Raw genomic sequence first — 144,179 nt, 5'->3', positions numbered from 1 at the left:
GCATTACATTTGATATTTTCCCACAAAACTGTCAAAATTGTATAATTCCCGACAATTTGCTTTCAAACACATGCCAGATGTTGACCTTTTGATCGCCTCGTTTGGCCATATCCGGACATGCGCACAATTATCGCGCGCGCAAAGGCAGCTGATCGTTGTCAGTTCACTTTGGCGAAGTTCAACGCCATATCGTTCTATTTTCAACATCTTCACTGGCGAAAGGAAATCTTTCTCAGATCATGCAACGAAAATTCACATCAAAATGTCTAGTGAAAGTCTTTGTTAAGGATGAAATTGTATATAATTTATTTGAACTTTATTTATTTACAAAATGTGCAACTTCACTAATAATTCTTTGATGGGACAATTAACAAAACTGCACCCACAGACTTTCATTCTTACACTTGTTTGGAAGGGATGTGATGATTCATGTCTCTTAAAGGTTAAAATGTTACATACAAAAGAAGTAATTTAGTAAGGAACATTTAATTATGAAATAAGATATAATTTTAATGGAATTTGCAGAAATCTCATCTTCGAAGACTGGGTGGCAGCAATTTTGTGGATCACATAAAAGGAGCAATGCTAAGGTAACAAGTTTTTAACATTTCAATTGTTTCCAGTATATCCATCACAAAGTTTAAGAGAAAAATGATAATGCTCTCTCATTACCACCTGTTTTGAATATTTGTGATAATGTTTGGTCTTTTTTGGTGATAATAGTCGGTCTTTATCTTCATTTATATATTAATGTTGATCATGTAAAAAAATAATTTGACAATGATTTCTCCCGGAGATGTTTAGTTTAATGAGCACTCCCTTGCTTGGCGCCATATTGTTTTTCGCCGTAAAGAGCTGGATCCGAGATAGCACGCGAGAGGACAGAAGTCATAAATTTATAGAGATATAGAGATGTTTATTGCTGGGAGACACACTCTTCAGGTATGTGGTCAGCTGTAGAATTTGAATATCATGTTTTTTTTATTATTGTCAAAGTGTAGGTTTTTCATTATTTTGCATGTAAGTGTGTGTGCAGTGAAACATACTGAGATTTGGAAGAGTCCATTATTTAGAGTACAGGTATTATTCAATGTCTTATTATTCAGGGTATGATAGATTATTTCTGGCAGTGTAGAGTTTAATCTCATTATTTTATTGTTCATGAATCAGAAAAGCATAGTTTAATATGACGTCGCAGATATTATACGCGTACATAATTCATTATGAGATATGAGAGATTTTCTAAGCGTTCCTATAAGAGATTAAGTGTAAACATTTCTGAATTATAAAGAAGTTATTTATCTAAGTTTTATGAGTGCTCAAATGACAAAGAGAGAGAGAGTAGATAATAGGGAATATGTTGTATACTTATGAGAGATCATTATTGTTTTCAGAACTCCATGATCCATACTTCCTTGTGTTTGGGCACAAATGGTGTTGGAAGACTTCCCACAATAGACTTGTTCTTTGACCTATGAACCACCACCCATTTTGTTTTCTTATCATTTAATGTAAAATGGCTTTTGTTACAATTTATGACTCCTGTTAGCAAAATTGCTACATCAGTACAACTCCTATTTAATTTGAAATAATCGTTTCCGAGAATCTCTAAAGAAAACTAAATCTGAAAGAATAACAACAATCTTCCATTGTTTTGCAGGACAATGTCAAACAATTTGATGTCAAGAATGAATATGTTGATGGGCAAAACGGCAAGTTTTCTTTTAAGAATACAAGATTGTATTCAATCATCTCTGGTAAGTTAATTACCAAATGCAGCATTTTCATCATGACCATAGCAAATAATATATGACAGTAAAGCATCGTCTAATTCATCCTAATTCATAGTCTAATTGAATAATCAACTTGCAATTGAGAATTTTCTTTGAAAATGTTTAAGAAAACTTCCATTCCTTTAGTTGAAAATATAAATTGTTTACTCTTTTCGTCATATTTTGTATTGATGCTGTTCATATGTTCACATGGCAAGTTACAGCAGTGAAATGAACCTTTCAAGTGATTGATTAAACAGATACTTGAATTATTTATGACAATATATCTTCCATATAAATTATTCATGTAATTAAATATAAAATTTCAGAATGTGTCCTATCTCATGGGAATGAGATGGGAATGCATCAGAAGCAAATTTCAAGAAAGAGTTAGGAACGTTTCTGAAGTATCCACCTGACCGCCAGGCAGAGAGTGGCAGAAAGGAGAGGAGCTGATAATTGTGTTTTTGGAGTTGTAATTGTGTTGAAAAATCTGAACAGTGGTATTGAAATTGGTGGCGTAAATGTCAGTTTAATGCTATATGCAGATGATATTGTGTTATTAGCACAACAGAGATCACCTACAGACTATGTCATGTGTGATGTTTTACATTATGCATTAAACCAAGTTTCTCAATGTGCGTGTGCGTTCATAAAGATTTCATGAAAAGTGACTTGTTTTATGTGCTGTCTTCAGGTATAGTTCCTGGTCATCTTGGATCCCTTTCATGGTGAAAGTAATTGCATTGTGTTTATTCAGGGGTCTATCTAATAGCTGAAATTCAGACAAAATGTCTTCTCGGGACAATTTTTTTCACCTTTTCAAGATAACAATACAACAGTAAATAGTTTTTCTTAATTTGGAATACTCTTTTCTTGTTACTGGAGTTATACGTCCAACTGACATAAAACTTAAATGAACATTATATTGAATGTGGAATTTTAACCAAGTATTTTATCAGGTAAATATTTTTACTGCAATTTTCTGTTTGAACACTGTTTATTGCAGGTAGCTTTTGGGGTATTTTAGCTGGATGCATGAGTTTGGTGCTATTTTAGTGTAGTTTAAAGATGAATTGCCAGTCTATTTACAGGAGAGCGTAATACCTTCCATACACAAACACGGAACAACCCATTTTCAACGTTAATAATATGTCAAACTTCAACGTTGATTCCACGTCAGATATCTACGTCTAAAAAACTTTCATATACAACCACGGAACAACCCATTTTCAACGTTAATAATATGTCAAACTTCAACGTTGATTCCACGTCGGATATCTACGTCTAAAAAACTTTCATCTACAACCTTTTTTCAACGTTGATAATAGGTCAAACTTCAACGTTGATTCCACGTCGGATATCTACGTCTAAAAAACTTTCATATACAACCTTTTTTCAACGTTGATAATAGGTCAAACTTCAACGTTGATTCCACGTCGGATATCTACGTCTAAAAAAGTTTCATATACAACCTATTTTCAATCTAATTTCAACGTTGAGGACCAACCTATTCTCAACGTTGAAACAACGTTGATGTGCCTGCTGGGGAGAGACTAATCATTATCATCAGTTCTGACCAAACATTATAGTCCAATACATCTTTACAGTGGTCAGGTATACCTCCGAGGAGGAATGACAGGAATACATCATCGTCTTCCATCCACATTTTAACAAAAATGTCTATGTCAAGAATATCACAGGAAGAAGGAACAAAAAGCAAAGTTTCCATGGACTTAAAACAGGTCAGGAAAAATTGAACTCTGACAATATTTCTAAATCTTAATGTGTGCTTACTTAATGGGCAGTCTTCCCGCAACAAATGTGAGGTAATTTTGGATTTAATTCTTGACAGAGACTTTGATTTAATGATCTTGACAGAAACTTGGTTGTGTAACCAAGGTGATGAATCCAACACAAGAAAAAATATGGTGATTTCCAAAAATTTCCAAATTGTAAATATCATATTTAATTTTTTCCAATATTGTTAAGATGATATTTCCAAGGCTTGTAAATCTTTGGAAATTTAGGAAGGATTTTACTACTACTTCTTTCAATTTCTCCCTTTCCCAAGGATCCCCATGAGTGTATAGACTTACTATTTCACGAATATTTTGTTCTGTTAGAGTTCTTATTGTTCACATTAATAATTCATCTTGCATGTCACATATTTATTCATGAAAACTGCAGGAATAAGCCATATTTTATATTATCCATTTGTGCTTTATATTAATGTAACTGCATTTGATGGTGAAGAGATACATTTTTGAAAGTTGGGATCATGTTTAAAGTAAGTGTTTTCTATTCGCCGTACTATGCATCAACTTGGAACCAATTCTATATATAAAAAGAAATTACATAGACCTACGTTACATGGATTTAATAAATGTTTACCAGATCCACTGACTGACTGGACAGGGTTTATTACATGTAATAAAAGTGAACCCTTGCCATTCTTTGGTTGGTACCCTCTAATTAACACCTACAACAAGGGATTGGCCACGGTGTTATGCAGTTGGTGTATTCACGAACTATCATGAACTTGTTAATAGATAATTGGTTATGTTGTCCACACATGGGCGGACTGAGGCAAAAAACAACCCAAATGACTTCCTTCTTAGGTAAATCATAGTGTATCTAATTAATTTGGTCATTTACAATAAAAGGTGACTAAAGGTTTAATGCATTATTCATTTTAGATCACGTTAAATAATTTCTAGAGAAATCAGTACACAAGTGATTCATGTCACAGATGATTCCAGAGACAAATAGTTTATGAGATTCTAGTTTATGAAAAGCATTAAATTCCAAAACTAAGCAAGCCAATCTGATCTGTAATGCTCAGGACTTATTACCACTTATATGACAATAGTTTGAGAAGGTGTCGGCTCAGGAAGCCGACCTTTTGGATTTTTATAGACAGACAGACAGTAACGGATTGTCCTCTTCTAACAACACGTAGGTCCATCATTGTCTCTATAATTATATGTATATCTAATTTATCGGAACGTCTGGAACGTCGATCTTTATTTTTCACTCATCCGTGAGGACTGGACCAAAGGTCGATGTCATCAGCCGTAACCGTTTGAGAAGAGTTAAAAATCTGCAGTTGCCTGCTGTTTAATGCGATTCTTAAAAGGCTTGAAGCGACATCTGCATGTTCAGCTTTTGATGTATTAATATAAAATATGTCTCTGTGGTGACCAAGGAATTTTTATTTGTATAGAAAATGTTAAAACCTTCATTGAGAACACAACACCAATCGTAATCCAATGCTTGTTTGATCGGCATTCTTAAAGGGGCACTGATCCAGAGCAATTTCCATGGACTGGTTGTTTGTTTGGTTATTGTTTTCTCCCGTGAGTACCCGGATGATATCCCAGAGTTCGTGACCTCTGCTGCGCCACCCGCATGCGCAATTGATAGTATAAGTATAGACTGATCAACAAAGATGAAGTAATTTTTACTTTATTATTATGAAAACAAATGAAAACACTGAAGTTTAATCATCTGCCAGTGGTGAAATCTGTTAGGACAGAAAAATACCGAAGTCAATGTACGTCTTTATATTTTGTCTTATAATCCTAATTAGTTTATTATCATATTTGTATGCATTTTGAAACGTAATAAAAAAGCACACGATCTGCTTATATTTTTTGTGAATTTATAACATGACTGTAATATCTAAACATTGTATAGATTGCCAACGTGAATCATATTTCACACACGCCCTGTGCGCGACCTAGTGTATGTTGTCTATCATACAGATTCTGCTGAATGCTGCAACAAATTAATTAAAATGAAATGCAAATATTAAATAACAAACGGACTAAAGTTATAGCAACAATGGCTGGCTGTTACCTTGTTCAGGAATATATCCATCAATATCCACATAAAAGAATAATATGCCATTCATCTGCAGCTGGTAAATAATCCTGCTCCATGTCTTATGCGAAAAAGTGATACATCGTTTCAGGTTTTTCTCATTGGTGTATAGTCTCACTGGTCACCCAATATAGCACACCTGGCAACTAACTGTATGGTATCTGCCATTCTAAGTAATTTAGTTAGCCAATAATGAACAATCAGTCAGTCAACGTATTGGCGGTTAATCCTTTGACGGAAGGATGTTGTATTTACTTAGGCACTTTACGAGAGGGTGTATTAAGTATAGATTAGTAAATCTACACACATGGACACTCCTTTTGACAAATCCGCTGTGGAAGATAAAGTAATTAATCGATCAGCGTGTTATCGGTTAATCCTTGATAGATGTTTGTTTTTGTAACTCAGCTGATAATTCCTCTTGCTGCACATATCACATAACATGTAATACATTTGCCACATAAGACCTTGATTTATAATGAGTATTTACTCCAGACAGGAGAAATGCCAAATGGGAATTGTCGGGTAATCTGAGTGGTGTTACAGCAAGGGAGGAGTAAACTCTGTATTGCATGCAATTTTAATAGCCTGAACACAATTATGGGCCGACACTGTTTTAAGTATGCAAACGGAACTTCATTGTTACATAAGAAATACATATAATCATTTGCTGTGTACTTAGGTAAATAGGTATAATCAGTTTTTAACCTAAGAAATTTTTTAGATTTTTCTAGCAATGGCAAAGTGGTTGTTATTCGTTTATGGATTAAAAAAGCTCAAATGTGTGTTTTCATTACCATAGGTAATAGACCAGGGGCGTAGCTACCATTATACAAACAGCCCGGGCTTACACATGCCTTTTGCTATGAAAGTTGGACCAACCCTAAATACTATCTAAATATAAATTTTTGCAATCTATCGGACTTATACGAAACAAATGGATTGCTACGTGCTGTAGACATCATATGTTTACATGACATGATTAAATATCGAAGTTAAAAATCACAGAAATAGGATCAAATTGGATCAGTCACTATATCATCCAGGCATTAGAAAATCTGAAAAAGCCTACACTGCTGGGATACTTTATTACAATGAGACAAGAAATACCAGGGATATTTTCAAATAACGGCATGTGAAGAGCATCCACCCTTCTTAATGTTCCCCTGGTTTCGTAACATTAATCGCTCCGGATCAGTGGCCCTTTAAAGTACGACTTTACAGATGTTGATGTATTGAGGGGCGTTTCCATGTTGATTCTCACACCGTTATCAAGATAAAAATTACTACCACCAGGTGAATAGAAGCATACATGTTGTGTATATCCATAGTGATAAGCAGCAAATTAACAACAACAGGTAATTTAGCACATTGTTGGATGAGGCCAGCAGCAGAGTAAGATCAACAAATTGTAAACAGGCTCATTGGATGCTAATTTAACAGCTAAGTGACAGATTCTATCTGTAGATCAACTTCAGTATGACAAGGTCGAAATCCACTCCATTGTCCAAGTGATGGAATCTATCAACACTCAATCAGCTTGTTTATCCTGAACGATGGGCATCGAAATGCCGCTCTATGCAATAAACACGGAGTTGTTATCACGTAAGTGGTATGTTTCGTTATGTATCCCCATACTGTTTACTGCAGTATAAGTGAGATCTGCCTCAATTTGCGAATGACCAATCTTTTGAAGTTGATTTCAGTTCTACTTTAGTAAACTGCTACCTAAGAAATTGATCTCAGATTAAAACATCTCATTCCAAATTCGTGTAATCCTATTTCAGGTACTAGGAAATACTGAATTTTTACATATCACATATAAATCTACCAGTACCAGATTAATGTGTCTGGTAATGAGTTAATTAACGTGGTGATTATATATTTTTTACTATTACATGTGTCATTAAAGCCACATTTATGCCATTATAATGTTCTCTGATCCATTTCATCATACAGCATATAGTCATTATGGTTACAAACGGCCTGATTTTAATACCTATCAATTTAGATGTTATATATGAGCGTGTGCACACACACCTACACAAAACATACGTAATTTGTGAATTCTGTTCGGACGAATATAAGAAATATCTAATTTAATAAGAAACACTATATAAATTGTCTTCCCTCACGCTAAGAGAAGCTTGGCACTATTCGATCATGTTTAATAAATTTATCTGCCTAAAATAAGAGATTATCAAAAATGTGAAACAAACTTTCGTATACTACCATTTCACCAACATTGCGATATTGACCATGGAACAATATTAAGTTCAGCCTGATTTCAATGTCATAAAATATATCTTACATTAACGACAAAGAAGACATCTTTCTCATTTTCCCCAAAATGGTTCAGGACACAGAGAATCACTGCGACCAACCAAGCCTTGATGTTATCCATCTCACTCTGCCTTCTGGCTTCATCATAGATCATCTCATACTTGGAACTTGATTTGTTTTTAAAGAATCTATTGATTCTCACTGCTTTGTCTCTGTAAACGGTTCCCAAAGCATTCCTTATGTCGATTTCCAAAAGTTCCTTGGCATGATCTAAAAGGCCCTTGACATAAAAAAGATACGGCCAATCTCTCTTCAGCTCCTCCATGGAGGTCCCACTGTTAATCTCTTTGCGCTGCAGGGCAAAGCTAGCTTTCATTAGATGCATTACCTTTTCATTATCAGTTTCAGAAGCCTCAAACGTGGCTTTCAAACTCTGTTTTTGAGTTTCCATAGCTTCTGCATCCCCTGTGAACAGTGGCATCCAGTTGATGCAGCCATAGGAGTCTCTTCGTTCAGCTGTTGCTGCTGCAGGAGTGCCACCAATATCTTCATTATCTGAATTGTCACTAGAGCCTGAAACACAAGCAAGTGGTCTCTTCTTGCGAGAAAGACACATGTTACTTGCATTTACCGATCTGTTAAGATTTCATTTCTGGATACAAGCTTGTTCAGAATGCTGTCATATCCAGAACCAATAATGGAACCATCCAGATTATCCATTAGACTATCAGGATATCTCGCAGTCATCCTTTGGGCAATGATGAAAATTTGGGGTCTAGTTGCATGATGAGTCTTCTTTCTAACTGCATCAACAAACAACCTGACAAGATCCTGTTTCGCACTTGGATTAAGTCTTTTTCCCCTCTCCAAATCATTTACTACAGCAGCACTCACATTCTTCCATGGGAGGTCTTTTTTGACAGGCCAGTTGGATCAGTGTTTATGTTATTGATCAATATAGGACTCGGATTCCTGGGTGAAAATGACATGGATGAGTCCATACTGGATGAAGGTGAAGGGACTCCACTTGATGGTTGGGCTGAAATTAATATGCTATTTTTATAGGGACAGTTTAGGTGTAATACAGTGAGATTCTGAAAGTGCAAACACTGAGCCCTAAAGGCCAAACAGATATAATTATGATTTGGGTTGGAGAAAGCAATATTATCCGTAAGCTCAACATACTTGTGTAACACTTTTAGCTACTCATATACCATCTATCACAGATAAGGGATAGAACTGTACTTTTATTGTTGCAACAGCCATGTCGTGCATGGTATCTACTTATGTGTGGAAGGTTAACAAGTCCAATTCCACTACTTGAGTACTCAGACTGCTTCAGCAATTTTAAAGAACAATGACTTTTCTACAGGAAGCTGAAACATGATGAATTTATTTGTGCATTAGCTGTCAAATACATATATACCAGTACTCACACATTGTTTGGCTAAGGAGCTTCCTTGCATGAACAGGCTTGACTTTCCCCACCAGATCATCCTGTGTCACCCACTGCAAGTCGTGAACTTGTGTGACGCCTAAGGTATTCAGTACCTGAACAATTCTGTTCAGAGTGTCCTCGTCGAGGTTACCAATAACATCAGTGACATATCTCTGAAGATGTTGTTCACCCTCAGACATATCACTGGCCATTTTCTGTATTGACAGTCACTGTAGCAATGAATGCTTTAGGGAAATGTAGAAAGTCCCTGATGCAAAATAGATCTTCACTGGATAGCAATCTGCAAACTGGGAAAGAGTCAGACACTGCGAACTATACCCCTGATCAAGTGCACTTTCATATGCATAAAGATCCATATTAATAATATAGGTGCATACAATGTCATGTACCACAAAATACACTGTAATTCCTTCAACAAATATGTCTTGAATGCTTCCAATTAACATTTCAAAGGAAGTTGGTTTGCTGATCACCAGTGTGTTTCCAAGTTTGTATGTAATGCCTCTTATGCGAACCTTAGTAGCCCTCATAGAGTTTGAACACGTTAAGCCACATCTTGACAAAACAGCTTGGATGTTTTTAAAATACATTTCTGGGTGGAAGGGTAAGAGTATTTCCACTTCAAGTTCATTTGGAAACAAAACCTGAATTGTATAAAGTCTGCAAAAGCTGGTGTTTTTGAGCAAGTGTTTTTGCAAGACTTTTATAATTGAGAAGCTTATTGCACATTTTTTTAAAGTGTCCAGAGGCGAATGAGGGGCCCAAACTCTAAAATAAGTCCCGGATAATGTACCAGATAATGTTGCTTTGGACGCATCTGAACATTCAAACTCTCTTTCCTTTCGTGCAAATAATCTTCTTTCACAGAATTCAAAATTGCAATTTGGTAAATTTCAAAACTTTGTGTACAGACAAGTTCAACCAAATTTTTCATCAATAGGAAAAATGCCCAAACCCTATCCTCTGTATCAGCAACATATTTTCTAACTAACAAGGAAAATAGTCTGATAAATACCCAATTCTGAACTGCATGTCCTTGCAGTCTATCGAATGAAGGGTTTATAGCACAGGGCTTGTCAAGGGCATCAGACCCAGTATAGGAAACCCAGTCAGTTTTTTTGTAAGCTGGTCATAGTTAAACCATTTGTTGGTTTTCACAATGTGATCAATGACCAACATCATATCGTAGGCAAGAATTCCTTCAAATAAGTCATGTGCTAAACTGGATGGCAACCCATTTACTACATGAAAGTGTTGTAACTCATTAAAGACAGAACTTTGCTTTATTCCTGTATGATTGTCAAGACTTTCACTGTGGACTTTTTGTGGACACTTTCCTGGTAATTGTGCTTTAACAGCATAGGATTCCTCATGCATTTCTGATCTTTTGACAAGGCAGTATCTACTAAAACTTTCCACGAAACCCCCAACCATTTGGGAACCAAGATTATCCCCCTAGAATACAAAATAAAGATCCGAAAATGAAGAGATCATTTCCCACTTCAAGGCCAACACTTTAAAGATGTTTCAAATCCTTCACCAATTTACCAAAACCTCTATCTGGACCAAATTCTTTCATGTCCCTTTCACGACAAAGTATAACTAACTGCATTTGGTCAGTTGTGGAACGCTTGAAAGACGGGGAATTTCCAAAAGTAAAATATACTCCTACAAGTTTGTGCTTTCTTTTAGCTGAACCCAGGGGATTCACAACTTCAAAGGCATCCTGGTACAACTTTATCTGGAAAGAGTCCATGTGTGTTTGAAAGAATTCGTTGTGTTTATAAAGTGAACCCTGGTGAATGCCATGCACACGTGGCTGTTGCACACACTGTTGCACACACTGTTGCTCACACCACTGTCATTATGGCGGGACATATGTAATCTGTGGTAGGTATATGTGTCTGACAATGTTTTGAGGATAGGGACATACTGAAATGTCCGCTCCCTTCCACTTTCTTCACTGAAACCCAAAACTACTTCCTCTGGGGGTACACATGGGAAGTTATGTTTGTAGAAACTTGACCTACACTTTGCAGATCTTAAGGGACCTGTATTGCAAATAGAAAATATATCTGATGCGCTCATGTCATTTCTGATATCATCTGAAATCCCATTTGACTGAAGTCTCTCTATGATTTGACTCTCAACAAAATTATTGCTAAGTTCATGAAGAGATTGATATTCTGTTAGAATGTCTTGAATCAAAGATACAGGTAGCAAGTGTTTTGCTTCTAACTTTAAATAGAACTGGGCAATATTTTTAAGATATTGATTTGTGTGGTCTCATCTAAATCAGCATCCCCTGTTTCACTTTCTTCAAGTTCAGCTTCAACCAATCTGTTGTCTGTTTGTAAAGATATGCAGTGTTGTCCTTCATCTGGATTTGTATGTGTGTTATTTGCTTCAAGAACGGAATCTGATAACTCCGATAATGTGTGGTGCTTGTGCTTTCTACTTATATGACATGAGAATGTTGATTTATGTATAATTTTGGTATTGCATGATCTTAATGGACAAACAGTGGGATCCCTTCTGTCTAAATGCTGACGCAAATGTTTTAAGAGCTCCTCGATACGAGAGAATGTACTGTCACAAAAGCTTTGCCTACACACAAGATGTACATTCACATGTGACTGGCCATTTACTGACCTTGACTGACTCATGTTTGTGTTGCGCCTATGATCACGCAATACGTGTGCTCGAAACGCACTGTACGTGTGAAATTTTCTTACACAAAGCTCTTGACAACATGGAAACACAATGTTTGGAACGTTTCTGTGTAAACGATAATGTCTGACATACTGACGTAAGATAGAGGTCTCAAACTTACATTCTTTGCAACGATACGTCATTATATTTGTGACCCGTGAAGATCCGGGATAGAATAGATCTTCAGCAACCCATGTGCTTGCCATAAAAGGCGACTATGCTTGTCGTAAGAGGCGACTAACGGGATCGGGTGGTCAGTTTCGCTGACTTGGTTGACACATGTCATCGGTTCCCAATTGCGCAGATCGATGCTCATGCTGTTGATCACTGGATTGTCTGGTCCAGACTCGATTCTTTACAGACCGCCGCCATATAGTTGGGATATTGCGGAGTACGGCGTAAAACTAAACTCACTCACTCACTCATTATATTTGTCAAGAACAAAAATATAGTTGCAAACAAAAGAAAACCTAAATAGTGAATATGTGAGTCCTTAATCTGCATACTCTAGACATTGTATAGTACAAACTACCAACAGATGAGTCTTGTGGCAGCTGATTCTGGAACGATTCGTCTTCGTGTAATCAAACCCAACGTAAAATGCATGGCGAGGGCGTGGATGACAGCATCCCACAGTGCTTTGGGGTTAAACGGTATTATACCGTCAATATCAGTCACTACAATAAAATGCCGTTTATCACCGTACCAGTGTCATAACGTAATTCTACCGTTGCATTTTCACGTGAAGTTACCGTATATTTTACGGCAAAGGTTTACAGTGTGGACTCCAGAAATGGACTTCACACATTGTACCCATGTGAGGAATCGAACCTGTGTCTTCGTCGTGACGAGCGAACGCCTTAACCATCAGGCTACCCATCGCCCCGGAAAGTATTGGAGTGCATCAGGCAAAATTCTTTTCACCATTTTAATTCGCCATGAACAAAATGTGTCATTTCAGAGCGATAGATGTAAGAAATGTGTAGTGTTCTGAGTGTCAGGCCTGACATACAAGTTGTCTACAAGTGTTACATGGTCAGAACACCCGGAAACGTTTGTAGAACATAACTATTCTGGATAATGAATATTAAATTCAGAATATTTTCAATCGGGTTCCCAAAGTGTTACAAACAAGTGTTCGGTGCAGTGTTAAGAAGAGCATAAAATAATAAGAGTATGTGGTTTTAGAGTGGTAACAGGGTGAGACAGGGTCATGCAGCATGGTCGCACGAGCAGTGCATACTGATTTGCATAGGTTGCATTTTAGAGCATTTGGTCTTCAGCAACCCATGCTTGAGAGGTGACTAACGGGATCGGGTGGTCAAGCTCGCTGACTTGTTGATTGATGTCATGATGTCCTAATTGTACAGATCTATGTTTATATCAGTCACTGGACTGTCTAGTCCAGGCTCAAATATTTGCAGACCGCCGTCACATGGCTGGAATATTGCTAAAACACAAACGAAACAAAATCACGTTGAAAAATATCTTTCCGTTGTATGTGGTCAATAAATATTCGGTATTAACTGACATCGTAACTATACTTTCTGAATATAGACTTCCTACATTTGACTGCAAATATCCAAAGGGGCAAACTTATGTATATTTTACGTATAAGCCCTACGGAGCATTTACACATTTATTGAACAGAGATTATTATTACGGGGTTTAATAGATTTGAGATACTTCTTGGTGTTCAAGCATATGTGTCAATATGGGTCCACAACTATTATATTTCGTGATGTTTCCAAGTTTACTAATTCAATGAATGAATTCTGAAACGGATACACAAAGTCTAACCCTCTCGGAATCTCAGCTGAGTGGGCTAGATCGCCGACTTTGTGTGTTGGCGATTAGCTGTTTCACGCTAAGAGTGTAGTTTGGAATCCCGAATGTGACTGTACCAGAAATGCACTAGCATCTGTACTTTACTCAAACGTGTAATCCCAATAACATATGTTGAGTTCTAAACCCTCGCCCTATAATGTTAATTCAAACTCGCAATAGATACATGCAACCTATTGAAGTGTTCTATCTACATTCATCTGACATTATTTGTACATTGTACTATTGTACAGCAGGTGGTTTTCAGTAAAATATGAATCCAAGTCTGTTATTATAGGGGAGATGGTAAATGTTGATCAACGCCGCATCAACAGTGAGTGAGTAAGTTTAGTTTTACGCTTCTTTTAGCAATATTCCAGCAATATCACGGCGGGGGACACCAGGAATTGTACCCATATGGGGAATCGAACCCGGGTTTTCGGCGTGACGAGCGAACGCTTCAACCACTAGCTAGGCTATACCCGACCGCCCCGCCGTATCGACAGTTTTACAGCTATTTGCGGGTTGTTGATATACTAAGAAGCGGTGCTATTAGCTATTTACTGGGTGAGTGTAAGGTTGGATGAAGATAAGCATAAACAGATCTGTAACCTCACAGAAGTACGTTTTTTCACGAAGCCTACGAATTCCACTGGGCCTGCTGGGAAGTCGCGATAATATTGTGTCGCAAATCTTGGCTTGGGGCTAGCATTTGCTTTTATTTGGAGACGCATTAATTTCAGGATTTACAGTAACTACAAAGTATGGAACTGCAGTGTCAGGTTGGCATCTCGCATTCAAAGGTCAGCCAACATATGTCTAGCCGGGCAGCCCGGGGTCAAGCTATAACAAACCACAGTAGGCCTAACCTACATTAACCCCCGGGCGAATCCTTGTCAGACTGCCTATTGTTGTGCTGCGATACCGGTCTGGTCAGCCTGAAGTATCCCGCACTCACCCACAATGGCGTGAGTCAGTGGTCAGTCATTCTCTAACATTAGCGACAAGCAGCTGACCCGCATGCCTGACTCTAACTGATTCAGCTGATACGACCCTCAGTTTGGTGGCCTTGTTCATAATGGCCCCGATGCTGCCATTGTAATACCTACACTTGATCGAGTTATTTAGACAGACCTATTTCGTTATTTAGCGTACTGAACTCTGGAAATCACTATCCGAATGTCTAATGCTAAAACATGATTAGTTCTCTGTTAAAACCTATGCCTCAAAGTGCTGTCGGCGGAGTAATAAAACTAACACGAGTACAGCAAACCGTATCTACATTGATGACAAAATATATTCAAAACGGCAACATAAAGCAAACACCGCTTACAGCAACCGGGTAAGATAGATACCAAATTATGGTTAAATCATCATGACACATTACTACAGTACTGGGTCGGCAGATAGTGACGAGTTCTGGTTGACAAGGTCTAAAGCCTCGTTCTTGTATGTTTTTGCGCAACTTTGTGTGCCGCTTTCTGAAACGATCTAAACCCCTTGACTATTATATTTTATTGGTAGGACTACGGTCTACTTGAAGTAAAAGCTCGTATTACTTCAACGACCCACTCACGAAATATGATCGAGTACATGGGCAGCAGAACAGGAATTATATAGTTCCTGGTTGGAGGTACATACATGTGTAGCTTAATTAGTCAGTAGAGGACTTACGTACATTACTGCAGGGTTTTACGGTAATCTGAACAGCTGTACAGTAGTGAAAAGTAATACTTTTCAAGTCTATAATGTATGACTAAATCCAATTCATAGAATTTTAAGTGAGCGAGCGCTATCGTTATCTTGGGGAAATCCTTGCTTCCGTAATCATTTCAACAAGTTTATAGAGAAAATAGGTCAAATATCCCGGATATGATATTTTAAAGTATTTATATTCCATCTCGTCTCATATTGTACGTAGAAACGGCTGGATTTCCCCAGACTACGTGCTTTGTATATACACCACGTAATTAAAAGTGCGGGTTAATATTTAATAAATGCTAATGAATTATTTAATTGTTATTGTATGCAACTGCATGGTGTTAATTAATTTTCACAATTGTTTTCTTCACCAATGATCATGCCGTTGTTCTGTCATTATCGCTGATTAACAGATCAACAAATCTAATCAACTGTCATCTTAAATGTACTCAGACGCAGTTGAAAACACTTGCTATCAGTCTCGTGCTTAGCTTTATTTATAGAGGGCGTGCTGTACTGGTGCTTGTCCTGTCCTTCACCTTGACACCAGACGACCACCACTCTTGACAGGGGGCACATGTGAACATGTCGGAAGATAAACACAGGTCCGAAGATACAAAATATGAGGGATTTTTTACCAACAAAGATGGGAAGAAGATATTTTGTCGATACTGGAGCGAAGAGGAAGGATTGACGAAACCAAAGTAAGTAATTGTGAGAGTGTTTTTCTCGAATGTGTCCAGTGCTCGATGGCGAGAGCCGACTGTTTGAAAAGGTGAGTGAGAGCACGCATGGTCGAACATGACATGAGGACGACCAGTGTAGCTTCTGATATTTAGGTTCTGGTACAGCTTTTAGACACATACCGTACTTTGGCTGGACTGTCATGATAACGACCCTGAGCAAATGAACGAACACCTGTTCAGGTGCAAGAGTTTACATACATTATATCCACAAGTATTGATCGGTTACACCAGAGACCATATAATATGGTCTCTGGTTACACGTATTCTATTTGTCATAACAAACGCCATGTGGGCATTTGTTGTCACTTTTCTAAGCCGACAGGTAATTTATTTGTAATGGCGAATAAGTTTGTTATCGTGTTTGCCAGTCGTAATAAGTTAAGTTTGGAAAGAAATATATCATATGAATCTAATTCTAAGATGTTTCTCTGATCAAAGGCGCCTGATAGTATTTTTATAAGGCAATAAAGTGCAAGAGTCCTTGTACTTTAAATATAATAGTTAAGGGCAAAAGTGTACTTTATTACACTATACATGTGGGTAGTGCGAACTGTATTTCTTAATCATATATCATTCCCCTGTAGAATGTTTTCGTTCACCTCTAACCTAACCCCAATCCTAATTAAGCTGTTGGCGAACTGATTCTGTACTGGCTAGTGAACAGTTATCGCCAATACATCAGCATCACACGGGCGCAGCTCCGGTTAATTACAATTTCGGTATTTTTTCCTACGGTATTTGACAACAATACAGGACAGCAAAAGACAATTCTTCACGGCAAGTAACATATAAGAGAAAAATTACAGATAAAGTTATGAACCCTATCATTTTTTTAACTTAGTGGGGGAATGTCCCACCGACCTATATAATAGCAAGTTCAGGTTCACAAGTCATTAATTGTTTCATTCCCTATCAATCTACTGTTAAAAAAACACTCAAATAGTCACACAATCAATTATTCGAGGTTACTGTATGATATGAATTATATTATTTCACGAGTGGCATGAGAAAATCTGAATGGCGATAACTGTTGCAGTTAGTTGTGAGAAAACATATATTTATACTTCCATGATTCCCTTCCGCCGCGTTATATAAAAACATGATCAGCGACAGTGAACGGGCTGGACACATCGGTGAATAGCTAATTAAGTATCGTAATTAATTCTGTTTCATTAATTTAACAAACGGCGGAGCAATTTTGTAAACACCGCTAAAATATGGCGATAACTGTTCGCTAGCCAGTAGTTATACAGCAAAAAGTAAAAAGTCCATCAGTAAATGTATGCTTCCATTCTACACCACTGTGTTTTTGTAAAGACTATCATACATGAGAGAAGATAAAATGTCATGTCAACATTTGGGTTTCATTCATGACACTTACACTAACAAAATGATCAAGAAGATCAGTGGTGACAAGTTTCAGCAGCATATAATATGATGTTGAAAATTACCCGAGTTACTGCATGTGCTGTGGGCAATGCTTTGTTTTGTATGTTTGTTTGCTGTTTAATGCTGCACTGGGCAATGTTCTGGTTAAATGATGCTGGTCTTTAAATAATCAAGTCAAGGCCAGACAATCCAGTGACTAACCCAATGATTTAAACATGTAGATATGATGATAGACATGCTTCATACAAGTCAGAGTCTGATCCCCACCACTGTCTCAGAAACACAAAATTGTTTAATGGTGTCCATAATCTGAAGCTATGACATGGTTTCACTCCGACCTTGTGATGTTTCTTGGTTGTGTAACGCCACACGCAATATTCCAGCTATATGGCGTTGGCCTGTGAATACTAGTAATCACCAGACAATCCAGTGATCAACAGCATGAACAACATAATTAATATACTAGCAAAAAATGCATGTGTAGTGAGATCTTTATGAATTTGTTTATTTCCAACCCTGTAGGTCATAAATATATATAAACCAGCTGTTCCATGTTTATTCTATATTAATTTGTACGTATATTTCTTAGTTTGTGCAGTAAGCAAATCTGGCTACCCTGGCCAGTTTGCAACCTATCATGGCAATGCTTATCACGAAACATGGGCTGAACAAGCTAAAGCTAACAATGTACGACTATTAACATGATAAGAAGGAGTCTATATAAACAAAACTGTCAGCTGATATAAGCAATTCATAAATCAGTGGGCCTGTGTTGAACGTGGAGCACCTCATATGAAGTGACCCAACTTTAGCATTGCGTCATTTAATAATGGTGTAAGCATATAGCGGTGACTTATTTGTCTAAGTGCGCTGTGGGAGATAATTATCATAGTAGCAGTTTGTTTATAAACATGATACACTTATCAAAGATTTGTTGCAAATTTCATTTTTTTGGAGGTATTTAGACATGTTGACCTGTATAGTAACTCGTATAGGAAAAAAGTCATACTTTGACTTGTATGGTAAACATGGAAACTTAGCAGATTTTAGTTGTTAACACTGCTTACATGTTTGCTGTATCACATATGCTCTAACCAAATGTAATTGGCGAAATGGAGAAAGCTTAAACATAACAATAAATATGGTAGGCAGATTTGTTACCCAAACCAAAAGTCCCCTGTGGTGTTAAGTGAGTGAGTTTGGTTTTACGCCCCTTTTAGCAATATTCCAACAATATCGTGGCAGGGGACACCAGAAATGGGTGTCACACATTGTACCATGTGGGAAATCAAACCTGGGTGAACGCTTTATCCACTTGTCTATCCCACTGCCCCTTGTGGTGTCAAGACAGGTTCTACTCTTCTCTCTGGCCAGTTAACCGCCTCCATGGTGTAGTGGTTAGAGCGTCCGCCCGGAGAGCGGAAGGTCACGGGTTTGATCCCCGACCGCGTCATACCAAAAGACGTTAAAATATGGTACTTGTTGGTCCCTGCCTGGCACTCAGCATTATTGGGTACAACAAGGACTGGTCGGCTCGGAGTCAGTATAATGTGTCTGAGTGGGGTATTCATGCTTCACTGCGGCATGGTATCTCAGTGAGCTAGCACTATAAAACCAGCTTAAGTCTGGGCTAGTACAAGCAGCCGCACATACACACGCATGCACGTCGTCATAATATTCTCAAGCACGACGATAAAGCCAATTTCACCTCACCTCACCTCCGGCCAGTTTTACACCATCAACTTGGATGCTTTGATCATATTGTATTAACATGTTCTTTCTGCTAATTTCTGGACCCATAACGTATGTGGATAGTTACTATATCCTTCATTTACTGCACTACACACAGGCAGGGCTGACACTATTTATTGTACTGCAGATAATTTATGTCACTGAATTTTTGTGATCTAATCACAAATTTTAGACAACACCAGGTTCATCATTGTACCCAAACAAACTGGAGTTAGTGATTAAAAGCTAGTTACAGACATTGGTGTTATTTTACTCTCCTTATTGATCCATTCTCAGTCAGAAGGGGTGGTGGGTTAGCATAATGGTTAAAGTGTTTGCACATCATGCCAAAAATGCAGGTTCTATTCCGCTCATGGTGAAGCCCTTTTCAGGTGTCCTCTGCTATGTTATTTCAGGAATATTGCCAAAAGAGACAGAATGAGACAATGAACAGTGACAATACCTGATCAGGTAATTTTGGACTTGGTATAATTTCCTGCTACGTGTGTTCACCTATTCTGTAAAATAATCAAACAAACTCAAAAGGGCACATAAAATATTACGAAGGCATAGCTGCAACCAAGTCCGCATATCATCCTATAAAATCAAATTCAATTGTTACATACTGCTGAGGCAGTAGCTTTAGTCAAACCCCCCAGATAGGTTTGTTTTGTAAGCCAATTATGAATTGATTTAATCATTTTCATTTGGACATAGAAGTACCATCTACATATGCTGTGAACCTGGTTTATCTAGGACATAGACTTCATTTATCTGGAAAAAAAAAATTTCAACAACTAAGTGCCTGTCAGTCCTTTGATTGTACTGCACCATTTACATTGTTTAAAACAAAGTAAAGGATCTTCTTATTGGCCGTTGGGGTGGTGGGGTAGCCTAATGGTTAAAGCTTTCAGTCATCATGCCAAAGACCCAGGTTTCATTCCCCATATGGGTACAATGTGTAAAGCCCATTACTGGTGTCCCCCGCCGTAATATTGCTGGATTACTGCTAAAAACTAATATAACTTAACTCGCTCGCTCACCACTCTTATGTGTCATTGAAATACATGTCACAGTCATGTTGTTAGCGAGTATTTATAGCTATATAACCCTACGAAGACAAGGGCTGGCTTTCCATATAGATCATAGAGATATATAATTGTGAACTGAATTATCTCAATCAATATTCGACAAACATCAGAGAAGTAACCTTGAGCTAAATTGCTAAATGAATCTGCATGAAATCAACATATTTCATGTCACAAGTGTGTGGTGCCGCAATTATTACTTACAAAACAGTGTTCTTAAAGCTTAGATGCAACCAAAAAAAGAAACATAATTAAAACACAATTATCATTTATTCATGACATATAGTATACATTGCTGATTTTGAAGAAAAAAATTAACAAAATTATAAGCGTACCATTGCAAATCAAAAGTGCAATATTTTGTACTTGGGTTTACTTCCGAATCCTAGTCAAAGCGGGGTGGGCGTGCACTTAAGTGTAATGAAGGCTTTTATTGGCTGGTTCATTTGCTGATACACTCAGGGCTCTTTGTGTGTGTATAGAGATGTTGGGTTTTGTAAATACATGCTCATTTTTGTGTATAACATTTTGCAATCAATAGACATGCCATGTGTACAAGTATCACACCTGCCTCTCTGTGTAATTACATATGTGACAGAGACAGAACCGGGTACACGAGCCATAAATCAATGCGTTTTGTTTATGGTGAATAGCCTGATAGGTGTTAAGTTCTAATTGCATGTGGTCAGTGATTGAAGTTGTGTATTGCATATTGTCATTAGTAGACAGGCAGGCAGACACATAGGTGTTAATAAAACAGACATTGAGTTATGTCTGTGACAGAGGCATATCTGTATCACAGTTAGAAATTCTGACAATGCTAAATAATGACGCTGCTTTTAAGTATCGAACTGAGAAAGTGACTTGTTAAGAAGAACGTGTGGTGAAATAGTCAAATGAAATTATATAAACAGTTAAATCTGTAATCTGCTGTCATAATATATAAAAAGCTTGTGCCTGTTAAATATCAACAAAAGTCAAAATATTAGAAAAATACCACCAGCGAAGGTTTTCCGTCTTGAAATGTCCAACGCCTCACTCGTTGACACATAGCTGAGTAGATCTAGATCCTTAACAAGGTTGTTTTATGTAACGAGTATTTACTATTTGTTTTTGGTGTACACAACCAAGATTAGACTACTCCTGCTCGCGATCTTATAATCCAGGCATCCCGCCTCAAGCTGCATGAACCTATTCACTGCGCATGCACTATGAGCGAAGCACAGCACAGCTGTTGAAACCACTTTTGACCCCAGCTGGGGTGATTTTAGTGAATCGTTTGAACTCTGATTTCGGGGTGGTGTGTGTGTGGGTGTGTGCGTGTGTGTTTCATCGCATTATTTTTCATCTTTATGAGTTGAATTTGCATTTTTGATACTTAAGTTAAGTTTGATACTTAAGTTACTGTAAGTTACATAGGTGTTAATAAAAAAGTACATGCCGAAAAGTATCAGAATCTGCAAAGTTGTGTTTTGCGTTGCATGTAAGCTTTAACATTCTTTTTATATGACCCAATAATATTGTTTAAATTTGGTTTCAATCACAGTAGTTAGACAATGTTTGATGTTGATATGGACCTATGAAGATCCTGGTTAGAATTGGTCTTCATTGACCCACAGGCAAATTGTAGCGCAAATAGAAAATAAAAAATAAAAAAATATTTTTCAAACCGAAGCGAGGGAAGCATGTCATCGTATCCCAATTCAATTGCATAGACTGATGCTCCTGCTTTTGATCAGTGGATTGTCTGGTCCAAACCCGATTATTTACAGACCGCGCCATATAAACTTACTCACTCATAACATCAATCACTGAATTGTCTGGTCCAGATTCCAGTATTTTGACTCAATGACTTGGTTGATGACCTCAACCTGATGGTGTGGATTGTTCTTATTGATATCAATCACTGGATTGTCTGGTCCAGACTATGTTTACTGGCCTCTGTCATGTCTCTGCAATATTGCTAAGCATGGTGTTAAACAACACACAACATTCCATGTTTATGGAAGTTAGAATTGTTTCAGAATCAAGTCTGGAATTTTAGCAGACATTTACTGTAGACTTGAGACCAAATATAGGCCTCGTAAAAATCTCTCATTGTTGGTAATTAGCACATCTGCATGGTGCAATTCAAGTTCAGGGATATGAAATGCAGAGACATTTATCACATTGACCCATGATGAACCAGGATGGAAACGTGCATCAAGATTCAGTAATATGACCTTGTCACCACTTAGTATGTTCATCTGTCATGTGTGGTTTCATACTGATATATCATCACAGTGTCTTGATTCTGGAGTGTGAAACTGAACCCTTCGGCATAGCCATGACTCAGTGTCTATGCTAGTCTGTCTCACAGTCCCTGAACCATGTCACTTTCCTTACAGCCTAGCCCTCCTAGTCTGTCTCACAGTCCCTGAACCATGTTACTTTCCGTACAGCCTAGCCCTCCTAGTCTGTCTCACAGTCCCTGAACCATGTTACTTTCCCTGCAGCCTAGCCCTCCTAGTCTGTCTCACAGTCCCTGAACCATGTCACTTTCCCTACAGCCTAGCCCTCCTAGTCTGTCTCACAGTCCCTGAACCATGTCACTTTCCCTACAGCCTAGCCCTCCTAGTCTGTCTCACAGTCCCTGAACCATGTCACTTTCCCTACAGCCTAGCCCTCCTAGTCTGTCTCACAGTCCCTGAACCATGTCACTTTCCCTGCAGCCTAGCCCTCCTAGTCTGTCTCACAGTCCCTGAACCATGTCACTTTCCCTTCAGCCTAGCCCTCCTAGTCTGTCTCACAGTCCCTGAACCATGTCACTTTCCCTGCAGCCTAGCCCTCCTAGTCTGTCTCACAGTCCCTGAACCATGTTACTTTCCCTACAGCCTAGCCCTCCTAGTCTGTCTCACAGTCCCTGAACCATGTTATTTTCCCCCCTACAGCCTAGCCTAGCCCTCCTAGTCTGTCTCACAGTCCCTGAACCATGTCACTTTCCCTACAGCCTAGCCCCTCCTAGTCTGTCTCACAGTCCCTGAACCATGTCACTTTCCCTACAGCCTAGCCCTCCTAGTCTGTCTCACAGTCCCTGAACCATGTCACTTTCCTTACAACCTAGCCCTCCTAGTCTGTCTCACAGTCCCTGAACCATGTCACTTTCCCTACAGCCTAGCCCTCCTAGTCTGCCTCACAGTCCCTGAACCATGTCACTTTCCCTACAGCCTAGCCCTCCTAGTCTGTCTCACAGTCCCTGAACCATGTTATTTTCCCTACAGCCTAGCCCTCCTAGTCTGTCTCACAGTCCCTGAACCATGTCACTTCCCCTGCAGCCTAGCCCTCCTAGTCTGTCTCACAGTCCCTGAACCATGTCACTTTCCCTTCAGCCTAGCCCTCCTAGTCTGTCTCACAGTCCCTGAACCATGTCACTTTCCCTGCAGCCTAGCCCTCCTAGTCTGTCTCACAGTCCCTGAACCATGTCACTTTCCCTGCAGCCTAGCCCTCCTAGTCTGTCTCACAGTCCCTGAACCATGTTATTTTCCCTACAGCCTAGCCCTCCTAGTCTGTCTCACAGTCCCTGAACCATGTTACTTTCCCTACAGCCTAGCCCTCCTAGTCTGTCTCACAGTCCCTGAACCATGTTATTTTCCCTACAGCCTAGCCTTCCCTGCAATGTAGTCTGCCTCACAGTCCCTGAACCATGTTATTTTCCCTACAGCCTAGCCTTCCCTGCAATGTAGTCTGCCTCACAGTCCCTGAACCATATTATTTTCCCTATAGCCTAGCCTTCCCTGCAATGTAGTCTGTCTCACAGTCCCTGAACCATATTATTTTCCCTACAGCCTAGCCTTCCCTGCAATGTAGTCTGTCTCACAGTCCCTGAACCATATTATTTTCCCTACAGCCTAGCCTTCCCTGCAATGTAGTCTGTCTCACAGTCCCTGAACCATGTTATTTTCCCTACAGCCTAGCCTTCCCTGCAATGTAGTCTGTCTCACAGTCCCTGAACCATATTATTTTCCCTACAGCCTAGCCTTCCCTGCAATGTAGTCTGCCTCACAGTCCCTGAACCATGTTATTTTCCCTACAGCCTAGCCTTCCCTGCAATGTAGTCTCACAGTCCCTGAACCACAATATTTTCCCTACAGCCTAGCCCTCCCTGTAGTGCTAAAGCCCTAAATAAAGCATTGACCTGTAAATTATCAGAAAAGCAAGAAACACAAGTTTGGCCTGACTGATAGAATTCCTATCTCATTGTCCTGCTTCATCGGATTTGTCATGATTTAGAAACAAATCCACACTAATAGTGATAATTTATCAGGATGCAAGCCATCAATTATATCAACTTTGTCCACTGCTAATTTTTGATGACTGATTTATGTGAAATAACAGGATTCTAGGATAAGACAGCTAGTCCCACCATATGTCCCCATTGTATGATCATTGGTCAGGCGATCATGTCTTTTGTTTGTTGTGTAGTGTTTTGGTGGTAATCAGAAATGGGTTTCACTGAAACTTTCACACATTCGACCAATGTAACACATGGGTACACTGTGTGAAGCCCATTTCTGGTGTCTTCGGCCATTGATATTGCTGGAATACTGCTAACAACATTGTAAAACTCAACTCACTCACTCACTCTAGCCATGTGGAGAATTGAACCCAGCCCTTCAGCATGAGGACCATCACTGTAATCATAAGCCTACCCACAGTCCCTCCTAGTACAGTAAAGGAAAGGAACTTCGAAACTTTGTGAATAACAAGTTCATATTATCTAGGTCATGGTGAAATGTTGTTCAACTTACAAGATGTATGAAAAGTATCTGTTTGGGGCACACTTAAGTTGCAAAGGGCACATGACAGCATCTTCATGATTAGCATACCTCATTAGCAAACATGATAAATAATTTCTAACCCAGTATTGTTTGTTTCAGGGCTTTGGTTTTCATTACCCATGGTGCTGGGGAACACTGCCTGTGGTACACTCAGCTGGCACAGCAGCTCACCCAGAAGGACCTGTATGTCTTCTCACATGACCACAGTAAGTCTCAGTCCTATTCGGGGGAATATGATACGGACTGGTGAGCTTGGTGTCCAACAGGGGTAGAATTGATCTTCGGCAACCCATGCTTCTGATAAGAGGCAATTTACGGGATTGGCTAGTCATCCCGGTTGACTTGGTTGACACAGGTCATCGTATCTCATGATGTTAATCACTGGATTGTCTGGTCCAGACTCGATTATTTACAGACTGCCGTCATATAGCAGGAATATTGCTGAGTGCGGTGTAAAACAAGAAACAAAGAGTGGCATCAGAATGCAGTGTCAGAGTAGGGTATCCATGTTGAAACTGTAGTGTGGTATATCATTGGGCTATCATGATGATATAGATGTTAGTCTGGACAAGTAGCAGAGATGCCAACCCATACGATTTTATTGTATTTGTTACGAAAAAAACAACACAATACGTGACTATGATAGCAGTACAAATATACGATTTAAAAAAATAATACTTCAAATTAAATTATTAAATAGCATATGTACCACACACTATAAATTTCAATCACATTATATTCAGTATCAATGTATATATTGATACTTACTACTCATTTAGTTGAGTATAACGTTAATAACAAGGTCTTAGACTATATATTAAGTTTTTTTTTATTTACTATGAAAATTCTTTGGAAAAGTTCATGCTAATTTTGGCCAACAAATACTAATCTTTTAATCAAAATACTAATTGCGCTAAATTAGGGTTGGCATCTCTGAAGTAGAAGCAGACACACACACAGAGGCTGTCTTCATATTGCTTGGAAGGATGGAAAATGAACATTGTATGTCTAACTGATAACTGAATAGTGAAGATCCGTGTTAGAATTGATCTTCAGTAACCCATGCTTGTCGTACCCCATGAAGATCCGGGTTAGAATTGATCTTCAGTAACCCATGCTCGTCGTAAGAGGCGACTAACGGGATCGGGTGGTCAGGCTCACTGACTTGGTTGACACATGTCATCATATCCCAATTGCGTTGTTCGATGCTCATGATGTTGATCACTGGATTGTCTGGTCCAGACTCGATTATTTACAGACCGCCTCTCTGTAACTGGAATATTGCTGAGTGCGGTGTTAAACAACAAACGAACCTTATTACAGTCAGGGCATCCTTCAAACATGGACGTTGTTGGTGGTTTCTTTACAAATCTGTGGATACTAATATATTAGAAAAAAATTGGGGGACAGTGAAATAAACAACTGATTACAAAATGTATTAAAATTAAATATAGGCGAATGAGGTAATAGTGAACTGTGTAAGAATAAGATTAGTGAGCTGGTACCCAATGTTGTGAGTAAACAAGAATGAAACGTAAAATTGTGTTCATGAAACAGTGTTCATGGAGGATGAAGTAGTGCTGATATTTCTTCTTGGTTTTAGTCGGCCATGGACAGAGTGAAGGTGACAGGGTGCACATCGACCACTTCTCTCAGTACACCCGAGATGTGTTCCACCATATTGAACTCATACAGGAGAAGTTCCCCGCCGTTCCAGTCTTTCTTATTGGACATTCCATGGTGAGATGATTAATATGTTATAGGACATTCTATGGTGAGGTTAGTATATGTTATAGGACATTCTATGGTGAGGTTATGTGTGTTCTAGGACATTCCATGGTGAGATGATGTATATGTTATAGGACATTCCATGGTGAGATGATGTATATGTTATAGGACATTCAATTGTGAGATGATGTATATGTTCTAGGACATTCTATGGTGAGGTGATGTATGTGTTCTAGGACATTCCATGGTGAGATGATTAATATGTTATAGGACATTCTATGGTGAGGTGATGTATGTGTTCTAGGACATTCCATGGTGAGATGATGTATATGTTCTAGGACATTCCATGGTGAGGTGATGTATATGTTATAGGACATTCCATGGTGAGATGATGTATATGTTCTAGGACATTCCATGGTGAGGTGATGTATATGTTATAGGACATTCCATGGTGAGATGATGTATGTGTTCTAGGACATTCCATGGTGAGGTTAGTATATGTTATAGGACATTCCATGGTGAGATGATGTATATGTTATAGGACATTCTATGGTGAGGTGATGTATGTGTTCTAGGACATTCCATGGTGAGGTGTCCTTGTTTTAGGACTTTTCATGGTAAGATGTCCTTGTTCTAGGACATTCCATTGTGAGATGTCCTTGTTCTAGGACATTCCATGGTGAGGTGCCCTTGTTCCAGGACATTCCATGGTGAGGTGCCCTTGTTCTAGGACATTACATGGTGAGGTGCCCTTGTTGTAGGACATTCCATGGTGAGATGTCCTTGTTCTGCGACATTCCATGGTGAGGTGCCCTTGTTGTAGGACATTCCATGGTGAAATGTCCTTTTAGGACATTCCATTGTGAGATGTCCTTGTTCTAGGACATTCCATGGTGACTGACTGACTGAGTTTGGTTTTACGCCGCTTTTAGCAATATTCCAGCAACATCACGGCGGGGGACACCAGAAATGGGCTTCACACATTGTGCCCATGTGGGGATTCGAACCCGGGTCTTCGGCGTGACGAGCCAACGCTTTAACCATTAGGCTACCCCACCGCCCCCATTCCATGGTGAGGTGTCCTTGTTCTAGGACATTGCATGGTGAGGTGTCCTTGGTCTAGGACATTGCATGGTGAGGTGTCCTTGAAGTAGAACATTGCATGGTGAGGTGTCCTTGGTCTAGGACATTCCATGGTGAGGTGCCCTTGTTCTAGGACATTGTATGGTGAGGTGATGTACGTGTTGTATATGTACCACATGTCTTCAGACACAACAGCAACACAATTGCTGATATTTAGGCAGAAATAGTTTGCAAATGACACGTAAGAGTTGTTGCAATGGCAGTTTCAAGTGTTTGTTCAGATATAATATTTTTCTGTTTCTTAATACTTGTAAGGAAGGCGGGGGCATCCTAATACTTGTAAGGATATAGGTACTTTGGTGACCCGCTTCTGGGTCCCCTGCCATCCTAGTGGTTTAAGTGTTAGCATGTTGCTCATGCTGAAATCTGTTTGTTCCCCATGGGGCATAGGTACTTTGTGTGACCCGGGGCATTTCTGGGTCCCCCACTGCCAAGATGTTGATACTGGAATGTTGCTGAAAGCAGCATAAACAATACCCACTGGGGGGGCATGTTGATACAATACCCACTGATACATACAATACTGGGGCCACTGGGGCATGCTACTGATACAATACCCACTGGGGCATGTTACTGATACAATGGGGCACCCTGACTGGGGCATGCTACTGATACTGATGATACAATACCCACTGGGGCATGCTGCTGATACAATACCCACTGGGGCATGTTACAATACCCACTGGGGCATGCTACTGATACAATACCCACTGGGGCTGATACAATGTTACTGATACAATACCCACTGGGGCATGTTACTGATACAATACCCACTGGGGCATGTTACAATACCCACTGGGGCTGATACAATACCCACTGGGGCATGTGATACAATACCCACTGGGGCATACTACTGATACAATACCCACTGGGGCATGTTGCTGATACAATACCCACTGGGGCATGTTGCTGATACAATACCCACTGGGGCATGCTGCTGATACAATACCCACTGGGGCATGTTGCTGATACAATACCCACTGGGGCATGTTGCTGATACAATACCCACTGGGGCATGATACAATACCCACTGGGGCATGTTACTGATACAATACCCACTGGGGCATGCTACTGATACAATACCCACTGGGGCATGCTACTGATACAATACCCACTGGGGCATGCTACTGATACAATACCCACTGGGGCATGCTACTGATACAATACCCACTGGGGCATGCTACTGATGGTCTAGCAGCTTTGGATTTGTGTTCTTGCCACACAGCCAGCCAAACTTCAGATAATATAGATTTGAACTATAGATTATTAATTTCCATCAATAGATGTTCTTAAGATACATGATGAAGTGGATAGAATTAGTTAGTTTGAAAGTAAATAATGACGCTGGGATGAAAGCCAGAGCAGGTTTGAATTTACAATGCACATTATCTTTTGCAGGGAGGCACTATTGCAATCAAATCAGCCATGGAGAGGCCTGATTTCTTCAAAGGGGTCATCTTAATCAGCCCTGCTGTGATCCCAGACCCAAATGTGGCCACCCCAGTCAAGGTGAAGGTCAAACATGGAAGATAATACTCGTACATTATTTCAAAGCAGGCACCAATTAAGGCAGACAAAATCTGTCCCATGGATTGACAAGTTGTCTTAAAGTCAACAATCTACTGTACACTGTTCCATCTCTTCTCATCTGTGAACGGTATTTCTTATATTACGCTGTTCAACATTTGCTAAGATCCAAGGAATAGTTGACGTAAACTTTTGAGAATTGAATGATATAGAAGTTCACAAGATGTTAACATTGCTGAACATGACTGACATGGCAGTGGCTCCATTATACAGTGAAACCTGTCTAAACTGGCACCCCATGAGACCGAAATAACATGCCGGTTTAGGCAGGGTGCCGGATTAGACAGTGACGATCATTTTCGAACATGGCTGCCATTTACACTCGATAATCTCTTTATTCCTGATTATCTAGCGTGCCGAGAGGAGTGTATTGGATTAAGGGACCTTGATTGGACTGCTCATACCCATGCCGGCTTAGAGCGTTCGATTCACCGCGCAATCACTACTTCCTGATTATCTTGCGTGACAAGAGGATTAATTAGTGTATTGGATTATGGGTCCTTGATTGGACTGCTCGTACCCATGCCGGTTTAGACAATGTTAATTACAGTTAAAATTGCATGTTGGGACCGAAAAGTCGTGCTGGAATACGGAATAGACAGGTGCCAGATTAGACAATGTTTTAATGATCATAATATCGTTGTAAAATGGCGGGACCAAAATTTTATGCCGGTTTTGACAGTGTGCTGGATTAGACAGGTGCCGGTGTTGGCAGGTTTCACTGTAATATGGTTTGGAATCAGCTTGGACGGTAAAACGGATCGTCATATTCTTGCAAATGGCACCATGGTCGGGATTCTTTACAGAGATGAGTTCTTGGATGCCCACATCAGACCTTATGCAGAAGTTAGTGGGTATGACTTCAACCTTATGTGTGACAACACTTATCCACATTGTGCAGGAGTCATAGAACAGTATCTGCAACACAAACAACTGAGTGTATGGAGTGGCCATCCCATGCCCATGGTTTTAGTCCTATAGAACATGGAACCTGCTCCGACAAGCATTGTCAAATTGTGTGGTTCAGCCATGCACCAAACAGGATCTCTGAGAAGCACTTGTGGAGAAATGGTCTCCCACCGGAGCAGATCCAGGGCTCTGCTGGCAGCATGAGAAGGTCGTGTCAGGCTGTAGTGCATGATGGTGGTTCAAAGGCACTGAGCCCATAGTTGAGACTTTGACACATGTTGTGTCACCACCTGTAGTTCGGTGTTGGCCCTGAACGGCTTCCATAGCTGTTATGTATTGATACTTTGTGAGAAAGGGTCAAATCCAGTGTTATCAGATGAAATTGCTTTGTAGCAGACCAATTCCATGGTCCTTAGCAAATGTTGAATAGTATATTATGAAAATCTTTTCAGTTGTGATGTCAATGATAAAACCTGCATCATTCTGTGCTTTCCTCCCACATAATGTTGTGATAACACTAACTCACTCACTCACTCAGCCATTAAACCACTCAACCAAACTCCACAAAATCACTTAGAATTGTCCAATATTATGATAACAAGCTATCAGCATTGATCTTTCAGTGTTACAAGTACATGTTCTTTTACAGATCACTGTCGGGCGATTGGTTGGTCGAATGTTTCCCCAGTTCCCGATCATCAAACTTGACAGCAAGAATGTTTCTCGGGATCCTGAAGTGGTACGTGAATTGAGCTGATTATCTCCCTTTAGGTACTCCAGGTTGCATCAACTGCCCAGCAACCTATCCTCGTAACAGTCCATGTAATCGTGCTGATTGTCTCCCTTTAGGTACTCCAGGTTGCATCAACTGCCCAGCAACCTATCCTCGTAACAGTCCATGTAATCGTGCTGATTGTCTCCCTTTAGCTACTCCAGGTTGCATCAACTGCCCAGCAACCTATCCTCATAACAGTCCATGTAATCGATCGCATGGTGAGACTCACTGACTTTGTACATAGTGTGTCATTGTTATCTGGGATAATGGATTGTTACTCGATCGCATGGTGAGACTCGCTGACTTTGTAAATAGTGTGTCATCGTTATCTGGGATAATGGATTGTTACTCGTGACATCAATTACTGGAAAATCCTGTCCTGACTAAAATATTTACAAGCCAATTGTCAGCTAGAATAATGCTCAGCACAGTGTTACAAACAATCACCTACACTCGTATACAGATCAAACTCTCACATTGATAATCAGACAGTTACAGTACGAGGTCACCAGGGCAATGACAATGGTAAAAGATGATTGTTTCAAATATTTCTCAAACTCAAAACTCCCTATTTGTACTTTGTGTTTTTGTTCTTAACATTCAAATGGAACAACATACTATTGAGACACTACCTGATGCTGAGTTTCACTTGATTGATCAGTTGCTCGACACTGTTTGGAAAGTGAAAAGTACTTATTTTATATTTAAAAATCTATTGTCTCCGAAAATGCTTACAAAATACAAGAAAAGTAATTGCAACAACTAAGAAATCATTGCAAGAATATTTAGGCTCAATGAACAAATATCGGTTTTGCAGTGAAAACAATATCCAGTTTAAAAAACACTAATGCAAGTCCCTTGGCAGGGGTTTGAACTGCCAAAATGACAATAGTAATGGTCGTGTAGAAACTCAGATTAAAATCCTGGAACTGCAGTTTTTCAGAGATGCTGTATACAACGTTCCAGCTTCAAAGCCCTTGTTTCCAAGCAGATATTGAAACTAAGCAGTAAAAGTAGCAATTTGAGTTGAGGGAGAATTGTGTCAATTCCTTAGTAGATCTGTGACAGCTGGCTGCTGGAAGCTAACCATTAACACAATGATCATGTAAATACAGATGTTATTATTCCCATTGTTTTTGTGGTAATGTCTGACCCTATTGTCTGTATGTTACAGGTACACAAGTATGATACTGACCCCCTGGTGTATCATGGCAAGCTCAAGGCAAGGTGAGATCTGAAGTAAAAAATTGTGCAATTGTTTCGTATTATATTTTAGGTAGAGAGAGAGAGTAGGATGTCTCATTGAAAAGAAGGAGTATCAATTGTTTGTTTGTTGTTTAATGCCACACCCAGCAATATATGATGGCAGTCTGTGAATAATCAAGTATGGACCAACCAATACAGTTATCAACAACATAAACATCTATTTAAGCAATGGGGATATGATGACCTGTGTCAACCAAGTCAGCAAGCTTGACACACAATCCCGTTTAGTCACCTCTTAAGATAAGACCAATTTTATCCCAGATATTTCACGGCTGCAGACAAGCTTGGGTTGCTGAAGATCAGTTCTGTTGGATTTCCATGGGTTTGTGTCAGTAGTTGAGTAGCTCTGATGTTGTGAGTTATGTCCCCTGATTGTAGTATCATGTGTTGCAGATGGGGCAGCGAGATGTTGGCCACCCTGCAGGACATCACGTCCAATCTGGGCAGTGTGGAGTGGCCCTTCATAGTCCTTCACGGGACCGAAGACAAGATGTGCGATCCAGCGGGATCAAAGCTGCTGCATGAGAAGGCCCAGAGCAAGGATAAGACTCTCAAAGTAAGTCAGGCTTGGTATGGTCCCAGCACAGAGCAAGGATAAGACTCTCAAAGTAAGTCAGGCTTGGTATGGTCCCAGCACAGAGCAAGGATAAGACTCTCAAAGTAAGTCAGGCTTGGTATGGTCCCAGCACAAGGCAAGGATAAGACTCTCAAAGTAAGTCAGGCTAGACTTGGAATAGTCCCAGCACAGAGCAAGGATAAGACTCTCAAAGTAAGTCAGGCTAGGCTTGTTATGGTCCAAGCACAGAGCAAGGATAAGACTCTCAAAGTAAGTCAGGCTTGGTATGGTCCCAGCACAGAGCAAGGATAAGACTCTCAAAGTAAGTCAGGCTGGTAATCCCAGCTCCTAACTGAACAGATGTGGTTGCATGCATGGTTTAATGAAGTTATAATCACACCATTAAGGATTTCTTGGAACATACAAACAGTGCAAAGAAACAGTGTCAAGTTGGTTTCACTGTTGGGTCAGGGATTCAACTTGGTTTCATTGTTGAGATTGAGGGCAGGGATTCAACTTGGTTGCATTGTTGAGATTGAGGGCAAGGATATGCACGTCACATATCACAGTGGGGCTCTGAGGGCATGATATAAAAGTTGCTAACAGCTGTGGTGATCAGGGGTAGGTTATGCAAGCTGGTAGTCACAAGGAAAGATTCAGGGATTCTTAGTCTGCAGTAAGAGCGAACTACTCAGGATTGAGAGGATAAAATATGTGACATGCTTTAGATGGCATAGATTAACCAGTATCAACCACTTGCTTCAGAAGTTTATTAAGATGCAGCTATGATAAATGGTTTGAATATTGTGATTAAAAAATATAATTTGCTGGTTCTGTCATAAACATGCTCTTGGCACTAACAATGTATGCAGAATCTAAATATCATTCAAAGCTCAGAAGTACAGAAGTTGATGTTTTTGCTTCCAGATTTATGAAAACTACATGCATCAGCTGCACAACGAGCTTGGTGAAGATGGAGCAGGTGTCCGTGATGACATCATCAACTGGATCACACAGAGAATGTGATTGGTTGAGCTGACAGTTACACTGTTTATCACCTGGCGAGGAGGCCATTTAACTGACCTCAGTCCTGAAATGGGAAGTGACTAATTTTAAAGAAACCCGTTAACAATTTGTTATACAAAACATGGTATCCTGTGCATGACATGCTTTCTGTGTCAACTTGCTAACAGGGTTATGTCCCATGGTCCTGTGGACAGAACAATGCATCCAAACCTGTGAAGATCTGGGTTAGAATTGGTCTCAGTAACCCATGCTTGTTGAAAGAGGCGACTAGCGGGATTTGGTGGTCAGGCTCCCTGACTTTGTCAACACATGCCATCGTCGTATCTCGTAGATCGATGCTTATGCTGTTGGTGACTGGATTGTCTGGTCCAGACTCGATTTTTTACCAACCCCCGCCATATAGCTGGAATATTGCTGAGTACGGCATTAATCAACCAATCAACCAACCAACAAACAAGGCATCCAACCTCGTGTCTGACATATATCAGAGTCTCGGGTTCGATCCTTATCAGGGCCGGTGGGGTAGTCTAGTGGTTAAAGCGTTGGCTCGTCACACCAAAGACCTGGGTTCGAATCCCCATATGGGTACAATGTGTGAAGCCCATTTCTGGTGTCCCCCGCCGTGATATTGCTGGAATATTGCTAAAAGCGGCGTAAAACCAAACTCAGTCAGTCAGTCGAATCTTATAAGAACATTTCATGGCGTCTCCACATAAATCAGAGTTAATGAAATACTGAATTCCTGATAAAGAATTCCTTGAAGTATTGGATTATTGAGTACTGTTATAGATATATGTATTACGGTACACAGATATCACGTATTACATATATTTTTTTGCATGAAATCAAGCATATTTTACAGCTCAATTCCATAATGTCCACAGAGAGCTCCTACATCAAGATATTTTTTATACATATATGTTTCATATTGATTGGTGGCATGTTTTTAATGAACGGAACACATTCAAACAGAAACAATATTGTTCCATCACCTTGCTGAGATGAACTGTTTGGGGGGTATGTTATTATTACTCATGATAAGCTCTCAGTCAGTCACGGTCGGTGGCAAGTCAGCTGATTGGTTGTTAGTGCTGAAATTCTTGAAGCATAATGTGATGTATATTCAGGTTCAATAGCTTGATTATTACATTGCCTTCCAAGCCTTAAAAACAATGAGGTGGGAGGCTTCAATTTTGATGTTTTTGTTATTTCAAAATAGCTTTTTAATGGCAAGCTTTTATTAGTGGAATGGTCGTTTATCGTTGTTAAAGGAATAGAAGTGTGTCCTGAAATCTGATTGGTTGAAAATGCTGCTTATTTTGAAATATTTCAGAATTTGGGTTCTGTTCTTGATACTAGTATGTGCCTTTTTCAGTCCCAAATTTGAAAAACATGCAATTAGCCTTGTCAGAGGCGATACTAGGTTAATTACCTTTTATGTTGGATCAACAATTGTCAGAAGTACTTAAATGTAGTCAGGTTTTCTGCTCATTCAGCTAACAAGACAGGTTCAGTTATCATGGAAACATGTGACATTGTCCAGTGTATAATGATGTCCGTGCATTCCAGGGGAACGTTATCTCTGTTTCACAGCTGTGAGTGTTAATGTAGGGTTTAAAAGTTCAAATGTAACTTTACAACAGCATTATTTCAGCCATATAGTAACAGTGTTCAGGTAGAAAGACTGGTACAGTAAATGATGGATAACAGTTGTATTTCACAATGTCCATAAACAACATGTTTTCTGAATTTTAATTTGAATTTGAATTTGTCACTGAATTTGACCAAATGGAAGTTCAAATTTCACCTGTCATTCTAGTATAGTTATAGCATCTTAGAGGAGATTTAATTTTCATTTATAGGACCAGTGAAATGCTTTAATGCTTCTTTCTACTATTTTATTGATTGCAGTTTTATGGCAGAATAGGTATTCTGTTGTTTACCATATCGTGTGAGTTTACTCCAGTTTACACATGCTTACTACATCAAAGACCAAGTGTGTTCAGATTATTCTTGGTGTGTTGTGATCTGCAGGACTCCTGAGAGGCACCACTCCGACAAGATCTGTGTGACATAGTCTCAGTATTTTATGTTGTGTTTTCACCATGGCCCTGTTGCACAAAGGTTAGCGACAAAAGTGATCGTCACTCCGATATCAGGTGTTTGAGTGGCATTTAGAAGGGATACACATAAGGATGAGAGGTTTTATGGATGTCAACTTCTTCATTGTGAGGAACACAACGAAAGGATATACTCCGAAACCTTGTGTTCCTCATAATAAAGAAGTTGACATTCGTAACTCGAATAGTTACAAGTCATACTGCTACGATTGCATTGTGCACGGGGGCCAAGGTCATTCAGCTGATCAGTATTTTCACGATTACTTAAGGTTTTACTGATGTTTTTGTGCATGCTGTTGTTGGCTTTTACAATCTTACATCCCACACCTTGTATCTACAGAACCTAAACTCTGCTCAAAACAAATGATAAAATGAATTGAAATGTAAAATGTTTGAATGTGTTGAGTGTTAAATGCCTTCTGATATTTTTGTATCTTGAACCAAGAATTACTGAGAGTTCATGTTGGCTGTCCCAGCCCAGTTGTTCATGTGAAAACCTACATATTCATATCGACCTATCAAATAGAACTGGCTTATCACATGCGCTATTTTTGCATGCTTTTACACATACCCTATAAGAATATTTTTGTATCTCCTTGACAGATTTGACATCATATTGTCGATTCAAATAATTGTTACATCTTTACGATGAAGCTTGTTTGCTAAGTAGAACTTGTATCCTTCTTCAGCATTTGTCGCATGTGATACAGTATTTTCACCATTTATTTTAGGTGTAATTTTTTCACCCATTTCCCACCAAAGCTTTGTATTTGAAGTCATAATATCCATCTCTAATCTTAGCACAGTATTTCTCTCGCTCACAAGCTTGATATCAACATCAACAGGCAATGAAAATGATTTTTCTGAACAAAACTGCTGCCTTGATAAATTTAGTTAAGTTAGAGTATTGTTTTGAAACAAATATTCTTATGAATATCTTTTTGATACATTCATGATATTGGAAGTTGTTATACTATCTGGCACTCCAGGTTGTATTGGACACGTATATATACGCTATGTGATATAGCTGCTTGTTTCTATCATGGAAGACCTAATTTGATTGTACAGCTGTTTAGTGTCATGCAGTGGCAGTTGAATGGAGACACAATAAACATATAATCAAGTACAAGGATCGATGAATATTGTCTAAAATGTTCTAATGACATGTAGTTGTGTGTGATGGTCTGTGCACTTTGATACAAGTCTGCAACCCACCTCTACCTCTGTGTTCTGTGTAAAGACAAGAATTCTCATTTTCAGTTGATATTGACAGTGCCAGGTTGGAAAGCAGAACAAAAGTGTGTCATATAGCTGTTACAAGTGGATTGTTCTGTACTGTTCCCGTATTTGTTCATATTATGTGTTCAAAGAGGAGGATGTATAATGATAATAATAATAATAGTTCCATTTGTATAGCGCTTTTTCACACATCTGTGTACGCTCAAAGCGCTTTATACATGAGTGAATGTTACGATCACCCAAAGTGTTTAAAGAGGAGGATGTACCTTACATTGTTGGATGTTTCAATCACCCTCCGACACCACTAAAACAATGTTAAGGTTCACCCAGTTATACCATAGTACTGTAGGTAATATGTCATTGAGTGGTCCCCATCGTGATATCGCTGGAATATTGCTAAAAGCGGCGTAAAACCATTCTCACTCACTCATTATTTTTGCATGACAGATTGACAACAATAGTATGAGAAATCAGATGATCCTCAGTTCATTTTTTAGTACAAAATTATGAAAAGATTAGTTTTATTTTCTTCTTCGTGATCCTCTGGATATTAAGATGAAATCAGTATCTCAGAAGGACTTTTCATGGTGCACCAAATGAGTTTTTTGTATATTCCAGTTGTATCTTTTCTTTTGTATTTTAGTGTGTTTGTGTGTGTATGTGTATTTAGGGAGTTGTTTGCATATTCTAAAATAGCTTTTACTTACTGAATTTGTTTTCTTTTAATACATTGTAGTTTTGTATTCTTTCAGTATTGTGAAAGATTCATGTACCGCAAACTTCTGGTGGCTGTGTCTTGTCAAACAGGTTTGAACTCTGTAGTTCCAGATTAACCAGTGTAGAACAATCTGTTAGCTATTAGATGGGTCTCAGGTTCAAGTCCATTGGGCATAGAGTGAATGTTATTTTATGCCGTAACCATCAGCATTCAAACTACATCTTGTTACACAGTGGGCTTGGGATTTAGCATTAAGAGGAAATATTTGATAATCAGTCCCTCTGTATTTGAAGAATTGCAATTATTCTCAATGTATTAAAAATGTATTTAAAGATGTTTGTTATTATTATAGGTAACATTATTATATCCGATTATAAAATAAAAAACAGCTTCCAATGTGAAGCTTCCCTTCCATCCTTCACTATCATCACTTTGATGATCACACACCATATGGACTTTAACCACTAGGCTACCCCAAAGCATTTGCTCGTCACAGCAAAGACCCAGGTTCGATACCCCACATATGTACAATGTTTAAAACCCCTGCTGTAATATTGCTGGAATGTTGCGAAAAGCGGCGTAAAACTAAACTCACTCACTCACCTGGAAAGATTGGGCCAGACCAGGATTTCCTGGTCAAGAGGTGTGTGTGTGTTTAGTTTTATGCCACGTTTAGCAATATTCCAGCAACATCACAGCAGGATGTCAGGTTTACCCTAACATACTGCGAGCTCAATTATTTCAGGGAAACAAGAAAATATGCCTCTCAATTAACACATCTACAAGGTTCTGCAAGCAAAGTATTTTTTGTCAATACCTGTACACACTTATGTTGTCATTATTTTTGACAGTTGTTGCATTGCTGGTCATAAAGATATTTGGTCATAAAGATATTTGATCCTAAATGTGTCCTGTTGACTTGATCCCTGGATACAGAAGAAGAAGATGCCGCCTCGGTAATGTGTTTATTTACATGAATAGTATGTGACACGCCACCAACATTGTAAACTCAGTAAGGTAACATACAGTCTTTGGCTGATTGGAACTTGTGTCATTTTAGATGAACCACAGCTCGTTTGCCCTGGAACCATCTAAATCGTGACCCCCGTTTGTGATATGGATGATATGATTAGAATGAGATATGTATATGTAACTGATGTAGATTGGATGCTTGAGAGCACAAAATCCACTCACTATTTCTCAATTACAAACAAGGCATTTTAGGCATTGATTTAAAACTCTGAACAAAGGCCAGCTCCCTCAAATCTACATACAGTGAGTGAGTTTAGTTTTATGCCGCACTCAGCAACATTCCACCTATATGGTGGTTCAAATCTACATACAAGGTAGAAGTAAAATAGAAATGCAACCTGCCAAAACAATCTCTGGTAGTATAAGTACAGCTTATTATCTTCTCAGCTATAAATATAACTAATACCCTGGGTGATATCTAGTTCATATTGCCGAAGAAGGGGGCACTAACTGACGTATACCATGCTGACTATACACCCTGAAACTTTGTGAGATGATGCAGTACAATGAACAGAGGCTCATTCCCCTTAAGTCCTCAGTCGTCCGCACGTTGTACTTTTTGCCAAAACAATGAACATATCAAATCCTAGTGGCATGAAGAAAGGAAATAGCGCTAGGTTTTGAGTTATCTTGCTCTTGTATTTACACTAATGTCTAGATTTCATCCTGTGGTCACTTTAAACATCAAGCAGCATGCTGTATTAACTATGGTCTAACCTATTTACACCATAACCAACATTCAGCACCTAAATGTTTGAACATTGCTGTTAGAGCCATATTCAAAGGTGTTCAAGAACTGCCTGCTTAACTGAGAACAATGTGAGTTATCTTACCTCACACATAAATGTCGTTTTCTGATTGCATGTAATATATATACACACGGAAAAAAGTATCGCAACACCATTAATTTCTAAACCCCAAATAGCCATTTATATTCATATGATTAAAAAAATATTATGAGTACATATCATATCAATATATTTACTTAGTATACACCTTGTAAAGAGACTAGAAGCCTTGAAACATTTGTATAAAGATAAGATGATGATACCCAGACAGTGTTATATCATCTATGGCATACAGCAAACACTGTAGAAAACCTAAGGATTGGAAATAGTGATATAGTACAGTAGAGAGTGAGTTAATATTTAACGTCACATCGGCAATATCTCAGCCATATCGTGACGTACAGTAGAGAGACTGAATATACAGGGAACAGTTGCCATAACGACAAGACATGTGACAATAGTTGCTATCAGTACAGATATTCCAAAACGTTCTGCCTAAATGACATACCAACAATAAAATCTAAGTACAATGTAAGTGCATCTTAAAGTCGGTCAACTATGATTTCTGAGAGAAATTAAGAGCCAGATCAAAATTTTAAATATTACACATATAAAACAAACAGAATGTGTTGATACTAAACAAAGACTAATTATCATTAAACTCTGAACAAAATAGGCTGAATAGTAGTCATAAATATTTCTTTCAATATAGCTGCAAAAATGCAGATTGTAACCTCTTGATTATACTGGGATTTCTGAGAAGAGGTTTCGGAGGCAGGGCACTGGACAAACAGGTCTTGACATAAACTCACTTGACTTTCCATCTGGTGAGGTACCGGTAAGCTACCGTATTTCTGCCAGAAACTTTCTCCCCAACATTTATTACATTGTGTACGAAGTTTTGTGATTGTAGATAAGAATTAATCATGTTAAAAACTTCACACAGGTAACCATGGTTACACAATATCACAGCAACATTTATCTTTACAAAACCATCTTTATATACAGGATATTTAAAAACATAATTTGATAGTAATCATCCAAAGGAATCTTTGGATTCAAAATTGAAGCAAATATGAACTGATGAGAACAAAATACATGTATCCATTTGGCACAGACAGAACACGTGGAATGCATTGTGGATGTAGGCGAAAGACAAGTCTGTATTGCTGTAAGTTAATACTTCATATCAAGTGGTATACTCATGTTTTAAACATATTAATATCAAGGTAATGTTAAATATGCAGAATGTACCAGTATTGAAGGTGACAGATCAAAATGACATTATAATCTTGTACTGTACAGTGATAATCTATAGTGAATATATATACTGTATATATATTTCACCACTATACAGTGAGTGAGTGAGTGAGTTTAATTTTACGCCACACTCAGCAATATATAAATATATAGTAAATATATATACCGTATATATATTCCATCATTGTACAATGAATATATTCAGAGCACATATATTTCATCACTATTGTAAATATACTGGACAAAAATAGTTAGGGACATATGTAAATTTTGAAATTATGAAAAATGATCTATTTATTCATTAACATATTAATAAAATATCAATGATAAAAAAACCAATATCCCTAATATATTTTGTCCAGTATATATATACTGTAAATATAGTTCACCATTGTACAATAAATATATACAGAATATATTTCAGATTTTATATTTTCATCACTGTACAGTAAATACACGTACATTGTATATATATATGTCATCACTGTACAGTAAATACATGTACACTGTATATATATGTCATCACTGTACAGTAAATACATGTACACTGTATATATATATGTCATCACTGTACAGTAAATACATGTACATGGTATATATATATATATATATGTGATCACTGTACAGTAGATATATACATGTACACTATATATATGTCATCACTGTTCAGTAGATACATGTACACTATATATATATGTCATCACTGTACAGTAAATACATGTACACTGTATATATATATATATGTCATCACTGTACAGTAGAGATATACATCTACACTCTCTCTATATATATATGCCATCACTGTACAGTAGAGATATACATCTACACTGTATATATATATATGTCATCACTGTACAGTAAATACATGTACACTGTATATATATATATATATATATGTCATCACTACAATATATACATGTACACTATATATATATATATGTCATCACTGTACAGTAAATACATGTACACTATATATAAATATCTCATTACTGTACAGTAGATATATACATCTACACTGTATATATATATATGTCATCACTGTACAGTAAATACATGTGCACTGTATATATATATATATATATATATATATCATCACTGTACAGTAAATACATGTTCACTGTATATATATGTAGGTCATCACTGTACAGTAAATATATGTACATGGTATATATATATATATGTCATCACTGTACAGTAAATACATGTACACTGTATATATATGTCATCACTGTACAGTAAATACATGTACGCTATATATATATGTCATCACTGTACAGTAAATACATGTACACTGTATATATAAATATCTCATTACTGTACAGTAAATATATACATCTACACTATATATATATATGTCATCACTGTACAGTAAATACATGTACACTGTATATATAAATATATCATTACTGTACAGTAGATATATACATCTACACTGTATATATATATATCATCACTGTACAGTAAATACATGTACACTATATATATGTCATCACTGTACAGTAAATACATGTTCACTGTATATATATGTATGTCATCACTGTACAGTAAATACATGTACACTATATATATGTCATCACTGTACAGTAAATACATGTACACTGTATATATATATGTCATCACTGTACAGTAAATACATGTACACTGTATATATATATATGTCATCACTGTACAATAAATACATGTACACTGTACATATATATTTCATCACTGTACAGTAAATACATGTACACTGTATATATATATGTCATCACTACAGTAAATACATGTACACTGAATATATATATATGTCATCACTGTACAGTAAATACATGTACACTGTATATATATGTCATCACTGTACAGTAGATAAAACACGTACACTGTATATGTATATTTCATCACTGTACATGAAACACTGGAGGAATGACGTGTTGGTATGTATTGCACAAAAGCCTGACTACGTACCTAGCAACCCAGATAAAAAACTTCCACCTGGAGCAACCTCAATATCATGTTCTTATATTGCATGTATTTTTTAACAGAACTTAAATTCTGGCTTTATAAAATTAATAGTTAAGACGAGACTAGTCATCTGTTGATCATGAGCCAAAGGAGACACCGAGGACTGAACAGAAGCATGAGACTTATTATTATGTGTACCGGTATATATCATGGTGAAATCTTGATGAATACATAAAGTTTACATCCATTGTGAACAAAATGGTTTCTGACAGTAAATGAGAGAAGTGTTCAGATGATTACAAGGTCTAGTTGGGTCTCTCCACATCAGATTCAGAATAGAGGACATATTTGTCAGGATAGTAGTATAAATCTCAAGGATTAGAACAGGAGCTATCACATTTGTCTGGATATAAGGTAAGAATATCATCACATGTATCACATGATCAGCAACAGTAATAATCACCAGAATCGAACAGATCTGGATTATTACGCTTATCTCAAATTATTCTTCAATTATTGGGATAATGAACATTTCTTCTTGTAATTACTTTCTCTGATTTCATGTAATCTGGTAACAATAATTAGTTGTGTTGCAGGGGTGGAAATAACTTTAAAATTGCTAGTGTACTCCGGTACAGTGGCACATGTAAAATCACTTGCCCTGATAATTGTTCCACTATACCAGCTGTTTTCTTGTTGATTTTTTAAAATAAACAACATAATTAATATTGGAAAGTCAACTGGACACCGGTACAGTGTAATATACAAATTTGCTTGCCCGACAGAAAAAAACACTGGACTCGGGCGTCGGGCAATTTTCCCTGTGTTAACAACTCCTTAGTTTTTCATGATGATTCCTATTGGCCCATTCTATCCTCATTAAATTAGTTTACAAGGAACAGAATTTATAATCAAGGAGAAGTTATGAAGTGTGAAAAAATAGAAGATTAATGTCATTTTGCATTGAAATGATGGGAAATAGTTAAAGGAATATATTGAGGTAATGGCATATATTGGGAAGTGACTGTCTCCCAAGTGTCTGATTGTAGGTATCAGCCTTCGTTGTTTATCACTGACTAAACTATCTGGTTCGTCATTAGACTGATAACTTAGGTACATTAGAAGTACATACTCACACTGTTAAAACAATTAGAGATGTTTACGGTTTAAAAGCAGCTTAATGCAACGCTTCCCTGTTTTGTATGAAAAATGGATTTAAAAAAAAAAATGCTTGAAATGCTTCATGTTCTGATGATTGTATAAAGTCAAGTGATCTGAGTTTCGGAAACGCAGGAACTAATACTTAATTGCACATCCAAGCAAGACAGAGGCTGTCACAATTATATTGGTAACAAACTATGAAGTGCTTCATTCAAAAAGCGATGACCTAAGGATTTTTACAGTAATTCCAAACTATACTTGATTCATTAAAAGAATGATGAATGCTTTTCCAGTTATTCCAAACTATATCTTAAATTCAAAAGAAAAATTAACTGTTTTTCAAGTAAATCCAATATATATATATGATACATACACATATTTGCTTCATTAAAAGAATAATGATATGTTTTCCACAGTATATTAAAAAATCCTTGAACAAGAACAGACATGATATTTATAATATGTCGGTGGAACACACTTTCTCAGGAAATAATCTTGTTTTCGTCTTCAATGTTTTCACTCACTGAAAAGAGTCAAAGGGTGAGTTTGGTCAGCATGCTTTGAACAGTATGTCCGTTATTAAAGAGCATGTCACTTGAACATAAAACATATCAGGGCAAATCTGGGATTGAAACCAACAATTAAAGTCACCTTTGCCCACTGAGCCAACCATGCCCCATTCACTTGTTGAAGGATATATACACAGCCTTATATAGTTCAGTACTAATATCATATTTCTTGTGACTGTTCACTTGGACCTATACTGGTATTGGCACCGTGGTAAAATATTAGTCTATTCATCACTGACTTTGATGCACACTTGGACCTATACTGGTATTGGCACCGTGGTAAAATATTAGTCTATTCATCACTGACTTTGATGCACACTTGGACCTATATTGGTATTGGCACAGTGGTAAAATATTAGTCTATTCATCACTGATCTTGATGCACAGTGTCTTAGGTATCAGTGTATCACAGTTCCTGGAAATAAATATCTGATTCTACGAGTCCACATCTCCATTTAGAAGCAGCAAGGTCTACAAGAATTGCGTCCTTCTTTCTTTCTTCATGTTGTTCTCCAGCTCTTGTCTTTTCTTCCGGTCGTCTTCAAACAGCCGCACGATCTGCGGGAACTCTGCATCCCAGACTGCGATACATCCGTATTGACCATCTGGGATATACAGAACATGGTGAGGAATCATTCAGCAGTTCCATGTCACTCCTCTCTCTAAACAAACTTCCAAAGCCCAAGATAGAATAAAATGAGCGTTTACCATTTGATTGAGATATATACAAAGTTTCATGAAGAAATAGCGAGAGTTTTAATAACTGACCAAGAAACACAACCAGAACCACACAAGTCTTTGTCCAGCATGTATCCATATAGATTCACAAGAAACATAAACATTTAAAGTCCTCACTGCCAATGGCACCAGTTTACCATCTGGGTGCCGTTGTACAATGCGATCTTAGGGCTATGGTGACCGTAACTCCCATCTTAGGGCTAAGGTGACCGTACTAAGGTGACTCCCATACCCTAACATAGACTTAAGATAGTCTTAGTACTAAGGTGACCGTAACTGCCATACCTTAACATAGGCTTAAGGTAGTCTTAGTACTAAGGTGACCATAACTCCCATACCCTAACATAGACTTAAGGTAGTCTTAGTGCTAAGGTGACCGTAACTCCCATACCCTAACATAGACTTAAGATAGTCTTAGTACTAAGGTGACCGTAACTCCCATACCCTAACATAGACTTAAGGTAGTCTTAGTACTAAGGTGACCGTAACTCCCATACCCTAACATAGACTTTAAGATAGTCTTAGTACTAAGGTGACCGTAACTCCCATACCTTAACATAGACTTAAGGTAGTCTTTACGCTAAGCTTGTTTTGTACAATGGCACCTTGGTTGAATACTGAAGTTTCTCCAGCAGTTTGACCACAGTCCAAGCTCAAACCTAATCAAACGTTCTTCCATTATGTGCACAACAAACAAAAATTCCCCGTTCACAACCTTATGTGAGAAAGTTCATAAAGAAACGGCAAACGGGTTGTTAGTTCTGCTATGTAAAATAGGATGTGCAGTCAGACCAAAATACTAATAGCTAATATCTTCCTGCACCATATGGGGGAGTAGGGGTTTGGAAATGTAATTCCTGAAGAGTTAGTGAGTGAGTTTAGTTTTACACTGCTTTTAGCAATATTCCTGCAATATAAATCACAGCAGGGGACACCAGAAATGGGCTTCACACATTGAACCCATGTTGGGAATCGAAACCCGGGTCTTCAGCATTATAAGTGAACGCTTTAACCACAAGGCTACCCCACCGCCCCTAATTCCTGAAGGGCAGAAGGCACAGTTTAGCCCTAGTTTACAAGCTTTGCTCTGGACATGGAACATATATGTTTTGTGTGATTCAGTTTACAATCAGCATCCCTCGTAATCCCAACCATACGTTCACACTCTTCCATCTCAACTCAGCTCTAACCTTTCTTAACTTCAGCCTCAGGTCTGTGTCGAAATCCAAGTCCTCCACTCAGGACAACTGAGCATGGCTGATATGCTGAAACAAGAATTGACCCATGTTAGTAATTTAAACATTCAAAGAAACACATGTAAGGGGCAAGAAGTCACCAATAATTAGGGCTGTGTGTTGCCAAATAAATTGTACTGCAATATATTGCGATTCAGGTACCCGTATTGCGATACGTATTGTGATATATTGGGAACTTAATTGTTTGACAGTAGGTGACACTAATTGTGCATGTCAATCCTATTTTCTACATTACAAGTCCCTAAACATAAATGTTACGGTTCTGATAATAGTAATCCCATATTAGGTTGCATAATCAGTTATTCTTTTGACCATTTTATACAACTTATAGTATTACACTATAGCATGCCGTTTTGTCATTGAATAACCAAGGAAAACATTTGGTGTGAATGAAGGTCTGTGTAGATATTAATTTAAACCATAACGATAATGACAAAACTTCATATATGTTCTTTTCCCAATATACCGGTTCTCAGGAAAAATACTGCAATACATATCATTTGAAAAGCAACACCCAGCAGAAAATGGGTACCCGGTGGTCATGTGACCATAACCTTCTAGTGCCTCACAGGCAGCTTGGGTTATCCGGGGTAATAATGAACTGTCTGTTTGTATGTGCTTCAGGCATGCACTTGGTGTATGGGATTTAGCTCTATAGAGGTACAAATTATTATTTTTATTATTATCCATTGATTAAATTTCCATACTATTACAATAAATACCTGGTTCAAAAGACAAAACGCTAATAACAGACATCCAATCAAATTACAAATGTCTTTCATGAACGAAACCAGGAAACCTGAGAAGATTCAAACCAACTTTCACATGCCTTCACAAACACAACTGGAATCTCCTCTGAAAAAGACTTCACCCATCTTGATACTACTGTTTTAACCAAACACAATATCATAACAGTCTCTTGATTCCATCAAACAGATCAGGGGTTTGGTCATATAAGGCAGTAATTTTGTAACAGTACCATGCCAAACTTGAGACAGAGGAGCTGTTTTGATTGGCTGTTGATTTCAAGGTTAACTAGTAATAAGAGACATGGAGCTCGTTGGATCACCTCTGAGGTGATAAACATGTCCAGGGTATGCATCATAACAACAGAATGGCATTACCATATGCTGTCTAATGAAGGACAGGGCACCAAGGCCTCAAAACAACAGAATGGCATTACCATACGCTGTCTAATGAAGGACAGGGCACCAAGGGCTATAAACAACAGAATGGCATTACCATACGCTGTCTAATGAAGGACAGGGCACCAAGGGCTATAAACATGTCCAGGGTACGCATCATAACAACAGAATGGCATACCATACTGTCTAATGAAGGACAGACCATGGCATTAACCATACAGAATGTCATTAATGTCTAATGAAGGACAGGGCACCAAGGGCTATAAACAACAGAATGGCATTACCATGGCAGGTCTAATGATGCATCATAACAACAGAATGGCATTACCATACTGTCTAATGAAGGACAGGGCACCAAGGACTAGGGCACCACAGGCCTCAAAACAACAGAATGGCATTACCATACGCTGTCTAATGAAGACAGGACAAGGGCACCATGGGGGTATAAAACAACAGAATGGCATTACCATACGCTGTCTAATGAAGGACAGGGCACCAAGGGCTATAAACATGTCCAGGGTATGCATCATAACAACAGAATGGCATTACCATACTGTCTAATGAAGGACAGGGCACCAAGGGCTATAAACATGTCCAGGGTATGCATCATAATAACAGAATGGCATTACCATATGCTGTCTAATGAAGGACAGGGCACCAAGGGCTATAAACAACAGAATGGCATTACCATACGCTGTCTAATGAAGGACAGGGCACCAAGGGCTATAAACATGTCCAGGGTATGCATCATAACAACAGAATGGCATTACCATACGCTGTCTAATGAAGGACAGGGCACCAAGGGCTATAAACAACAGAATGGCATTACCATACGCTGTCTAATGAAGGACAGGGCACCAAGGGCTATAAACATGTCCAGGGTATGCATCATAACAACAGAATGGCATTACCATACGCTGTCTAATGAAGGACAGGGCACCAAGGGCTATAAACAACAGAATGGCATTACCATACACTGTCTAATGAAGGACAGGGCACCAAGGGGTATAAACAGGTCCAGGGTATGCATCATAACAACAGAATGGCATTACCATACGCTGTCTAATGAAGGACAGGGCACCAAGGGCTATAAACAACAGAATGGCATTACCATACACTGTCTAATGAAGGACAGGGCACCAAGGGGTATAAACAGGTCCAGGGTATGCATCATAACAACAGAATGGCATTACCATACACTGTCTAATGAAGGACAGGGCACCAAGGGCTATAAACAACAGAATGGCATTACCATACACTGTCTAATGAAGGACAGGGCACCAAGGGCTATAAACAACAGAATGGCATTACCATGGCATTGTCTAATGAAGGAAGGACAGGGCACCAAGGGCTATAAACAAGGGTATGCATCATAATAACAGAATGGCATTACCATACGCTGTCTAATGAAGGACAGGGCACCAAGGGCTATAAACAACAACAGAATGTCCATACGTTGTCTAATGAAGGACAGGGCACCAAGGGCTATAAACAGATCCAGGGTATGCATCATAACAACAGAATGGCATTACCATACGCTGTCTAATGAAGGACAGGGCACCAAGGGCTATTAAACCGATGAGTAGAAACAAACCCAGGTCTTCAATGTGCCGAGGAAACACTGTAAGAACTACTATCCCTCATCTGAAGGTCGACCTCTATTACCCCACATCTGAAGGTCGACCTGTACTACCCCTCATCTGAAGGTTGACCTCTATTACCCCTCATCTGAAGGTCGACCTCTATTACCCCTCATCTGAAGGTCGACCTCTATTACCCCTCATCTGACAGTCGACCTCTATTACCCCTCATCTGAAGGTTGACCTCTATTACCCCTCATCTGAAGGTCGACCTCTATTACCCCTCATCTGAAGGTCGATCTCTACTACCCCTCATCTACAGGTCGACCACAGAGGGAAGTATTCACCTACCTATAGACTTGATTGCCATCAGTGATCTAATCGACGCCGTGTGCCGGGCGGTCTGCATGATCGGCGCCAGGGACACTGCATCCACCACCACCACGTGACCTCCACCAGTTCCTACCCACAATGCCCGGCTGTCTTGTAGGTACAGTATGGATGTGATTCTGGCTTCATCTGTTGAAATTCTGATTGGGAGAAATAATGGTGTTAACTGCAATGGTGGTGTAACATAGAACCAGTTTAGATTCTGTGGGGACCAAGGTGGCCCCCTCAGATGCAGTAACATGCTGTGTTGGTTCCAATAGCCAGGCAAGAGGTGAGGTGAGGTGAAATTCGGTTTTACGTCGTGCTTGAGAATATTTCGCTCATATGACAACGTGCATGCGTGTGTATGTGTATGTGCGGCTGCTTGTACTAGCCCAGACTGAAGCTGGTTTTATAGTGCTAGCTCACTGAGATACCATGCCGCAGTGAAGCATGAATACCCCACTCAGACACATTATACTGACTCCGAGCCGACCAGTCCTTGTTGTACCCATTAATGCCGAGCGCCAGGCAGGGACCAACAAGTACCATATTTTAACGTCTTTTGGTATGACGCGGTCGGGGATCGAACCCGCGACCTTCCGCTTCTCCACGGAGGCGGTCACCAGGCAAGAACACTCTGATCATGAGATTCAAGACCTCACCTGAATGTGTCCGCGATGTTGCAACAGCCCCTCTGTCTCTCCTTGTTCTGGTCCCACACCTCCAGCATGGCAGACCGACGCCGAGACAGAAAGATGTGACGTCCTACTGCCATAGTACAGATGGGGGACCTCACTTTGCCACTGGAACATAGAACAGACTGTGTTACCGAAACAACTGCAGGTAGGACCTAATATCTCAGTGCATGAGTGAACTATTGAACGAGTGTGTGCGTGAGAGAGTGTGTGCGTTAGTGTGTGAGTGAGTGACATAGGAGTTTTTACAACTCAAAAGAAGTTAAGAACCATGTAAGTGAGTTAAAATTTCTGAACTAGCCATGTTTGTAGGGATTTGCAACTTTTAAAAGGAAATGTTTACATCTGAGACAGCTTTTGCAAGATAGCCTGCAATATGAACAGAGGTCGAGAGCGAAAAACCTGTGGTTGATAGTAGTGAGTGAGTGAGTAAGGTTTCACGATGCTTTTAGCAATATTCTAGCTATATGGTACCAGACAGTCCAGTGATCAACAACATGAGCATCGATCTACGCAACTGGGATGCGATGACATGTGTCAACCAAGTAAACAAGCTTGACTACCCGATCCTGTTACACGCTTCTTACGACAAGCATGGGTTGCTGAAGACCAATTCTAACATGGGTCTTCATGGGTATGTTTGTACTAGGTGAGCTACAGCTAGGTAATCTCAAACAGCACCCATTGTGCCCTCCTAGTCCCAAGTACTGTCATATTCTGTGCATCTACTCCACTAGGCTCTGAAGCTCACCCTAATTGTTTTGGCACATTATGCTTGATCAGTTTTGTTTTGGACGTTGTTGTGCCACACTAAACAATATCACAACTACATGATGGCTGTAAATACTCCAGTCTGGACCAGACAACCCTGTGACCGATGGTAAACGCAACCGATAACACAGACCTGCTTTTAACTGTATCAAAATCCTTTTCTATCCCAAGACCGTTCCTGGAGCTGATGAAAATGACGACCTTGGTGCCACAGGAAGCTATGATCCTCTTGTCGACCTGCACGAGACATCGCACCGGTTCGTGTGACTTGCCCAGGTTCATCCCAAGTAGGGTGCTGTCTGGCTCCTGGGGGATGTAGCCAGTGATGAGTGAGTGAGTGAATTGGGTTACATATACATTAAACTCAAAGTTGGCTATCAAAGTTTGGTATTTAAAATAACTCCTGACCCATTCTTTTAAGAACACACTGGGTGGGTGGGTGCACAGTTCATTTCGTTTCACAAGAGTTTCAATGATCATTTAATAAACTTTCAACCCACCCACCCCTCCCCTGATCTGCCTATGCATACTTACATCAGGTAAATTTAATAATAACGTTTTGATTGTGAATTCAGTGATGTAACTGTGGCACATGCTATTCTCACTTAGATTGACCTTTACAGTGACCTTGACCTCATAAACAGGTCACTGTCAATTTATTTCAACCATGGTCTGATTTTTAGATGTCATGTACCAAGCGTCATCTACCTACAGCAATAATTTGAGATGGTGTTATGTGAAAATAATTTCGGACATCCTATACATTTGGTGCTGCTTAAAACTCATAATGTTTTCACCTCCAGAATCTCTGAGACAGGACAGAATTTGATCCCTCCATTGGCTAAACCTGCAAGCACCAGATTGTCCCCTCTCCTGTAACACATGCCAACAAATGTTAGTACTGAAATCAAGGTTATCCCAGCTACAAAACCATACATCATCTTCACTAGTTCAACCCACCAACTGAATCCACAGCTGAATCCCACATCCACTCAACCCTCCATCAACTCAACCTGCCATCAACTCAAGCTCCATCAGCTAAAACATAAATCCACTCACCATCTTCTCAACCCTCAATCCACTCACCAACCATCAACTCAACCCTCAATCCACTCATCTTCCATCAACTCACCTCTCAATCAACTAAACCCATCATCATCCACTCAACAACCATCAATTCAACCCTCAATCCACTCACCTTCCATCAACTCACCTCTCCATCAACTAAACCCTAAATTCACTCACCAACCATCAACTCAACCCACCATCAATCCACTCCTTCCATCAACGAACTCTCACCTCAACAACTCATCACCACTCATCAACTCAACCTCTCCATCAACTAACTCAACCTCTCATCCACTCATCAACTCAACCCTCAATCAACTCCCCTTCCATCAACTCACCTCTCAATCCATTCAATCAACTAAACCCTAAATTCACTTACCAATCCTCATCAACTCAATCCATCAATCAACTCCCTTCCATCAACTCACCTCTCAATCCATTCACCTTCCATCAACTCACCTCTCACCATCAACTAAATCCTCAATCCACTCACCAACCATCAACTCAACCCCCTCAATCCACTCCCCTCAATCCACTAAACCCATCATCAATCCACTCACCTTCCATCAACTCACCTCTCAATCAACTAAACCCTAAATCCACTCACCAACCATCAACTCAACCCTCAATCAACTCCCCTTCCATCAACTCACCTCTCAATCCACTCACCTTACATCAACTCACCTCTCAATTAACTAAACCCTCAATCCACTCACCAACCATCAACTCAACCCTCAATCCACTCACCTTCCAACTAAACCTCACTCACCAACTCACCAACCCTCAATCAACTTTCCATCAACTCACCTCTCAATCAACTAAACCCTCAATCCTCACCAACCATCAACTCAACCCTCAATCCACTCACCTTCCATCAACTCACCTCTCAATCAACTAAACCCTCAATCCACTCACCAACCATCAACTCAACCCTCAATCCACTCACCTTCCATCAACTCACCAACCAATCAACTCAACCCTCAATCCACTCATCTTCCATCAACTCACCTCCAATCAACTCAATCCACTCACTAAATCAACTCAACCTCTCAATCCATTCACTCATCAACCAAACCATCAACTCAACCCTCTATCCACTCATCTTCCATCAACTCACCTCTCAATCAACTAAACACATCATCATCCACTCAACAACCATCAATTCAACTCAATCAACTCCTCAATCCACTCACCTTCCATCAACTCACCTCTCCATCAACTAAACAACCATCAATCCACCACTCACCAACATCAACCATCAACTCACCCTCAATCCACTCACCTTCCATCAACTCACCTCTCTCATCAACTAAACCCATCATCATCCACTCACCAACCATCAACTCAACCCTCAATCCACTCACCTTCCATCAACTCACCTCTCAATCAACTAAACACATCATCATCCACTCAACAACCATCAACTCAACCCTCAATCCACTCACCTTCCATCAACTCACCTCTCAATCAACTAAACCCATCATCCATCCACTCAACAACCATCAACTCAACCCTCAATCCACTCACCTTCCATCAACTCACCTCTCATCAACTAAACCCATCATCATCCACTCACCAACCATCAACTCAACCCTCAATCCACTCACCTTCCATCAACTCACCTCTCAATCAACTAAACACATCATCCACTCACCAACCATCAACTCAACCCTCAATCCACTCACCTTCCATCAACTCCACCTCTCCATCAACTAAACCCATCATCATCCACTCACCAACCATCAACTCAACCCTCAATCCACTCACCTTCCATCAACTCACCTCTCAACCATCAACTCAACCCATCATCATCCACTCACCAACCATCAACTCAACCCTCAATCCACTCACACCTTCCATCAGCTCACCTCTCAATCAACTAAACCCATCATCATCCACTCATCAACAACCATCAACTCAACCCTCAATCCACTCACCTTCCATCAACTCACCTCTCAATCAACTAAAACACATCATCCACTCAACCAACCATCAACTCAACCCTCAATCCACTCACCTTCCATCAACTCACCTCTCAATCAACTAAACCCATCATCCATCCAACTCAACCTCAATCCATCAACTTCAAACCCTCAATCCACTAAACACCATCCACTCATCAACTCAACCTCACCTCCATCAACTCAAACTCAATCAACTAAACATCCACCACTCACAACCATCAACTCAACCCTCAATCCACTCACCTTCCATCAACTCACCTCTCAATCAACTAAACCCATCATCATCCACTCAACAACCATCAACTCAACCCTCAATCAACTCACCTTCCATCAACTCACCTCTCAATCAACTAAACCCATCGCCATCCTCTCAACAACCATCAACTCAACTCAATCAACTCCCCTTCCATCAACTCATCTCTCCATCAACTAAATTCTCAATCCACTCACCATCTTCTCAACCCTCAATCCACTCACCTTCCATCAACTCACCTCTCAATCAACTAAACACATCATCCACTCACCAACCATCAACTCAACCCTCAATCCACTCACCTTCCATCAACTCACCTCTCCATCAACTAAACCCATCGCCATCCACTCACCAACCATCAACTCAACCCTCAATCCACTCACCTTCCATCAACTCACCTCTCAATCAACTAAACACATCATCCACTCACCAACCATCAACTCAACCCTCAATCCACTCACCTTCCATCAACTCACCTCTCAATCAACTAAACACATCGCCATCCACTCAACAACAATCAACTCAACCCTCAATCAACTCACCTTCCATCAACTCACCTCTCCATCAACTAAACCCACCATCCACTTTTCAACCATCAATAAACTCTTCAACCATGACCCCATCCGACCCATCTACTCCACGTTCTATGCCAGGACCCACCTTTTGATGAGGAGTAGTGAGAGGACAGAGTCCGGCAGCCTCCTGGTGGAATGTTTCAGATCACAATCCTTAGCATTGAACACCCAAATCAAGCCAGTCTGTGTGCCCAGCAGCACGTGGTCCTCGTCTATAGGAAGGATGCACAGGATTCTACCCTCACGCATCACCCTGCCCTGAAGAGACGAAGCAGTCAATGACAGCTAGATTCCTGGTGTTAGGATCAAGAGGAATCTTCTATACACTAACATTCCAAAAGGCACAACTAATTGTCTCTTTCAGTGCCCCCTGGCACACTGAAACAAGAGTCATCAGAAGATGACAAAGCCCCCTGGGCCTCACAAATTTGAAAGAACAAATCATCTGACAGTTACTTAAAGTCCAGCATGATTATCTTTTTACTGTCCGAATTGTTTCCATGGACTTGGTTGACACAGATTATGTCCTAACTGTATAGATTGAAACGTCAAATTCCTGAGTTTCACAAGTCATTGGCACCTTTTCTGTAAAAAATTTCCAAGTGGGATATTTTTATTTTTGGCTAGTACAGGTACACAAATATAGTCAAACTACACTGTCTAAGCTTAAGGTGAAGTGAAAGTGAAAGTGAAAGCTTGGTCACTATACTATGCTTGGTAATACTTATTCAGTAATCAATTTGTGGTTGTGTCCAATTCGCTAACTCCAAGTATTTACACAGGTCCTTTCAGCTTCAACACCACACTGCATGACTATGGTTTGTCAAGCCTCGCTACTTACACTGTAGTCTATAGACTTGCGGCTTAGCTTGCCCCTGCTGTCGTCGTGGTAGTCGAGTAGGTTGAGCCAGCTCAGTTGCATGTAGTCACTGTCACCGCTGGCAACCCACAGACGAACATTGTCCTCACCCAGTACCTGAGAAAGTATTAACATAATTCAAAGATAAACTCAGGATATTTCAGAAACTCGGATGGCAATAACAAAATTCACCAATTTTATCCAAGTTTATATGACTATTCTTTCTTCTGGTGTTACAAAGGCAAGACCGACTCTGTTATTTGTTGTTATTTCTTATTTGAAATTAAAGTCAGACGAACATTTCTTCGGGGTCAGCCATGTTTATCTTTACTACCACCCATTACAAGCTTTCTGATTGGCTCCTCTGGTGCAGCCCGTACTCAGTCTAACAGACACACTGTTCATATAACTGAATCCCAACTGTATTTAAGGTCTTGTGACACCCATTAAAGATTCATGTTTCACGGCACACTCAGCAATATTCCAGCTATATGTTGGTCATCCATAAATAATCAAGTCTGGACCAGACAATCCAATGATATGCGTTATGAGCATAGATGTACTCGGTCACATTCGACCAAGACTCGGACCACCCAAACCATTTGGTTGCCTCTTATGACTCTTAGGGATCAGTATTTAATTATGTAGTCTATCAAGGAGGATCAGAGCTCATGATACTGATTACTGGATTGTTTCGACCACAAGCAATTAGTTACAGTTCCATTATATCACATTCTTAAGAAAGTTGTGTGAGTGACAACTGCTACAAGTGGCATGCCTACCCTTTTCACAAATATTTGCTTTTACATCAATTATTTTCAGTGATAAATTTTCTTTGCATCACTATGGAATCTAGAGTGTAATCAAGACATATTTCTGGCTTTACATTTTGAACTATTTGACTTCCATTATGGTGAAAGGCAAGAATGGTATGTATGTCAACTTCTTTATTTTGAAGAACACGATGTTTCAGAGAATATTCTTACGCCTTCATCGGGTGAATGAAAAGTACATGTGAATCAACAACAGTGAGAAGACAAGTTTTGAATTACCAAATTGTCTATTTGTCTTGTATTATAATGGTGTGTCAGTTTTACTGATTGCGTGTGTATGTTGCGTGGAACTGACCTGATGAGCCATACACTCCACCGTGGTGCCCACAGACACCGGTATGACATCCTTCAGACAGAACAGCTCCGCCGACGCCAACCTCTCCACCAGATCACTGGACTACAACATCACAACCTCGTCAATCAAGGGTAACCCTTTGCTTGGTGTTAACTATTTTGTTCAAATGAACAATAGTCAAAACCTGTTCCTCAAGCAAGTGAATGAGATGGAATTAGTGCTGCTTCGAACAGTCTTCCAGCGTCAGCATAATGGGAGAAGAAATCCCATGTGATACAGGTTATAGGTGTTTACCCCTTTGGTGAAACCCAAGTGAATGGGTTTGGTGTTGACAAACATCGAAACTGGGATTTATATCCATAATTATAGGTTTCTTTCATACAGCCGAATACACCTGCACAGCGTACATAAATAATCTTATATTTCCAATTGCTTCTCTGTACACTGTACACTCTATTGCTAGTTGCCATGGAAACTGACCGTGGGTCTATGGTCTGGGATCTGCTGCAAGCACTGTGTAATGACATCCTGCATGTCTGGCCATGGTGCCTGACCTCTCTGAGTGATAGCTTGGACGGGTCGGTTCTGATGGACAGAGTAAAACACAGTAAAACAAGGTTATAGCAAACACAGACATAGTGAGTGAGTGAGTTTAGTTTTACGCCGCTCTCAGCAATATTCCAGCTATATGGCGGTGGTCTGTAAATAATCGAGTCTGGACCAGACAATCCAGTGATCAACAGCATGAGTATCGATCTGCGCAGTTGGGAACCGATGACATGTGTCAACCAAGTCAGCGAGCCTGACACCCGATCCCGTTAGTTGCCTCTTACGACAAGCATGGGTTACTGAAGATCAATATTCTAACCCGGATCTTCACGGGTACACAGGCATAATGTACTAATAGTTATACAATACTATTTAACAAATCTTACATGAATACAAAGATATCATAAAATACAATAACGACCTACTTTAAACATCATTGTGTATATACGTCAACGTAACGGGCTAGCATTGTGAAACCAGCGTAAGTCCAGTCTAGTAAAATCTGTCTACACCCATAACTAGACAAGTGAAATCATTTTACTGATCTTCCTTTTCACCTCACAATAAATCCTTTTTTGCTTTAACATATATTATCTTGTGAAAGTCATGAGTTGAACAAATTCTGGATCATGAATTAACATATATATATATGATCCTTGTTGGTTATCTTCCATTTCCAGGGAGGACATATTGTGTCCCATAATCAACCCTCATAATCAAGAGTCCTTATTTCAATTCAAGCCACGATAGTTGTAAAACATGTTTATGAAGCTTAATAAGTTATGTGGGTATAGATTTTATCAAAACAAGAAATTTGAGTGAATATTTCCACATTTAGCACCAAACACACACCTCAGCGACAGCCTTGTCCATCTCTGACTTGAACTCAAGCTCGTCATATGGATGTCGACCCGTCAGCAGGCAGTACAATGTGATGCCGAATGAGAAGACGTCCGCCTGGAAGGAGTAAGTCTCCCTCCGGACCACCTCGGGGGCCCTGTAGGCTGGCGTCCCCTCCTGGGCGGTCAGCCCATACAGGGTCGTGAACTGGGAGATGCCGTAGTCAGAGATCTTGGCGTTCACCTGCACACAGAACAGGAACAGTCACCCAATCTTGATGTGAAGGTTCAGGAGCTGTTTACACGCTGCAGTAAAATAGGCCACTGAATGTTGTTTTACACTGCTTTCAGCAATATTTCAGCCATGTCTTTGTGTCCTGTACATGCAAAAAGAAATGTCAAATCTTGAATGAATTATATGATAGAGTAGCATGGAACTGGTACCTACCAGGGCGCTGGGGGAGTTGCTGAAGATAAGGACATTGTCCGGCTTGAGGTCGCGGTACACCACCATCAGCAGATGGAGATACTGGAGGCCTTCAGCCACCTAGGGAGAAACCATTGTCTGGATATTTATTATGTTCAGAATCTGTGTTGATTGTGTTGTCTTGTTGGTTCAAAACACACAATACTGCTAAAAATATAAAAATCATTCAAATAAGAAACAAAAGACAAACAAGTAACAATCTCATAGACCATATTTTTTTCAAACAATCAAATTGCAGCATTCCCACCACTTTACCACATAAATACAACACAAACAGAATAGACTACCGCTATATCTATATATATCAAAATGGTTTTCTTTAAAAGTGCTGTTATCCATAGATTAGTTGAAGCATCACTGACTCTACCTGGACAGCTATTCTGTGTTGTAAGGATCTGCTTAGAGGCTTGTTGCCCTTCAACAGTGACCCCAGTGAACCAAGGGCAGCTAACTCCAGCAACACCACCCTGCTTGGGCGGAGTCCCACCGAGATCAGGGACACCACACTAGGGTGGTTCAGTCGTCTCAGGATGGTGGCCTGGAACATACATCAAGGAATGAATGAGAGAGTGAGTTGAGTTTTACACAATGTACCCGGGTTTTCAGTGCGACGAGCGGACACTTTAACCACTGAGCTACACCCATCAAGGAATGATGTGGGACTGTATAATCTTGGATATTAGCTCAGTCACTTTAATTTCTGGTAGCAATACACAATGGTAATATTGCAAATAATACTGAGCTAACCATTTAAGTGAGAGGTGCTTTTCCAAGTTCATAACATAAACTAATGATAATTAACTCATGTCAGTTTAATGTAAAAGGAAATCCCAAAGTAAAGCAAATCTCAGATATTTATCACTTTATGCCCTGGTACTGATGAAAGAGTAACGCCAGTACCAGTAACAATTTTATTTCTTGTTGCACGGATTTTTGTCTTCAGAGAACCTAAAGGCAGGAGGAAAAATAGTTTTAAAAAAAGTCACTAGTCAAAGTAATATTCCTTTTAAATGGTAAAAGTATTTTACTTTTGGCATTTTATAGGGTGTATTTGGGGTACAAAACAATCTCAAAAACACTTTCTGTGTAATTTTACATTAGAAAACATTAGAATTTTACTTTTTTAAGCAGGGAAAATTATTATTATTATTTTTTCTTATTCTTGAAAAAGTATAACCGGCGGATCCATAAAACACAAAATAAACTTGGTCTGGCCTTAGCAAAAATCCACAATATCATGGCAGATGAAACTCCCAACAGTTTAACCCACTATAGGGAATAGAATCTAGACCTTTGTCATGAAGAGCAACCACCTTAACCCATAGGCTATCCCACGACCCCTACCTCCCTTCAGGTAGATCTCCACTGAACTCTGGTCAAACTGTGGAGACACTGCCATTATAGACGACACTATAGTGTATTCCCATAATGCATTGGCGGATCCTGAGGGGGGGTTCAGGGGGTTCGGACCCCCCTTTTCAAAATGACTTAAGATCAAATTAAAGATTTTTTGCGTTGGTAGAGCCAATGGGGGGTTGAGGGGGTTCAAACCCCTGAACCCCCTCCTTTCAAAATTCCTGGATCCGCCCATGTAATGTGTAGTTCTTTACAAGAGTGACATACCTCCTGTCTCAGCATCTTGTGAGGATGGACGTCGCCAATCGCAGCAAACACTTTGGCAGCAACCACCTAAAACATCAACATATGGCATGTCAAACATTCATTTCATTATGTGAATAACATTATACATTTGTACCATTTTTGGCCAAGAAAATGACTGTTTCATGAACACTGAGTTCCAATGTTGCATTGTTATGTAACATATAGTTTCCTACAATATTCATTAGCTACAAAGCTGTTGCCTGTCATCATAAAGAAATGGACATTGACTTCAAGACAGGTCTGCATAGCTGTCAACCACTGAGAGTTCCAATGAGTGAGAAGCTGGGGGCCAGGGGGTGACACCCTGGGTGGGGGGTTGAACATTATTTATAGATAATTTTTATGTCATTTAGTGGTAGTTTATAAGGCAAAAAAAAAACACACTTAAAAACATAAACAATTAACAAATATTTCACAATTTTCTTATAATCTGGATATATCTGTCCTACAACTATGTTCTCTCAGTATAATTGCATGTTACATTGTTAAACAATTTTTTAATATATTTTTTAAATGATGCGTGAGTTTTGAGAGGTAATTGCATGACATTGAAGTAAAATGCATGAGTCTCACGCAGGATACGTGAGAGTTCACAGGTATGGTTCTGATTACTTACCTTTACTAAAATAGAATAGGGATTACGTTAACTCCCAATTAGAAATTTGATGTACCTGGTTCTTATAGATGGCTTTGAAGACAGCCCCGAAACCCCCATCACCAAGCAAGTACTCGGAACTGCAAGTAAAGATACTCGGTTTTATTAGGCCACATGTGCTGTTAATCTTGTAGATGTCACACATGGAAATAAGGATGTGCATCACTGTCTGAGCTAAAGCACACTGAAAATGTGTATTCAATTTGTGTTTGATGATTGGGTATACTGAAGCAAACATATAACGCACTGTCAGTTATGAGAGAAGGGGAGGGATGGAGGTGGGGGTGTGGGGATACAGTGTGGCAGTGAGATTTGGGCGGGGCAAGCAGCAGTATATAAAATCACAAATGACAGTTCTAATAGAAAAATATAAGTTATGAAATTGAACAATATGTACAAGAAGACTCAGGGAGGATATTAAAACATGTTACTCAAAAAAGGGAGAGGGTGCTGGCATGGTCAGCAAAGCTGATACAGTCTCAAACCAAGGGGATAAGACAAGGGCCATAACTCTGTCAGAAATATATTTCCAATAGCCTACTGGTTTTCAATATATTTAATTACTATATAATTAATGCAATATTTCATCTTCCTGTCTATAGTGGGTTTACAAAAATTTGTTTTTCTCCACTGAAATTGGGTGGATGAAACCCCAAGTTATATCCCCTTCACAAGTGACAAGGGATAACAACCTGTAACTACACGTGCTACCATTGGTATGAGGCAGGTGAGTACGATTTAGAGGCATGTAGCCATATTGTGACTAGAAATGTTATACATTTAGAATATATAGTTAGATAACACTAAATGCTGGGAGAATACAGTAAAATAAATAGATGATTACATGCTGTGTATGAAACCATACATCACTAAAACACAACTACTGCTGCAGATCCAGGATTCAGTGACCCCTCCACGTACCTCTCCTTCAGCTCCAGCTGATCACAATCCATGTGGAACTTATCTTCCAAATCTCTCAACATCACATCTGGTGCCTGGAGGGGAAACAGAGTAATGTACATTTCCCATACATCATCTACATGATTTACTAAACATAGTCATTTCTTAATCGTACATAGAACAAAATTATTTTAATACAATATATTCTTCCCAACTAATAACCACTTATTCAATATTCACGAGGTAAGACTCAATAATTTCTTATATTTGTTCAGTAAGATGATGATGAGATAGTTGGAGTTCCCTGTATTTTGATGCCAATAGCATACTGAAAATTGTTCTGGCTTAAAACTGCAAAAATCAATCCTTCCCATTTGTGGTCACCCTTAAAGGCATATTGACGTACTCTATATCTCACTGCACATGACTGGTGGTTGCATGTATATGTCAAAGTGCAGACCTCAACATAATGTTAAACATTCCCTTAAACATACACTTCTATCCTTAACTGAAAATTACTATGTAACATGTTTGTGTTTCCATGTTCTCGTTATTATGAATATGGTGGGAATTGCACTCTAAGTTTTAGTTGGAAAACAGCATCAATAACAGTGCTGCAGGCTTGAAAAGCCATGTCATGAATTTATTCAAGACTAAAGTCTGCAAGTTGCCGGTACTCGGCTGAAACCATGGTATAAATGTCAATATCTCACCAGATCTGCCAGCTGCACGTCATCTTCGTGGTACGGGCATTTGATGACATCACTCCTCTCTGACTGTCGCAGCAGATCCTCAAACACAAACTTGTACGGTTCAGGCCCTGCAGAGCACAAACAGCCATCAGCAGGTTTTAAAAATTATGTAAAATCTGTTAATTGCAAAGAATATCTTCCAGTTGCCTTGACTGTTATGATTTTGAATGTGTGTCTGTTTACATGAAATAAGACCCGTGAGGATCCAGTTTATAATTTGCCTTCAGCAACCCATGCTTGTCGTAGGAGGTGACTAACAGGATCAGGTTGTCAGACTGGCTGACTCGGTTGACACATGTCACCCCTCGTCTCCAAATTGCATAGATTGATGCTCATGCTGTTGATCACTTGATTATTAACGGACCATTGCCATACAGCTGAAATATTGCTGAGTGTGGCATTTAAAAACCCAAACCAAACCAAAGCAATACAAGAAGAAAGACAAGAACATTATCTTGTGGCAGTGGTAAAATCCTAATCCATTGATGAGCTGGAGTGTGTACCTTTACACTTAACACAGGGAACAAACTTCTCCAGGAGCTCCCGGCCAAGGATGGGGTCAATGCTGGTTAAACCGGGGTACCACTCATCTATGAGAGCATCGATATGATCAGCCAGGAAGCCCAGAAGTCTGCAACAGAGACAGCAGGAGTATTTCCCTCAGTCCCTATTGATAATACAGTGGACTCTTGAACATCGAGGAGAGTCCTATGGACATACAACTTCCGTATTATTAATATGAGCGACGTTTCAGTGTAGCTACTAACACCATCGTCATCGATTATATTAATAAAAAGAAGTTGTATATCCATAGGACTCTCCTCGTTGTTCAAAACACCAACTTTTCAATGCCACTCGAAGAAGTCACTGGACTCTTGTTTGTGGGTGCATAATTAGTTATGAACTTGTCAGCACCTACTTTAAGGTTCTAGACAAACATTGTCCTAAAATAAATATTAAAAGTGGCCATGGCAAAAGACAAATCAGGCAGCTACATGTTTTTGGTTTATTTCAAATAATCAAAAAGTAATTTTATGGCAGTGAAGAGAGATTTCAGCCTTGGCCATTTCTTCCATATCTTATTCAGCTGAGATTTCAACTTTGGATATTCCTTTCAAAATATACTCATGGAAACGAATACGGGAACACATGAAAGTACAAGTGTTCCTTTATTCTTTTCCAGGTTTCTTCACAAGGTATGTATTGCACTGTGAGTGAAATTCTGGAAATAAATAGAGGAACACTTGTACTTTCATGTGTTCCTGTATTCATTTCTATGAGTTTATATACCAGATCTGACATCAGAAGAATATATACTATTCACACTTTGCTAAAGATCAAATCATGGATTCAACAGAAAACTATGATGTGGGGTCAAATTTGGTTTAAATATCTAAGCTTATGTAAGCATGGTTCCTAGGTGTCAGTATGTCATTGCATCTTGTGGATCCGTACCTGCTATTCACAAGTGTTGTTTATTTGTCAATGACTCGTTCCATGATTTGCAAAATGGTTGAGTGGTGCCATGAAAACCATTTTCTGGTTAGTCATGTTTCAAGTACATAAGGTTAAAATAAAGTGGCTGTCTGCCTAAAAAGGGGTTATTTATCCACTTTTAAAAGGATACAATTTCATATTATAAATCTACGATTAAGTAAAGTCGTGACTTTCTGTGATCCTTATCAAAGTGTGAGTAGCATATAAAACTCAAAATGGGTTAAAGAAAACCTGATTCTTTCATATGACGATAGTTAATCTGTATTCTAATCAGTTTAGTATGACCAAGTTACGTCGTGAGTGTAGATGTGTGGACCTACTGGTAGCCATGCTGTGAGGCTGGCACTGTGATGTACAACTCCTCGCTCTCCTGCTGCTTGGTAGCATCCACCAGGAAGAAGGCACTCTGAAACAGTCAGCGAGTGGGTGAGATCATTGACGGGTGGGTGAGATCATTGATGGGTGGGTGAGATCATTGACATGGGTGTGTGCATGTGCGGGTGCTGGTGTCGGTGTATGCAGGCACAGGCGTGTGAGTGTGTGTGTGGGCGTGGGCATGGGTGAATTGCTAAACAGTGAGTGAACTGATGGATTGTGTCTGAGTTGATGGCTGTGTGGATGGGTGAGTTGATGGGTTATTGGGTAAGTTGTTGGATGGGTGTTTGGGTGAGTTGATGTATGGATGGCTGGGTGAGATGACTGGTGGTTGGGTGTGTTGATGTATGGATGGCTGGGTGAGATGACTGGTGGTTGGGTGAGTTGATGTATGGATGGCTGGGTGAGATGACTGGTGGTTGGGTGAGTTGATGTATGGATGGCTGGGTGAGATGACTGGTGGTTGGTCGAGTTGATATAAGGATGGCTGGGTGAGATGACTGGTGGTTGGGTGAGTTGATGTATGGATGGCTGGGTGAGATGACTGGTGGTTGGGTGAGTTGATGTATGGATGGCTGGGTGAGATGACTGGTGGTTGGGTGAGTTGATGTATGGATGGCTGGGTGAGATGACTGGTGGTTGGGTGAGTTGATGTATGGATGGCTGGGTGAGATGACTGGTGGTTGGGTGAGTTGATGTATGGATGGCTGGGTGAGATGACTGGTGGTTGGGTGAGTTGATGTATGGATGGCTGGGTGAGATGACTGGTGGTTGGGTGAGTTGATGTATGGATGGCTGGGTGAGATGACTGGTGGTTGGGTGAGTTGATGTATGGATGGCTGAGATGAGATGACTGGTGGTTGGGTGAGTTGATGTATGGATGGCTGGGTGAGATGACTGGTGGTTGGGTGAGTTGATGTATGGATGGCTGGGTGAGATGACTGGTGGTTGGGTGAGTTGATGTATGGAAGGCTGGGTGAGATGGCGGGTGTTTGGGCGAGTTGATGTATGGATGGCTGGGTGAGATAACTGGTGGTTGGGTGAGTTGTATGATGGAAGAGTTGATGAAAAGAACATGTGGTCTCTGGCATGCCAATGATATCCAGCTCTGTACAGACAGATTTGTAAAATACTGAGTGAGTGAGTGAGTGAGTGAGTGGTTGAGCTGGTGAGTGGATTTATTTTTGATGAATGGCGAGCTGATGAGTGGTGAGCTGTTTTTCTCAATGTAATGTTATTTTACACTTGAGTGAGAAATCAGGACCAAGAAATCCAGTGGTTGACATCATGGGCACAAATCCAAGCTGTAAAGGACTTGCAATGTCGCAGCTCCTCAGCATTACTGGAGAGCTGGGGACCTATCCTGACCCAGAATCTCATCAAGAACAATCATCAATCTTGTATGCTTCTGAATATAAAGTACCACATACCAAATAACCCATTACTAATGTTTATGTATGTTTTTAACATTGCACTGAGCAATATTCCAGATTTATGACTGTGACCAGTAAATAGTGAAGTCTGGACCAGGAAAAATAATCATTATTGTGAACATTAATCCATGTCACTGGGATGTAAGGGCACATAATCAAGTAAGTCATCCAGTAGGTAACCTTTCATCACCAGCATGGGATCTCACCCTGAGCCCACAGAACCTAACCCAGATTCCCCTGGGGTCCCCAACACTACAGCCCAATATAAGGATCAGAGTTACCTTTGACCACTTGACGAGGATCCCTGTCTCCAGCACTGAGGCTGCCTTGTCTCCTTTCATCACCAGCATGGGATCTGACCCTGACCCTAAAGCACCTAACCAGATTCCCTTGGGATCCCTGTCTCCAGCACTCTGCCTTGTCTCCTTTCAACACTGGGACTGACCCCTAACACTACTGACCGATCTTAGGATCAGGGTTACCTTTGACCACTTGACGAGGATTCCTTGTCTCCAGTACTGCATCTGAGGCTCCCTTCTAAGCTGCATCATGGTCTTGAAGATGGATGGAACAGCAATACTTCATTTGACACTAAGATTCAGTCTAACTTATATAAATATATTTGCTCAATAATTAGCATGAACATCAAAGAATTGGTTCTCAGTTACTGAATTACATGTATTGGTAAAAGTAGAAAAAATTTCACTAATATTGCAAAAGACAAACTGGAATAATTACTTCATTAATATCCATAAATATTCATATTTACCACCTAACATTTTCAAATATTTCATATGTACTTTATTTTCTTCTTCATATTTGCCTCTAATTTGTATTGATATATTTCCATCATCACATGAGCACAATTTAGAAAGTATTGGTTCAATTGATGAGACAGGCAGACATGATGTGCAACTCACCTCTGTGACGTTGCTGTTGGAGAAGACGATGAGACGTGTGATGAGACGAGACCAAAAGCCCAGCGGCGTGAACGGCATGGAGTAGATCCGGGATATCTTCTCTGGAAAACAGGACAAAAGACACAATGATATCTTCCAACAAGGAAAATATGCAACAAATGGACAAACAATAGGGTGCCTGAGGAGTCCATAGCTGCAATATCCCTGTAGTCATCCTCCAGTAACTTACAAGCTACCTTACCGTTTAATTATTGATGTACTTAGGGATAAATTTGCCAGCAATCGTAATATCACATAAAGTTATGGTGACAGGTACATTTTACTTACAGGAATTAAACATCAATGTCCATTCACAGAAATTCTGCAATTACTCGACATGAATATATGAAATGTATGCTTACAATTTAGACCAGCAATCAGGGGATCCCTGTCATATTACTACTGATACAAATACAACATCAATATTCAGCAACATTAGGGTAAGGGGCTACACATTGCCCATGTGGGGATTCATGAGGGACCAGTCATGTATCATTTGGGGAGGGGTCAGAGGAAATTAGTGGGGCCCAATAACATCACAATCTCCTTGGTAGAGTCATAAAATATAATACATATTTAGGAAGGTTAAAAATGGACATAATATATACAAAAGCAGCTTCTGTATTTTGTCTTTTCTCGCATAGCGAGGGTAGCAAAAATTTGCATTGACGAGAGTAACTACTTTCTGTACATCAGTCAGGGTGGAAATAACTTTAAAATTGCTAGTGTACTCCGGTACAGTGGCACATGTAAAATCACTTGCCCTGATCATTTTTCCACTGTACCGGCCGTTTTCTTGTTGATTGTTTAAATAAAACAACATAATTAACATTGGAAAGTCAACTGGACACCAGTACAGTGTGATATACAAATTTGCTTGCCCCCTCTCGGACGTCCATGGTTTTCCACCCTGTCAGTGCATCAAATCCCTCTCATCCATGCTTCCCTTAAATGGACGACCTGTCTCCAAGTCCCAACCTACCATGTTTGGACAAGTTAGGCATTCTGAGGGCAGGTTTCTGTTCAGGAAGGCGACAAGGGATCAGTAACTCCTCCTCGTTCCTCGGCAATGCTATTTCAAATCTGAAACAAGAAAATGAAAATATGGAAAAAGATACCTTCCTATCCACCTCAAAGTATACAAATGGATGCTCCCCTACTAAATATACATCATCTAAATTACTATATTCTGTATCATTTGCTTCAAAATTGTTCGGCCGTAAAGACTGTTCAGCAACTCATTCTTGTCATATCCTAATTGTGTAGATCGATGCTCATGATGTCAATCACTGGATTGTCTTGCCCAGACTCGACTATTTACAGGTCACCATCACATTGCTGAAAAATTGCTGAGTGCAGCATTAAACAACAAACAAATTCACAATAGCTGTAACTTGCATTGCAGAGTTATATCCCTTACTCTGACCAGGATCCACATGTGTTTGATTTCAAAGCCAAGAAATCCTGACATACTATCATGTCTTAGTACTTACTTCTCGAGGAGTCTGAGATACTGGGGTATTAGGCTGTTGGGGAATGATTCTCCTCGGAACAACAAGCTCACATCACACTTCTTCATTATCTGCAAGAAACAAAGAAATTTACATTACAAGGAAACATCTTAAGAGGATACTAGGTCAGATTAATATCCTAAACTCCTACATCCTCACAGCTCCTCCAACATCATCCAATAGGACTCTCAGTTATCACATTGATTACCAACGATCCACAGTACTCTTCATACCAACTCACATCTTATAGATCATCAACAGACTTGGTCCTGCAGTCCATGACTCAAGACTCCATGGTTCAGTATGATCTCTGCAAGGCCGAGACAAAACTAGAAACAATATGGGTTAATCCAGGTTACGAATCCATGATGCACAGGGCATAGGATCTCACCCAGAGCCCACAGAACCTGATCCAGACTTTCCCTGGGATCCCCAACGCTACTGACAAAGATAAGGATCGTGATTACCTTTGACCACTTGACCAGCCAGTGGTGGTATCAATTTGATGTTTGTACAGCTTTTCAGTACACCTGTGAAGATCTGGTTTAGAACTGGTCTTCAGCAACCCATGCTAGTCGTAAGAGGCGACTTATGGGATCGGGTGGTCAGACTCGCTGACTTGGTTGACACATGTCATTGTATGCCAATTGTGTAGATCGATGCTCATGCTGTTGATCACTGGATTGTCTGGTCCAGACTTGATTACTTACAGACTGCCACCATATAGCTGGAATATTGCTCAGGGCGGCATTAAACAACAAACCAACCAAGCAACCAACTTACCAATTACAATTCAAGGGGCAAATACTTTCAAACCCAACACAGTCATGGTTTATAATATGCACAAAGACAATCTACCTGCATCAAAATAAAAAAACAAAACCAACAAGATATAATTTCATGTAGTATTCAATTACCCCAGTCAAAGGGTCAATGAATGGATTGATCATCCTGACAGTGACCACTTGTGCCATCATCCGACACAACCAGCCAGGGTTGATGAAGTAGAAGTCTCTCAGCTGCAGCGCTGTCTCGTTGTAGTGGAGCAGGACCCCGCCCTCATGCAGGAACCTCACAGCCTGCAGCAGAAAGGGGAGATTAGTCTACTTTCTAAAATAGTCTGAAAGCCTGTTATCAGGATGGTAACCACTGAAACAGTCTGGATGAACAATCTTCTGGATTAGGTGAGTATAATAAGAAAAGTACATGCAAGATGTTACAAACATGGTATATAGATGGAATATGAAATGCTTGGTCCCTGACCTACCCACTTCCAAAGAAAGTCTGCTGAGATAAATATTCAGGCATCCTAGCTGGGTAGGTAATCAAGTACAGCTGAACATCGCTCATAGCAATATTTCAGCAACATCACAACATTGGATACCGGAAATTGTGATTCACACATAGTGCCCAATTCTGGAATCGAACCAGGGTCTTCAGTGTGACAAGCGAACATGATAACCACTAGGCTACCCCACTGTCCCCATGTTTCTTTGGCAGGACATATATATACTCCCTGGAAGCATCCCTGTAATCCCCCCTGTCACCTGCTGTAGTTCCTCCTCCTCCTGCAGGTCCAGCCCCTGGACTATCTGCGACAGCCTCCCTTGCCGGATAACTGGGTAACGTATGCTCTCCAGGTTCCGGGCCTCCTCCGACAGCAGCTCTGCTAGGCGCTGTAATCACACATGGAACACATGGAACCAGTCTTGAAACCCCCACAGAACATAAGGACACATTTGGAAACCACAAAGAACACAAGAAAACATGATCATCAATATCCCCCGCCACAGTGTTCTGTTCCTGTTTTGACAACTGTTCATTCTTCCTACGCTAGCGATACATAAGCTGTTAAATGAGAAAATCTGTTCCTATTTGGCATACCGTGCACTAAGTCAAGAAACACATGACAAGGGCCATAACTCTGTAACAAATTGTAACATGGTTTCCGTTTTCAAACTCCATCAAGGCATTCGTGTCCTGAAAACAAATACCAAATTTGTTTCCCTATCGATAACGTTTTTCGAGAAAATCTGTCCCCATCATCTCGGACGGATGGACAGACAGACAGGCAGATGGACGGACGAAACTCAAACCTATATACCCCTCCCACTTCGTGGCGGGGATAATAAAGAAAAGCTTCTAGACACTCCTGGAATCACACATGGAATCAGTTTCCGATCACATTTTGAGGTCAAGGAACACATAAAACACACATGGAACCACAAATTAAATCACCACTATATCACTGCAAAAGGATCCAAATGAAAACTACTGATGTGATCAGACACATTTCCTGAAATGTCAGAGATGTCTAGCAGACGCTTCTGTTCAGCATGTACTGTTCTCCAGATTCAGAAGGAATTTTCTATCAACCTACCACATAGCTTGCTGGAACCTTCTGACCCATCACCAGTTGTCCTCGGATCTTGTAACTGTAACAGACAACACAGAAACAACCATTGGATATGTAGCATCAGAAGTTTCAGAGCGCCATGTAATTCCACCAAAATGGTAATTACCATTTTGCAAATTCAATATTGTTATCAAAATACAAATATCAAATTACAAATTTGGAACATCAACTTAGGCCAGACCAATTTTATTTCTTGTTTTATGGATCCACCGTTCGGATTTTTTCAAGAATAATAAAAAACATAAAAAAATTAGATTTCCCCACTCAAAACATAGAGTCCTAATGTTAATGTGATATACGTGAAATACTCTTGAAATCATTGAAACCTAACCTCACTCAACGTATATTTAGTTGATATAACAAACCAAAAGAGTTAACATGGAAACTCATGTGGGTTTTTCCTTTGACTGGTGATATTTTTTTTAACCCCTCCTGCCTTTAGGTTTTCTGTGCACAAAATCCATAAAACAAGAAATAAAATTGGTCTGGCCTTAAGGCCAATGATCTTTGTCATGATTTTGTATGGATGAGATCACTAATGGGGTATGACATGACAGGTGGAACGAAAGGAAGGACAGCAACTCTGGTGACTCCTACCTATCGATGACCTCCTTGACTCGTCTCCGCAACCTATCCACCTCCGGGTTCTCCTTGGTAGCATCAACGACAGCAGTACAGTTCAGCTCTGGGAAACCTAGGGATATACACACAACAGCTGAACAACTGAATATATTTACATATATATCATGTTATACATCTGACAAGTCACCGTTGACTTCCTGTGGTACATGCCACTTTGATTGTAAAAACAAAAAGTTAGCAATTAATTGTCAAATATGACTTCAATAGGTCAATAACACAGGTCTTGGGGGTCAATGGATGATGAGAATGAGAATAATGTCAAATTGGTGCTATCATGGTGGGCGAGTTGGCTAAGGCGCCAGGCTAGTGATCCAGCGAGCTTGTGGTACCTGGATCGAGCCCACCTGTGACCGGGTGTAAAATCCTTAGAGTCAACTTTGTGTGTAGACTCTTTCAGTGTTGTCACAACCCCTAGTGTACAGTACACAACCCTGTGTACTTAAAAATACCCACGAATCTGTTGGTATATAAACAGATGGAGGCCACATAAATACGTGCAAACACCTGTGGGTACAGCAACGTGCAGTAAACTTGGACAAAGTACTGTGACTATGTGTCCCAGTCCACCCAACTATGAATGGGTACCTTGTAAGGATGGGAAAGCCACATTAACTTGGTGCGCCGAGTGGCTGCAAGAGTTGTATGCTCCCAAGGGAGTTGAGATTGATAATACGAAGTGCTGTTAAGACTGACATCCTATGATCGTGGGAAAAACTAAAGCGCCTGTGAGCAGCCTAGCTGGAACTCGGCACTATATAAATAGATTATAATAATCGTGGTGGGCGCGAAAAGCAGACCCTCATGAATATGGTAAGTTGTACGAGTATATAATGAGGTAATGCCATTTCTCCAATGCACTTTTTCTCCGATGTTACTATCAACTCTTTTAATGAATAAACAATGGGACTAAGTTTAATCAAATAAAATAAAATGGAGGAAGATCGTTTTATTATGTGTTTCTGACATCATAGGTTTTCGGATGGCGGTGTTTACCCGCATTATAACGCGGTGTGTTGTATCACAGCAAACACTGTAAGTTCTCGGCTGATAGCATGTCTATTATAAGTTATTACGATGTGCAGCTGTTCGTGTAATTATTCAAGAGAACCCTGAATGTTTTTAAGCATCTGAAAAAACACAACACAAGGATATGTACGATGAGCACTGTTTATATCAATCCGCACTGAATTTCACTGATCAAGTTTACAACGTCATAAACCTGAGCACAACAGCCGATTTGTTGATATGCTATTTCCGATGATGTAAAGATGTGTGATCAGGGATATTTTGTTGTTTGTATGGGAACCACAGATTACCCTGCAGCTTAACCCAAACCATGATACCGCCAAGAGTGTTACTGTGAGGGATGACCGTACATATAAAAACTCAAACACAAATGGCCTGAGTCTTTGGCTTGAATACCGAATGCTTTAGCCACTAGGCTTCTCCACAGAATGACTCCACTAAATGACTGACCTGGTTTCTTGGACAGCTCGTACAGTTTTGCTTCCATCCCGTCAATCTGGTCAGCTGCATGTTCTGGAAACAACGCATGAACAGTTATCACGGCTGTCTCTCCGCAAACCCAACTGACATGACAACTGTCAAATCACATCAACCCATGTAGTGTAGAGGTGAAGGAAATCATCTCTCAGAGAATATTTTATTTGTTCTTAACTGTCTAATTTATGCCTTGTTCCACTGTTTTGAATGCCAAAACCAATGTTAGAAATGATGACATTGTTGAAGATCACATTCCACAACAGAACTGAAGAGCTGATGCCTGTCAATGATTGTAAAGCATACATATTCAGGCATTGCCACAAATCAAAGACAAGCATCACAAGCATTACATAGATTATGATACTTTTCCTCAGAGTTCATGACCAGCTGTACTTTGTGCTGAACATGTATTTTTGAATGTCTTCATGATTTATATAGAATTCCAAACTAAGCACCCTTATCACGCAATTGGCAAAAATACAAACATCAATATTTTGCACAAAAAAATTAACTGTGCTTAAAAATAAAAAAGCATCAAAGCAGACAATACAATATTGTCTCTGACAGCTTATTGCAATGTCAATTAAAAGATATCACATGAACTGAGAAATCTGTAAATCAAAGTTAGAAATATTTCTGACATTTGCTGCAGAGCTGTGCCCAATATCAGACTCTTGGTAGATCCTCACCTGGATTTAGCTTGTCGAAATGAGTCCCCACAACGATGACTGGACATCCTGGTGCCCGGAAGTGGATGTTGGACAGCCAGGGTTTCAGTCGGTCAATCTCCTCCAGCCCCTTGCTGACATCATACACAACCTGGAAAACACTCAGAATATCTGTACGTTGCATTTTAAAACTGTCACATGGATTTCAATTCCTTCCTTCAAATGCAAACTTACAAAACAGGTGCTGTTTCTGGAAGTCACTAAAGAAGGCACTAGCCTTTCAACTGAAACTTTAAACTGAATGATTAAATAAGTTCCAATTCAAACGTCCATTCTATCTAGAACACATTTGTTCAGAATCACTTGTGCGCCATTTAGGCGTCTGAGATTACTCCATGAGGCCAGGTCAATTTTAGTTATTGTTTTACAGATCTTTGTCCTCAGAAAACCTAAAGGCAGGAGGGAATAATTTAAAAAAAAAAAAAAAAAAATCACCAGTAAAAGTAATATTCCTTTTAAATACTAAAAGTATTTTACTTTTGGAAATTCATGAAGTGTATACTGGGCAAAAAACAATCTAAATACCATTTTCATGTAAGTTTACATTTGGACCAAAAAAATATTAAGATTTTATTTTTTGAGCGGGGAAAATTAATTAATTTTTTTTTCTTATTCTTGAAAAAATATGACAGGCAGATCTGTAAAACAAGAAATAAAATTGGTCTGGCCTGAATATTTAGTGTAAGAAACAACTCTCAGTTATATATACTCCGAGACTGAGTGTTTGTCTGATCATGCCCCAGCTTTCATTATGAAGAGATGTGAACATATGTTTTATGCATGTACCGTCATGACCATCATTGTAGAAACACCCTGTCCAGTACAGTTTTTAGTTACATCACTGCACGTCAGATTAACGTCAATGGAAGGGCCGAAGTGAAGCAGGTCATGACAAGGCTCCCTTTGCCAAACTCAAGAACACACGTCACGAGGGTAAATGTTGGACTCAAACTCATAACAATGAGCTGCTAATACCAGAACCTTACACAACTGGGCCACCTTTGCACCTAACTGAGAGCTCTGTATTGATACACAATACGATGACTAGCAGAACTGACCAGATAGAGCGCCCTATTGGACAGGAAGCACTGGTGTGTGCTGTAGAACTCCTCCTGCCCGGCAAAGTCCCACGTAGACAGGGTGTACTTCATGTTGTGGCGGAAGTTCTGTCTCTCGTACCTGGCAAACACAACAGTCACATCACACGATACATACATGTTTACCTGGTAATATATGAGGTGAGGTGAAATTGGGTTTAACGTCGTTCTTGAGAATATTTCGCTCATATGACCACGTGCATGCGTGTGTATGTGTATGTGCGGCTGCTTGTACTAGCCCAGACTTAAGCTGGTTTTATAGTGCTAGCTCACTGAGATACCCCGCCGCAGTGAAGTATGAATACCACACTCAGACACATTATACTAACTCTGAGCCGATCAGTCCTTGTTGAAAACCCATTAATGCCGAACACCAGGCAGGGACCAACAAGTACCATATTTTAACGTCTTTTGGTATGACGCAGTCGGGGATCGAACCCGCGACCTTCCGCTGCCCGGGGGGACGACCTGGTAATATATACTCATAGAAACAAATAAGGGAACACATGAAAGTACAAGTGTTCCTTTATATATTTCCAGAATTTCACTCACAGTGCAATACATACCTTGCGAAGAAACCTGGAAAAGAACAAAGGAACACTTGTTCTTTCATGTGTTCCCTTATTGGTTTCCATGAGTATACAATACTGTACATACATCCTTCACGTGCCACATATAGTTTTATACCATGTTCATTATATCTTGACAGTGGTACAACAGATCTATACCAAATTGTCACCATTACAATATACATTGTAGGTTCTCATCCATAATATTGTGTCAGCCTTGTCATCTATCATCTTCTAAATGGATAATTTTCATAAATTACTGTTAGTTTGTTTTACTGACTGACTGACTTGCAGTTGCTTTACGAGTTTAGTTTCATTACGCTTTTCCAACGGATAGCAATATTCCAGCAGCGACATGGTAAAGTTCGCAATGTTTACATTCCCAGCAATCATGGGGCTTGACACCAGAATCTGGGTACTTCTAAACACATTGTGCCCATGTGAAGTTTGTTTTAGATACGGGAAGCTGAACATGTTATTGGAAGTACAATATTTAGGGTTTTTGAGTTCAGTGGATGGACAGATAGATCAACTTTCAGGTTGTCAAAGTGACCTCTATGTACTTATAATAAAAGCACTGCTTTCAGATGGATTTAAAATAATTAATTGATACCCTTATATCGGATTGATGATTTAGATCATAGAATAAATTCATTCAAATGTGGGTGAAAACAAATTCCCTGTTCACATGAATGGCAAATGTCCACTCACTTCCAATCATCCACCACAACTCCGACTGTGGGTCTCGTCTCACTTCTATGTTTTGTCTTCCTGCGGAGTGTGTTCAGAAGGGTGGTCTTGCCACGGTTCCCGTATCCAACCACCATCAGCTTCATGCGGAAGTAACGCTGGGCCTGTCAGCAAACATCGTGAGTTTGTCATCTCACCTTGGTGTAGTTGTGTCTAATATTGTTGGTACATTGTGTCGCGTAATTGTCATTGTTGATGTATTTATGAATTAATGGCATGAGCCGTGTATGAAATAAGGTCCGTCCGACATGAGCACGAGCATGGGGTTGAACACAACTTGTTTAATCAGTGAGTGAGTGTGTTTAGTTTTACACCACACTTAGATATTCCAGCTATATGAGTAAATCTGTAAATAATCTTGTCTGTCTGGACAATCCAGTGATCAACAGCATGAGCATCGATTTGCACTGGTGGGATTTTGACATTCACCAAGTCCCTGAGCCTGACCACCCGATCCCGTTAGTTGCCTCTTCACGACAAGCATGGGTTATTGAAGGCACATTCTAACCCGGACCTTCACGGGTGTTTGTTTAATCAAGTAACGGCACAAGAAGGACCATGGTGCTTTTGGTCAATGACATTGCGATTGGTCAATAATGTCACAAGGCTTCCGGTCACAATGTACTATTAGTAAACAACTAATTATTCATTATTCATTGCTGGTATAGAACACATAAAACCACACTTAGATTTCCCAATTTAGTTTTGTACTTATTGATCTGGGATTAACTTTCACGTTTTAGTTTGGAAATCACGTCATTGGAAAAAAATCTTGAGATAACTATCACCATTACTCGTCCATCTCCTAACAATTTATGTCGAAACAAGACTTCAGATATGACTGTCTGTCTACTTGAAGGGCTCTTAAAATTACACTTAAACTAGTTCTGAATATGAGAGGTCCCTACTTGTTAGAAAAGTTAGACCATTCGTCCACCTCAGCTGAGAACCTCTTACCTTTTTCAGTCGATTGTGGAGATAGATTATCAGATCCTTCACTCTTCCTTTAACGAGACTGTCATCAAGGTCACTCAAGTTCAAGCCATCAAGAGGCATCTGAATACATGTGAAGACATATCAGGAGGCCACATGTTTACATCTTGTTTTTATCTTTCAACAGAATCAGTAACAAACTTTTTAAACAAAATCTGATCAACACCTGCCCAGAAAAGGATGTCATTGAAAACAACCTTACCTCCCACATGCGAGAGCACCTGCCAAGTTCATCTGGTAGAGAAGTCAAGGACTTGTTATGGTTCAAGTCCAGTGATTGTAGCGATACCAGATGACCAATATCCTTTGGAATCTACAAGAAATCCACTCAACAATAATCTTGATTCATGCTTCATATTGTGCACATATATATATATATATATATATATATATATATATATCCAAACCGACACCCAAATTGCTCAAAGTGATACACAGTTGAAGGTTACCAGTCACACTACCATCTCACCCTACTAGGTACCCATAAACTGCTGAGCGGACAGGGGCACATTTCAAACAAAATCACATGCCCCAGGAGACACCTCTTGTGCTACATGTGCTTCAGAATTACAACACTTACAGCTTACAGTCTAAAACATATCTACCATATATTACCATAGATAAGCCGAATTTTGAGGACCAAATAAGGGAAGACGACTTTGACAGTAAAGACGTCAATTTTGCAATTAAACATCACTAGACAAGATTATCTACCTATTCAGTTTTAATTTGTTTTTGCTAAGCATTGTCATATATGCAGGGATTAAGATACCGTGTGTAACCGTCTCATATACAGAGCCGGATATAGCAATCAGCTGTGCAGTGCACACGTTCCCCTACTGGTGATCTAGTTAAAACGTACCCGGTAATATAACAAGATGAATTCTGATGCAGTGATCTTAAAACTATAGTTTCCTGGGACAAATCCTTACCTCTGACAGCTTGTTCCTTGCAATATGGAACTTCTCAACTTTAGCCCAAGCTTTAGCACCATCCAAATTAAGCTGGAACAGTGGCATAACAGTTCCATTATCAATATCACTTTTAAGGTGTTTGTGAATTGGATATAAAATGACTTTGAAGTGTATTTCAGTTATATCAGATCATGCCGGCTTGATCAGGCTGCCCCACCACCCCATAAAGTTTAAGCATGTATGAAAGGGATTAACAAGAACAACTATGGATATTGGTCAGTATTGCAGTAACAGTGACTGGAGGAAGCCAAGTGTACATGAGGTGGAACCAAATACACATAGCTGAAGCAACGAATTAGTGGTGGCTTAGTCAGTTCATTGTAGCTGGATGGGGTGAGTGAGTGAGTGAGTTTAGTTTAACGCCACACTCAGCAATAATCCAGCAATATGGCGGTGGTCTGTAAATAATCGAGTTTGGACCAAACAATCCAGTGATCAACATCATGAGCATCGATCAGAGCAATTGGGAACCGATGACATGTGTCAACCAAGCCAGCGAGCCTGACCACCAGATCCTGTTAGTCGCCGCTTACGACAAACATGGGTTACTGAAGGCTTATTCTAACCCGGACATCCACGGAACTGGTTGGGATGAGATATCTTTTGGCTCTGTTCATTGTTGGCAGTGCTTTTGAAGTGCTTCAGACAGTTTTGTTTTGGTGAAGTAGTGAAGGTTTTACTTCAGCACTGACTTATGAAGGTGATACGTCAAAGATAGCTTTGTGGACAAAGCCATGATTCTCACAGTCTAAACAATACAAACCCACAGGATTCTGGGGACACAACTGTCAGTGAGTTGCATCGCCTCAGATGACTGTCAAAATGAAATAAATGAAATGAAATAAAAGCAAAACGAGTTGAGTCAGTACTAATGAGTAGGCCATTCTGAACTTACTCTTGAGATGTTGTTTTCAGACACTAAGATTTCCTTCAGGATCTGGGACTTCCATAACACTGGAGGAGGGAATCCCATCAGCCCGTTCTTGGACAAATCCACAAACCTGAGGCTGCAACAGAAAGATGTGTTACTAGCGCTACCCACTGACTGTGTCTACCTGTGCATAACAAGCTTCCACAGTGCCTAGTAACCAGCACAATACCAACACATTGCTTATGTTACATACTCTGAAATAGTGACTGGAGTGAGTGAGGGAGTTTAGTTTTAGCAATATTCCAGCAATATCACGGTGAGGGACAAAAGACAGAGTGAGGTTAGTTTTACACAGCTTTTAGCAATATTCCAGCAATATCACAGTGAGGGACAAAAGAAATGGGCTTCACACACTGTACCCATGTGGGGAATCAAACCCAGGTCTACAACACAATGAGAGAACACTTTAACCACGAGGCTACCTCACTGCCCCAATAGTGACTGGAGACAATATCTCAGTATGGACAACACACAACATGGCATATACTGAAGAAGAGTAAGCGAGTTGTGTTTTATGCTGCTGTTAGCAATATTCCAGCAATATCACGGCGGGGGACACCAGAAATGGGCTTCACACATTCTACCCATGTAGGGAATTGAACCAGGGCCTTCGGTGTGATGAGCAAATGCTTTAACCAGTGGGCAACCCAATGTCCCTACTTCAGAAGAGAGTCAAATAATATACAACAGCAAAAATTATCATGGTAGAAACATTCAGTTATGAGCCTCTAAGACCTTTTACTTATCAAATTTTGCAATGATACAATCTAAAAATAGGAACAATGGTACATTATACATGAATCTCCAGATGCAAACATCCTGCTGTGTACCGACCTCTGAAGTTCCAAGATGAACTTTGGAATGTAGAATGGTTCTTTCTCCTTCAGCAGGTTCCCCTTTAACTTCAAAGTGCTGAGTCGGGGAAAATGTTTGGCCATGTCCTCGCCAGGGAGTTGTTCTGGAAATACAGACATCATCTGACAGATCTGACAGAAAAGAGAGTGGACTGGGAGTTTGTGTTCTGAGAAATGAGGCTTACAACATAAAATATTCTTGAACATATCTATGTTTCTTCTTGTTTCTTGTTGAGGACACTCAGGTGAGAGTGTTATTATTTGTTCTTCTGGACCTGCACTCAGAACAGGACAACAGAACTATAAATACCTAGACAGTTACTGACCATTCAGGACACCTGCAGGACAATGCTCACCTAGACCATTGCTGACCATCTCGAGTGTTTCCAGCTTGTTACAGGCAGACAGGAAGTTGCCATGTAGGTGTGTGATGAAGTTCCTGGACAGGTCAAGACGTCGGAGCTGTGGCAGGTTAATGGTGGACTTGGGAAGACTAGATATCTTGTTCCTAGGAGAAAACATAGAATTAACACCTCCCTAGAACAGTTACACGACAAAGCATACACATTATACTCTTGTTGATCAGTCTTAAAGCCTTTGTGTCAATGAGCTACAGAGTGATTCACGGCAGAAAGGTGAGTTGAGGTCAGTGTGGTTTTATGTTCAAGATTAGCATAGTTACAACATGCTACAACATGAATTGAGGTGTGGCTGCTTGTACCAGTCCCAACTGATGGAGATATAATAGTCCTAGCTCACTGAAAATCCCCACTTAGACACAGTACAGTCGAGCACCTTTGTCTCGATATTCATGGGACCAAGAAAAAATATCGAGTTATCCGAACTTCGAGACATCCGACCAGGGCATGTCATCACATATCACTATGAAAGAAAACAAACGCTTCTCAGTATGTTTTGATTCGAAACTATAATCCGTTATCAGTAGTGTTTAGTCATACAGTGAGTACTTCCTAATTAATTCCTCCTTACTTAATCCTAATTAAATTACAAGTGACACCTTCAACTCAATTAGCCCTAATTGTTTACACTACCGCATTCCTTTGATTCACGCCGCACCGTGTGTAAACGTGTGGAAACAACCTCAGTTCTGAGGGATACTTGCCCATGAAAGGTAGGTGAATATTGAGTTTCTTTGCAAATATTTAGTTAAAATGGTAATTTTGCTTGTTGGGACCATGAAATTATATCGAGATATCCGAAATATTGAGACATCCGTATCGAGTTAAAAGAGTTTGAATAATGATAATTTATGAAGGATTTTGTCGGGACCAAGACGTTATGTCGACACAACCGAGATATCGAGTTATCAGAGTTCGACACAACGGTGCTCGACTGTATATGCCTCAATGACAACCAGCCTGTGTTTTATCCTGCCAAGAGCCACACAGGGTAATAACCAGCAAACATCATCTAGTGTGACAGGGCTGGGTATCTAACGACAGACCTTGGAGTCAGTCAATGTGGATGTGGTGAGTGAGCGAAATACTTGAGCAATATCACAGTGGTGGATGCCAGGAATGGGCTTCACAAAGATAGGGAAGCATGAGTGAACACTTTAAGCACGAGTGAACACTTTAAGCACGAGTGAACACTTTAAGCACCATCACCCGACATTGAAGGAAAGGCTAAAGTGATGTGAAATGGCTATTGTCCTAGTAGAACTAGGATCAGAACAAATTAACAAGAGGGTTTACACTCAAGCTTTCAATCAGATCCTGGCACAACTAAGAGGATCCCTTCTTTTAGAAGTTGTATAGGTGAAGTTCTATGGATAGTCAACATCCTTATTGCAATCCATGCGACGTTTCGGTGTAGGTACTAACACCGTTATCAAGCAAGTGATGTAAGAGGAACTCTACAAGGTACAAGGTTTTTTTTGCTTTATCACTGTGGGGGACACCAGGTATGCCTTCAATCCATGTAAGAATCGACCCCAGCCTTCAGCGTGATGAGTTAACACTTTACCCAGGAGGCTACCCCATTGCCTGACATGGAAGGAAAGACCACAATTTCTATTTTGCTGGTGGAACTAATATCAGAACAGGTTTACAATCAAGCTTTCAATCAGAGTATCCTGGCACAGAGTATCTCTGATAACTGAACTGAGCTTGCCTCTTCCAAGCTTTGATAAACCCCATATTAACCCCAGGCCAAATATCACTTAAGGTAAGGTTCACCAGGAAGCCGACAGTACTATTGTACTGACAGTACTGAGTGAGTGAGTGAGTGAGTTGGGTTTCATGCCTATTTCAGCAATCAATCCATGTATTTTTCATTACAGTTGACTAAAAAAATAACATGGAGTTTAAATGGGGGAAACACTTTAGAATAGTTTCTTACAAAGTACTTCCGATTCTATGAACACATTTGAGAAAGAACAAGCTTTCTGGTTGTTATAACGAACACTTTGGGCAGGACTCTTTCTGGGAGTTTTGATTGCAGAAATTATAGCAAAACATTCTATGACATATTAAATTAATTTGATGAAAATCCTCCAATTGCAAAATAATGAATCATGTGAAGCAAGCAATGAATCACTTACTTGTAAAGAATCAGCTTCTCCAAATGTGGCATGGCTTTGTCAATTTTGTCTGGAAAGTTTTCAATCTGATTAGAAGAAAGATTCAGTTCCCTGATGCTGTAGATTCCAGACAGGTCCTTGTTGCTCAGATTGGTGATCTGAATCAGTGTCAAGATAAAAAATATGAATCCAAATATGAAATTATATATAAATCATATAAGTCCCTGTTACAGGCAGGACCAGGTGGTCAGTGCCTGGCCAAAGACAATGTACAATGACAGTTCTAGAAAATGGAATGGAACTCACCTGGTTGTGACTGAGTGTGACAAGGAATGTAAAAGCGCTCACCTGGTTGTGATTGAGAGTGACAAGGAATGGAATGGAGCTCACCTGGTTGTGACTGAGTGTGACAAGGAATGTACTGGAGCTCACCTTGTTGTGACTGAGAGTGACAAGGAATGTACTGGAGCTCACCTGGTTGTGAACTGTGACCGACAAGGAATGTAATAGAGCTCACCTGGTTTTGACTGAGTGTGACAAGGAATGGAATGGAGCTCACCTGGTTGTGACTGAGTGTGACAAGGAATGGAATGGAGCTCACCTGGTTGTGATTGAGAGTGACAAGGAATGGAATGGAATGGAGCTCACCTGGTTGTGACTGACAGTGACAAGGAATGGAATGGAGCTCACCTGGTTGTGACAGAGTGTGACAAGGAATGAACTGGAGCTCACCTGGTTGTGACAGAGTGTGACAAGGAATGTAAAAGGGCTCACCTGGTTGTGATTGAGAGTGACAAGGAATGGAATAGAGCTCACCTGGTAGTGACAGAGTGTGACAAGGAATGTAATGGAGCTCACCTGGTTGTGACTGAGTATGACAAGGAATGAAAAGAGCTCACCTGGTTCTTACTGTGTCCGACAAGGAATGTAATGGAGCTCACCTGGTTGTGATTGAGTGTGACAAGGAATGAACTGGAGCTCACCTGGTTGTGACAGGGTGTGACAAGGAATGGAATAGAGCTCACCTAGTAGTGACAGAGTGTGACAAGGAATGGAATGGAGCTCACCTGGTCGTGACAGAGTGTGACAAGGAATGTAAAAGAGCTCACCTGGTTGTGACTGTGTCCGACAAGGAATGTAATAGAGCTCACCTGTTTGTGACTGAGTGTGACAAAGAATGTAATGGAGCTCACCTGGTAGTGACTGAGTGTGACAAGGAATGGAATAGAGCTCACCTGGTAGTGACAGAGTGTGACAAGGAATGGAATGGAGCTCACCTGGTTGTGACTGTGTCCGACAAGGAATGAACTGGAGCTCACCTGGTTGTGACAGAGTGTGACAAGGAATGTTAAAGAGCTCACCTGGTTGTGACTGAGTGGGGCAAGGAATGTAATGGAGCTCACCTGGTTGTGATTGAGAGTGACAAGGAATGTAATGGAGCTCACCTGGTAGTGACTGAGAGTGTGACAAGGAATGTAATGGAGCTCACCTGGTTGTGACTGAGTGTGACAAGGAATGTAATGGAGCTCACCTGGTAGTGACAGAGTGTGACAAGGAATGTAATACAGCTCACCTGGTTGTGATTGAGTGTGACAAGGAATGAACTGGAGTTCACCTGGTTGTGACAGGGTGTGACAAGGAATGGAATAGAGCTCACCTGGTAGTGACAGAGTGTGACAAGGAATGGAATGGAGCTCACCTGGTTGTGACTGAGTGTGACAAGGAATGTAATGGAGCTCACCTGGTTGTGACTGTGTCCGACAAGGAATGTAATAGAGCTCACCTGGTTGTGACTGAGTGTGACAAGGAACGAACTGGAGTTCACCTGGTTGTGACTGAGAGTGATAAGGAATGTAAATGAGCTCACCTGGTTGTGACTGAGAGTGACAAGGAATGTAATAGAGCTCACCTGGTAGTGACTGAGTGGGGCAAGGAATGAACTGGAGCTCACCTGGTAGTAACTGAGTGTGACAAGGAATGTAATGGAGCTCACCTGGTTGTGATTGAGAGTGACAAGGAATGGAATGGAGCTCACCTGGTTGTGACTGAGAGTGACAAGGAATGTAATGGAGCTCATCTGGTTGTGACTGAGAGTGACAAGGAATGTAATAGAGCTCACCTGGTAGTGACTGAGTGGGGCAAGGAATGTAATGGAGCTCACCTGGTTGTTACTGAGAGTGACAAGGAATGTAATGGAGCTCACCTGGTAGTGACTGAGAGTGTGACAAGGAATGTAATGGAGCTCACCTGGTTGTGACTGAGTGTGACAAGGAATGGAATGGAGCTCACTTGGTAGTGACAGAGTGTGACAAGGAATGTAATAGAGCTCACCTGGTTGTGATTGAGTGTGACAAGGAATGAACTGGAGTTCACCTGGTTGTGACAGAGTGTGACAAGGAATGGAATAGAGCTCACCTGGTAGTGACAGAGTGTGACAAGGAATGGAATGGAGCTCACCTGGTTGTGACTGAGTGTGACAAGGAATGTAATGGAGCTCACCTGGTTGTGACTGTGTCCGACAAGGAATGTAATAGAGCTCACCTGGTTGTGACTGAGTGTGACAAGGAACGAACTGGAGTTCACCTGGTTGTGACTGAGAGTGATAAGGAATGTAAATGAGCTCACCTGGTTGTGACTGAGAGTGACAAGGAATGGAATAGAGCTCACCTGGTAGTGACTGGGTGGGGCAAGGAATGTAATGGAGCTCACCTGGTTGTGATTGAGAGTGACATGGAATGTAATGGAGCTCACCTGGTAGTGACAGAGTGTGACATGGAATGTAATGGAGCTCACCTGGTTGTGATTGAGAGTGACAAGGAATGGAATGAGCTCACCTGGTTGTGACTGAGAGTGACAAGGAATGTAATAGAGCTCACCTGGTAGTGACTGAGTGTGACAAGGAATGTAATGGTGCTCACCTGGTTGTTATTGAGAGTGACAAGGAATGTAATGGAGCTCACCTGGTTGTGACTGAGAGTGACAAGGAATGTAAATGAGCTCACCTTGTTGATACTGAGAGTGACAAGGAATGTAATAGAGCTCACCTGGTAGTGACTGAGTGGGGCAAGGAATGTAATGGAGCTCACCTGGTTGTGATTGAGAGTGACAAGGAATGTAATGGAGCTCACCTGGTAGTGACGGAGTGTGACAAGGAATGTAATGGAGCTCACCTGGTTGTGATTGAGTGTGACAAGGAATGGAATGGAGCTCACCTGGTTGTGACTGAGAGTAACAAGGAATGTAATGGAGCTCACCTGGTTGTGATTGAGAGTGACAAGGAATGTAATAGAGCTCACCTGGTAGTGACTGAGTGGGGCAAGGAATGTAATGGAGCTCACCTGGTTGTGATTGAGAGTGACAAGGAATGTAATGGAGCTCACCTGGTTGTGACTGAGTGTGACAAGGAATGTAATGGAGCTCACCTGGTTGTGATTGAGAGTGACAAGGAATGTAATGGAGCTCACCTGGTTGTGATTGAGAGTGACAAGGAATGTAATGGAGCTCACCTGGTTGTGACTGAGAGTGACAAGGAATGTAATGGAGCTCACCTGGTTGTTACTGAGAGTGACAAGGAATGTAATAGAGCTCACCTGGTAGTGACTGAGTGGGGCAAGGAATGTAATGGAGCTCACCTGGTTGTGATTGAGTGTGACAAGAAATGTAATGGAGCTCACCTGGTAGTGACTGAGAGTGTGACAAGGAATGTAATGGAGCTCACCTGGTTGTGACTGAGATCGAGAGAGATAAGTGCAGTACACTCTACGAATTCATGTGGAAATGATTTCAGATTGTTGTATCGTATATCCACATACTGTAGACTTGGGAAGTGCTGGAACAGGAATGGGGGAATGCATTAGGCAGTTGTATCCTACAACCTTCCATTACAAGAGACAGTTGCAAACATTATGGATATAGTCAGACTCAATAACACACATTTTCAACATGTAACAAGTGACACACTGACATACCTGTCATATTTTATGCAGAGCTCCAGATAAGATTTAGCTCATGTGGGTACTGTACCCACTGTATTTTTTTTTAGTGGGTATTATGAATGTTGAGTGGGTATTTCATTTTCCGTTACCCACTGCTTTCAAATATGTGCGTATTTCAGTCATTTTACTCAACTAAGTATTATGTCATTGAGTAAGTTTGCTAAGCAGGTATGTTCTGCCTTATGTCATACCTAATCAACACCAACTTAAACATAATGGAAATGATTTCATAAAAAATCACTCATCCTATACTGACAGTACAACACTTGTCCTATACTAACAGTACAACTTGATAGCAATCGATGTCTTTTTCATTACGCAAGTGATTTTTATAAATATATTCCGTACGCATTTTTTTAAAACTTTTTGCGTATCTAACATTTTAAATGCGTAATTGGTACGCAACAGTTATTTTTCAATGCGTAATTGGAAATTTTATTTGCGTATTTTACCCGGATACGCAGCTTATCTGGGCCTCTGTTATGTCAAGGTTAACTCCCAGACTCAGCACTAGCCAACCAATATTCTAGATATATGGTGATGGTCTGTAAATAATCGAATCTGGACCAGACAATCCAGTGATCCACAGCAGCAGATTTGAACGCGTATAACAACATTGTCATGCTTGATTATCTCACGTCTGAATACCTGGAACTCAGTTTCAGTCTTGTGGCCACTGTAGTCAGTATGAATTCTCATGGAACTCCAACCAATCTTTGATTTAAGCCACAATCCTAACTAGGAAACCTTCCTGCCTAATACGCAGCTCATGCAGTCTACCTTTGTCTCCTGATGCAGCACAAAAACACCAAGCACTCACTCACTCACTCACTTGCTCTGATATTTACACAATTCACAGGCTGACCTCACAACTCAATGATTGCTAACTGTAGCATAAAGCTACAATCACTCACTCACTATTCCACATAATGGTCACCTTCCAAACTTGACCCTGACTGACCTTGAAGAGTTTGCTGGTGAGTGTCTCCAGCTGGTTGTAGCTGAGGTCGAGTTTCTGGAGGCGAGCGAAGCAGGCCAGTAATTGTTCCTTTGCCTCCAGAAGATGGGACAAGGAACCAATCTTGTTCTGGGACACATCCAGACATGTCATATGGAAATCCCGCTTGAAAGATGGCATCGACTGCAAGCCTGGGAGGTTTTCAGTGCTGGTATCCATCTCTGAAATTCATGACAATATCTAAAAATAGACACTTGTATAGGCAAACATAGGCTTGCAATGGTTAAAACTGCTCTTCCATGAGTTGACACAAGTTACTTGTTCAAGGCAATCATCCAGTTACCAAGAAAGTTGTTTTGGTTCAGGCAAACCGAAGATATTCTAATGCATTCATTTTCTTTAAAATGCCTAACTCACCAGTTCTACTTTAGCCATCTATCTGTCCTTTTGTCAGAAACATGGCTGAAATAGTGTCCTAAACTAAAACTTGCTACGATGTGTTTTTTGTAATTTGTGATATCATTGATTGAGTGATAATTATTATGGGTCACAATGTTTCAAGTTTTGAGTGTGGGTTGTGGATCTCATCTCACATCATGTATGTTCAATGGCAGTAGTATTTTTTAGCGGTACGCCTTTTTGACAGTGCTTCAGAGTTGCCTCCCTTGGCTGGTTGCTTATCGTGTTGACTTCTTCACGTTGTGGAGTTTTCCACAGATTTCCATTATTTCTGAGTGGATGGTGATGCTGCCTGCCTTTACTAGAATGCTCGAGAAATGTGTAAGAGCTATATAAAGGCTGGTTGTTGTGTTGTGCGAGACGGAATCACACACAGACTTTTTACATGACTGGAGTTATACACATCTGTCTGCATTTGTGACTCAATTGCATTGTACTAGATATCTGTATTGTCATTCATTGTAGCTTGTTCATTGTTTGTTCAATATATTATTGAATATTTTAGACTTGTCTGTGTTCTATCAAAGGGGACTTATAAACCTTTTGTCACGTTCTAACAAACTGACATTGGTAGTGTGTATTCTGGAACTTTATAAAATTTGTGTATCAGTTCATTATTTGACAATGATATGACTCACTATTATGCTAGCATACTGAAGAAAAATTTGTATATCAGTGATTTTTGGTGATATGTCCAAAATAACTGCCCAGCACTATGCTAGCATACTGAAGAAAAACAGTGATTTTGGTGATATGTCCAAAAAAGCCCAGCCCCGTGAAGTGACTCAAAGTCAAACCTATTGCCAAGAAAACAGAAATAGTATATGCTAAATATACATTGCTTGCAAAATGTATGTGTGCAAAGTTTATATCGAACAGTTCCACAGATAATTAAACCATTGTGAACAAAGCCAAAGTTAAACTTGTAGACACAAGTAGGCAACTGGTCTTTATGAGCGCAAAGTTTCATATCAGTATTGGACAAGATCCTGGTAAACACACCACCTCATACATACTAAAGGCACAATTTCACGATTTTCAAGAATATTTTGGCCTATATTATATATATTGGGGCATATGCACTCACTTTAGCTTCCTATTGATGCAATAAAAGACTTATTATACCTTATGACATGCCTGAAATTGAAACTCTGAGGCGAAGAGCTTCGATATTTGCACTTGCCATATATGGAATGTAAACAATTGCGAAAACTGCCGCACACTGTGTTGTCGGTGTTTGCCGAACTGGTTTCAATCACAAGTTGCGCGTGTTTTTTTGTCTAGAACTGAGTTCTGTCTCCAAAGGAGTTATAGGATATTCATAGAGTACTCCAAGGTAGATAACTCTCAGGGGTTCGCTTGAAATAATGTTCTGCCAGCAGAGGGCGCTAGAGTTGATTTAATGCAGCTTTGCATTAATTCATTCGAACTTTTTGATTTAATATTTTAATCTAAATATGTAATGTTTTATGGAACAAATTATATGGTAGCTTCCCTGAGGGCTGATGGTTAGAATTATTGAGAGAAATGCATTATTTATACCTAGAGAAGTGTGGTGTGAAATAGTGCCTTCAATAAAATGTTCAAATCTAACCCAGTAATCACCTAGTAGGTCATGGTGCACAGTATGTACATCATGACCCCAGTATCAGTCTATGTATCGATACATGAGGTATGAATCTCTTGACATCCCTGTCAGTTGAATCAAACATGGTTAGAGATGCAAAGAATGTCCTGGTTTACTGGTAGGCCACAATTTGAGGGAGTGAGTTAATAATATTTAACGTCACATTGGCAATATCTCAGACATATTGTGACGCCACAATTTGAAATACCAATGGAAATATTATGAAATTCAGTTTGCACTACCACCATCTATAGTGTAATAAAGTACAATTTTGCCCTGAACTATTATAGTCAAAGTATGAGGATGCTTGCTCGTGATGGTATCGCGAACTGTATGTCTTTTCTAAGATGCTGATTTTAATACCTTCCATGATTAATTATGATTAATCTAAGGCAGACAACAAACAGAAAAACGACAGTGTCAGTGACCTAAATTAACAATCTTAGCTCAGGGCTAACTGACTTGCTGTTCTATTGATACAAACTAAGTCAAGAAACACATGACAAGGGCCATAACTCTGTAACAAACAGTAACACTGTTTCCATTTTCAAACTCCATCAAGGAATTCATGTCCTGAAAACAAATATCACATTTCATTTCATTTATTATCTATAATGGTTTCTGAAAAAATCTGTCCCCCTCATCTCGGTCGGACAGATGGACGGACAGAGCTCAATGCAATATCCCCCTCCCACTTGATGGCGGGGGGATAATAACAACAACATGGAAGAGGTCACGGATGTCTTAGGGTGATGACATTGCTTGACTGATATTTCAGTTATAATCAGTCACATTTGTGAAACCTTGGGCTGCCAAAGAGATAAACATGGAATTCCAGATATCTGACATCTTTCAGACACCTGTTATTAAGATAAACATGTGTAACTATGACATACTTGAAGTACTACTATCATGTCCACAGTGGGTTGATGAATATTGTTTTATGCCTGTGTACGTCAATAGCTCTAAGCCATGGGAAGTTTGTTACTCCGTATTATTTCATTTAAAAGTATGTCCATGTGTCATGTTTTCAGATATTCCATTTCTTCTGAACAACTATTCCAGGAATCTGCGTAAACTTACTGCCGACAGATGCAACTCAAATGAAACGCGAATGTTCAGTAGGACACATCGTGAATTTCAAATGACACATATTACAGTTCTTGTCTGTAAGTACTAGCAGACACAGATAATGTGATGCGGCATGTTTAATACAGATGTTGGAAAAGATGAATTGCTATTTATGTTATTAACTAAGGTCTAAGACACTTTCTTGCAAGTTCTTTGTGGACGTGTAATGTTTCCATGGAGTAGAGAACAGAGTGACGGCCCTGACCAGAAAATATCTGACTCTAATGGCAGATACACACACATTAACACACTAAACCACTATATATATATATATATATATATATATGGGAACTAGTCTTGATTACAACCCTTTTCACGTCACTACTTTTCCAAAACAGAAAATCTTACGTTAAAATTCTCAAAAATAGCCAGCCATGATAAACGTTCAAATAACATAACTTTTAATGTTTACAGATTGAAGATAAGAGACAGTTTTACATTAGTAATTAAAATTCATTCAAATTTGTCAAAACACTTAGGAATGCATGTGGGACAGGAAGAAAGAATATTTTGAAAGGGGATTAAACATAAATATTTGTCATTAAGTGATATTTGTGTCAAGAAACTTACATGGCTGATACATATGCTGACATATAGAGTACATCATACTACTCTGCGTGCTTGTTGCAATGATAGATCAAGTTCACTGACAAATAACAATCTCTGAACTAAAAAAACCCTGTACATTTCACAAACACTAGTGTCGCATCAAGCAGTCTACTCTACTCATAATTTTATCACCTAAAATTATACAATATATTTCCCCCCTGACAAATCATAATTCCCGACACAATACATTTATTAGTCAATACAAAATTCTTCTTGAAAAATCCTGGATCAAATAATAAATATGTTGAGTAGGGTATGCCGACTAAACCTAAATCAATAAATCTGGACATTTGAAGTCAATACTTGATCAGACTAATCTAATCAATGAGAAATATAGTAATAACTTACAGAGTTAAGAGAATTATTTCCTCCAATAAATCCTGATATACTAATTACAGCTGCAGCTATCAACAAGGTTAAACATGCATGTGTCGATCCATGTATCGATTTCCAACCAATCAAAAGCCTTCGTGATTTAATAGGGGTGATATAAACAGTTAAATGATCATTTTCAAATATATATCCATGGTTTAAGAATTTTAAACATCAAAGGGGACTATCTATTTTTATGAAAAGTGCTAAACTTAAAGTTTTGATTAAAGGAAAAATACATATATTCTAAAGATTAACATCATAACCATCAACACCATCTGTTTTATATTTGCATGAACAAAACTAAGAAGTAGCTCAAATTTCTTCTATTGAGTTTACTGTTTTAAATATCAATAGTGAATCACGTCTCTATGATGTTTCTAAAGGAGAGATACAAATCCTTAAGAAGCAATGGGCAATAAATAAAAAAGTTATTACACACACATATTATATGATAAGTTTTCACTTATGAGAGAATTCATATTACACTTTTACAAATTTCTATAAGTAATTTTCCACAAACACAGAAAATCAAATTAGTATGATCACTAAGTAAAATAACGCCGTAGTCATTATTTTGAAATTAAAAATATGTTCTCTCTACAAAATTATATGATTTCGTCTCTACATAAACAACATATTTTTAAGAAATAAGTTCTTTTTAACATCTGCAATTTGTTTTGCTAGGTTATAAAACTTAACATCACGATATCCACAATTTTATCATTGCATATGACAAGTTTTCTGCCAACAAACATTTATTCATGTAAAACACAACTCCTACACTATTAAACTGTCATAGGGCATTCATCTATAAAGAGAAATGAATTTCAAGATGGTCCCTCTGCTTCCTACAGTAGTACGCTACTTGATATGAATGAAAGAGGCTGCTATCTACTGATTTCATCCCACAGCTGCTCATCCAGCAAACATCAGTGAGGGGCGTAGTGATCAGGTGGCAACCCTATAGGTGTGCATCAGTGAACTGCATGGGTTCACTTCCAAGGCCACAACAAGGTAAGGGGCATTTTTTAAAACTTTTTTTTTTACCATTCCTGCCCAAAACACCTTGAAACCTATTTCCTCATATCATTGCATTTCTCCCTGAAAATGAAGAAAATTGCTAGAAATGTTTCCATGTTGATTTGATGAAATAATCATCATAATTCAGAAAATGTATATTTCATCTGAATTACATCTATTCATGCTGAGAAAAATGTTGTTGTTTTTAAATTTTAAACAAATTACTTCAACACTTTTTCTTCCATGTCACTTTCATAAACTTTGAGAATGAAAATCTAATATTTAATTATATGTGGTTTAAACATGGAAAAACAATACCATGGCTCTCTGAAGGGTTTCTCTCGACCTTCTTTTTTACATGAAAAAGTATAACTGTATCTAATATAAGAAACAAAAAAAGGAGAAATGTAACTTCATGTCAAAATACCTGGTGGGTGTTTTCCTTTCAAAGCAATCCTTATTGCCATTGAGACATTATATTCCTTCGAATACTGGACTTTCAATTTTAATGTTGTCAGATCTATAAACCATCCAGACAGGGTAAGACCAAAGTTATAAAATAAACTGCATGAAGTGTCTGAGCTTTTAGTAGAGATTACAAAGATCTAAAGTAAAAACATTGTCTTATTCATGGAAAAATTCATGGAAAAAATCATTCCTCAGTGACTGGCACAGGCTTGAGGTTAGTCCTTGATTAGAATGTACATATATACAAAACATCACGTCATAGTGCACACTGCATGTAAACAACACATTTATCAGGCGGTAAATGTCGGACTAAGGAATTAATGTGGTACAATATGCAGAGAAATTGAGAATGGATTACTTTCTTTATACATTGTACCATATGGGGAGTAGAACCCAAGTATTCTGATGAGCAAACAGTTTAACCACTGTGCCATATCGTGAACTGAACCTAGGTCTTCAGCATGTCAAGCGAACACTTGAACCAGAGTGCCATGTATGAACCCAGGCTATATATAGGCTACCTTATAATCCCTACATTGGGCAGAGTGAGTGAGTGAGTTGCCTTGAAACACTGCTACCAAAGAAATGGCTTGGCTGAGACATTACATCTGCCTCCAACTGTGTTTCGAAACAAATATATCTCTTAAATATTTTTCTATATTTGTAAGCAGTAGAATAGCTACAGTGCTGCAAAACAGTTTTATGAGGATGTGTTTTTGTTAATAATAATGTCACATTAATTAACTTTTAGTTATTATGGGTCACAAGTTTACAGCACTGAGTTTTGTTCTCGCATCTTGAACTTAGGCTATGAAATTTCACCTTTTAAGAGTAAGTTAGAGTTACATTCCCTTTGTTGTGCTTCCGGTTTTCAGTACGATGCTGTAAGCTGTGAGATGATCCTGGTTTGGCGTGCATTTTGCTAGAAAAGTCTAGAACTGTATAATAGGTATATAAGGGGCAGGGGTGGAAATAACCAATTGCCCGACGTCTGTGTCCAGTGTTTTTTTCTGTCGGGCAAACAAATTTGTATATCACACTGTACCGGTGTCCAGTTGACTTTCCAATGTTAATTATGTTGGGTTTTTTTTTAAATCAACAAGAAAACGAACGGTATAGTGGAAAAATTATCAGGGCAAGCGATGTTACATGTGCTAGTGTACCGGAGTACACTGAGAAATGTAACTTCATGTCAAAATACCTGGTGGGTGTTTTCCTTTCAAAGCAATCCTTATTGCCATTCAGACATTATATTTCTTCGAATACTGGATTTTCGATTTTAATGTTGTCAGATCTATTAACCATCCAGACAGGGTAAGACCAAAGTTATAAAATAAACTGTGTGAAGTCCAGTATTCTCTATCTATCTCCATCACCCTGCTAGTGTACCGGAGTACACTAGCAATTTTAAAGTTATTTCCACCCCTGAGGGGTGGTTGTTGAGACGTATGACAGGACTACCACTTTGGATTTACACTCATCTGTCTGCTAACATCAACATTTCAAGACCAACCACTCACGAGGCCTCATCTACATTGATCGGTCAACAATCTTCAATCAGTACATCTGTTTACCAGAAATATCAAGACTTTGGTGAGTTAATATTTAAGATTTGTGACCCAATATTTTAGACTAGTGCTCCAATTGTATTGTACTGGGAATCTGTACTGTCATTCATTGTAACCTTAATTGTTGATATATTATTGAATATTATAAACTTGTCTGTGTCATATTCTGCTGGTTTAAAGGGGACTCACAAGACCATTGTCACGGTAATTTCTAAACCGTAACAACACACTTAACTGAAAAATAACATGCTGTGTTTCAGGCAATTGTGCCACCAAATGACTATTTTCTTGTCAATCACTGGATTCTCTGGTTTGTTCACAGATCGCCATCGCAGGGAAGAAGTACAGTGCTACCTGATTGGGACATACTAAGACTTTTGTGAAAACCAGGTGTCAACTCTTATTTTCAGTGATCTATTTGTATAATTTTCACAGCCTTTTTGCCTTTAAATCCAACAAAAACTATTTGGGTTGATAAACAAGATAGATCAATATATTGTGTTGACATCTTACATGGTTCCAACAGCCAACTTAGTGTAACCTTCCATCACCATGAAGATGCCATGTAAATCATCTGTCCCCGTTCACAATTTGTATTAGTAAAGTTCACAATATTTGTACTCTGTTCAATCCTAGTTATCACTAGTTCTCGGTGTTCCTACTGCACAGACTTAAATGCTTAAACATTATCTTGGAAGTTTAAAAACTTTTAACTTACAAACCAAAATGAAAAGCATTCTGGCCGATCTGCTGTACCCAGCGGAGTGAATGTGTTTAGAAAGTTCAAATTAAGTACACAATAAATATAAGTGTTTGATAAAAACTATACATTATAAAAATATTCATGCCCATGTTGAACGACAACCACACTTATTGACAGATAAAGAGCAACATGATGATATATGGAACAGGTTGATCTCATCATGTTTGTTTGATTGACATTCAGAACCTCTCTGGTGTGAATCACTCAAGGCCATTCTACTTTATATACTACTCAAAGATAGCACTTCATGTTACTGGGGGGTAGTAAGCCTAGTGGTTAAAGCATTCGCTCGTCACACCGAAGACCCGGGTTTGATTCCCCACATGGGTACAATGTGTGAAGCCCATTTCTGGTGTCCCCAGCCGTGATATTGCTGGAGTATTGCTAAAAGAGGAGTAAAAAACAACTCACTCACTCACACACTCATATTACTGGGACTGTAGCTGATCGGTCATGGCACCACACGTTCCACACCAAACACCTGCCATTGTTAACACGATCTAATTATCTGAGGAAACAATGGTCCAGCAACATGAGTCATGATTACAATGTCACTTTGTACAACTTATACTGTACAGATGTACGTGCTTCACACAAGTGTACCAAGTCACTTCATGGATCAGAACCATCACGAGCATGTCAAGTGCTTTAATCTTCATGACATACTTCACGCAGATCAGCATCCACAGCTTGTTGATATCAACCAGCTCACATGTGTGCCCCGTGCTGATCTGTTTCACTGACGAACCAAATTGCATGAGTTCAGTATTTGCAATACTTCAACTGATAACAGATAAATGTTTTTATAAAGATTCTTTTTAAATTTGAAATGTGTCATAAACATTATCAGTTGAACAACCGAATAGATTTTATCACAAGTCGGTCAGAAATACACGCGGACTAGTCTTTTATCTCGGCCAGATGAGTTGTGTACACACAAAACCTCTCAAACACAATGAGAAGAAATGGTTTCATCAATTTCAGATTTGAAATAAGCAAGCTGACCCAAATTTATTCTATTTTTTTCTAACAACATTTTTGTGGAGATGGTCTTGGGATCAAAACAGGAATGAAAGATGGCAACCAGAGACACCGGACTAAAAATGTAAAATTTAACTTGTGAACAGCAGAGTGTTAAAAGTACATTTCAAGCCCCTGGCAACAAAGACACTGTACACACAGTGTAGGGTGTGTGTACCATGGATTACAGCCTTAAAGACTGGCGATGGTCCCACAGAGAAGAATACCCAAATTTGGAAATGGGGAAAAGGGGAAAAGTTCATTGAAACAACAGGAAGAAACACTGATTGTTTTTTTTGCCTGACACTAACACATGGCAAGGGGTCATACATAAGTGGTCATATCTACGTATGTAGAGTTGTAAACATAAGTTTCCTATCAGAAACAGGTTCTGTAGCTCACCTACATGGCTTCCATAATTGGCTCACAGATTAAATCAAATTTTAACTGACACATTGTTACATCTATACGTCTGAATAACCTTTAAAACAAGTTCATGGAGCTATTAACTGGACTGATATCTTGTGAGGTTTGTCACTGCTACCAGTATTTACACATTATGAGGAATTGCTGAAAAGGGAAAAATATATATTATAAGCAGTTCAGTTGTGAGGTTCCTAATTATAGAGTTGACCAAATAGACCTGATAAATTCAAGTATTTATCTATGACATTTAATATTATCAAACTCTGATAACATAAGCAAGTTAAGTCAGTTAAAGAAATGTGCAGTGCTATTGTATTCACCACAGTTGCGGTCATTGGTCATTTCTGTTACTGATTGTCTTGTTCTTAGTTACAAGATTAAAATTAAAGATTAAGATTACAAGTAAAAAGCTAAGATCTAACATTTGAAACCCAATTACAACTGGTCTTACCATTATCATCAAGAGTTTTTAATAAATTATAGCATTGATAAGGATATCGTTGTAGTTCCATCTTTAGTAATTTACACCAGTATTTAACCACTCTAACTTGGCTGAGAATGAAAAGAGGATAACACCCTGGGTCGCCTAAAATGGCCTTATTTGAAGCAAACTTCCCAACCCATAAAAAAGCGTTTAAAATAAAATGATTGGACTTTTTGTATTGCCTCATTATATTTAGTGCCCCATATCTCTGCACCATATAACAAAATCGGTGCAATTTTACCATGAAAAATAGAACATGCTGTAGAAAATGGAACAGTTACAAGTTTTGTTAAAAATATATATAAATAACAGCTTTAGATGCTTGACGTTCTAATTGCTTACAAGATACTGACCATGCTAGTCTAGAAGATATAACTAATCCTAAATACTTATAATATGTCTTAATTTCTAAAGGAACATTGTCATATGTGTTCATGTTTAGCAATTTTTCCTCCATTTCTGAATACAATGACATTTGTTTTTTGTAAGTTGACTTCTAAACCCCATTTCTTGCAAAAGAAAGACAGTACATTTAATTGTTTCTGCAGGCCATTAACAGTATATGAAAACATGACAACATCATCAGCAAAAAAGAAGTAACATTAAGTCAACAATATCCTGTGTCACAAATACACCATAACTACACTCATTATATACTCTGTTACAAGTTCATTATTGAAAAAGATAAATAAAGCTGGGCTTAATATGCAACCCTGTCTCACACCACTAGAAGTGGAAAACCCTTCAGTTCTACCAGATGAAGGTTTAAGACAAAGTCTTTACAGAAGAATACATATTTCTAATGACCTTATACAATTTTCCATGACAGCCTTTAGTAAGCAGTACATACAACAATTTTTTTCTATCAAGGTAATCAAAAGCTTTCTTAAAATCGATAAAAGCACAATAAAATCTGCCTTTTGGCTTACATAAATATTTTGAACACAATGCTTGCAAAATGAATAGATTATCAACTGTTGAGTAATTTTGGCGGAAACCAGCTTGATACTCTGACATAAGATCATTTACATCTAAGCAAATTCTAAGATGCTTTTCTATAACAATAGTGAACAATTTACCTGTAACATTCAGAATGGAAATACCTCTATAATTGTTGGGGTCAGAACGTTTACCCAAAATCATACCTTATATTCCATGATTCTGGAAAATCGCCAATATTTAAGATACGATTAAAAAGAAGTTTCAAATAACGTACAATGAAATTTCCCGACATCTTGAAAACTTCAGGGGGTACTCCATCCTCACCTGCAGATTTACCACATTTTAATTTTTCAGAGCATCTACTATTTCTCTATCTGTTATTTCACCTGACAAAAGATCATCCGTGAAAGACAAATCATTACAATCTTCACAAGAATGTGAATTAATATACTGGGAAACAAAAGAATCAAAATTGTTTACATCAACATTTTCAACTTTCGGATTTAACAAATTATTGAAATAATCGTACCAAATATCAGGAGACATCGAATAACTTGGAACATTTCCACGTATAACTTTCTTTAATGTCTTCCAAAAACTCTTACAATCTCCATGTTCAGCAGACCTCTTTATATCATCACATATTTTGGTATTATAAGAACGCTTTTTCTTTTCACAACATTATTTATATTCATTTTTGGCATCCCCATACAATTGTAAGTTTAAATCACATTTAAATTTTCTGAATTTGTTCAACAGAAAATATTTTCTGTCTTACAACAGTGTTGATGTTTTCCTCCAGTAATAAAGTAAATGTGTTAAACATATCTATGACATATTTACTGCGGAGATAACTTTGATATGGAATTTGACAATCCCGAGGAAGCCGGTAACTTATCCTTGAATATGGTTCAATTTTTTGTGAATTCGGAATCTCATTATTACTTACTGATGGGATAATATTCTTAAAACAGCACACCAATGGAAGGTGGTATGACTCAGTGCGTTGCCAAACTTTCCTATCGACAATATTATCAAATATATTTGAAGAAAGAATAAAATAGTCAACAACACTAGATCCAGAATGTGATATGTATGTCATTTTTCGCTGATGTCGTTACGAAACTTGTCGAACTTGTCATTCAACGATGACATCTGAGACTGAATGTGGTGTTTTAGGAGGTCCTGGGTTTGATTCCACGTCTCCAGATACAATGAGTAAAGTCATTATCAACAACAACAGGCAACATCCTACACGCATCCCACCGGGCATCCGTATACTGGGGTAAAACCAACGTGGTCGTCGGCTGTGAGGACAAAAACAGCCAATTCTAGCTCTCCAGAGACTTATATCAACATTCATGGTGAAAATCAAATACTTGGTTTGCTTATCTCTTTGTTGATATGCAAATATGTAGCAAAAGCCCACTCCTTATATCACCATGGTGAGTTTCAATGCGGAGCAAAATCACAAAGCTCTCCATTGATTTTTGGTCGCCATGAAGTGACACTAACTTTTTTCTCAATTTTTTTTTATTGTCACGTGAAGTTTTAGATTTCCATTTTACCCTGCCTCACAATCAAACCCCCTGCATCACAAGACATTGTTGCCCTGAAGAACCTGTACATGAAGACAACTGCAATACAAAATGCAAGGGTATTCAAATGTAACACTTATTAACATACTGTACCTTCAAAATGAATTTGGGTAACATCTGATTCATTCCATATGTTTTAAAATTCCACTTAAAACTCATATACACATATACAACAAACTAGTGCTTACCGGATTCTGACACTGTGCTTCTGTTTGAAACCTGAAAATCAGATATCATGTATCATTAAGAACTGGCACCTATTGACTGTATGCTAATAGTTTTATCTCATATCAGCATGGAAAGAATGAGCCTAAAACATTAATGTCCTTATTTTGATCAACAATGAAACAATGTTGCATAATGGATTTTGCTTTGAACAGTATTCCTTGTATGTTGTGGGTCAGCCTGTCGAAGGAAGCATGGCCAAAGTGATGCAGGTCACAGATGTTTAGTATAGGAGAAAACATGCCCCCGAGGTTTTGGTAGAGAATGTAAAACTTTGGGAGGAGAGAAATCCCGAGGGGCTTTAGCCCTCGGGTTTGGTAGAGAATGAGGATTTCCCTCCTCCCTAGGTTTTACATTCTCTACCAAAACCGAGGGGAAGTGTTTTCCCTAACATATAAACCGTCAATGATGGATAATTATAATGTAGATGATCATTTAATGAAGCTACATAACAATAACTGAAGCGCAAGTAAAATAAATTTAATGACAGTAACTATAAATAGATAATTCAGCCCCAAGGACTTTGTTGGCTCGGTGGCTGTGAGGTAGAGCATCTGCTTATTAACCTGATCTATACGGTTCTAATACTGATTGGGAAAACATTTGCACTTTGAAATTGATCTTGGACGATATTTTTCAATTGATTTCAAACACTCATATATCATTTGAATGTTGATGTTCATATAGAGTTAGGAAAAAATAAAACCTAGATGTTTACTGCTGAGATGAAACAAATTGTGGCTTGGTATTAGGCTGACGAAGCATGAATATCATCGTGGCAAACAGACACAGCGATATGTTTGTGATATGCCCACCAGACTCCACTCTACACAAACTGGGCTACAAGTGTCCCACAGGCTTACTGTTTCATCACAGTGGTTCTGTCCTGCATCACTTACATCTCTACTCTCGCATTACGCTCACATGCTGAGATAAAACTGGTTTACTGCTGAAAGGCATTTTCAGTCCAAGTTACTCACTAACTCTCATCCTAAGAGCTATAGGGAATATGTCACTCATGGCTTCTTCTTCTGGTCAGGATGAGTCCTACCTCTGAGCTACAGAACTACCCTGACTCTGGGAATAAGTCACACATTATCCTTTCTTCTGGGCAGGATGAGTTCTACCTCTGAGCTACAGAACTACCCTGACTCCTGGAATAAATCACACATTATCCTTTCTTCTGGGCAGGATGAGTCCTACCTCTGAGCTACAGAACTACCCTGACTCTGGGAATAAGTCACACATTATCCTTTCTTCTGGGCAGGATGAGTCCTACCTCTGAGCTACATAACTACCCTGACTCTGGGAATAAGTTACACATTATCCTTTCTTCTTGGCAGGATGAGTCCTACCTCTGAGCCACATAACTACCCTGACTCTGGGATCTGCCCTGGGCAGGATGAGTCCTACCTCTGAGCTACATAACTACCCTGACTCTGGGAATAAGTTACACATTATCCTTTCTTCTTGGCAGGATGAGACCTACCTCTGAGCCACATAACTACCCTGACTCTGGGATCTGCCCTGGGCAGGATGAGTCCTATCACAGGGCAGTAGGACCCCGTCCTGCCTCTGGAAATACATTAGTCATGATCTGTGGGAATTACTCAAAAATGTTCTTTCCAAGGTATGTCGAGTCTCACCTCAGAGCTATAGGACTGTCCAGAGTCCGTGAAGGAGTCAGAGAAAGATCTGGTCCCTTGCTGAACATAATCATCACTCTGTTCCTTTTTCACTGGAGAGTATTTTCTCAGCCATTTTCCTGAAAATATGCAAACAATGGGAATTATAGACTGTAAACTCTAATAACAAAGGATTACATGTTCTGACAAATAAATGTTGCCTATGAGCTCATCACTTCAAAACTGGACAGATGATGAGTAGTTGTTGGGGCAATGAATTAATGCAAGGCCCACTGACGTGGCAATTTAATTAGTTTTTCACTGAAGTCAAGGAATATAAATAAACAATGACAATACCCATCTCCACAGTAGATGTCAGCTCCACACTGAGACAATAGTACACTGTCTTATAAGCATGGGTTTATGAATCATTGTAAAATAGTCATCAGTTGGTTGCAACCCAGCACAAACACATGTAAAGGCAAGTCAATCAGTGGCGGCGCGTGGTCCTGTGCTCAAAGCTCAGGTACCAAATCGGTGAAGTTAAGCAGCATCGAGCTCAGAGAGTCCTTGGATGGGTGACAGTGTTTGGCAGCTTGACTCCTGAGAGTTTCTAGGACGTGAGTCCTGCCCCACAACGAAGCACATGTGACACATGTGGTCTCACCTTAGGCAAGTGAGTTTGTTCAAAATTGACTCTGTTCACCCAGCAGAAAATGGGTACCCGGTGCAAAAAGTCATATGACTATAACCTTCTAGCGCCTAACAGGCAGCTTGGGTTATCCGGGGTAATAATGTGCTGTGCCTTGATTGTTAGCTCTATGAGCATGCCTAGTGTGGAGTTTGGCGCTATATAAATGGACACATTATTATTATTAATAATTTATTTAAAAGAAACAAACGCACACATTGTGCAAGTCAACATTGGGATTTGCATCAGGAGTGATTGTTGTCAGTGATGCATCACATAACAAAGGGCACTGACACAGGATCAAGAAAAGATTTTGTTTTGAGCATTGTTGTGATTTAGAAGCTTCCTCTTTTTTTTCAGCCAATAATGACAAAGTGACAGTGAGTGAAATCAGCCAAATAATGCTGATGATTCTGTCTTCTGTTAAACTATCTGGATTGTGTGTGTTGTGTGTAAATGTGTGTACTGTATGCTCTGTGTACTAAGTGTAAATGTATCGACTGTGTGTTAATGTGTGTACTGTGCTGTGTGTAAATGTGTGTACTGTATGCTAAAGTGTGTAAATATGTGTGCTCGTGTGTGTATATGTGTGTACTGTATGCTCTGTGTAGAAAGTGTAAATGTATCGACTGTGTGTAAATGTGTGTACTGTGCTGTGTGTATGTGTGTACTATATGCTCTGTGTAAATGTATCGACTGTGTGTTAATGTGTGTACTGTGCTGTGTGTAAATGTGTGTTGTATGCTAAAGTGTGTAAATATGTGTGCTCGTGTGTGTAAATGTGTGTACTGTATGCTGTGTACTAAGTGTAAATGTATCGACTGTGTGTAAATGTGTGTTGTGTGCTAATGTGTGTAAATATGAGTGCTAATGTGTGTAAATGAGTGCTGGTGTGTGTAAATGTGTGTACTATGTGTAAATGGATATAATGTGTGTTAATGTGTGTACTATGTGTTGTGAATCTATCAATGTTTCAGTGTATGCTGCAAGTGTCAGTGTGTATGGATGTACCTCGAGGCTCATCCAGAGTGTTCCCAACTTTGTCTAGAGAGTTCCTGCGTGGGTCAGAAGGGCTGAAGGGGATATTGGCACCAGTAAGAGTCGTCTGTTTCCATTCTTCCAATTCGACTACAGAGTGTTCAAATACTGGTGTGTCTGAAACAGTTTCCAGAAACATAACATATTGTTTGAAGCAGCATATCTCTGACTAGTAACATAGAAAAACGTTTGGTGCATAGCTTTACTTGACAGTCAGGTCATCGGTCAGTTTGTGGCCTACAGGATGGACAGTATGAAAGTGGCTTGTGTGACGTCAGGTGTTGGCTGAGACTATATCGAGAAGGTCATTGAAAACATTTCTTCAGAAATGGAAAATACTTTTCGCTTGGTGAAAAAAAGTGAAGGAGTTTAGTTTTACACCACACTCAGCAATATTCCAGCTATATGGCGGCTGTCTGTATATAATCGAGTCTAGACCAGACAATCCAGTGATCAACAGCATAAGCATTGATCTACGATGACATGTCTGACCACCCGATCCAGTTAGTCGCCTTCTAGATCACTTCTAACCCGGATCTTCATGGGTATGGACAAAATGAACATGTATATGGGAAGAATAATATTCTTTATGACAGTAACAGATGGCCCACATGTCCAGGCTTTTCCTGTACACAACACATACCTTAGAAAGTAGACAAAAAGTGCATATCACCCATGTTTCACTGTAATAGCAATGTTTTTCTATACATCCTAACACTGTTGGCAAGCAAGTCCAGTCCTTCTTAACAACGGAATAAGGATCTGTTGTTATTACAGCATAATTAAGATGTTGTTATCCATATTCCCTAATATGTTATCTGTCAACCATCAGATCAGAGGAGCGGTGGGGTAACCTATAGTGGTTAAAGTGTTCGCTCATTCCGCGTAAGACCTGGGCCCCGTTCCTCAAGGCGATCGTAGAGCTACGACAGTCGTAAGTCTATGTTAAAGTATAGGAGTTCCGATCAACATAGCGCTACGACAGTCGTAACTCTATGTTAAAGTATAGGTGTTACGATCAACATAGCGCTACGACAGTCGTAAGTCTATGTTAAAGTATAGGAGTTACGATCAACATAGCGCTACGACAGTCACAAGTCTATGTTAAAGTATAGGAGTTACGATCAACATAACGCTACGACAGTCACAAGTCTATGTTAAAGTATAAGAGTTACGATCAACATAGCGCTACGATCGCTTTGAGGAACGGGGCCCTGGGTTCGATTCCTCACAAGGGTACAATGTGTGAAGCCCATTTCTGGTGTCTCCCGCCCATATTGCTAGAATATTGCTAAAAGCGGTGTAAAACTATACTCACTCACTCACTCATTCAAATCAGAAATGTCCATCCAATATACATGTCTTTCAGTTCAAGTGAAAATTGCAGCTAAGATAAACAAGCCTGCCTTTTCTCACTGAGTGTAACACAAGAATCAGGAACTCATACAACTACAGTCAACTGGATGCTGGTATGAACTAGTGTTCATTAAATAACTGTTTTGGTCGTGAGTGTGAACGCTGCAGAGAGAGTAACAATATTCTCTGAGTGACATGTGGACAAATTTAGTTATAAACTTATGATATTTGGATATTATCATACAAATAGGTTTTACATCAGAATAATTATAGAAGTCCTACCTAATAAATTTCCATTTCCAGGACTAGTTGGCACTAAGGCATCATTTCCAAGACCAGGGGGTAGAGACTTGTACTGGTCTGTGACCTGGCTTTGAGCTTTAGTGGTTGGCAGAGACTTTGGAGGTGATGACTTCGTGGGAGATGTCTGATCTGGGCTGGTCGACTGTCCATGTGTCTTCCCAGGACTGGAAACTCGCTTGCCATTTGCGATTCGGAAGATGTTTTTGGGCAAACTACGAGGTCGTTTGGTTTTTATTTCGTGGATGCCCTCTGTGAACACAAAGCCTGTGATTAGGTATGCCAGCGAGTTGCATATGGTTTCATACATCTGTTCATCAACTATTTTGCCCAAATTGTCAACAATTCATATCAGTAATCATAAATAACCTAGCCAATATTGTCAACAATTCATATCAGTAATTATAAATAACCTAGCCAATATTGTCATATATCAGTAATCATAAATAACCTTGCCAATATTGTCAACAATTCATATCAGTAATTATAAATAACCTAGCCAATATTGTCAACAATTCATATCAGTAATTATAAATAACCTAGTCAATATTGTCAACAATTCATATCAGTAATTATAAATAACCTAGCCAATATTGTCAACAATTCATATCAGTAATTATAAATAACCTAGCCAATATTGTCAACAATTCATATCAGTAATCATAAACAACCTAGCCAATATTGTCAACAATTCATATCAGTAATTATAAATCACCTAGCCAATATTGTCAACAATTCATATCAGTAATTATAAATCACCTAGCCAATATTGTCAACAATTCATATCAATAAAATTTTATAAATCACTTAGCAAAAACTCATGTTAAGAGGTACAAGTCAAAATAACAAGTGTTTGCCACTGATATATGGCAATGTCCCCCACCGCTAAAGAATGGAATATCTACATTTACTACTTTTAATTTTTTGGTCAAATACAAGATGCCTGAAATGACTGGTGTCTGCAAAATCGCCCAATGTAGGCTGTCAAATAATTGAAACATTGGGTGCCATGTTTTATGAGATACCGCGTTTAAATCAGTTCGGAAAGTGGTCAATGTGTCGTGGTGACCCTGAAGATAAGGTCAAGGTCACCCAAATCAACTGGTGTCTGGGTAATCCCCCAATGTAGGCTGTCACCAAATTTGAAGACATTGGGTTCCACAGTCCATGAGATATCGTATTAACAAGAGTTTGAACAGTGTTCAAACTGTCGTGGTGACCTTGAAGATAAGGTTAACGGTAATAACCTTTTGCCCATTCTCAAGGCCAGGTCATACTGTAACACCATAATCAAACAACAAGCCCTACTGTCGGCAATCAAAGCGAGCAAGAGAGTTTTTGAAATATTCTTCTTTGATGAGACATCAAGGACAGAAACACATAAAACAGGTTGAATGTTTTTCAAACATGCTGACAGATCTGGTATCATATAGGATAGAAATTGGTAGGGTGTTTTCTAGTTCATTTGAAACCACCAAATGAATTAAATTTTCACGTGACCAAATAAGATTTCATCAGGTGAAGATATTTTTATACTCTTAAAATGCTTGTGTGTTTTCATCTATACAACTCAACTTTTCATAAGGATATTTTTTAAATTTTCAATGAAACGCAGAATGTTTCCAGAAATATGTGATTTTTTAAATAGAATGATATAGGATCTGATTGTTCTTATCAAACATTGAGCGGTATACTTGATCAGCAGTCGTACTGCTTGATTAAGTACCTTCCCATTCCACAGTCTTAGACGTGTCTTTGGTTGCATCTCCACTAAGGCGCCGGTATCGGAAGTAATGATGTCGGTTGATCTCAAGCTGGGAGTCACTCGGGGAGTACCGTAAACGTTTCTGACGCCTCTGTTCACTCCGCTTCAGTTTCTCCACAAGGTGTATCCCAGCTCCTACAACACAAGTCACAGACATTAACCTTGGAAACCTCTCATTGTGTTCATTCCATCTCCTACAACACAAGGCACAGACATTAACCTTGGAAACACCTCATTGTGTTCACTGCGACTGCCTCTTACAACACAAGTCACAGACATTAACCTTGGAAACACCTCATTGTGTTCATTCCATCTCCTACAACACAAGTCACAGACATTAACCTTGGAAACCTCACATTGTGTTCACTCCACCTCCTACAACACAAGTCACAGACATTAACCTTGGAAACACCTCATTGTGTTCATTCCATCTCCTACAACACAAGTCACAGACATTAACCTTGGAAACACCTCATTGTGTTCATTCCATCTCCTACAACACAAGTCACAGACATTAACCTTGGAAACACCTCATTGTGTTCACTCCACCTCCTACAACACAAGTCACAGACATTAACCTTGGAAATCCCTCATTGTGTTCACTGAGACTGCCTCTTACAACACAAGTCATAGACATTAACCTTGGAAACACCTCATTGTGTTCACTGAGACTGCCTCTTACAACACAAGTCACAGACATTAACCTTGGAAACCTCTCGTTGTGTTCACTCCAAGTAAAATAAGTAATTAAAATGAAATGTTTCACACCATGATTACAGACAGATATCATAAATTTAATATAACAAATTCAGACTGATTTCTTTGATTTATAAAGTCAGCACATACGCTGTAAGGCTAAACAAAAACACCACCACAAATATCCTTCCCCTTCAAACAGCAACACTGTTCTACATTAGTAATGATAACATTACCATTCAACTATAACTTCATTCACTCCACAATTTGCTATGAATCTAATGATGATCAACTAAACATTTTACACCTGCTTCAAAGTTTTGTCTTGTGATCATGAACATCACTAAGGGAATACAACTAACTAAATTATCAGCTACAAGTCCCCAAGTAGAAACAACAATGATACAGCAATGATTTCAGCTGAATGCAATCTACTTTCAATCAGTCTCTCTGAAGACCTTGTTCATAATTTGAAAACTACTGATATAGAATAATCAAAAGTTTATGAGCTCAACAGAGGAAATATAGCTTACACTGATTTGACCTAAACATACAAAATAACAAACATTTCAGAATGGTAAAAGATATAATACAACATTTGCTTACAAACATAGAAAATATTGGACAGATCATAGTCACGCTCCAAACACAATCACAGTCCTCAATTGAAACATGATCTAACTGAAAAACAAACAAACAAATGGAAAACACTTAAACATTCCTTAATGAGGCAGGTTAATGAGTTTGGTACTGGCACAATATATTTGACCAACTGAAAGAAAAATCAGCATTTAATCATTACGAGTACAGCACAGACTCAGTGCGTTTCCATAATTATCCCATTTGTAGTGTTTACTTATATGAAGGCTGTTTGATCAGAATCCCCTCTGACATCAGTATGTAAACCTGAGTCCATTTCCTGTTATAATTTAGTGTGTTATTTCACATTTCTAATATTTCTAAGTGCCAGCCAAATACAATCACATACTGCCATTATCAATACAAATATACACTCACATGTTCTGAATAACAAGAGCAAATGGAATTTATAGCTCGCCTGGATAACAAAGCGATATCCCCCGATGTGCCTATGTCTGAAGCAACAGCACCAAAAACACCATTCTAGTTACCTGTGTGACCATCGAAACTTTTGACGTGTCATGTGTCATGACAGCATGCATGTTAAACTCAAATATATGTGATATATCCCCAATCTGTAATGCTAAACACACTGAACCAATTTGTCATCAGAACCTTGTTTGGAGTCTGATTCAAATAGACAGATGCAAAATTCATTCCTTTAAATGAGACATTCTGCACAAGTATGGCCCCTAAATTGGATTGGAGGATATGGCAGCGAATGTGTCTATATAGACAACCATACACGTCTCTGGAAAATCTAGCATGTAAACATATAGTTCAACATAACCTTTGACATGTGTTAAAAGATCATTTTCTTTGCTCATTCATATAACTGGTAACACAGCTCAAAAACTTGATAATCAGTAGACTATTCTATTTGTTGATCAATGTTCCTGTGAAATAACCTATGAAACCTTTCTTTGTTCAACAATGTTCCTGAGAAGTAACTTATGAAACCTTTCTTTGTTAAACAATGTTCCTGTCAAATAACCTATGAAACCATTCTTTGTTACACACTGTTCTTGTGAAGAAACCTATGAAACCTTTCTTTGTTCAACAATGTTCCTGTGAAGTAACCTATCAAACCTTTCTTTGTTCAACAATGTTCCTGTGAACTTACCTATCAAACCTTTCTTTGTTCAACATGTTCCTGAGAAGTAACCAATGAAATCTTTCTTTGTTGCACAATGTTCACGTGAAGTAACCTATGAAACCTTTCTTTGTTGCACAATGTTCACGTGAAGTAACCTATGAAACCTTTCTTTGTTCCACAATGTGCCTGTGAAGTAACCTATGAAACCTTTCTTTGTTGCACAATGTTCCTGTGAAGTAACCTATGAAACCTTACTTTGTGTGGAGATACCATTCTTTTGTTTAACAATGTTCTCTTTAAAGCCATTTCAGTCAATTCCAGGAGATGAATTATCCTTGCTAATGAAAGTTCCTGGGCACCTATGTGTGCAAATATAGATTGCCTTGTCACTCATCTGAGGCACTCGCATCAGGGAACAGGTAAGCTAACAACTGTGTTGACAATTCTTCCACATTATGTCTGTCCAAACATTCTAAACCATTCTCTATATTAAGCAAATTCATCTCTTACAGCAGTTTGTAAAACAATCTCAGTGATCATGTTTCTCACTGGATGAATGCCTACCAATGACACTACAGTTGAGAGTCTGGCCTTCATAGAAACTGATAGTTTCTTTCAAAACACAACTGACAGTGACAATGTCTTTTCGCCTGTATTGGATATTTCTCACAAATCTCGTGGCTTGCCAACAGCTAAGGGAGACGTTGACAGAAATCCTGGATTCCATTAATTACACAAGGGCCAAGAAGGCACCATTTCCTCCTGGACATTCGAAAGTAAATGTTTCTACTTACTTTGTACTTGGGGCTGTATTGGACCTTGATTATGTGGAACAACTTCTAACATTTACTGCATACATTAGCATTTTCTGGACTGATCCTAGTCTGTCCTGGAACAAGTCACTTTACAATGGTAACATTGACATTGAGCCTAATCAAGTATGGCTACCGCAAGTTAATTTATTCAACGCTGTGAGTGACACGTCTCTATTCTCATCTAGATCCTTCATTACGAGTCTAAATCATAATGGCACTATTTTCGCACAAACAAACGACATGTTCAAGACCATATGTGTGACTGATGCCTTTCTGTTTCCTTTCGATGAACAGAAATGTGAGTTAATCTTTCATACCTATCGAGACTATATCAACCTGCATGTTAACCCCATACGCGATAATGAATACAGCTCATATATAAAGAAGGAGTCTGAATGGACATTAATACAAATGACAAGTGGAGTTGCATCATTTAGTGGAATTGCTCTCCAATCAGTGATCTTGACCCTTGAGAGACAAAGTCTTTTCTATGTGTTAAGCATCATTATTCCAATGGCCTTGACCTCCATCATGAATGCGTTTGTCTTCATCCTTCCTGCCGATTCAGGAGAGAAAGTATCCTTTCTGATTTCCATCTTTGTGTCACATGCTGTGTTCCTCAACTTTGTCTATGACATCATGCCAAGGACATCCACCAGAGTTCCAAAGATCATGATCTATCTCATCTGTATCCTGCTTCAAAGCTTCCTGGCACTCCTGGCTGTCACAACAACCCTCAGGATCAGGAACAACCAACTCCAGGGAGATCACAAGAGAGCTTCATCTGTGGCAGACAAGACAGAGGGGGATAACGCTTTAGACGTGTCCAAGATGAGAGAGACTCCACAACTTGGATGCTCAGAAGATGAGTAACATCCTCTTTGTGGTATTTCTATTGGTGGCCATCATCAACACTGTTGTTTTTGTTGCCTAACTCACATCTATGTGCAGCATAACTGCAGTTGGAAAGTGGTTTATGTATGTTGTGCACTTGTTTGTGTCATGGTAAAACATTTTGGATATCTTCAGATATTTTGTTAATGTCAATTTGTCAGAGTTTTAATGCACTGATATGTCAAGAGATGTGCCACATAAGGTAGGGAAGCTATTAGATGCTTTGTGGTGACTGTGTCCAGGGAGCAGGAGAATTGAATATCCAGCTACCTGTCAATGACCATGTATTTCTTCACATCCAAAGCGCCTCTGACAATTTGACTGTCAGAAGATTTGTTTACAAGTTGACTAAAAAAAAAACAGGAGACAAAATGGATTCGACTTTGGATGTGGTTTTTAACTGAACCAACTATAGTTTTTTTGCTCTAGTTTTGGCAAAATTAACATGTATTTTGTGTTGTAGATGATAGTGTTAAATGGAATTAGTTTTCCATGTTATATGACTTTTGAATATTGTCATATCAAGTTATTGACATTGTTCTAGCAAATAATTGATACTTCTGTATCAAGCTATCAATGTCATATGTAGATATATATCAAGATCTCAACAATGTTGTCGCATAACCGCACTAGGCGATTTACATATTTACATAATTCCAGTTGGAAATGGAGCTTAATTTGCATACTTATCTATAGCACTTATTTTTGTCATGATATAACTGTTTTGATATCATCAGATGCTATGTAAATATATTCATGTCACGTTCACTGATATATACACTTAACATACCGATATACCTGGGGATGTTCTACATATGGATTTTACAATTAGATCTGTTTGCAACTATTGGCAGGAAAACTGCATACCACATTTTAGCAATTCAAATATCATTGGATTTGAAAGACATCTTTTCCTGACATCACAAACTTCTTTGATAATTTGACAGTTAGAGAGCTGTAAGTGTTTTGATTTTGATGCCCAAGCCAAGCAATGCCAATTGTAAGCTTACCTGTTTTTTTCTGAAACTTTAACACTCATAGGTGTTGTCCCTTGTGTTAAAAACTTTCTTTTCATGAACAAGGGGATTGTTGTGAGGCAGTAGATGTTGTGAATATACTTGTAGTAACTACACTTAACTGGAGACAAGAATAGACAGACGCCTGTTACAAGACATTTGGCAGTGACAACATTCTGGACAGTCGTGAGTGCACTTAGATAAATCACAGTGCCTGTTACTTATTGCTGATGTCAGTTATTTTACCCAATCTATTTTCTGTTGTCACTGTAAACATTAATGTGTGTGTGTAAATTAAATGTATTGATTATTGATAGATCCTGTCTGGTCTTTTATCAATTTCACAACAGAGTTCTGCACACATAGATTTTGGGAATCACTAAGTTACACTCTTGAGGTGTTCAAGTTCTCCACCAGTATGACATTGATTAAGTCAGGGGTGGAAAATCGTTTTTATTTAGTACCTGGTTTACAGGTTTGGTTGCAGCAAAACAATTTCCATTGCACCTGAAAATAATGTCACTGGTTCTAAAGAGTAACATAAATACTTGTTTAGCATTTTCACATAAAACAAATCGCTTTTTGGTTTGGTGATGACCTGGGCATGTCAACGCACAGTGAGCTGTTGACGGATCTTGTTTGATGCTGCAATAAGAAGTATTACAGCCATATATGGACTACCTTTAAGTAAGTCAGGGCCAGACAGCCAGTGATGGATACTGCAGGAATAAGGAAATGGAATTTCATGACACGTTATCAATGTAATCATGAAGTCTGGCCACACCATCTGTTATGTCAGTGTTTAGGAGAGCATAGCTTGCTGTCCCATACATACAAGAATGACAATGGAATGATCAGTTGGGATGGTAGACTGATGATGGAATGGTGATACAGCATCATAGATTGATGACTGATGGTGAGACAGGATGGCAGAATGATGGGGTAGTGAGACATGACGGTAGAATGATGATGGGATGGTGAAATAGAATTGTGGAATGGTAGGGTAGTGAGATTGGATGGTAGAAAGAGGATGGGGTGGTGAGATTGGATAGTAGATGCTGATGGGATGGTGAGATAGGATAGTAGAATGATGAAGGGATGGTGAGATAGGATAGTAGAATGATGATGGATGGTGAGACTGGATGGTAAAATAATGATGGGATGGTAAGATAGGATGGTAGAATGATGATGGGATGTTGAGATAGGATGGTAGAATGATGATGGGATGGTGAGATAGGATAGTAGAATGATGATGGGATGGTGAGATAGGATGGTAGAATGATGATGGGATGGTGAGATAGGATGAATAAATGTTCAAGAAACTAGGTACAAAGTTCTAGTTGTGTTGTGTTGTGTTCCAAGTGAACTGTGTTGTGTATCTATGAAAACAAAAGATGACTTTTAAGAGATCCTGAAATCCAGCATATCTAAAAGATGTTTTTTCTGTAATAGGAGAAAAGCATTTTCCTCAAGACAATACAGAGAAGCCTCGTTAATCCGGACGGTTGCGTTTCTCAGCAAATTCGTCCGGACTACTGAATCAAGACCTAAGTTCAAGCAAGAGTTGCTTCCCTTACTATTACAAAAACGACACGAATCTGGATAAAACAAATAAGCATTTAATGTAAAGCTTATAAAACACGATGAATAGCAAGCACAACAATAAATTATAGTCATAGCAAAATGTTTTTCATAGTTGTTTGTGTTCATTTAACCTTCCTCATTGAATTTATCACATCAATAATTTTACCGAGTGACATCCGCATGTTGATCCGACGTGTCTGATCACGTCCTTCCTCAGCACAGGTGAGGTAATGTCTAACAAGCGATCTATTGTAGTATGCCTTGAATGTCCGAATTATTCCTGCATCCATCGGTTGAATATGAGACCTGGTATTTGGTCACATTTCGCAAAGTTAGTGAAGCACACTTGTGACTTGCAGCGTTGTCGAGAAGCACAATCACTTTAAGTCCATGTGACCGCATCTGTCTAAGTACATTAACCAATCACAAAACAGCTCACTTGTAATACACGCCTTTGTATTGTGGTGTCAATCATGTTCCTCAAGTGAACAATACTTGAAAGATATTCCTTAAAGACATTTGACATACACTCCAGTGTCTATTGTGGCAGTAAAACATTTGCAAAGTAAGCAACAAGGTATGACTTTGGAAAAAGAAACATGACTTCCAGTCATTTGACTTCATGTGCAGACAAGGTTTCACATAGAAATACTGGACAGCTCATAGACATGCCCAAAGACAAACCCTGTCCTCAACTGAAACATAATCTGACTAACAAGGCAAATATGGAAACAATAAAACAATTTCCTTAAAAGCATGTGCATGATATGTATAAACAATTTCACAACATCAGCACTTAACCATTATGTGTACAGTACAGACTCAGCCTGTTTCCATAATGATCCCATTTGTAGTATAATGATCCCATTTTATATTAACGCTGTTTGATCATAATCCTCTCTTTATAGATGACATCAGTATGTAAACCTGAGTCCATTTCCTGTTATTCCCAACCACACCTATAATCAATATGTGACTGTATGCCTTCCATTACATTCTGCTTATTTATGATGTGAAACACATTTAACGATAATGAGTCATTAAGTTTAGTTGTGATTTAGGACTATGAATGGTCAAGCAAACATGAGAGACGGTTTTGTGTGTTATTTCACATTTCTAACAAGTGTCAGCCAAATACAATCACATACTGCCAGTAAATAACACCAGCCAAACAGATTCACAAGTATTGATCATCAAGGGCCAATTCCTGTGTCTGCTGTGTTAAAACCCTGTACATTTAACTCACATTAGTTGGAGAAATGAAAGCTGAATTGATACTCATGAATGCATTTCAGTTTTGTCTACACATTTAAACAGATGAAGAATGAATGAAACAGACAAGAGGAATTCAACCTCCATAAGACTGACAGGCTTTTCTTACAGAAGGTGCAATCTTCTTGTCATTGATCTGAGGCACAAAGTTTAGTGGTACAGGTGAGCTAACAACCATGATGACTTGACTATATATTTTACATTACATTTGTTCAAACATTCTATACTAGTCTCTATATAAAGTTAAAAATCCATGATCTTCAGCAGTCACAAACACAATCTCATGGTTCTGTGTGGATGGTTTCACTGGAGAAATACCTACTGTAGGAATTTTTGACAGAAAACTTGGGGTTCGGCCACAAACACAGAGAAGTTGAAGACAGTGACTATTGTACATTTCTCACCAAATTACCAATGACACTCCAGTTGAGTGTCTGACATTCATACTAACTGCTCATTTGTTCAGAAACAAAGCCAGTTGACAGTGACAATGTATTTCCATCTGTCCTGGATATTTCTCACAAATATCGTGGCATGCCTACAGATGAGAGAGACATGGACTGAAATACGGAATTCCATCAACTACACAAGAGCTAAAGATCCGCCATTTCCCTCTGGACATTCAAAGATTAACGTTACTATTAACTTTTCACCTGGAGCTATATTGGACCTTGATTCTGTGGAACAGCTTCTAACATTCACTGCATTGATTAAAGTGAATTGGACTGATCCTAGTCTGTCTTGGAACAAGTCACTTTATAATGGTAGCATTGATATTCAGCCTCATCAAGTATGGCTCCCACAAATTAATCTTATAAATGCTGAAAGTGAAGCACTTCTTCTTACAACTAGACCATTGATAATGAATTTAAAGCATGATGGTACTCTCCTCGCTGAGATCTATGGCAAGTTCAAGACCATATGTGTGACTGATGCCTTTCAGTTTCCTTTTGATAAACAGAAATGTCAACTTGTCTTTGATTCGTATCGGAATTATATCAAATTGAATGATATCCCATTGCCAAGTTTTGAATACATGCCATTTCTAAAAAACGATTCTGAATGGACAGTGATACAAATGACAAGTGGAGTTGCATTCTTTAAGGGAATTTCTTTACAATCAGTGACCTTTACCCTTGAGAGACAAAGTCTCTTCTATGTGTTAAGCATCATTATTCCAATGGCCTTGACCTCCATCATGAATGCTTTTGTATTCATCCTTCCTGCAGATTCCGGAGAGAAAGTATCCTTTCTGGTTTCCATCTTTGTGTCACATGCTGTGTTCCTCAACTTTGTCTACGACATCATGCCAAGGACATCCACCAGAGTTCCAAAGATCATGATCTATCTCATCTGTATCCTCCTTCAAAGCTTCCTGGCACTCCTGGCTGTCACAACAACCCCTCAGGAACAACCAACTGCAGGGAGATCACAAGAGAGTTTCAACTGTGGCAGACAAGACAGGGGGGGATAACTCTTCAGAGGTGTCCAAGATGAAAGGTAGACTCCACAACTTGGATGCTCAGAAGATGAGTAACATCCTCTTTGTGGTATTTCTATTGGTGGCCATCATCAACACTGTTGTTTTTGTTGCCTAACTCACATCTATGTGCAGCATAACCGCAGTTGGAAAGTTGTTTATGTATGTTGTGCACTTGTTTGTGTCATGGTAAAACATTTTGGATATCTTCAGATATGTTGTTAATGTCAATTTGGCAGAGATTTTAATGCACTGATATGCCAAGATATGTGCCACATAAGGTAGGGAAGCTATCAGATGCTTTGTGGTGACTGTGTCCAGGGAGCAGGAGAATTGAATACCCAGCTATCTGTCAATGACCATGTATTTCTTCACATCCAAAGCACCTCTGACAATTTGACTGTCAGAAGATTTGTTTACAAGTTGACTCAAGAAAACAACAGACAAAATGGATTGGTGTTTGCATGTGTTTTTTAACTGAACCAACTATAGTTTTTTTGCTCTAGTTTTGGCAAAATTAACATGTATTTCTGTGTTGTAGATGATAGTGTTAATGGAATTAGTTTTCCATGTTATATGACTTTTGAATATTGTCATATCAAGTTATTGACATTGTTCTAGCAAATAATTGATACTTCTGTATCAAGCTATCAATGTCATATGTAGATATATATCAAGATCTCAACTCTGTTGTCGCATAACCGCACTAGGCGATTTACATATTTACATAATTCCAGTTGGAAATGGAGCTTAATTGCATACTTATCTATAGCACTTATTTTTGTCATGATATAACTGTTTTGATATCATCAGATGTTATGTAAATATATTCATGTCATGTTCACTGATATATATACTTAACATACTGATATACCTGGGGATGTTCTACATATGGATTTTACAATTAGAAAGAAGAAAAGGCACGGGCATGTTATGACATGTCACAAATGGAAAAAAGATCGCTACAGTTTTTGCTTCTTTCGTGGTTTATCTGGACATTATAAATGTAAGCTTGCATTTTCATTAAAAAATAAATTTATTTAAGTTGCAGTTGTATTATTTCAATATTATTATAAATATAAACTTCATATTTATCAACATGATATATGTAATGTCTGTGAATGTCTACATCTCTACAATCCAAGATGGCGGTCAAATGTGAATAACGAACAACGGATGTAGCGAACTAAATTTCTTGGTCCCTTGGAGTTCGTTATATCCGTGTTCTACTGTAGATCTGTTTGCAACTATTGGCAGGAAAACTGCATACCACATTTTAGCAAATTAACTATCATTGGATATGAAAGACATCTTTTCCTGACATTACAAACTTCTTTGATAATTTGACAGTTAGAGAGCTGTAAGTGTTTTGATTTTGATGCCAGAGCCAAGCAAGGCCAAATGTAAGCTTACCTGGTTTTTTCTGAAACTTTAACGCTCATAGGTGTTTTCCCTTGTGTTAAAAACTTTCTTTTCATGAACAAGGGGATTGTTGTGCGGCAGTAGATGTTGTGAATATACTTGTTGTAACTACACTTAACTGGAGACAAGAATAGACAGATGCCTGTTACAAGACATTTGGCAGTGACAACATTCTGGACAGTCGTGAGTGCACTTAGATAAATCACAGTGCCTGTTACTTATTGCTGATGTCAGTTTACCCAATGTAGTTTCTGTTGTCACTGTAAACGTAAATGTGTGTGTGTGTAAATTAAATGTATTGATTATTGATTGATCCTGTCTGGTCTATTACTCATTTCACAACAGAGTTCTGCACACATAGATTTTGGGATTCACTAAGTAACACTCTTGATGTGTTCAAGTTCTCCATCAGTATGACATTGATCCAGTCAGGGGTGCAAAATCGTTTTTATTCAGTACCTGACTTACAGATTTGGTTGCAGCAAAAAATAATGTCACTGGTTCTAAAGAGTAACATAAATACTTGTTTAGCACTTTTCATAACAAGTACTCAGATACATTCAACAGAACCTGATCCCATAATGATAAATGATGAATGATTGTGTTTCAAGTTTGCATTACCTTTATTTACAAATCTCAAATATGATCACTGCTACGTAACAGATTTATGAGTACACAAATGTTTCTCCTTGTAACAAGTCATGTGGAGTGAAACGTATGACTTCCATTCGCTCACTTCTCAATTAAAACACATGACAGCTTTAAGATGTTGGAGGACTTTTTGTTCTCTGCACCTTGTGCAACTGTGAGTAAAGATAACCTGCACCAGCCATTTTTTTCACCAGCGATGTAAATAGTGAAATCACATCCTGATCCATTATGTGGTAAACAACATCAGTAATAGAGCTATATGGCTTCGATTCCACATGCTGTCAATAAACTGTGATGACATCCAGTGCCCACTAAAAGCTCCTTACACATAAAACAAATCGCTGTTGGTTTGGTGATGACCTGGGCATGTCAACGCACAGTGAGCTGTTGACCAGTCTTAGCTGGAGTCTTGTTTGATGCTGCAATAAGCAGTATTACAGCCATATATGGACTACCCTTAAGTAAGTCAGGACCAGACAATCCAGTGATGGATACTGCAGGAATAAGGAAATGGAATTTCATGACACGTTATCAATGTAATCATAAAGTCTGGCCAGACTATGAAATCTTTCTTTGTTCCACAATGTTCCTGTGAAGTAACCTGTGAAATCTTTCTTTGTTCCACAATGTTCATGTGAAGTAACCTATGAAACCTTTCTTTGATCAACAATGTTCCTGTGAAGTAACCTATGAAATCTTTCTTTGTTCCACAATGTTCCTGTGAAAACATCTGTGAAATCTTCTTTTGTTCCACAATGCACCTGTGAAGTAACCTATGAAACCTTTCTTTGTAACACAATGTTCCTGTGAAGTAACCTATGAAACCTTTCTTTGTAACACAATGTTCCTGTGAAGTAACCTATGAAATCCTTCTTTGTTCCACAATGTTCCTGTAACGTAACTTTCTGTGGAGGTACCATTGTTAATCAAAGTTCCTGGGCACCTATGTGTGTACCTATAGATTGACTTCTTGTCATTTATCAGAGGCACTCACGCCAGAGGAACAGGTGAGCTAAGAACTGTGTTGACAATTCTTCCACATTATGCCTGTTCAAACATTCTAAACCATTCTGCACATTAAACAAATCAATCATTTACAGCAATTAGAAACACAACCTCATGGTTCGGTGTGGATGTTTTTCACTGGATGAATGCCTACAGTAGTATTATATAACAGAAAATATTTCTTACCATATTACCAACGACACTACATTTGAGAGTCTGGCCTTCACAGAAACTAACAGTTTGTTTCACAACACAACTGACAGTGACAATGTTTTTCCATCTCTTCTGGATATCTCTCACAAATCTCGTGGCATGCCAACAGCTGAGAGAGACATGGACTGAAATCCTGGATTCCATCAACTACACAAGAGCCAGGAAGCCACCATTTCCTCATGGACATTCGAAAGTAAATGTTTCTATTTACTTTATACTTGGAGCTATATTGGACCTCAATTCTGTGGAACAGCTTCTAACATTCACTGGAGTCATTACAGTTAACTGGACTGATCCCAGTCTGTCCTGGAACAAGGCACTTTATAATGGTAGCATTGACATTGAGCCTCATCAAGTATGGCTACCGCAAGTTAATTTATTAAATGCTGTGAGTGACGCGTCTCTGCTCTCATCCAGATCTTTCATAATGAGTCTACAACATGATGGCATTGTTTTCGCATTCACATCCGACATGTTCAAGACCATATGTGTGACTGATGCCTTTCAGTTTCCTTTTGATGAACAGAAATGTGAAATAACATTTCATACCTATCGAGACTATATCAACTTGCATGTTAACGCTATACCCCGTAATGAATACACCTCATATATAAAGAAGGAGTCTGAATGGACATTAATACAAATGACAAGTGGAGAAGCAAACTTCAGTGAAATTGCTCTCCAATCAGTGATCTTAACCCTTGAGAGACAAAGTCTCTTCTATGTGTTAAGCATCATTATTCCAATGGCCTTGACCTCCATAATGAATGCTTTTGTCTTCATCTTTCCTGCCGATTCCGGAGAGAAAGTATCCTTTCTGATTTCCATCTTTGTGTCACATGCTGTATTCCTCAACTTTGTCTATGACATCATGCCAAGGACATCCACTAGAGTTCCAAAGATCATGATCTATCTCATCTGTATCCTCCTTCAAAGCTTCCTGGCACTCCTGGCTGTCACAACAACCCTCAGGATCAGGAACAACCAACTCCAGGGAGATCACAAGAGAGTTTCAACTGTGGCAGACAAGACAGAGGGGGATAACTCTACAGAGGTGTCCAAGATGAAAGGCAGACTTCAAAACTTGGATGCTCAGAAGATGGACAACATCCTCTTTGTGGTATTTCTATCCATCGCCATCATCAACACTGTTGTTTTTGTTGCCTAACTCACATCTATGTGCAGCATAACTCTTTGGAGATTTTGTTGATGTTAATTTTGCAGAGATTTTAATGCACTGATATGCCAAGAGATGTTCCACATACTAGCTGCCGAACTGGATGGTGTGTGGCAACGATGTCCTCTAATGTCATCCAGGGAGCAGGAGAATTGAATACCCAGCTATCTGTCAATGGCCATGTAGTTTGTTGATCTCCCAAATACCTCTGACAGTTTGACTGTTAGAAGATTTGTTTACAATTTTATTCAACAACTCAGAAGAACAATTGATGGAAGTTTGGATGTGTTTTTAACTCAACTCATTACCGATTTTTCTTGCATTTTGGTAGAACTGACATAACATTTTGTGTTGTAGATGATGGTGAATTAGTTTTCCATGTTATATGACATTTCTATGTTTTCATATGAAGTTAATGACATTGTTCTAGTAAGAAAGTATTTTTGTTATATCAAGTAATACCAATGTTATATGAAGGTATAAAGTTGGATTTATCAGGATTTATTATAACAGAACTGCTATTTTATTTGCCCAGTCAAATTGTACCAAATTGTATATTGTACCATCGGAGGTGAAAACACTTTGTGAATGGAAATAGATTAATGTACAGCAAACTTGCAATCCAACATCACTAGACATGATAGTTTATTTGTTGTTACTGTTATGCTACCTTTTATTCAATTAAGGTGGAAGTAGCAATCTGCTGTCTACACATGGTTTGGTCCAATGTATAAGTGATTCAGTTAGAAATGATCCGAAAATATAACATCAACGAAATTCTATTCCATTATCAAAATAATTTACATCTTAAACAGTTATTTTAACAGAGACAATATATATTGGTATCGCATTTAGTATAATGTATGTTTTCAAGGAACATATTTAACAAAATAATTAACAGGCTCAGCACTTTGCGTTACATGGCTGGATACATTTTACATGTGGAAAAGTTTGACTAGTCAATGTTGACTTTCCAGGTACTTTGATTGTCAGAACAAAATGTTGGCAATTAATTGTCAAATATGACTTCAATGAGCCAATAACGCGGTGCTAGGGGTCCATGGATGATGAGGTGGTAATCAATTCGTGATTGCTGAGAATAATGTGAAATTAGACATCATCAAATATAATGAAATCAAGGAAGTGTGTTTTATCATGTGTTTTCTGATATCATAAATTTGCGGACAGCAGTGTCTACCCGCGCTATAACACGGTGTGCTGCATTTGCATTACAGATAGCATCGTAAGTACTCGGCTGATGGCAATTGTCTTTATGATAAAGTTGTGTTTTATAAGTTATTACGATGTTCCACTTTTCGTCTGATTATTCAAGAAAACACTGAATGTTTTTGAACATCTGAAAAATCCTGGCTATGTACGATGAACACTGTTCATTGCAATCCGCACTGAATTTCCCAAGTAAACAATGTGATTAACCTCAGCTCAACAGCGGATTCGTTGATATGCTATTTTCGATGGCGTGAAGATGTGTGATCGCTGGGCAACATTTTTTATGGAATTACCCAGCAGTATAACCGATTCCGCGGCATCACAAAGAGGGATGACTGTATATGTTGTATAATTGCACTTGAAAATGTAAACACTTTAGGTTTGCACTTGCACATGACTGTTTAACATAATTCTAGTGAGAATTAAGTTTTATTTGAATCCTTATCTTTAGCACTTATTTTTATCATGGAATAACTGTTTGAATATCTTCATATGTTGTATAGTAAGGTCATGTTTACTGATATATTTACTTAATATACTGATATATCCAGGGATGTTCTACATGTGGATTTTACAATTAGATACATTTGCAACTAATGGCAATTCAACTATCACTGGATTTGAAGGACATTTTTTCCTGAGATCACAAACCTGTGATGCCTGTCTGGAAACACATTAAATCAGTGCCAGCTTCATACACTACACTGAAGACAAGAACAGACAGATGCCTGTTACAAGACATTTGGTAGTGACCAAATTCTGGACAGTCTTGAGTGCACTTAGAAAAATCGAAGTGCCTGTTACTTATTGCTGATGTCAGTTATTTTACCCAATGTATTTTCTGTTGTAAGTCTAAATGTCTGCGTTTAAATTAAATTTATTGATTGTTCATTGATCCTGTATTTTGCTCCTTTCACAATAGAGTTCTGCACACATAGAATTGTGGAAATTATTACATGACAATCTTGATGTGTATAAATTCTTCATTAATATGACAATGATTCATTATGTGGTAAAAGTTCAGGTAAATTACAAAGCTAAGTGGCTTCATTCCACCTCCTGTCAAAAAACTGTAAAGACATCCAGTGCCCACTGAAAGCTCCTTACACATAAAACAGTCAAATCACTGTTGGTTTGGTGAATACTTGGACATGTCAACAGAGGTAAGATGAGGTGAGGTGAAATTGGGTTTTACGTTGTGCTTGAGAATATTTCGCTCATATGACGACGTGCATGTGTGTGTAAGTGTATGCGCGGCTGCTTGTACTAGCCCAGACTGAAGCTTTTATAGTGCTAGCCCACTGTGATACCATGCCGCAGTGAAGCATGAATACCCCACTCAGACACATTATACTGACTCCGAGCCGACCAGTCCTTGTTGTACCCATTAATGCCGAACGCCAGGCAGGGACCAACAAGTACCATATTTTAATGTCTTTTGGTATGACGCGGTCGGGGATCGAACCCGCGACCTTCCGCTCTCCGGGCGGACGCTCTAACCACTACACCACGGAGGCGGTCAACAGAGGTAAGAGCTGTTGATGAGTCCTGCTGCATGATGAAGCACTAAGCAATATTCAGACCATAAGCTGGTGATCTTTAATTGAGTCAGTCAGGACAAGACAATCCAGTGATGGATACTGTGAGGTATAATTACTCACTATCAACCTGGTCACAAAACTTGACCACACAATCTAGTGATGGATACTGTGAGGTATAATTACTCACTATCAACCTGGTCACAAAGCCTGACCAGACATTCCAGTGATGGATACTGTGAGGTATAATTACTCACTATCAACCTGGTCACAAAACCTGACCACACAATCCAGTGATGGATACTGTGAGGTATAATTACTCACTATCAACCTGGTCACAAAACCTGACCACACAATCCAGTGATGGATACTGTGAGGTATAATTACTCACTATCAACCTGGTCACAAAACCTGACCACACAATCCAGTGATGGATGCTGTGTGGTATAATTACTCACTATCAACCTGGTCACAAAACCTGACCAGACAATCCAGTGATGGATACTGTGAAGTATAATTACTATCAACCTGGTCACAAAGACTGACCACACAATCCAGTGATGGATACTGTGAGGTATAATTACTCACTATCAACCTGGTCACAAAGCCTGGCCAAATAATCCAGTGATGGATGCTATGAGGTATAATTACTATCAACCTGGTCACAAAACCTGACCACACAATCCAGTGATGGATGCTATGAGGTATAATTACTCACTATCAACCTGGTCACAAAGCCTGACCACACAATCCATTCTGTCAATGGAAACGCCAGCAAAGCTTTCAATGGACATGATGGTGGAATTTCGGTATAAGATGGTAGAACAATGATAAGATGGTGAGATTGGATAGTAGAATGATGAGGGGATGGTGAGGTTGGATGGTAGAATAAAGATGGATGGTAGGATACTGCTTGGATAGTGAAACTGGATAGTAGAATGATGGTGAGATAGGATGGTCAAATGTTGATGTGATAGTAATAAGGATGGGTAGAACAAGCATTGTCACTAAGGTGACATAATCCCCAACCACAAATTACCAAATCAAACTTAAAAAGTAATGAAAGTTTAATTTAAAGTTAAAAGTCAACAAAAACATGACCAGTCAACCTCTCTTGATATCTTGCTCTTTAGTTGTTCAAACACACAAATATTTTCTAGACAGAATTTGACCTTGACATGTCATAGTGAATGAAATATGCAAAAGTGGTACTAAAGAAATTGCTTATTGCAAAACATTGAAGGGAAGTCTTGAAAGTCTATGAAGAAAATCCAGTGAATTCAGGTTAACATGCTGAAATCTTCAAATTGTCTTTGTGACCTTGAAAATTAAGTGAAGGTCACCAAAATCGACTGGACCTTGCACTTTCCCTAGATGAAGCATGGTGTCAAATATGAAGAAAGTTCAGTGAATGGTTCTTGAGATATCTCGCTGACCATCGTAACATGCAGGTTAACATACTGAAATCTTGAAAGTGTCGCTGTGACCTTTACAAGTAAGTGAAGGTCACCAAAATTAACTGGGCTCTGCGCCTTCCCTGGTTGAAGCTTGGCGTCAAATATGAAGAAAATCCAGGGAATGGTTCTTGAGGTATCTCGCTGACAAGACTAAAACATTAAAGTCCCTTTGTGACCTTGAAATGAAGGTCAAGGTCACCAAACCTGACTGGGACCTTTCTGATCTGTGATGAACCTAGGGACCTAATATGAAAATAATCTAGTAAACAGACCTTAAGATATTCCAATTCGTACGTACGGATGGACGTACGGACAGACGGAGCCTAATACTATATCCCCCGCTTCGTACTAAACGCGAGGCGGTGGATAATGATGTGGAATGTGAGATACGATGGTAGAATAATGATTGGATGGTGAGATAGGATGCTAGAATGAGGGTGGGATGTGAGATAAAAGGATTGTGAGACATGAGATAGGATGGCAAAATGATGGTGGGATGTAATATAGGATGGTAAAATGATGGCAGAATGTGAGATAGGATGGTAAAATGATGGTGGGAAGTGAGATTGGATGGTAAAATAATGATGGGATGTGAGGTAGGATGGTAGAATAATGATGGGATGTGAGATAGGATGGTAAAATAATGATGGGATGTGAGATAGGATGGTAAAATGATGACAGAATGTGAGATAGGATGGCAAAATGATGGCGGAATGTGAGATAGGATGGCAAAATGATGGCTGAATGTGAGATAGGATGGTAAAATGATGGTGGGATGGTGAGATAGGATGGTAAAATGATGGTGGGATGTGAGATAGGATGGCAAAATGATGGTGGGATGTGAGATAGGATGGCAAAATGATGGCGGAATGTGAGATAGGATGGTAAAATGATGGCGGAATGTGAGATAGGGTGGTAAAATGATGGTGAATGTGATGTAAAATGAGAGAGTGAGGTAAAATGATGGCAGAATAAAATGATGAGATAGGATGGTAAAATGATGGTGGGATGTGAGATAGGATGGTAAAATGATGGCAGAATGTGAGATAGGCTGGTAAAATGATGGTGTGATGTGAGATAGGATGGCAAAATGATGGTGGGATGTGAGAAAGGATGGTAAAATGATGGCAGAATGTGAGATAGGATGGTAAAATGATGGCGGAATGTGAGATAAGATGGCAAAATGATGGCGGAATGTGAGATAGGATGGTAAAATGATGGTTGTTGTGAGAAAGGATGGCAAAATGATGGCAGAATGTGCGATAGGATGGTAAAATGATGGCAGAATGTGAGATAGGATGGCAAAATGATGGTGGGATGTGAGAAAGGATGGTAAAATGATGGCAGAATTTGAGATAGTATGGTAAAATGATGGCGGAATGCGAGATAGGATGGCAAAATGATGGCGGAATTTATTGATTGTTCACTAATCTTGCCTGGTCTTTTACTCATTTCACAACTCATCATCATCATCATCATCATCATCATCATCATCATCATCTATATTTCTAGTCTGTCGTACAGACCCTGAAGCAAATATATCCAAGAAAGCCCACAGAAGTCTAGAAAATGTGGCAAGTCTAGATTTCCTCAGTTTCTGAAAATGAAGAAAGTCTAAGGGCTCCTTTTCATTATATTGTATATTTTGTTTACTATGAACTTTATTCAGTAAAATATGTTCATTTCAGAGACTAGTTGTTAGTCTACTATATTTCCTTCTTTTGGAATTATTAATACATAAATTAGGAACAGATAAGTTACAATATTGTTGAAGGTGGGAGCATTGTTAGATGGATGGAATAGAGGACTGTAAGTAGACGCCAGTAGGCTGCTGGATTTCATCTGTTGGTAATGTCGTTTCCAGGGACAACTAACGTCCCTGCACAATAAGTTCTCTGGTAGACGGCCATTATGTTCATGGCAAACATTGAGCATAAGTCTCTAAATTCATCAACAGTATCACAGTCTATGTTTATAGGACAAGGCCTTCCCATCAGATACTGCAGCAGCGTTTCGTCATCGGTGCTGTAGAGGCTCACTGATAGTTCCACCGGAACTGTATCTGTCACTGTTGTCCAAAAGGTATAATACTGATCATCATCATCCAGAGGCCCAGATAAACTGCGTATCCGGGTAAAATATGCATATAAAATTTCCAATTACGCATTGAAAAATAATTGTTGCGTACCAACTACGCATATAAAATGTTAGATACGCAAAAAGTTTAAAACAAATGCGTATGGAATATATTTATAAAAATCGCTTGCTAATGAAAGAGACATCGATTGCTATCAAGTTGTACTGTTAGTATAGGACAAGTGTTGTACTGTCAGTATAGGATGAGTGATTTTTTATGAAATCATTTCCATTATATTTAAGTTGGTTTTGATTAGGTATGACATAAGGCAGAACATACCTGCTTAGTAAACTTACTAAGTCACATAATACTTAGGTGAGTAAAATGACTGAAATATGTACATATTTGAAAGCAGTGGGTAACGGAAAATGAAATACCCACTCAACATTCATAATACCCACTCCAAAAAAATACAGTGGGTACAGTACCCACATGAGCTAAATCTTATCTTGAGCTCTGATCATCAGCAAGTTTATTCATAATAAAGCTTTAGGCCTACGTACAGTACAGAATAAAAGGTGTATTTATACTTGCAGCACAAATCATGATAAATTTTACATTCAAATAGGAAATGAAATTCATTTTCTACAAAATTATCATTACAAATATTACAAACTCTTTGGTGCCTCAAAACTCCATCAAATCTACCTGTATTTTATATATTGGAAGTGCACAAATTCGTAACATTGTTATTCTACGCCTCGCATCTTTAGATTTCAATCATGTTAAATATGTTTCAATGCAAAATACATTTTTGTTACTGGAATAAACATCAAGAGATGAACATTTGTGCATTTCTGAAAAAATGAGCTGCTTTTGACAATCACTGACATGAAAATCTTTCAAAAACTGTTCCTCGTTGCCAGTTCCTTGAGCTTCCCACACAAAAAAACCCCCATAATTGAACAAAGTATTTCAGCCAAAATATACCCATGGTTTCCTACCAGCTTTGTCTAAATTGTGCAACATAATATAGCACCGGTTTGGATTTCTATCCTTGGGCATGTGGAAAAGTCAACATACTTACAAACCCTAATATGAAACTGTTCAATAACATGCCATTTCTGAAAACCCCATATTTCCGAAGCATACAAAATTATCAGCTTTATCTGAACGTCAAACATTTTGAACAGAATAGTTTGTAAGTCTCCTACCAAAAACCTTCACTGAGGATAAGGCGCTATTCGCTTTATTTTCTAAATTTTGAACCGATTTAGACCATGAGTGAGTTCAGTTTTACATTGCTGTTAGCAATATTCCTGCAATATCATGGCGGGGGACACCAGAAATAGGCTTCACACATAGTACCCATGTGGAGAATACGAGCCCGGGTCTTCAGTGTGACGATAAGCAAATGCTTTAACCACTAGGCTACCCCACCACCCATTAGACCATGAAAGTCTATTTGAAAACAGTAAACCCAAATAGTTAAAATATGTAGAAACGTTTAACTAAAGATCACCCAAATGCCATGATTCATACTGCCTTAATTTACCACCATTTCTAAAGACTAAATACCTGAAGACTAATGGCAGAATCTGCAAACAAACATAAGTAATTATGTCACCGCAATAATCATTTCCATATACAACTGATTAACAAAAGACGCAAATAAAAGAGGACTTAAAATGCAGCCTTGTCGAACCCCACTCAAAAAAATCAAAATATTCCAAATCGTTTAATTTATTTAACTTAACACTAGTCTTTGAATACATATCTCTAATGATATTGAACATAGAACCATGGACACTATTAGATAACAGAACAAACCAAAGAAGATCTCTATTAACTGAATCGAACGCCTTACGGAAATCAACAAATAAACAATAAAATCTACCTCCTGTTTTTGACAAATATTTCTGTATAGCTCTTTGGAGTGTAAAAATGTTATTGACTGTAGAATAGGCTTTACGGAATCCATCTTGACACTCAGGGTACAGATCTAACACCTCAACAACCTTCTTTTAAGCCCCTGTTCAAAATGATAGTAAAAACTTTGCCACAAATATCCATAACAGAGATACCACGATAATTATTTACTTGGTGAATCCTCCCTCTTTTATGCAATGGAAATATAATACTAAGTGACCACTGATCTGGAAATATAGCTGACATAAAATCGCCATTAAACAAAGTACATAAATATGACTGCAAAACAATTTTATTACCCTTAAACATCTCAGGTGGAATGCCATCTGGACCAGGACTTTTATTAGGCCGTAAATTACCAAGAGCAAAATCCACCTCTTCAATACTTATGTCCCCTTTCACAATGTTATTTATGCCATCATCATCACAGATTTCACAGACAGATTCTTGCACATCATGATTTACTATGAAATCTTTAGTATAGGATAAAAACTCCTCATCAATATGAATATATGATTTTGCCATGTAATGCCATGTTGAAGAAAGGTGTCTGATATCTTGTCGGGAAAGTTGAGTCCAGAGTTCACATCCATACAACATGTATGGCAATATGTTATTGTGAACAGTCCTTGCAGAAATCAACGGGTTGACTCCTTTGGGTTTCAATCCTATTCCCATCAGGGCATGGAAGCAGGCTTTAGCTTTCTTGAAAGAGTGAGTCACAGAGTCATCATTCTTCAGTTGATTGTTGACTTGCATCCATAAGTGGCGTGTGGAGGATATTGTGGATATATTTTCATCAGTGATGTGCCATTATACTGTAGAAGATCCAGCTTTAGGGCCAAAGACGATAACATGACACTTTGAAGGATTGAGTTCATACCTCCACTTCCTAGCATATTTAGAGACAATATCTAGCATTGACTGGAGGGCACTTGGGGATAAGGCTAACAAGGTGACGTCATTGGCTAAGGTAGGATTACCAAGACTCAGATCCATGACACTGACACCATAGTTTGAAGATTCGAGTTGACCAAGAAGTTTGTCTATGAATATGAGATAGAGGGTTATAGATGGGACTCCTCCCTGTCATACCCTTTGTTGCACTGCGAATGATCTTGATTGGGTTGTATTCACTACAACTGAGCTTCACAGATCTGCATAGGCATTGAATAGAAGCTTCCATGAGAGTCCTGTGATCCCGAGCTGGTGTAACTTTAAAACAGTCCACAGTACCAGACAGTGTTTGAATGCTTCATACACTTTGCTGCTCAATTCATTGCTGTAGTGGATGGACTCTGTAAGGTTTAATGCCGTAGTTCTGCAGCCAATTCCACTTTGGTAACCTTGTTGCTACTGGCTCAGAAGGGGAATGTTGTTTTGCTTGATCCACTTATTGTGAGTCTGTTGTAGAGTAGCTTCTCCAACAGTTTGTATATAACTGGATGCAGTGTCATAGGCCTATAGCCAGGTCACTATTAGGTTTATGCCAACTTTATGGATTGGAAGAATGATTCCTGCTTTGCATGGATGAGTGTTGTGACCTGAGCATGCTGTTGAACAGGTCAACAAGATGTGCTTGAAGAAAATGTCTGCCATAGATTAGATGTTTATTCTGTAATCTAGTGAGTACATCTTTAGTATTTAGATATCATTTTTTTCACATTCTAAGAACAAAAGAACAAATTCAATGATAATCCTTTCCTCATACCTCATGTCTTAGTAATTCGGTTACTGAGCTAAAAGCAATTAGTGTTGTTAGTGAATATAAGTCAGTTGCAGAATGAACTCATCACAAAATGCGAAATCGGCAAAGCTGGTAGTGCTTGTTAAATCTTAAAAAAAAACAAGAAGACAAAGTCATCAATATCCCCCCGCAATGGCAAAATACTCTTTATGATTATGTCTACGAGTTATGATTATGTCAAATATTTAGGTGTGTATATAGAAAAGTGGAAGGAGAGTATTGAAAGGTTTTTAAAGTTCTGCTCCAGAAAGGAGCACTATCACCAATTTCAGTCTATGTCAAACTTGTTGCCATGGAAATGCCAAAAATATTTTATTCAGAAATCCAAAACTACTAAAAGGCACCAGTACACCACCAGATCTATGTATGTGCCAAGTTTGGTGAAGAAACATTGAACGGTTTTACAGTTCTGCTCCGGAAAAGTGCACTACCACTAATTTCTGTTTTAGTCAAACTTGTTGCCATGGAAACGCCAAACATATTTTATTCAGAATTCCAAAACTACCAAAAAGGAACCAGTACACCACCAGACCAATCTATGTGTCGCGTTTGGTGAAGAAATAGTGAACGGTTTTAGAGTTGTGCTCCGGAAAAGAGCACTACCACCAATTTCAGGCTAAGTCAAACTTGTTGACACGGAAAAGCCAAAACTATTTTATTCAGAAATTTCAAAACTACCGAAAGGCACCAGTACACCACCAGATCTATCATGTGCTAAGTTTGGTGAAGAAATAGTGTACGGTTTTAGAGTTGTGCTCCGGAAAAGAGCACTACCACCAATTTCAGGCTAAGTCAAACTTGTTGACACGGAAAAGCCAAAAATATTTTATTCAGAAATTTCAAAACTACCAAAAGGCACCGGTACACCACCAGATCTATCTTTGTGCCAAGTTTGGTGAAGAAATAGTGAACTGTTTTAGAGTTTTGCTCCGGAAAAGACAAATGTGCACGGACGGACGGAGTCCATTTTAATACCCCCAGCAAAATATTTCACATATTCTGATTCCATTAAATGTTTATACCAGTGCTAATCCTTGTTGTGTTCACTGTTTGCCTTGGGGATTAAGTCAGTGGGGCGTGAAACCAGCAAAGCGCACCAATAGTCTGTGATGCCCCCAAAGTCAACACTAAGTTTGGGTGGTAAATCTTCATTTGTCGACTTCCAGGGCTTGAACCATTCAGTCGGCAATGGTAAGATAGGTAAACAATGGGGGATTAACTATAGTCTATTGCAGTAAAGTAGACTTGAATCAATTCCACTGCACAAGTCAGACTTAGTTTTCATTCAGTCCTTAAAGTGAATATTTTGATGGGTGGGTGTAATGTTTTGTCTTTCTTAAAAATGCATTGAACTCACTGAAGTGTAATCAAAACAAAAGCGAAATCATAATCAAAATTTAAAATATTTGGTCTCATGGCAGGGTTATTGCAGCGTTGCAAACTCCCACCTGCCCGACGGTCAGTTTTACAAAGTTGCACGCCCGATGGTCTGGCTGTTAAATCAGTGTAATTTTGTAATGTATATAATGACTAAAGCCTTGACTGAAAAACATTTGAAAACGTGTTATTGTGACAATAACCTGATGTTAAACAGTGCCCTCCTCTTATTAGTAAACTTCTTTTTATTTTTCTTAATCCATAAAATTCTGGACTGGCAACTTTCCAGCCGGTCTGGCTGAAGTTTTTGGGAATTTACAACACTGGTTATTGACATATCTTTATTTAATCTCAGAAATTGATTTCTGCAGATACATGAAGCAAACTAAATACATTGTAAGAAAAAACAAAAGCCCATCACAAATATCCTTCCCCTTCAAACAGCAACACAGCAAGATGTTCGTTATGAGCAATGATAACAACAATTCAACCATAACTTGTGAAAAACAAGAATTCACTTCCAATTTGTAATGAAACTAATGACTATCAACTCAACATTTTACACCTGTACTCATTCAAGCTTCAAAGTTTTGACTCAGGATCATGAACATCACTATATGATAAAAGAGAATACGACTAACTATATTTTCAATGCAGTTACAAGTCCCTGAGTCATAGCAACAATGATACAGTGATGATTACAGGGGAATGCAATCTATATTTTCAATCAGTCTCTCTGAAGATCTTCTTCATAATCTGAAAACCACTGACATACAATAATCAAATGTTTATGAGCTCAGCAGTGGAAATAAAACTTACACTCATGTGACCTAACACACAAAATGACAAACATTTCGGAATGGTAAAAGATACAATATAGCACTTGTTTACAAAACTGCACAGAGAAATATTGGACAGATCATAGTCATGCTCCAAACACAATCACAGTCCGCAATTGAAACATAATCTGACTTATCTGAAGAAACGGAATACATGAAAACATTCCTTAATGAGGCAGTTGATTTGGCACTGGTACAATATATTTGATCAATTGAAAAAAATATCAGCATTTAACCATTATGTGTACAGAACAAACTCAACCGGTTTCCATAATGATCCCATTTGTAGTATTTATTTGTATTAAGGCTGTTTGATCATTATCCCCTAATTATATTTGACATCAGTATGTAAACCTGAGTCCATTCCTGTTATTCCCAACCACACCTATAATCAATATGTGACTGTATGCCTTCCATTACATTCTGCTTATTTATGATGTGAAACACATTTAACAATAATGAGTCATTAAGTTTAGTTGTGATTTAGGACTATGAATGTTCAAGCAAACATGAGCGAGGTTTTGTGTGTGAATTCTAACCTATAACAATACCTATCGATGTTGACCAAATACAATCACATGCTGCCATTATCAATACAAATATACACTCACATGTTCTGCGTAAGGAGCACAAATGGAATTTATAGCTCACATGGATAACAAAGCGATGTCAGAGATGCTTCAGTCTGAACCCAACCTCTGAAACTTGACAGTCAGGAGACTGTTTGCTTTGTGAATCAATGTTCCTGTAAATCCATCAGTTTCCTGTGTTCAATGTTCCTGTGAAGTAACCTATGAAACCTTTCTTTGTTCCACAATGTTCCTGTAAAGTAACCTATGAAACCTTTCTTTGATCAACAATGTTCCTGTGAAGTAACCTATGAAACCTTTCTTTGTTCAACAATGTTCCTGTAAAGTAACCTATGAAACCTTTCTTTGTTCCACAATGTTCCTGTAAAGTAACTTATGAAACCTTTCTTTGCTCCATAATGTTCCTGTGAAGTAACCTATGAATCCTTTCTTTGTTCCACAATGTTCCTGTGAAGTAACCTATGAAACCTTTCTTTGCTCCATAATGTTCCTGTGAAGTAACCTATGAAACCTTTCTTTGTTCCACAATGTTCCTGTGAAGTAACCTATGAAACCTTTCTTTGTTCCACAATGTTCCTGTGAAGTAACTTATGAAACCTTTCTTTGATCAACAATGTTCCCGTGAAGAAGCCTATGAAACCTTTCTTTGATCAACAATGTTCCTGAGAAGTAACCTATGAAACCGTACTTTGTGTGGAGATACCATTCTTTGGTTTAACAATGTTCTCTTTAAAGCCATTTTGGTCACATTCCAGGTTCCTGAGCACCTATGTGTGTACCTATAGACTGTCTTCTTGTCATTTATCTGAAGCATTCACGTCAGAGCAACAGGTGAGCTAAGAAGTGTCTTGACAATTCTTCCACATTATGGCTGTACAAACATTCTAAACCATTCTCTATATCAAGGAAATCCATCATATACTGCAATCACAAACACAATCTCATGGTTAAGTGAGGACTGACCGTAACAATGTATTTCCATTTGTCCTGGATATTTCTCACAAATCTCGTGGCTTGCCAGCAGTTAAGGGAGACATGGACTGAAATACTGGATTCCATGAACTACACAAGAGCTAACAAGCCACCATTTCCTCCTGGACATTCGAAAGTAAATGTTTCTATTTACTTTGTACTTGGAGCTATATTGGACCTCAATTCTGTGGAACAACTTCTAACATTCACTGGAGTTATTACAGTTAACTGGAAAGATCCCAGTCTGTCCTGGAACAAGTCACTTTATAATGGTAGCATTGACATTGAGCCTCATCAAGTATGGCTACCACAAGTTAATATATTAAATGCTGTGAGTGACACCTCTCTATTCTCATTCAGATCTCTCATTATGAGTCTAAATCATGATGGCAGTGTTTTCGCATTCACATCCGACATGTTCAAGACCATATGTGTGACTGATGCCTTTCAGTTTCCTTTTGATGAACAGAAATGTGAAATAACATTTCATACCTATCGAGACTATATCAACTTGCATGTCAACCCTATACCCCGTAATGAATACAGCTCATATATAAAGAAGGAGTCTGAATGGACATTAATACAAATGACAAGTGGAGATGCAAGCTTAAGTGAAATTGCTCTCCAATCAGTGACCTTGACCCTGAAAAGACAAAGTCTCTTCTATGTGTTAAGCATCATTATTCCAATGGCCTTGACCTCCATCATGAATACTTTTGTCTTCATCCTTCCTGCCGATTCCGGAGAGAAAGTATCCTTTCTGGTTTCCATCTATGTGTCACATGCTGTGTTCCTCAACTTTGTCTACGACATCATGCCAAGGACATCCACTAGAGTTCCAAAGATCATGATCTATCTCATCTGTATCCTCCTTCAAAGCTTCCTGGCACTCCTGGCTGTCACAACAACCCTCAGGATCAGGAACAACCAACTCCAGGGAGATCACAAGAGAGTTTCAACTGTGGCAGACAAGACAGAGGGGGATAACGCCTCAGAGGTGTCCAAGATGAAAGGCAGACTTCAAAACTTGGATGCTCAGAAGTTGGATAACATCCTCTTTGTGGTATTTCTATCGGTGGCCATCATCAACACTATTGTTTTTGTTGCCTAACTCACATCTATGTGCAGTTGGAGTTTTTTTCTGTATGTTTTACACTTGTTTTTGACATGTAAAAACATTGTGGATATCTTAAGCTGTTCTGTTAATGTTAAGTTTTAAGAGGTTTTGATTAACTAATATGCCAAGAGATGTTCCACATAAACGTTTGGGATTTGGATAGTGTGTGGCGATGATGTCCTCCAACATGGTCCAGGGAGCAGGAGAATTGAATACCCAGCTTTCTGTCAATGACTGTCTGTATTTGTTGACATCCCGAACACCTCTGACAATTTGACTGTCAGAAGATTTATCTACAGTTTGACTCAACAACTCAGGAGAAAAACATTATTGAAGTTTGGATGTATTTTTAAACTCAACCCGTTATATATTTTGTCTCTAGTTCTGTTAGAATTGACATGACATTTCGTGTTGTAGATGATGGTGTTAAATTGAATTAGATTTCCATGTTATTACATTTAAATGTTGTCATATGAAGTTATTGGCATTGTTCTAGCAAGTAATTTATATTGTTATATCAAGTTATAAATGTTATGTGAAAGTAATCATGTTGGATGTATCAAGATATCAATTCATTGTTGTACCTATGGATGTTTTATCCTAAGAATTGGAAATTACATGACGTGTAATGATTCTCGTCACCATGTTGATAAATCAAGTTATCAATATCATATGATGGTAATGATGTAGGATTTATCAAGATATCAATTTACTATTGTACCTTGGGATGTTATATCCTTAGAATTGGCAATCATAAGATGCGTCATGAGTTGTGTTATCATGTTGTAATATGAAGTTATATCAATGTTATATGAAGGTAATAATGTTGAATATATCAAGATATCAACACTGTTGTTGCAAAACATACATATCTATGTTGCATGATTCACTCAGCACTTGAAAATGAAAATACTTACTGTTGTACCTATGGATGTTTTAGTTGGTAAATATAGCATGTGAGTGAGTGAGTTTAGTTTTGCACCACGCTCAGCAATATTACAGCTATATGGAGGCAGACTTTAAATAATCGAGACTGGACCAGACAATCCAGTGATCAACAGCAGGAGTATTCGATCTATGCAATTGATATGCTGACATGTGTCAACCAAGTCAGCGAGCCTGACCACCCGATCCCGTTAGTCGCCTCTTATGACAAGCATAGGTTACTGAAGATCAATATTCTAACCCGGACCTTCATGGATCAAACATCCTGGACAAAAATAGTGAGGGATATATGTAAATCCAGTATAATACATGTTGGGGCCATGAATTTTCTATGCATTGAATAATAATGTGGAGAATTTAGTGGAGAGTATCTTTTCATATTGTTCACAAATATATATTATCATCAAATAATGCTTTATATTGTATACTTTATCACTGAAATAATGTTTTTGAACATTATAAAAGGTCTGAGCTCAGATTTACAGTTTAATACTTGGGGTCACGTTTGGAAATGTATTGCAACATAATTTCTTGTGGCATTAAAAGAAGGGTACTTCCTGCACATGGTTAGGGTAAAATTAGATCAATTGAAGTAAAAGTCAAGGGGAATCATGTTTATAGATGACATCAGTATCGGCTTATGTATGGAACATTCCATATATGCTGTATATTACCGCAGATAAGATGACACCTTAACTTGACCCTTCAAATCAGTATCAAAATGGTATGTTCCATAGATAAGCCGACCCCGAAAACCCACGCTCATCTTTTCGTCGTGATCAGTCATTGGGAATAGTGTCAATAAAGCAATACTGAGTTACACAAGTTTATCCTCTGATATTTACAACTTCGGTCCACAATATTCACAGCAATCACTATCTTATTATATTATTGCATCTACTCATGCTTCGAAATGAAGTGCAGTTGACAGAAAATGGATATGTATACATGTTTTGTTTCGCTAAAAGTCATATTTGTTGTTGTTGGACGATTGCAAGTCAACAAACTGTTTTCGCGGTGGAAATAGCGAGATCGCACGAAACGTCCTCGGTAACAGGTCAAATTGTTCCATACATAAAAACTATCCGGCAATACACCAAAGTGCTGTCGCATATAACCCTAGTTATGATTATAAATAATTTACATTTACAGTGCAAAACCTGCAATTAAAATGACACAATGCTGGAATATATTTCTCTTTATAAAACAACAGTTTCAGATACTATATTTTCTGGATCACTGCATCAGAATTCATCTCCTTACATTATTGGGTATGTTTTAACTAAATCATTGGTAGATCGGGGAAATGTGTGTACAGTTGATTGCTATTTCCGGTCCTGTATATGAGACAAATACACACGGTAATCATAATACCTGCATTTGATACAACACCACCAAAAACAAATAAGAACTGAAAATCTTGTTTAGTGATGTTTAATTGCAAATTTGACGTCTTTACTGACAAAGTTGTCTTCTCTTGTTTGTTTACGAGAAGTAATACGATGTCGTTTTCTTACCCCCTAAAAAACGTTTGACGAAAGTGTAACCTGTAGATAAGCCGACCCCCTTCTGCAGACTGCTTTTTTTGTTAATCCTAGTTAATATAAAGTACTTATTTCACACAATGCATTTTCTGTTGTCACTGTACATCTAAACTTGTGTTTAAATTAAATTTATTGATTGTTCATAGATCAAGTCCGGTCTTGTGCTCATTTCACAATAGAGTTCTGCACACATAGATTTGTGGAAATCATTACATGACAATCTTGATGTGTATAGTTTCGCCATTAGTATCACATTGATCCATTACGAGGTAAATAACAAACTTCAGGTAAATTACAGAGCCAAGTGGTTTCATTTCCACCTCCTGTCAACAAACTGTGATGACATCCAGTGCCCAGTAAAAGCTCCTTACACATAAAACAGTCAAATCACTGCTGGTTTGGTGAATACCTGGACATGTCAACAGAGGTAAGAGCTGTTGATGAGTCTTGCTGTTTGATGCAGCACTAAGCAATATTCAGACCATAAGCTGGTGATCGCTAATTGAGTCAGTCAGGACAAGACAATCCAGTGATGGATACTGTGAGGTATAATTACTCACTATCAACCTGGTCACAAAGCCTGACCACATAATCCATTCTATCGATGGTAACACCAGCAAAGCTGTCAATGGACATGTTAGAATAATGGTAGGATGGTGGGAATAAGAATGTAAAATAATGAAGGGATGGTGAGATTGGATGGTAGAATGATGTTGGATGGTGTGATTGGATTGTAGAATGATGGTGGGATGATGTGATTGGATGGTAGAGTGATGATGGGATGGTGAGATAGGACAGTAGAATGATGTGGGATGGTGTGATTGGATTGTAGAATGATGTTGGATGTTGTGATTGGATTGTAGAATGATGGTGGGATGATGAGATTGGATGGTAGAATGATGTGGGATGGTGTGATTGGATTGTAGAATGATGATGGGATGGTGTAATTGGATGGTAGAATGATGGTGGGATGGTGTGATTGGACTGTAGAATGATGGTGGTGGGATGGTGTGATTGGATTGTAGAATGATGTTGGGTGGTGTGATTGGATTGAAGAATGATGGTGGGATGATGTGATTGGATGGTAGAATGATGTTGGATGGTGGGATTGGATTGTAGAATGATGATGGGATGGTGTAATTGGATGGTGGAATGATGTTGGATGGTGTGATTGGATTGTAGAATGATGGTGGGATGATGTGATTGGATGGTAGAATGATGTGGGATAGTGTGATTGGATGGTAGAATGATGTGGGATGGTGAACTGATTGTGTGGTTTTGGGATAGAATGGTACATTGGTGGGATGGTGAGAAAGGATAGCAGAATGGAGATACAATGTTAGAATTGTGATGGAATGGTGTGATAGGATAGTAGACTGACTGACTGACTGAGTTTAGTTTTACGCCGCTTTTAGCAATATTTCAGCAACATCACGGTGGGGGACACCAGAAATGGGCTTCACACATTGTACTATAGGATAGTAGAAAGATGATGGGATGTTCAGATAGGATGGTACAAAGATGATGGGATGTTCAGATAGGATTATAGAAAGATAAAGGGATGTTCAGATAGGATAATAGAAAGATGATGGGATGTTCAGATAGGATAGTAGAAAGATGATGGGATGTTCAAATAAGATAGTAGAAAGATGATGGGATGTTCAGATAGGATTATAGAGTGATGACTGGATATTGAGACAGAAGGGTAGAATGGAATTGCAGAAAGATGATGAAATGGTGAGGTAGGGTAACAGAATGATGAAGAGATGGTGAGATAGGATGACAGAATGATGAAGGGATGGTGAGATAGGATGACAGAATGACCAAGAAACTAGCTACAACAGTCTAGTTGTATTTATATAAATAGAGTACATGTGAACTGTGTTGTATATATTCAGAGTATTACTGAAAACAAAAGAATACTTTATAGGATCCTGAATTCCAGTCCAATTTATAACAAAACCTTTTCTAAAATAACAGAAAACCATTAAAACATTATCCTCAAAACCATTCTTGAAAGATTTTTCTTCAAGATATTTGATAGACACTCCAGATTCCATTGATGCATTAAACATGTGATAAGTAAGCAAACAGGAATGAGTTTGGCAAAAGAAAGAATGTTCTCATTTGAACTTGATGGCCTTACAAGGTTTAACATAGAAATACTGGACAGCTCAAAAGACAAACCCTGTCCTCAACTGAAAAATGATCTGAATTACAAAGGCAAAAATTGGAAAACACAAAAACATTCCTCAAAAGCATGTGCATGATATGTATAAACAAATTCACAACATCAGCATTTAACCATTATGTGTACAGCACACACTCAGCTCATTTCCATAATCATCCCATTTGTTGTATTTACTTATATTAAGGCTGTTTGATCATAATCTCCTCCTTATAGACGACATCAGTATGTAAACCTGAGTCCATTTCCTGTTATTCCCAACCACACCTATAATCAATATGTGACTGTATGCCTTCCATTACATTCTGCTTATTTATGATGTGAAACACATTTAACGATAATGAGTCATTAAGTTTAGTTGTGATTTAGGACTATGAATGTTCAAGCAAACATGAGAGAGGTTTTGTGTGTTATTTCAGAATTCTAAAAAAAGGTTCGGGCAAATACAATCACATACTGTCATTATCAATACAAATATACACTCACATGCTCTGGGTAACAAGCACAAATGTGTAGCTCACCTGGTTAATGATATCCCACCTGTGCCTATGTCTAAAGCATCAGCAGTAAATAACACCAGCCAAACAGATTCACAAGTATTGATCATCAAGGACCGATTCATGTGTCTGCTGTGTTAAAACCCTGTACATTTTACTCACATTAGTCAGGCCTACCAAAGGAAACTTGTCACTGTGCAGAAAAAACGCAGAAAAGCCCACATTAATCCTGGAAATAGCAACATAAACATAATACCTCGCTACTGAAACAGGAAAAACGGCAAATTTAAATCGCCTAAACTGCATAAAAAAACCAAAAAGTCTGTAACTTCGATTTTGGAGCATGGAATGGGAAGTCTTGACCGCATGTTGACATTTTCCAGCTGGGACAAAAGTTACATTCCCTTTTTAAAGGTCACATGCAACACAAAACACAACTTTGCAGATTCTGATGTCTTTCGGTATGGACCTACAGTAACAAATTATCAAAGATGAAAATTGAGCTTATAAAGTTGAAAAATAATGCGATGAAACACACACACACACACCACCGAAATCGGAGTTAAAACGATTCGCTAATTTCACTCCAGCACTGGGGTGAAAAGTGGTTCCAACAGCTGTGCTGCGTTGCTCCCATAGCGCATGCACAGTGAGGTTCGCTCGGCTTGAACTGGGAAGGCGACTCGTAAAAACACCGCAAGTGATGCGTGCAAGGATTATCGCTGTGGTCGAAGTTGGAGAACAAAAGATGTTTCTTGTGATTACAAGAATCTTTGGTCTGCAGTAATAAAAATACGCTGGTCCCATACTTTTTCTTATATATTTTCACATTTTCCTTTTTGGGGGGAGGCAGATTTGCAAACCAAGTTTTCAAAAAAGTGTAGCATTAGAAATACTAATTTCTTTGTTAAAAATTGCTCAGCTTGAAAACTGAAATGTTTTAATACATGTCCATGGAAACATAGAAAAATATGTTGATTGTGGTAAGCAGTCTCTGTCACAGACAAGACTCAATGTCTGTTTTATTGACACCTATGTGTTTGGCTGCTTGTCTGCTAATGACAATATGCAATACACAACTTCAATCATTGACCACATGCAATTTGAACTTGAAACGTATCAGGCTATACACCAAAAACAAAATACATTGATTTATGGCTCGTGCACCTGAGTTCTGTCTGTGTCACATTATGTAATTACACAGACAGGCAGGTGTGATACTTGTACACATGACATGTTATTATGTCTGGGGGGTGGAAACAAACTGCATCCATTTTTCTCGGATGACTGGATCGGACGGAAACCAGTGGAAACTCAGATTGTCAGTTTCAAGTCCTGCTTTGTACTTGAATGAACGACAGTTTCCAGTTACGCAGTAGTTCACCATCTCAGTATTTGTTGATTGGATCGAACGCAAATGCAGAAAAAATGAGCATGTATTTACAAAACCCAACATCTCTATATACACACACACGATGAGCCCTCAGTGTATCGGCAAATGAACCAGCCAATAAGAGTCTTCGTTACACTTGAGTGCACACCCACCCGCTCTGACTGGGTTTGGTCTCCCGGTTGCCTAGTTTTGAGGGAAGTAAACCCAAGTACCAAATATTGCACTTTTGATTTGCGATTGTACGCTTATAATTTTGTTTATTTGTTTTTTTCATAATCAGCAATGTATATTATATGTCAGGAATAAGTGATAATTATGATTTTATTTATGTTTGTTGTTTTGGTTGCATGTGACCTTTAAGTATTTCTGTTGTGTTTTTTGGCATTTATCATCATGATGCTTGTGTGCACACTTGTTAAGTTTACTTTCCATTCATATGAAATGATTGACAGCAATAATTTTGACATATTTAACACTTTTTCTGTGCGAGGCGATTCACGCTTGCTCGGAAATTGGAAAGAAGTGCGGAGCGTAATGCGCCTGCGCAGTAGAGGTCAAAGTTCGCTGACATAAAAATGTTGCAGTTTCATAGTCTTTCGTTGCTGTTATCACGGTTTCAGTAGTGAGGTAATATGTTTACGTTGCTATTTCAACGATTAATGTTGGCTTTTCTGCGTTTTTCTGCACAGTGGGAATTTGTTTTTTGGTAGGCCTGTTAGTTGGAGAAATGGAAGCTGAATTGATACTCACGAAAGCATTTTCAGTTTTGTCTAAACATTAAAACTGGATTTCAATGTCAATAAGACTAACAGGCTTTTCTTACAGAAGGTGCAATCTTCTTGTCATTTATTTGAGGCACAAAGTTTAGAGGAACAGGTGAGCTAACAACCAAGATGACTTGATTATATTTTTTTACATTACATTTGTTCAAACATTCTATACCAGTCTCTATATAAAGTTAAATATCCATGCTTTTCAGCAGTCACAAACAGGATATCTTGATTCTATGTTGATGGTTTCACTGGAGACATACCTACTGTAGGAAGCTATAACAGAAAACTTGGGTTCGGTCACAAACACAGAGAAGTT

At 38.9% G+C, this 144,179-nt stretch overlaps 4 protein-coding genes across 5 annotated transcripts; 3 read left to right on the top strand and 1 right to left on the bottom strand.

The window, feature by feature from the left end:
- The first annotated feature begins 16,037 nt into the window (after positions 1-16,037).
- On the top strand, positions 16,038-39,379 carry LOC124279210 (monoglyceride lipase-like). Of its 2 annotated transcripts, none has more exons than XM_046715027.1 (8): positions 16,038-16,340; positions 25,507-25,613; positions 27,011-27,147; positions 29,677-29,787; positions 31,424-31,513; positions 32,724-32,776; positions 33,209-33,371; positions 34,299-39,379. In XM_046715027.1, exons 1-8 carry the CDS (start codon positions 16,222-16,224, stop codon positions 34,395-34,397), a joined length of 879 nt encoding a protein of 292 aa, XP_046570983.1. In that variant the 5' UTR covers positions 16,038-16,221; the 3' UTR covers positions 34,398-39,379. The 2 variants fall into 2 exon arrangements, with proteins under 2 accessions (XP_046570983.1, XP_046570972.1); XM_046715016.1 differs by having other exon boundaries at positions 16,042-16,340; positions 29,677-29,790; positions 31,427-31,513.
- A 5,775-nt stretch (positions 39,380-45,154) lies between these two features.
- Positions 45,155-108,284, bottom strand: LOC124279291 (leucine-rich repeat serine/threonine-protein kinase 2-like). Its single transcript, XM_046715106.1, has 46 exons — positions 108,269-108,284; positions 107,652-107,825; positions 105,908-106,177; positions 104,243-104,386; positions 102,562-102,680; positions 100,879-100,909; positions 88,204-88,421; positions 86,966-87,076; positions 83,269-83,405; positions 81,062-81,213; positions 80,686-80,809; positions 79,816-79,927; positions 78,879-78,950; positions 78,149-78,259; positions 77,911-78,009; positions 76,915-77,057; positions 75,596-75,716; positions 74,499-74,628; positions 73,783-73,845; positions 72,262-72,358; positions 71,629-71,683; positions 70,796-70,924; positions 70,166-70,327; positions 69,231-69,319; positions 68,720-68,820; positions 67,699-67,799; positions 67,261-67,332; positions 65,291-65,376; positions 63,977-64,104; positions 63,435-63,541; positions 62,743-62,816; positions 61,838-61,901; positions 61,128-61,193; positions 59,872-60,042; positions 59,466-59,564; positions 59,031-59,261; positions 58,110-58,214; positions 57,630-57,731; positions 56,484-56,618; positions 55,728-55,900; positions 52,580-52,655; positions 51,916-52,088; positions 50,979-51,119; positions 50,296-50,474; positions 47,154-47,228; positions 45,155-45,830 (listed from the first exon to the last, which is right to left on the bottom strand). The coding sequence occupies exons 1-46, from the start codon at positions 108,282-108,284 to the stop codon at positions 45,697-45,699; spliced, it is 5,472 nt and encodes a 1,823-aa protein (XP_046571062.1). The 3' UTR covers positions 45,155-45,696.
- Positions 108,285-121,116: 12,832 nt separating this feature from the next.
- LOC124279275 (CHRNA7-FAM7A fusion protein-like) lies at positions 121,117-121,641 on the top strand. The gene has a single exon (XM_046715102.1). It carries the CDS (start codon positions 121,117-121,119, stop codon positions 121,639-121,641), a length of 525 nt encoding a protein of 174 aa, XP_046571058.1.
- A 14,351-nt stretch (positions 121,642-135,992) lies between these two features.
- Positions 135,993-136,517, top strand: LOC124279267 (CHRNA7-FAM7A fusion protein-like). The gene has a single exon (XM_046715093.1). It carries the CDS (start codon positions 135,993-135,995, stop codon positions 136,515-136,517), a length of 525 nt encoding a protein of 174 aa, XP_046571049.1.
- Positions 136,518-144,179: the final 7,662 nt, after the last annotated feature.

This window comes from Haliotis rubra, unplaced genomic scaffold (genome assembly GCF_003918875.1).
Source record: "Haliotis rubra isolate DU_JTF1 unplaced genomic scaffold, ASM391887v1 Scf1068, whole genome shotgun sequence".
In the NCBI taxonomy this organism is placed as follows: domain Eukaryota; kingdom Metazoa; phylum Mollusca; class Gastropoda; order Lepetellida; family Haliotidae; genus Haliotis; species Haliotis rubra.
The sequence above is the reverse complement of the archived record's forward strand: the minus strand, read 5'-3'. Positions and strand labels throughout refer to the sequence as shown.

Coding starts and splice junctions, on each gene's coding strand:
- LOC124279291 (XM_046715106.1), bottom strand. Junction 78,951..79,815: donor CTGAAAACAACATCTCAAGA/GTAAGTTCAGAA, acceptor CCACTGTTCCAG/CTTAATTTGGATGGTGCTAA. Junction 59,262..59,465: donor GCAACTCCCCCAGCGCCCTG/GTAGGTACCAGT, acceptor TTCTGTGTGCAG/GTGAACGCCAAGATCTCTGA.
- LOC124279267 (XM_046715093.1), top strand. CDS start 135,993: ATGACAAGTGGAGATGCAAGCTTAAGTGAAATTGCTCTCCAATCAGTG.
- LOC124279210 (XM_046715027.1), top strand. CDS start 16,222: ATGTCGGAAGATAAACACAGGTCCGAAGATACAAAATATGAGGGATTT. Junction 16,341..25,506: donor GAAGGATTGACGAAACCAAA/GTAAGTAATTGT, acceptor TGTTTGTTTCAG/GGCTTTGGTTTTCATTACCC. Junction 29,788..31,423: donor ATGTGGCCACCCCAGTCAAG/GTGAAGGTCAAA, acceptor GTTCTTTTACAG/ATCACTGTCGGGCGATTGGT.
- LOC124279275 (XM_046715102.1), top strand. CDS start 121,117: ATGACAAGTGGAGAAGCAAACTTCAGTGAAATTGCTCTCCAATCAGTG.